We start from the raw sequence: 121,896 nt of genomic DNA on the forward strand, positions 1-121,896 counted from the left end.
AGTGGCTTTCACTAGCTGTAGCTCAATGAAAATATATCAGTTTATATTTTGCTTTATTGGTATATTGGTTTCAGCCTCACTGAAGGAGAGGCAGCTACCTCCTGCCTTGAGGCTCTCTTCAAGAGGCCCTCCTTGGATTGAACAGTTTTCAGTAGCTATTGACCAGTCTCCAGTTTTCTGTTTCTGGGAAAGGTTATTGAGAAGGTAATAAGTCCACAATACATGAGAATCCTGAAGGATTATCTAGCTCCATTTCAGTTAGATTTCAGGCCAGGATATAGTGCTGAGGCAGCTTTGGTTGTGCTGTCTTTGGTTGTAGATGACCTATGTCAGAGCTGGGACAGAGGTGGTAATCCATCCTTGTGGTCCTTGATCTCTCAGTGTCTTTTGATACCATTGTCCATAGTATCCTTCTGAGCCAACTCTGTGGGATGGAGTTTGGGAACACTTTTCTATGGTGGTTCTCTTCCTTTGTAGTTCATTCTAGTCAATGTTAGGGGGATAGGTCATTCCCTCAGACTCTCCTTTGTGGGTTGCTTCAGGGTTCTCTCTCTCCCCTCCTTTTCAGCATCTATATGGGTGAGAACATTTCCAGTTTGGTGTTCGGTATCTTCAGTATACTGATGATCAGTATGCTGATGATACCCAAGTATATATTTTTATTCTGGGCCAACCAAGAGAGCCTGTTGAATGTTCCAATGCCTGGGAGCTGTGCAACTTTGGATGGGAGAAATCATCTCTTACTCAATCCTACCAAAACCAAATGACTGTGGGTGTTTGGGCTATCCAGATTCAGGGAGGTTCCATCTCTGAATTTGCACTTCCCCTTTTAAGAATGGTATGCAATCTTGGGTTTTTCCAGTGCTCACAACTCCTACTCAATGCTCAGGGGACAGTTGTCATCAGGAAGGCCTTTGCACAGCTTCTTCTGGTGTGCCAACTGTGCCTTTTCCCTGACTGGGAGGAAATTACTGTGGCCTTGTGTTCACCACTTCCACATCATATGAAGCAGTGATGAAGATTGCATACAAGTATGTTTTGGAGTAGATAAAGAAGCATTTTTATCTACTCTAAAACATATTTATGTGCAATCTTCATCACTGCTTCATATGATGTGGACGTGATGAACACAGGTCCACAGAAATAATGTCCAATCTAACATCTTTTTTTTTATCATTAAGCAGATTCAGAAAATGCTTATTCTCTTGGCCAATGAGTCCTGACCAATCACATGAGGGAGGGATACATGCATCCATTCCTAACCAAATTGATACCAAAGTGATGTGTTGTGAATCACGATTCAAGTTATACTTGCATCATTTTATTTTATACATACATTACATCATCACACAGAAATACACTAATGGGTAGAATTAATGTCACCAGGCACATTTGATCTTTGCCGTCCTGCAGATGCCTATGAGAGAGGTTGATGTAATTCATTAGATAATGAATTGTCACTATTTTCTCTATTGATCACTGCCTTCTTTTCTTGCTCATGATATTATTCAGTAATGTTTTTATGCACATCTGTTTGTGACACTGCTAATCTGTTCTGGTTTGAATTCCCATCCAAAGGTTGCTATTGATATTTGTCAAAAATTGAGGTAACAGCCACATACAAGCCTCTGTAGAGATTACTCCAATTCTCCATAAGATCTTCCAGAAAGTACCAAAAAGTGTTGAGAAGACACAATTTCTTGAGTTTTAGCCCTGAATTTAATGCCCTCCCAATTTACTCAACAACTTTTCTATTGATGCAGCTATCCTGCTTATAACTCAAATAAACCTCTGATCAAGCCCCCGAGCCTTTTCCTTTTATTATAGAGAGAAATGACTAATTAATAATTAAAATAAAACAAAAGGAGTTTTCTCAAAAAATCATCCACCATCACTCAACTAGTTATCCATTAATGGATTTTCTAGTAAACATATTAAGATATTGAAATATCTGAGCATTTCATTTCAGTGGTTGATAATATGGAAAGAAGCACTAAGAATAATTTTTCTCAGAGCCCATAGATTTGCAAATTCCATTTTGAAATTTTAATGATAGCAATTATACGCTGGCTGCAATGAATATCTTTAGATAAAATGTAATTAGCCATCTGTTAAACACAATGCAGATTCATTATCCTCATGAATCAATCTTTCCAGCAGTAACATACTCTAGATTTTTAAAAATTTTGTTGTGAGTCTCTAGGTGTCTTTCCAATACTTTATTGTACTTGGAGACTGGAATAAATTCTACCTTGTCTTGTATGTAACTCAGCCACCATAATTTTTGACAAATTAGTCTTTATTAATAGCTTCCTAGCTTTCCTGACCCTGCAGCATAATTACGTATTAGCATAGTATAGTTTTAAACATAAAATTTGTTCAATATTTAACCATTCTCATCCTCAAGAAGGCCTCACAGGAGCTGAAGCAACAGATCTTTGATAATAATATCAAGAGCAACCTGAGCACAAGTCCCTTGTTATTTGGAACAGTTTGATTGGAAAACCATTCTCCAATGTCAGTTTTTACTAACACTTTATGTTCTTTTCATAGATGGGTTTTCCCCATTGCCAGACCCAGTACACTGATCTCCAAATTATTGGAGAAAAGGTTTAGTGCCCATCTATGCAAGAACACATATGCCCTTGTTCAGTAGGTGAAATACAGTAGAAGGCTTCACACCTGCTTCTGTACATGCCATTTTCATTAGTCTGGTGGGCAAATCTAATGTTACTCCTTCTAAAGAACAGTTATGATAGTTTGGAAGAAAAGAATTTCCCCTCCTTTTTAGATGATAGAGCTCTGATCTTCAGAATGACAGTCAAATGTTTATTCAGTCACAATTTCTAGTTTTTTTTTAAGTATTGTAGCTACTTTGTTAATGTTATATTTATGTGTGCATTTGTGTGTGTGTGTGTGTGTGTGTGTGTGTGTGTGTGTGTGTGTATTTTCCCTCTACTATAATTAGAATCTTGAAACTGCTACCAAAGATGTAAAATTGCTTTCTTTGTCTCTTTGTAACTCAAAGGTGACCAAGATGCTGGCTGTGGTGGTGATCCTCTTTGCCCTTCTCTGGATGCCATACCGAACCTTAGTGGTGGTCAACTCTTTCATGGACCCTCCCTACCTGAACAGCTGGTTTGTCCTCTTCTGTAGACTCTGCATTTATCTGAATAGTGCTATCAATCCAGTCATTTATAACTTGATGTCCCAAAAATTTAGAGCTGCCTTCAGAAAGTTATGCAAATGCGAGCAGAAGAGAACTGAAATTGCCACACAGTTTAACACCCCTGTCTTCTACAGCACCATGAAAGATTATTCTCATGACACTTCTGAGCACAATGTAACAGAACACGAAGATCTCAATGGCTGCCCTCCAATAGCCAGGAAAAAGTAATATTTCCAAATAAACATGGCACATAATCACCGACTTTGGTTGAAGAAACACCCATGTGGATTGTTTTAGGAATATCTGATCAGCATGCTAAAGATCTATTACTCTCTTTTCTGCATTGGGATGTAACATTTTCATATAAAGTTATCTAAATTGCTGCACCTGAATGCTAACGTCAAATATTAGTTGTGACCAAAATTTGTTGTGGTACAATGAAGTCTCTCACTTTTTTGAACATTCCTCTCTAACAATAGCAATCACTGGCTACACTCTGTCCTTTGTATTCCCACCAGCTCAAACTTGCTGTTGTCTATGCTTTTGGAAGAAGAGGATCTGGAATGAGAAGCTCCTGTATTTGAAACTTTTCTCCTGGATCAGGAAGAGGCATTTATGGGATGAAAAGCTAGGCAGAAGAGACCTCTCTATCTTTCTTTGGAGCCTGACGTAAATAATTGGATTAGATTGGACCTATGGTCTTCAAATGTCCCGTGTCTGTTCTAAATTCTGGTTGAAATAGGGAAATGTCTCACTGATGAAAGTGGTAGATATTCTTGCAGAAGAAATGGAGACAAAGAAAATTTCCATGAATAAGTCTAACTCTTCTGAAATGTCTCTCTAGGTTTCATGCACTAGTTTAAACATTAAACTATGTATCTTGCTGGTTCAAGTGAACTATACCATATTGAGCCTTTCTAGGACTTTCCATGGTGTCTGTTGGTTACTATGGATGCTTTTACAGGACATGCTCTAGAGCAGTGTTGGTGAACCTTTTAGAGACCGAGTGCCCAAACTGCAACCCAAAACCCACTTATGCATCGCCGGGTGCTGGGTGGGCGTGGCCACTGAGTGGGCGTGGTCACCGAGCTGTCAGCTCATGCTCACTTGCTCACTCGTTCACTGTCCGCTCTGACTCGTGCTTGCTCTCTCGCTGTCTGCAGCAAATGCTGCTTCCGCCAAAAGTTGCTTTTTATAGTCTCTCGCCTATTCCCAGACTGTGCATGCATGGAGAGCTGTACATGCATGGAGAGGAGGAGGGAACAGCTCGGCCAGCAATGGCTCGCGTGCCACCAGAGACGGCTCCGCGTGCCGCCTGTAGCATGCGTGCCATAGGTTCGCCACCATGGCTCTAGAGATAAGGGACATGCTTCCTTCATTAATTTGTGATGTGAAGATGTTTGGATCCAAAGTAGCAGAAAAAAGTGTACTTCAGCAAAAGAGATGCTGATAAGGTCTTCAAGGTCACTGCAACTCAAACATCTATTTTTCTGGTCTCACACAGCTAGTGTACTGGCCCAGGAAAGAGTGCAGCTTCTTAAAAGAAGATCAGCAAATGCCTACTGGATCATAGACACCTTTTCCACTTCAGATCCAAATAGCTGTAAACCAGCAGTTTAATAATACAGGATTGGGGTATCAGCTACTGTTCCTGTTTGACTGAATATCCCTTCTAAATACCTAATTTAACTTGTAGTTCTAGGAAAGTCTGCATTGTATGATGTGTATCAGTGGAATTTGTACCTATTTTGTATGATACACAGTATCCTGGAAATCAGATAAGTGAAGATTCAAGTTTGTTTCCAAGACCATTGACTCATCAATAGTGCTAAACTGTAGTTTGGCTTAATAGGAGTCACTCTAGAACTTAATAAAGATAAACATCAATGTTCCTGTGGTAAATTTCAAGGTGTAGTTTCAATGTCTCTTTCAGCTTCTCCATTATCATAGGGATGGTGAAGAACTGGTTGTAATATGACTAAAGGTTTTCTTGTGACATGAGGATCATTAGTTGTAATAAGTTCATTGCACTATCCATCTCTAACCATTTTCTATATTTCCAAGCAATTAGTGGCAGTAGACCTTACAAGTCTGTGACTGTATTTGAAAAACTAAAGATATCTGAAAAAACAGTCCATAACAATTAAGTTATTGTGACCTGTAATTTTACAATTACTAGCACTAATGATCTTCAGTGATTTATTTGGCAATGGACTAACCATCAGTATTTCTTTTTGGCTAATAACAATATGAAGAACAATAAGAATAATACATTCCTGGTTGCTAAAAATGCTTTAAGAGTTTGATTTCACTATGGTAATTGAACAGTTTTGCATGACCTCTACTTTTGATGATGCTATTGTGAGTTTTTAAAGTATTTGTTATATCTCAGCTGAATACTAAAATTGCCTCATATTCTTATAGTATTATTCATCTTCTCTTTGCATGCTGGATGTATATGATAGCAACTATTTTACATAAAGATCCCAATTCTTTACAGTTCTGAATCAGAAATAGTGGTGTGCTATGTATGCCAAATGGACCAATTACAAACGGGGCCTGAAGTTTGCATGAAAGTAGTTATTTTTTCTAAATGGTTGAACTTCAATTAGAGGATTTTGGTAAACAACTAAAAGTTTTTAGTCTAGATGGTATTTTTTTATATTAGTTAAACTTATGAAGATATTGAAATACTTTAGCATTTTGGAAATCTGGAAAGAAGCACTAATAGTCATTTCTTTCTGGACCCACAGACTTTCAATGTCTAACAACAACAACAACAACAACAACAACAACAACAACAACAACAAATGGCAGTTTGGTTAAGGTGCTGGTTTAGAAACCAGAAGATTGTGAGTTCTACCTTAAACATGAAATCCAGCTGGGTAACTTTGAACCAGTCATTCTCTCTCGGTCCAGTTCAGCCCATCCCACCTCACAGATCTGTTATTGTGGAGAAGATAGGAGGTGGGGGTTTTAAGTATGTTTGCCACCTTGAGTTTTATATACTGTATAACAAAGGTGGGATAAAAATATAATTCCTGTCACAACCAATGGATCAACACTCAGTTATTAGAGGGGAAAAGTGCACCATGCATTTGCATGAAAACCTTAGGAAGAAATAATAAACATGTCCAATCCAGCCTAAACATCTTGCAAACTGTGCAACCAATCATAATAATCTTATTATTCACATTCAGCTTGAGAGCTACATTACATCATGTAATCTGTAGTATCTCATCTCAGTGGTATTTAGTTCAAATTTATATTCTTTGGAATATATAAGGGCAAGCAATGATTTCAGGTCTCTACAACTGGGATGATTCCAAGTTAAACAGCTAGTTTGAAAAGCACAGATATGTTTATACTGTTGTATGAAGTATAAACTCAAGTTTCTCATTTTGGGCTGACTGACTTTCTGAAGTAATAGGCTATAGGCTTCTGCTTTCAGTCATACTCTTGAGGCAATGCATTATCTATTTTGGATACTGGCTACTTGATGCTGCTGGATACAAAACACAAATATGGTAGATATCATAGAATGCAGCATTCAATTAAAAATTCTCTGATTTTTCCTAAAAGCTTCATCTTACAAATGTCCTAAAAGCTTCCATCATATTTGATTGCCAAACAGAATCTATTTTATACAATCTATTTAAAAGTCACAAGACTTCTTCTAATTGTCATAAAATCTTTTAAAGAATTGGAACATAGACCCAAATTCATCTATGAATTCAGGAAGGCTAATTAGTAAACTAGCATCCAACTTTTTCATGTCTGGACTTATGCCATTTATGTGTTTTGGGATGTCCAATGCATATGAGTTTTTTCTGCATTCAATTTTCTTTAGGCAGACTTTAGGCAGTTTTTTGTCTTCGGTATCTTCAATAAGACTATAAACCAAAATTTTCTTGATAAATGTTGAAAAGCCCAGCAGATATTGTAGCAGTTATTTCCATTTGGAACAATTAGAGAAAAAATAGGAATATGTGATTGGCTTTCTTTTGTGGCTGTTTTCCTTCTATTTGGGTGATTGGGGCTTTTATCAATTTCCTCCATCCCTACTAGGGTTCCTTAGTCTGGCCCTTGATCATCTTTACAACCCCTTCTAAGATTATGGATTATAGAAGTTTCAATCTGTAGTTTTTTAAGATAGAGCTCTGTTAAAGTGCCTGGAACCATCTGCCCCTAGACATTTATTTCTGCTCTCTGCAAACTCAGTCACCTTTTTTTCTGATATTACTAGGAGGGATATGTTACTAGCAAGACACACATTTCATTCAGGGATTCCCAAAATTGGATGGTTTACAGTTCTAGTGTCATGTTTGTTCTTAATAAATGGCCTGAAGCTTTCACAGTAATAGTCTATTATTTACAACAAAGTATTATAACATTTATTTACAGTAACAGTGTATTTTACAGCCTGTTTTTTTCTAGTAGAATCCACCCATTTCCACCCCAAGTCCTACTTCTTTAAGGGATCTTTCCCTACCATGAAAAATGGTGGCAATTCCTTCTCCTAGTGAAACTTGCCTAGTGACAGTTCTCATTTCTCTCCAGTGGGTGCAGTTTTTGTAGGATTGAGCTGGAATCCTTTCACATTTTTCCCAAGAAAGAACATAATTTGATTTCCTTCTCATTGTTTGTGACATGGCTCCTGCTGCTATCTTCTTCTCCAACAGCAGTTTTCTAGTAGTGAGGAAAGGGCATTGCCCTGAACTTCATTCTGTAAATAACTTATATAGAGTAACAATCTTGGCATGCTGGGGTAAGAGGTGGGCAGGCTGAGCAGTGTTTACTCCTTACTTCAATGATTGCAACTGATGTGAACCTTTACAAATCTGCATTCCAGATCAGTGAAATGGGCTTCACCCATTCATCATATTGCATGGAAGTCCAGAGTATTCAGGAAATAAAGGTGGTACCTTAGCTTGATGCTTTACAATATGTCAGCTTCCCATTTCTTTAATGTAAAACAGCCAGGTGGAGCTAAGCGAACTATCTGGAAGCACACTGACACCCTGGACATAATCTTGAGAATTTAAGTCCTAAGACTAGTTCTAAAGTTCTCTAGAGTTTTGTAGTGTGTATTGAGAAGCAAGGAAAATAAAAAGAGCAATTGCCTACAATTCTTTTTATATATACAGTCATCTGGGATTTTGAGCTGATTTGCACATTTGTGCCCATTTATGGATAGTTCTTGCACTCTGTTGACAAGTTGAAGAAAAGAAAAGAAGTCACATGGGGAGAAGTCTTTAAGCCAAGCTGCACTAAATTATAACTCATTCAGCCTATCTCCCAAAAAGTAGAAAATCATTATGTAACAGAGCACGTTGAAAATATTAGTCTTTGTTTTTAAGTACAGTACTCTAAATAAGATTTGATCACTGATTTTTTTAAAATCAACAGGAAATAAATCAGAGATGACTAAATCAATTGGGCTATTCACAGAAAAAGCACATTGTGTTTGCCTGCATTTGCTTAATATGAGAGCTAATTTGGTCGAACAATTAAGACACTAGGCTAGAAACCAAGACACTGTGAGTTCTAGTCCTGCTTTAGGCATGAAAACCAGTTGGGTGACTTTGGCCTATCATTCTCTCCCAACTCAACTTACTTCATGGGATGTGGGGCTGTTTTGGGGAAAATATGAGGAAGATGGAGTATTTGTTATGTTTATTGTCTTGAATTATTTATAAAAATAAAGATGGAATATAAATAAATAAATATGCTTTTTTAAAAGGAGACTAATGGAGACTTCCAGATTTTTAGATTGACAGTATCATTCCTGGACATGCTGACTGAGTTGAAGGCAACTAGAGACTCTTTTTCTGTTTTGAGGCACTATCACACTTTCATATTGAGTAGTATAAATATGGCTTGCATCTGGCAATTCTTACCTAACTATTGTGCATTTTTGAAATGTGAGGTTCTGTTTATGGGTGTATAATTTTTTTTTGGCCCAGCATCTATGTAATTTATATCACAAAGGCAAACAAAATTATAGTTTGTGTGTTTTGCTTAGGCTGATTCTTCTTTCTTGTTTTACAAGTTTTTCCAAGATTTAAACTATTCTTATAATATTCTGGTTGTCAGTGTTAATGTGGGGGGATAATAAGAGGAAAATACAGTATTATCTAGAGGAGCTGAATCTGATTTCTAGGGATGGGACTTTGTAACTATAGGAGATATTCTGGATTGTGTAACTTTGTGTAACCCTGACTAGAGTATGTAGATCTGTATGTTAGAATGTTTGGCATTTATTGGGTTAAGTGCTGTCTCCTTAAGAGATGGCTTATGGGTAATGTAGTTTTAGCTAGTCAGCTATCCCATGTTAATAGGTCAGTAGTAGGAAGAAAGGAGGAACCACTAAAGTTCATCACAGGATATCCTGGCCAGGGGCCAGTTTGGAATGCCTTTTGTCTTTGTGCAAACCAACCATGCAGCATGCTTGGACATTGAATGTAATCAGACACGAGTGACTGTGGAGGAGCTAATGAATTTACTGTTCTGATCATGAATCAAAGTGCCTCTATAATCCAATCTCAGACAGATAAATTCTAATAAAGATGGACAGATTGCATTATCCAGACGGAATCTACAAATAGCAAGTATTGTTTTCTGACTGAATAAATATCTGTTTTGGAATTATCTTTATTTGAGTTTATCTGTCTGAGATTGGATTATAGAGGCACTTTGATTCATGATCAGAACAGGAGATATAATATGAATTCTAGTTAAACAGATTATCAATTAATTTTCTAATTAATTTTCACAAACTATTTTTCTTGATACCCAGCCACTAATGCAAAATAAAGTTCTGAATAACCACAATAACAACTTGGGCATGTTACTTCATATTATTATGAAATTTCTGTTCATTGATTTGAAATTATCTTTTAATTGGATGCTGTCACCAGTTATTGAATATGGGAGGGTAATGCATGGCTGAAACATCTGCTGAAGCTCCAGGGGCCATAGCAGCACCAGGCAAAGTGGTGGATAGATTTTGGCCCCACTCATGTTATCTCTGATTTGGAATTTATTAACAGGCCAAATAGTACAATTCGACATCCAATGCAAAACCTGTTCAAATAGAATGGAATTAACTGAGATGACTAGAATGCCCGAGAACAGCTAGGCACATTAAAATGATATGTCTACAAAGTGGCTCTCTTCCAAAAGCAGAAAAGCCATTTCTGCAGCTTGATGTTCCACTGCTATTCCAGTTTATTCCTCTAAGAAGTAAATAACAGGTAGTCTTTGACTTATAACCATTTGTTTAGTGACTTTGAAGTTACAATGGCACTGATAACAGTGACTTTGATCAATGTTCTGCTTACAACTGTCACAGCATCCCCACAGTCATGTAATCAAAATTCATGTGCTTGTTGCACAGTTGCAGTGTCCTGGGGTCATGTAATCTCCATGGCAAAAAAAATCATAAAATCGAGCGCGATTCACTTGCTTAGCAATGAAATTTCTGGTACCAATTGCGGTTGTAAGTCAAGGACAACTATGTAAATATTGTATGCCTTAACAGATATATATTGCTTAATTTTACCACTTTCCGAGTAAAAATAGCTGTGCTGGATTATAGTACATTAATGTGTTCTCCTACAAAACACATTTATTAAAACACATTCCCTTAACTTTTAAACTTGATGGAGGGGATAGACTAAAACACTAAATCTACTGTACAGGGAGCTTCATGTATAAGAACATTTCATTTGCAGGTTCTTCTATCTAAAGGCATGATTCTGTAACTGTGTAACAGAAATACTATATGTTTTAGGTAAGAGAAAGAAGTATTGTGAACATTTTTATCATTTCCACAACTGTAGGAAGATTTATGTGAAAAGTCATGCTTCTGGCTGCCTATTGAGAAATATTATTCTTACTGGAAATGTACTATTAAGACTAAAAACTTTTAGTCTTAAAGACGATTCCACATTTGAACCTTGATTGGCTATGAAGAAGTACTAACAAGTGAATAAATTTGCAAGAGTAAAGAAGATACAAAAACTCTCCAATTTATGATGATTTGTTCAGTGACCATTTGAAATTATGATGATGCTGAACGAAGGGACTTATGACCAGTGCCCAAACTTATGGCCATTGCAGCACTATTTGGGCACTTGGCAACTTCACCAAACCATCTATATTCCTCATCATCTATGCCCTTATGACTCTCTGCTACCTTGTGATGACCAACTGACCCTCACTTTGTTATTGCTCCTCCTGCTGCTGAGATGTGCTTGATCTGCAAGAAAAAGAGAAAGAGAAAGAAAGGATGAAAGGAAGAAAAGGAAGGAAAGAAGGAAGGAAGAAAGATGCCTCCTGTTTTTTTCTCAGCAGTCAGAGTAATAAATCAGAGAAGGTAAGCTGAGGTAGCAAAGTGCAGAGTGGTAAGGGTGACTGTGATGGGCTGGGGCAGCTGTAGCTTCCAAGGTCATGGCAAGCAGTCCCAGAGTCACACAGTTCTGGGGCTGGTTGCTGCCGACAAGGCAGGTACAGAGTGGCCAAAAGGGCAGGGATGGGGGAGAAATAGGCAAGTAGATGGAATTGGAGTATCTCTTACTTTACTGAGGGTCAGGACTGGGAGGAACCAAGCCTGGAATAGCTTGGATTGAGGTGGATCCTTTGCTAATTAATGTCAGGTATGAAGAATCAGGACCAAACATTAAGTTCCAGTTAAGAAGATTTGTTGCTCATGCTTATACACAAGAATCTAATTAAGTAAGGCTCAGCACTAAACTGGACCTAGATAACAGTCAACAGAATTTGGGGGGGGGCTTGTGACAATGTAATAACTCCATACTGATACTTCTCTTAACTCCTCCCCTAGATTCTGCCTCTTCTCTTACATGATCAGTATAATTTGCTTCAGGAATGGGGATTGTCAGAATTGCAATTGCTAAGCAATGCAGTCACATGATTTCTCACTTTACGGCTGCATCACATAGCAGGCAAATTCATAAGTCGTGGACTACCTGTGTAAATTCACAGAAATGAGGATGAGAGATATTTCACTCAATAAAAAACAAGGTGCAATGGCAAAATAGTTGTTGCAGTTTTAGAAACAAAATAGCATTATGCAAGGAAATCCACAAAGGGAAGGGAGGAGAGTGAAAGATGTCAAGATACTTGCCACAGCCGCATAATAGAAGCCACCATCTTGACTTTTTTAAACTCCCCATCGTCTTACTTGCAGATGTTTTTAACTGATTAAGGAGAAGCTCATATTAACTTTACCACATTCATTACTGCTTTAATTTAAAGCCATGAGAATGCTAATTTCTGGAATAGCTTTAATTCCTTAAAGAAGTTAGAATAGACCGATTATATTCAAGCATTATTTATGCATAGCTCTGTTAATGTGAATTGAACATACACCTGATGGGATGCTAAACCCACTCTGAATTTATAGTAGGTATGCAATGGTCATGCCGAAAATCTGCCAAACAGTTATAATGATGATAAATACACAACATTATTTTTTCAAGAAAAGCTAAGGAAAAACAGCTATTTAAATGTAAATAGGCAAAGGGTACTAACAGCTTGGAGCTAATACAATTTTACATTTTGGAGATCCATACTCTGATGCTGGAAGCTAGTGACCATCTGTGGTTATAAAGATATAAATATTTGGACAGGTGGTTTATTTGAGATATTGGGGGGTATCAGAATTAAAAAGGAATTAACATGGTTAATATCAGCAGGAAAAAATGAAAAGATGTTGGCTCCAAACACAACTTCCTAAAACTGGTTCCTTGAGCTGATATTAAAAATAGCAGCATAGGAGAGTTTCTAATGTTTGCTTTTAACATGCTTTTGAGAGCAACCTTCTTTTAAATGAATGCATAAAATATAATTAAATGAATTAAATAAAATATCATTTGAAATAGCTATAACTCTTGATAATTAATTAATGCCTATGGAGACATAGTTATCCCAAAGGTGCTTTTTTTACAAGGCAACTGGACTTTCTTGTTTTTCTTTGAAGACATTTTGCTTCTCATCCAAAAAGCTTTTCAGCTCTAACTGGATGGTGGGGAATGGAAGGATTTATACTCCTTGCAGACAGCTGGTCATTAGCATTCATTTAGAGAGTCGTTGAGGCCACCTGGAGGTTTATCTGTGTCATCAGGGTCACCTGAGTAATGCAAATCAGGATGGAGCCTTCTTGGTACTGCTGAAGGACTGTGTTGTAGACTGGAGATAGATTATATCATATCCCTCCCCCTCTGTTGAGAGAGGGCTGTTCAATGTTGACATAGATGGCCTCTTTGACCCCTCTTTCAAACCAGTGGTTGGCTCTGTCCAAAATGTGGAATTTGCTGTCTTTAAAAGAGGTATATACAGTATAATGCAGTGAGCTATGTGCATATCTGTACATTGGGGAAACAAAACAACCACCTCATAAATGCATGGCACAACATAGGAGAACAAACCCATCAGAACAAGATTCAGCAGTCCATCTGCATTTAAAAGACAAAGGCCACTCTTTTGAAGACAGCAAAGTCCACATTTTGGACAGAGAAGACTGCTGGTATCCCAACGATGGAGCTCTGCTTGTTTGTGCAGTCCGCTTGCTGGCAAACTGCAAACCAATGCCAGTCAACAGACTGGGGTGTTGGGGACCCCTGGCTTAGATGGGAGAAGATATTGATATGAACATTTAGAGGTAGTATGATACAAGGTTAGAAGCTTTGTTCTAAACCTAAGGACTTTTGTGGTAAGTCTCAGTACTTTGAAGTGGTCTCAGAAGTAAGATAAATGCTTTCTCTTAAAAAGAACTAGCAGCTATACTAAATTTTTGAAATGATTTTCAGAGATAGTACTATATAAAACACCTTATGTAAGTCCTAAGGGAAGATGATCAATGTGTCCAGATTCACCCATCTTAATTTGAAATATAATGAAATTATGGAACCAGGAGTTGTTAGTAGTATTGGACTGTCGCTGGAGTTATTTGGACTACCATATCCGGACTGCAAAAATCTGGATGGCTATTAGATGGCATCATTAAAAAGTCTAATTCTCTTGTATTATATATAATGATTCATTGGTTTCTTGATAGGAGAGATATGGTAGCTTCATATTAATTTTACATTTGATTCATATCTGCTACAATTAAAACACTTAAAGTGGTTAACAATACAACCATGATAAACAATTCAATAAATTGTTTATAGTATAACATTAAAAATAGGTAAATAATAAAAATCAATGGCATTAATAGAAAAATGTATAAAACTAAATTCAGTGGCATCAAATAATTTTCTATAGGTGTTCTAAAACAATTGGGATCCAATCTAGTTTCTTAAGAAGTGTGTTTCATAACATATGCTCACCCACTGAAAAGCAGAACCAGGACTTCAGCCCCTTTTGCTTTGCAAAAATGGGGAACCAGTAGCAATTTCTCCTGGGATGTATAAATCTGGCAGATCAATTCCTGTGGAAAGACAGCTCTGCAAAAACCTCAATGCCAAGCTATCAAGAACTTTCTAGGTTTCAGTCTTTCAGTGCTTTCAGTTGTATCTGTAAAATAGGAAATGACTATAGGAAGTATTTGTTTGCTTGTTTAATTAATAGGCTGCCCAACTCCTAAATAATTCTAAAAAATCCCAACAAGGGGGGGGGGACAAATCATCCAAATTATCATGTGAGTCCTGGTGGCCCACTGGTGAGAATGCAGTATTGTAGGCTAACTCTGCCCAAAGTCTGGAGTTTGATCCTGACAGTGGTCAAAAGTGACTCAGCCTTCTATCCTTCTGAGATCAGTAAAATGAGGACCCAGATTGTTGGGGACAATATATTGACATTGTAAACCATTCAAAGAATGCTATAAAGCATTGGAGGGGTATATGGAGGGGTATATATGTCTAAGTGCTGTAGATATCTCTGGTTTATATAATATACCTTATAATAACTATATTATTATCAAATATATGTTATGATTGGAAAATATGAAATCTATACCAAAGAACATATTGCTTTGCCATTTGTGACTTTCCCAGCTGGCTTCTGACAAGCAAAGTCTGTGGGGGAAGCCAGGTTTGCTTAACAATTGGATGATTCACTTAATAACTGCAGTGATTTGCTTGTAAAGTCATAAAATCAGGTGTGACTCATGTAACAATGGAAATTCTGGTCTTGATTGTGGCCATAAGTCGAGGATGGAAGCTAATCAAGCAGAAAACCAACCTAGAACTAAGGAGGACTTTCCTGACAGGTAGAACAATTTATCAGAGAACAACTTGCTTCACATAATTGTAAGTGCTCCAACTCTGGAGGTTTGTAAGAAGAGATTGAACAAACATTTGTCTGAAATGGCATAGGGTTTCCTGCCTGAGCAGGGTGTTGAACTAGAAGACCTCCAAAGCCCCTTCCAACTCTGTTATTCTGTTACTATCTGTACAGAGGTTTTGGGCTACAGTACCATTACTCCTGTTCAGCATGCTGGTTATGAGATGATAAGACCTGTAATGCAATACCACTGGAAGGTTGTTCTTGTTATATTTCCATACCAAAACAATATTTCTCTATTATGGTAAGTTCTCTCTCAATCTCTCTCTCTCTCTCTCTCTCTCTCTCTCTCTCTCTCTGTGTGTGTGTGTGTTCACTGCTTGGATATGTTTTATTCATGCCCAATTTTTTCTCATCTTTCCTCTAATCAAGTCAACTAAATACCAAGATATAAGACATGAGGTCGAAGACAGCATACATTATTGTTAATTGGAAGATTCTACTTTAGCTGAGCAGGTGCTCAATTATTTCAGGCTTCATAGAAAAAAATGAAATTGTTAATTAAACCCATGAAGCTTGAACATGATTCCTTAATTTCTATAAGAAACATCCTCGAAGTTAGCAACTACTAAAACTGCAATAAGCATATGCTATGAGATTCAGAGATGTTGGAAAATTCCTGTGGATAATTTCCAGTTTAGTTTGCACTGAACACAAGTCCTGTCAGCTTATGTTTAACAGCAAAACAGTTGACTGAAAAAATAAGATAAAAGTCAAGGAGAGAGAGAAACATGAACAAGTAAGAATTTATTCTCTTTCTCTCTCTAGCAAAAAGAGATAGAACTTTCCAGAACCTTTGGAAACAATATTGTGGATAATTAGCATGAACAATCCCAAAGTAAGCGGCCTTCAGTTATTTCAGCTTTAAGCCTGGTACATTTGCAGCAGCAGCAGAAGAGCACAGATCCCACCCTACCTTTATCCCTCTTGTACCTTGCAAGAAACAATTTGGTGGATAGGGTAACAAAATTAACATATAAACATATCAGTGTTTCTTGAGCAGGGTTTGCAGTATTGTATGGGACACTGCATGTCTTCTTCATGATCTGTTTTCCTTGTTACCTTCTCAGAGGAGGCTTTGTGGTATCCAAAGCAGAACATCCAGATTCAGTCACAGTTTTGTTCCATATAGCATCAACCTTGTGAACTCTCAAGTTTTCTCTTTCTGATATGTATTCAAAATGGACAGTGATAATGTTTATGTATGTATGTATGTATGTATGTATGTATGTATGTATGTATGCAGTGCTTTTTTTTCTAAAAAAAAAAAAAAAAAGGTGCCGGAACTCACACACATCATACAACCCGCCTTGCCTACTTTACAAGGTTCCATCCCAAAAAGGTGCCAGAACTCCATTCTGGGCGTTCTATGAGAAAAAAAGCCCTGTATGTATTATGTACGTGTGTGTGTGTGTGTGTTTATGTGTATGTGTATATGTATGTGTATGTGTATATATATGTATGTATGTCAGGACTTCTACTATATCATCTGTTTTGGCCAGAGGCGATTGAGGCATACGGATATTTTATTTTTGTTTTTTATGTACTGTTGGAATAGGGTGACATCCAAGATGTATTAAAATAATAATAATGAAATAAAATAAAAATTCTGAAAATTATATTGCTAATTCCTGTTGTGTTTTCAAAACTGTGACTGGGGATAAAATAAACCTGGAGGATTTCTTTGTTTTCATTCTAAGAAAAATATAGAGCATTGTCATGTGGACTACAGCAAAGTGCAATTCAGCACATATTTGAAACTTTTCTTATCAACAGACTTGAAGAATTGTTAAGACCAGCAATGATCTCTGTCAGCTTGAGACTTAATGAAGAGAATAGTTGGGAATTTGCATGCAAGAAAAATTCTGACCCCTTGTGGTTAAATATTTGAATGTATATACAAATATTTTTAGAAATATTCCATATTTGCATACAAAATTTGAGAAAAATAATTAAATTTAAAATGGATTATCAAAAGTATGCTTTAATAACAGTGTTAAATTTCACAAAAGTGTTATAATTAATGTTAATTCTAAAAATGCTGGAAGAGCCTCGGATGCTTTATTGTAATGAAAAAGGAGTTGCTTGGAATTGTAACAAAATAGGATATTTCTTCTTCAAACAGCAGATTACTTTTCCCCCACCTCTATTAGTGGCCAACAGTGAATGCAATAACTCTTTTCAGTCAAAACTGGACATAATGGCTGCTATTAAGACAGCACTGTAAATCAAGCACACCTTCCAATGTTACATACAGTACCCTCTTCCAGGGAATACAAGCATCATAATAAAAATCAAGCTATTTTTCCTCTATAAAATATATGTTTTAAAACCAGTCTCTGTAAAATATATTGCTAGCAAAGGTGCATCTTCTCACAGTTATCATAAAGTTTATATTAAAGGTATCCCAATGAGCTTCTCCCTGGACAGATTGATAAACAATTACAGAATGACGAGATTAAGCAGCTTAGAATTGTGAAAAGCTATAGATAAGACCGATAAGGATCTTTTTTTCCCTTTTACTACACTTCCCCTTTAATTAATTCCAAGTGGCAATCACTGAGAAAAATAAATTGAATAAATTGAAAGAGACAACAAATTGAGATATAGTATTGTAATAGTGAGCTCCACTCTCATTTCAGCCTGCCTCTGTTATATTACTGCAATTAGTAAAAAGTTTGTGTGTGTGTGTGTTTAAATTGCAGTCTTTAGTTTGACAGAATTCCCAGAGTTTCTTAATCAGCAGACGTTTCTTGGCATACGTATATTCCAACTTCAGCAATTGAGATAGCCAATCAGCTTTAATCAAGAACCTCTGCTTCATAAATTATATCTAAAAAGTACACTTTATGAAGCCAGTTTCTCTTAAGTAAAAATATGCTATGAAGAAAAAAATACTGGGATTGGATATAGACCTAAACTATGGTGACCTCAGAGAACTACTGAAGGTATCAAGTACAGACCCAGAAGCCTTCAAAAATGATCAGTCAATCATAGTCTATGACAAGTGTCATCAGTTCCATTGGAGTTCTCTAAATGGTTCAAGATACACTCCCAGTGATTGATATAGTGCTAACAGAGGGTTTATTAGGTCAATTTCCTTATGAAGAGAGAAAGTACAGGAATTTGGGGGGGGGGAATACATAAGTTTTATATACTTGCATAAGAACAAATATAAAAAAAGAAGAGAGAAGGCCCAAAGAAGCATCCTACAGCCATTAATATTTCAGTGTGCCAGCAATCTGGCTAGGATACTCAAGCTGGCCACCTAGTTCTACTCTTAATTTTTATCTCTCAAACTATATCCCTATTCTCCTTCACAATTTCTTACCCCATCTTAGTGCAACATAATAGCAATAGCACTTAGACTTATATACTGTTTCACAGTGCTTTACAACCTTCTCTAAGTGACTTACAAAGTCAGCATATGGCCCCCAACAATCTGGGTCCTCATTTTACCGACCTTGGAAGGATGGAAGGTTGAGTCAACCTTGAGCTGGTAAGAATAGAATTGCCGAACTGCTGGCAGCTGGCAGTCAGCAGAAGTAGCCGAGAGTGCTGCATTCTAACCATTGTGCCACCACACCATAACATAACCCAGGGGTAGGCAACCTCGGCTCTTTTATGACTCATGGACTTCAACTCCCAGCATAACTGAAGTCCATGAGTCATAAAAGAGCCAAGGTTGCCTACCCCTGACATAACCTAACATAAAATATAACATTTTTCTCTGCCATTTTTCCATCCTTTGTTCGCCATAGTACCTGCTCTTCAACCCTAATCACCAATTCACCAATTTCTTTCACTTCTTTCCCAGCTCAGTGGTCTGCTGCTATAATCTGGGATGTTGTCAACGTCCACTCCAAAATCATATTCACTCTTTGCTCTTCCTCAGCATCTCTCAACTATAACTAATGCCGCTTACACTCATGAAAAAACTGAACCCCTCAAGAACATCATGCCAACCTGGTACATTTTGTAGAAAATGCAATACAGAAATGAAGAATAACTGTATAGCTATTCTTATCATTTTAGAAATATCTATTTTAAAATTAAATCATGACATTTCATTACATGCATCAAAACTGTCTCTGAAAGACACAGGCAGTCCTCAGCTTACGACCACAATTGGAACCAGAATTCCCATTGCTAAGCAAGTTGGTTTTTAAGTGAGTTGCACCCTGTTGTAAATATATTCCAATTGCCAAGTACCTACATTTTGATCATGTGACCATGGTGTGTGTGTGTGTGTGTGTGTGTGTGTGTGTGTGTGCTGCAACAGTTATAAATGCAAAGACCAGTCCTAAGTCAGTGTTTTCAATGCCACTGTAATTTCAAATAGTCGCTAAATGAATTGTTGTAAGTCAAGGACTATCTGTAATATATTTATGGCATAGGTGAATCTTTTGCAGCTCTGTGGCCACCTGTAATCTTCAATCTTAGATTGGCACTCAGATATCTTTTTAACCATGATTTCTGAAAAATGATGGCATTGTTTCTTATTACTCAGAAGTAGAAATTCCAAGGCAACTATAGAGGAAGTCCAAAAATTGGCCTAAGGACCTTTGTGACTTTCAGCTACCTAAAAAAAATTCATGTGGTCTTTGTTGACCAGAAGTTGCCATTCTTCCTTTCTGGTGATTGAACTACAATTATCTCTAAAAGGCATATGAAAAGTCAAATGACAACCGATGCGGCATTATCAAATATCAAGTATAATGCTTGACTTTTGATTCAGTTCAACAAGACTGAAGGTGTAAAATATGCTGCAAAGAAAGTGATAACAGCTTCAGTTCTTTAAATGAAATACTGTAAGTAGCCCACAGGGATTATTACACTTCTCAGTCTCAGAAATAGAACAACTTCCTAGGACAGCTGCTCATAACATTACACTCCCCTTACCAAGTGACTTTGCCTACATTCCAGCTTGCAGAACGGACATGGCCCTTTTAGAGGAATTGATTTGTCAGCTCTAGGCATTTGCTATGGGGCTTTACTTTATGCCTGAACCTTATGTGCATTTGTGCATGTCAGCTGTATGAATAGGGCACAGCTATAACTGTAAATAGCAGCTAGGAAGAGTTTGACATCCACTGGACCTAGAAAGATTGCTCGTGTGCACATATTTAATTCTTACTAATTTCAATAGTTTTTATATTTATCTTTTTATCTTTTGTAAATCTCCTAGGCTCAGTTCAGGAGTGAGATGACTGGCATATAGATTTAATAAATAAATAAAAATACACAAGGCTCTCCTTCCACTTGCCCATTCTTATTCATCTTTATAAAAACTGAAAAAAGCCAAAGGAAAAAGCTTGAATGATACTGTGACTTCTTTTTTAATACAACTTTATTAAGTTTTTTATATAGAATATAAAGATAAAAACTAATAAACAGAAAGAACAGACAGAAATAATGAGAAAAATAAAGGCTCAGGAGTGCAGAAAACAAAAACTATAGAAAAAAACCCAAAGGTATAAAAAGAAAGTGATTTCTAACTTCTTTTACAAAAAAAAAAAGAATAAAGTTTAAATTCAATCCTTAGTTTAGAGTTATAGCATAGTATCCATTTTTCCAATGGTCGTTTTTACCAGTCATCAAATCCATGTCATAATTTAGGCTTTTTCTATTTCTTGCAAAAAGTCTACAAAAGGCTTCTATTTAGAATTAAATTTTGTCAATGTCTTTTCTGTAATGAGAACCATTAATCTCTACCAATTCTATCACTTTTAATAACCACTCTTCTACTGTCTTTATACAGTATGTAGTAGAATCTTTCCCAATGTTGAACATATATATGAATCTTGCTGCTGTTACCAAATGTAAGATTAAAACACCATGAATTTTTTTTCTTGGGTTTTATCCATCAATCCCAATAGGAACATTTCTGGTCTAAATTGTATCTTAAATTTCAATATTTTTTGAATTAATATATGGATTTAGTCCAATATTGTTTAGCTTATTTGCAAGTCTATCAAAAATGCTTCTTACAGTTCTAGTGAAGATTTGAAGCCCTTTTATGTATTCTCGACAATTTATCTGGTGATAAGTATCATATGTTGAATGACACTGTAACTTCTGATCATTAGGATATTCTCTACGTGCCTTGAAATTCTGGCTTCTTTCACAGGAGAGCACCTGCTTCTGCTAATTTGCATGGATACATATCACTTGTGTTTCTTAAAAGTGTCTCTTCTATTCTGCCTTCCTACTCTCCAAGACCAAGTATTCTTTAAGACATGTGCAAGCATTTCTTAGTAAAACTATTAAGGGAAAAAGGTTTTCAGATGTCAAGTTCAAGGGAGGTCCAATACAACAACAAATAGGATAGAATGCAATTCATCTGCTTATATTCTCCCATGCTCAGTTCAACTTCATGAAAATTCATTTTTCTCAAGTTGCTTTCCATCATCCAGGAAGTATAAAGGCTTCAGAGCTATTTTAAGTCATTACCAAAGCTGCTCCTACTTTTATATGATAGGGAGGGGAGCAGAGGTGCTCTGATGGCCCTGCCATTTGATATATACTGTACATTGGTGGTTAAAACTCTAGAATGGAAGACTTTCAATCCTTCTAAATCAGGGAAGAGGTGTAAATGCAGCAATATAGTGTTTCTCAACATCAGCAGCCTGAAGATAGGTGGACTTCAATTCCCAGAATCTCCCAACCAACAAGGCTTACTATATGAGGTATTCTGGGAGTTGAAGTCCACTACCTTCAAGCTGCTGGGGTTGAGAAACACCGCTCTAATACATGGAGGTTGGTAGACCTGGTGACTAGGATGGGATTGAGGTAGTAAATATATATAGTGCATTCTTGCTTTGCCTGTGTGGAAAACTTGTGTGGAGCTTCAAATACCTTTAATGGGCTAATCTCTATTCCTTCTCATTCATCCTCTGTGACATAAGACACTCTTTATCCTGCTTTAAGGACATGCAATCTGGGTGAGAAGCAGAGGCTACAAATAGACTGCCCAAGGAGCCTTCCTCTCACAGGTGACAGGAATTCATTTCCAATGAAGCAAAGGAGGAAAACTAGGTGTTCTTTGACCCTGGGAGGGTCACCCTTTCTTCTCTAGAGTTGTTGTTGTTGTTGTTGTTAATTGCGAAGTCGTATCCGACCCATCGCGACCCCATGGACAATGTTCCTCCAGGTCTTCCTGTCCTCTACTATCTTCTGGAGTCCATTTAAGTTCACACCTACTGCTTCGGTGACTCCATCCAGCCATCTCATTCTCTGTCGTCCCATTCTTCTATTGCCCTCAATCTTTCCCAGCATTAGGCCCTTCTCCAGCGAGTCCTTGGAGAGGACTCTAGAGTTGTAATATAATTATATTCTATTTCTCTTTCCCTTTCTGTTACCACTATCTCTCACCATTGCCCATGCTGGCTAAGAATGTTGAGAGTTGTCAGTTCAATTCAGTTCAGTGCAATTCCCCCACTAGGACTATTTAGCCCTTTGACTGAGTGATTCAGACTGATGGTTATTCCACTGTGTCAATCTGTTAAAGCAACTCCATAAAGCAATGTGTACCCCTCATTCTGCTTTTACAATGTGTTGTGCAACTTATGCATGGTAGTTACTTTCAGTCATTTAAAGTGCTAGCTTATCCTTAAGATATCTAAAGTGACCATGTCCTTCATTATAAAGGACAAGGGTCTTCAAACTCAGCCCTTTTAGGACTCATGGACTTCAATTCCTAGAATTCCTCAGCCAGGCACGCTGGCTGAGGAATTCTGGGAGGTGAAGTTCATGAGTCATAAAAAGGCCGAATTTGAAGACCCCTGATAAAGGACTATTTTTTATTTCAGAATGTATTTATTTCTTGGTTTTGCTCTTGAATTTTCCTTTCTAAAGCAGTTATAAACATATACAATTACTTTTTTTTACTCTTATGAATCTGTTTCAGATTTGTCCCTTCTTCACATCTATCTTTTATTTTTTCCAAGAAAACATTATCATTGTAAGCATAATCCATTATATGAGATGTCATGCAGTTTCAGGAATATTATAAATACGGTTATATGTCTATTTGTCAGCCTCCTTTAGACCTGCAAACACCTAATCTACTGGATTGCTATACTTGAGGAATGGGTCTCATCCAATCTTTTTTTCACATAATATTATTTACTGATTCATTTATATAATTTATAATAATAGTTACTTATATGGTTAAAAGGCTGCCTAACTCCCAATAACTACAGCCAGTTTACAATTAAAAAGTAAAAAAAAATCACACAAGACAAAAGTAATAACTTTAACCTTATAAAATAAATTGTATAGCAGTCTTTTCACAGTTTTCTCTGAGTTAAAAGAACAGTCAATCTTCCAAGTGATTTCAAATTCACAGCCCTGAAGACATCCCAGTTCTGTTGTGGATCCTACAGTCAAAATTTCTTTGTCTCCAGCTGTAATAAGGTGTCCCAAAGTGTTGCCCCTCCCTTAAAGAAAATTGATACAAACATTAGTTTTAAATTGTGGATCAAGTGCTCTATACAGGAAGATCTCCCACTGTTCCCCCAGAATATGCAATCAATCAACAACAGAAATGGATCAATGGTCTATGATTGCAACCATGGTTTATTTGTATTTCAAAATAAAGTAAGCTGCTAAAACTCTCCTGCACTATATATAGGAAGAATAAAGAATAGTCTTAAAAATAATGAATATTGGGCCACCCAAGTGAAGTAACTAAGAGAGGAACTTGTGGAACTTCATACCTGAAAGAATTGTGCTGCAATTACAGTGAAAGCTAAATTAATTTCATGTCTTCATTAAACAGAGGAAAAATAAACAAGACTATGATGGTGGGTAGAATATATGAATATGAATTAATACATCCTGTAATGGAAGAATATCAATACCAGAGAGGACTTACTGTTATATTTATTGTTCAGAAAAATTAATATTCCAGCAAAACTTGCCTCTTCCCTAAGCAGTTGTTATGATGTTAGCTTTGCATAATTATGTTGGGTAATCAAGATCTCTGCATCTTTAATTTATCTCTACCTAGGGATTTTTGCCCTCTGGCTAGATATTAGGACTCTGCTTTCCACAAAGACCTGATTCAGCATGATTCTGAGAACTTTGAACAATTATTCAATAAAAACAAGATGTGCTCAGCATCTGAAGAAGAATCCTGCATGTCTTGCAAATTAAAACCCAGTTCCTTTATGAGAGAATTTGCAATTTAACTTCATATGACCATTATTATACTGAACCAGTTTAAGATGGAGTAACACTTCAGGTTTTTTTTCCAGAGAGGAAAAGAAAGGAAGGAAGGAAGGAAGGAAGGAAGGAAGGAAGGAAGGAAGGAAGGAAGGAAGGAAGGAAGGAAGGAAAAGACTCAGAGTGAAATCTATCAACTGTTTCCAGTTGGTCAGTTGTGGTCAACATTATGAAATGTCAGATATCTTGTAAGAAATGAAACACTATTCCTTGTCAACTAGTGATTAATTTCTTGGGAATATTTGTGGTTTTTGTGCGCACAAGAGAGATAAATAGATAGTGAAGTTTGTCAGTGACGGCATCTGCAACCATAGCAGGAGACATTTTGTTTTGTGAAGCAAAGAACAAGATAATGCTCTTCTCTGCTGCATGAATATAAGTAAACCATCAAAGCTTACTTCAGTATTGGGAATAGTTTTTGAATATACAGTACTAACAGCATGGTAGTTGATGTGGAAGACAGACTGTGTGGCATATATAATTTTGACCTCTAGGAGAGAAGAACAGTAAAAAAGTGCAGATGAAATTGAATTGGGAAACATCCCTTGCTCTCCTAAGACAGTTGCATCATTTTTCCTTTGTCCACGCATCTATGTGTGGACTCTAACCCAACAATCTAATGTGACCATGAAGGTCAAAAGGGAGGCTCACTCATTCACTAAAATATACTTGATATGCATTTTTCCCATTAAAATGGGAAGGTTGAAGTGGGAAAATATTATGAAAAGTAATTGGTACAGAAGAGATGCAAAAGTCTTTAGTCTGACAATTTAGATTGGCTTATAGATCACTGCTACTATAAAACCAAAAATCATTATAGTCAAAACAGCAAATATTAAAAGGAAAATAAGATGCCCAAACTGTATACATCTTTCATAGTAATTCCATGGAAGCCATGGTGTGAGGGGGAGACAATACTGGGGGAACATTCACTTTCTGCAATCTGCTAAATTGTGACTAAGCAAGGTAGAAGGTAGCAAAAGTGTGAGTTTTTCTCCTTTCCCCTTTTTATTTCATTTTTTTTTTCTTTCCACTGATTCCATTGTGAATGAAACTAATCTTGTTTTCTTCAGGATTGACCCAGTTTTCTTACTCCCTATTGCAAGGGCACATTCCTTAATCTAGGAGTCTTCAACCTTGGCCCTTTTATGACTTGTGGACTTCAACTCCCTGAGGAATTCTGGGAGTTGAAGTCCACAAGTCATAAAAGGGCCAAGGTTGAAGACCCCTGCTAATCTGTCCCAAGAAAATCCATTTTTGCCTTTTTACTGATACTGGAACTTTGCTGGTAGTTTCAGTCCCAACATCAACATATTCTGCTGGTGGTCATGAGAAGATCTCTCCCTCTCCACAACATCTCAAGCTCCATAATTGCCTTCTGAAGTACCAAAGTATCATATCTTCAATATGGAAATGAGGTTTAAATCAATAGAGTATTTGAGAATGTCATATGGCTTTGAAATCCCAAAATTAACCACTAACAATCATGTGCTGTTTGCCTTTTGTTTATTTATAATGAAAACATTATTTTAAAAAAGATTACTTCCAAGAATGTTCTGATACAGTTCTTTGCTATGCATGTTATTTCTATCTTTATTCCTCTGCAGTCCTTCTGTTACATCTCCAAGACTTTTCTTACACAAAAGGAATTATTGTTGCCTCATGATTTTTGCTCCTCAATCCCCTGCTGTGCTGTTGCCTTTTGGAGAACTGGAGATTAAAACTACAAAGCAAACCTAGCATACTCTCTTAGATATGTTGCCCTAGCAACATTTTATAAAGCAATATTCTGCCACATAGCTTCAGCACCAACGTGACACTCTGGTTATGAAAATGCTAGATGAATCCTTCCCTCAATCCTTCCCAGTATTTTTAGGAGACTCCTCTATGACATGCAGTAAAAGCATAACAAAAGTGTACTTGATAACCAATTGTACAAGTCATTCAAGGTTTAGGAGTTTTCAATCAGTCCTTAAAAGAGTGTGTGAAAATTTAACTTGATGAGTTTTCTCCTGTGTTTTTATCAGAATCCTCTATATTCTTTGAATCCTTTTACAGTAACATTGGACTAACTTACATTATTATCTCTTATGCTCTATTTTGTTAATTTTTGTTATAATGCTGTAAGATAGTATTACAAAGCTGTGGTGCTTGATCTCAGAATATAAAAATGAGTAAAGGTATTGTTAATTCTATATGTTCCATAATGGATGCAGCTGAGAATAGAATACATGTAGTCCTCGATTTGCAACATCAATTGAGCCCAAACTGTCTGTTGCTAAGCAAGACCATTATTAACTGAATTTTGTTCCATTTTGCAACCTTTCTTGCCACAGTTATGAAGTGAATTGCTGCAGTTGTTAAGTTGTTAACAAGGTTGTTAAATGAGTCTGACTTCCCCATTAACTTTGCTTGTTAGAAGGTCTCAAAAGGCAATCACATGATCTGAAGACACTGCAACTGTCATAAATATGAGTCAGTTGCCGAGCATCTGAATTTTGATCACGTGACCATGGGGATTCTGCCACGGTCCTACATGTGAAATACGGTCATAAGGTAGTGCCGTTTCAGTGCCGTTGTAACTTTGAACGGTCACTAAATGAACTGTTGTAAGTTGAGGATTACCTGTATCTCCTTTGTAAGATTGTGGGAAGCCAGTTAATATATTCTGTAACAGATTTCCTAAAAATGGTTAAGATTATTCCAGACATCTCCAAAAATCTTACTTTTGCTGAGTTACTTTATGCCTTCAGAACTCTGAAGGAAGCTTACACCACTTGGAATGGGGCCTAGAAAATTTCATAGTAAGTTTTCTCCTCATTTTACAAGGTTAAGTTCATCCATACAGAAAAACATTTAATAATGCACGAAATATCTTTCAAGAAAAGAAATGTTGATACTTTTTAGTACTAATTCAGTTTACTTTGAAACCATGATTTGGTACTCAATCATTACAAAGTCATAAAGAAATTGAAACTATTTACTTCTTTTAAACCAGGTGTGGGCATGTCCAACTCACGGCCCATGGGCCACAAGTGTCCCCGGACAGCTAGTAATGCAGTCGCACACAATTGTAAATTTCTAACATTATTGTGTGATTTATGTACATTAACTATTTTATATAGGGCCAAAACAATTTCTCTTCACTTAATGTGGCCCATTCAAAGCAAAAGGCTGGACATAACTGTTTAAAAATCTTGTTAAAAGATGAAGATCCTTTCCTTTCCTTCTCTTCCCTTTTTTTTCTAGTTCAGTCACATATTTACGTTTTGTTGTTGTTATAGCTATATTATTTCTCTTTTTCCATCCTCTTTTAAAATTGGCCTTTATTGTATTAAAGATTATCCTCTTTCTTTAAAATAAAGAGGAAACTTTATAAATAAATAAAGTTTATCCCCTTGGGTCTGTATAATATTAAGAATAATAAAAAAACTGAATAGTTTATTAGCCAGTTTAATGAAACAGTGTGTGTGTGTGTGTGTGTAGTAATTTGAATACTACTAATTGGGGCTTAGAGATTAAAATGAGAAGGCTTTCCTTCCATAATTTGGGGGTGGGAAGGGCTTTTGAATGCAATTCAGGTATGGTATGGTAAATCGAATTGAATCGAATCAAATCGAATAGAATAGAATAGAATAGAATAGAATAGAATAGAATAGAATAGATCTGGAAGGGACCTTGGAGGTCTTTTAATCCAGCCCTCTGCTCAAGCAGGAGATCCTATACTACATTTCAGACAAGTGACTTTAGACAAGTGAAAAACTTACACTATGAAATAATATTTTAAAAATAACTTAGAAATATGGTTTGGGAATAGCAATATTATTCTTACAATATTATTCATTTGGAACAACTCATTTCTGAGGAATACATCTGGTTTCGTTCTTGTCCTGTTATTGCTGTGGTTTTGATTAACATCATCAGAATTGTTAACATGAGTCTGGATCAATATATATGATAAAATGTGCAAATTCTTTCAGATTTGAACTGTTTAAAATTTGAATATCCCAGCCCAAGCATGAAACAGTATTCAAATTTAAATGGAATGTTTTGAAATGAAGATTATTCAAATTGGAAACAATTTGCAGACCTTCATGGGGGGCTTACTGTACATCTATTATGGCACTTATTTTTGAAACTGGGTATATTATAACCATGTATAACTACCGTTATAAGTAAAAAAAATTGCAATGAAAGAATCTAAATCTTATCTTCAGGTATACATTAATGGAGTTTGAATTTATTGATTTATAAAATTTATAGGCCGCCCATCTTACTTCAAGGTAACATTCAATGGCTTATAATCATAAAAAAAATAAAACTTTATACATTAAAAACATAAATATGCTCAGGGCTTTTTTTCTCATAGAACGCCCAGAACAGAGTTCTGGAACCTTTTTTGGATGGAACCTTGTAGGGTAGGCAAGATGGGTTGTATGACATGTGTGAGTTCCAGCACCTTTTTTTTTTTTTTTTAGAAAAAAAGCACTGAATAAGTTGATACACAATTTAAAACACTATGGTCCAATTAAAAAGTGGAGAGGGTGGGAGCAGTGGGGGGGGGAGATGAGATCCATTGTTAATCGATTAATCCCCTCCTCCACTGTGATACTCCCCCATTGGAGCCCCAGCTAACTGGCAGAGCCCAGGCCAGGAGTAGGCAACCTTGGCTCTTTTATGACTGGCTCAGGAATTCTGGGAGTTGAAATCCACAAGTCATAAAAGAGCCAAGGTTGCCTACCCCTGGCCCAGGCCTTCAAGCTCTTCAAGAAGTTCAGAATGGCCAGGAAACTAAAAACATCTTATGCTGGGATATTCAACAACAATTTTGATCAAGAGTATAGTGACTGTGAAAAATGAACAGTTATTTTCTATAATTAAAGAATAAATAAAATAATTTCAATGTGTAACTCAGCTTTCTACCCAGAGGGCAGTCACATTTACACACATAACACTGAAAAGCTTATTCTTTATTCTGATGCATATATTTCAAACATTGTTCATACAATACGACATTGCCTCAGAAATTTAAATATGCATGTGTGATATATGTAGTGTTATGAGCTTAATATATGTGATTCAATTTCATTAAAAATGCATTGCCGAAAACATGAACCTTTCTCTAGTTTATTAAATTCAGCTATTTATAAACTGTTTGTTTTTACTAAAGGCCAAATCTGAAACTTCATCATAGCATTGCTGCTCTACAATTGCAGATATCCCAAATCATCCATTATATGCCCTATTTTTTTGTTTTTTCACCTTTGCAGAAAATTCATTACAGGAGATGATTATGACTTTTTACAACTGGCCATATTTTATAAATGAAGTTTAGAACAGCAGAAACATCCCATAAATAACAAATTAAATTATGCAACTTTGAGACTGCCAAAGTTCATCTTGACTATATTTTAGACCACGAATAATTAAATTCCAGATAATTAATTCTATTACGTTCAGCTTAAACCTAGAATAATTTTAATCAAATTAAGAGTTTTTCAAGTAATAGGCAACACTGATCCTATAACGGGCATATGGGAACAGACAGACAGTTTATTTTTGTATTTATTATAATAACATTATTTTTATCATAAAAATAGTAAAATGGAAAGTAATTTAGCAGGAGATAAATTAGAAAAGCAAGAGTTACTATTGCCAGAAAATACAAGCATTTTTATTCCAATTCCCTTCAAAGAATCACAAGTTTCGTAACAGCAAGTAAATGCAGACATTTAAGGCACATATATTTAATTTCCAAAATGCAATTAAAAATCTAGTATGAGGCTGCAGCATCACCTGCTTTTTCTAAGCATTTTCCCCAATTCCACCCAAACCTACTGTATATCTTCAGCTCTGATTACCTTTTTGTTGGAATTCAATTTTATATGCACCAGCTTTGGACTACTAGCGACAATAGCTGTAAGAATAGTTAGCAGGACTCTTTGTCTAAAAAGTTTTGCATATCTATGTAAGATGCCTTCTATTGGGTAGAGAAATATCAGGGTTTTCATCCCTTCTTTCCTCTCTCTGTTCATTTATGTTATTTATTCAGACTCTGACTGTGTGAGACAGGAAGTGCTGCTCACTCCCTTTGCATTTTGGAGGAGAACACACTACATCTTATCTGTTAAAACAGCGGCCCCCTTTTGGGCACCAGGGACCGGTTCTGTTAGACTAGAGAGGTCCACTTCGTCACTGGAATATTCCAGCTACAGAACAAGGTGCATTTTGTAATGCATGTGGTTCTGAAATGGAAAAAATGGGGTAGTTAATTTCTGGATTGCTTACAATAAAATTTATATAAAAAATGAATTTAGAAGGAAATATTCTCGTTTGTTGCTTCCTTCCTCTCCTTGCTGATGTCTTGAATCTTGAGGCTTGTGACTTATAACTCCCCTCTCCCTCCCCATCATCTGCACACTGTTTTTAGGGTTGGAAACTGCCTGACATCCTGTGTAGGCAGAAATTTCAAACTATGTCCTTTTTTATGGAAAAAAAATTTTTTTTTCAACAGGACTCTCCTTTAATGCTGACAGTAGCACCACTACTGAGAAAAATCCCTTGAAAACACTAATGTTGTGACATTTTTGTCAAGATTGTGATTACAGGAATCAAATGTCCTTTCTATTGTAGTTTGATCAATGATTGGATTTGGGTTACAGGATATGATGTATGCTGGAATGTAAATCAATTCCTTCTACAAATGAATGCAGAGGTCTTTTTTTGTCTAGCAGAATTCATATAGTGAAAGTTGCTGTGGTAGCCCTTGTGTTTTTTCCTCATAAGCTTCTGCAGTAATTGGAGCAGGTGGATCTAAAAGTGACCCTTTTCATCCTGGCTTTTTATTTCCAGCAGAGGGTTCCACAGCACAAATTATTAGAGAGCTAAGAAAAGTGAAAGCTCTCTGCAGAGTGATTCACCTTCTCACAGGAATTATTTTATAAGCCCTCCACATTCCTTGGCAATTGGTATTTCTGGACTGGAATTTTTCTAAGGAATTAAGCATGGAATCTTATCCTTGCTATATCGTCTCACAGTGATCAGACATGTTGGTAGATGTTCCTCCATTAGCTTTGAAATGTAATATGAAATGGCCACATTATACCCTTTCCAACTATTAAGCTGCCCAGAGTAATTTGCTACAAGATAGGTGGGAAATAAATTCAATAAATAAATAAATAATCTTTGCAATAAATCTTCTTGGAAGTTACATCTCACCAGTGCTGAGCTGGCTTGTCAAGCTTGTTCAGCAATTGTTGAAAAAGGAATTGTTGTGTAATTACTTATTTTAATACACCAATTTTCCTTTCAGTGGCTATGATATATAATATAGCAGCTGTTACATAGGTGTGCCATGGTTTACCCATTACTGCTGCATTCTGGACCATTTGAAGCTTCCAAATGCTCTTGAAGGACAGTGCCATATAGAACACATTGCAATAGTCTAATATTGAGCTAAGGCATGAGTGAACATAAACAGTGCCTCCTAATCTAGGAATGAGTGCAATTAGCATGTAAGATGTATTTGTGTATTAATTCTTCTGGTTGTGATTTTTACCTGTACATCAGTCAGAAATCAACAATCCAGAAGACCCCAAATATCACTGAAGTTTTATTGGTTGGAATATTAACCCATCCAGAACTGAGAATGGAAAATATGCAGATCCAAGGAGCCTTAAAACTTGTACCCAGTCAGTCCTGCTAGGGTTAAGCCAAAGCCTATTCTTCTGTATCTAGCCCCCCCCCCAAACATTGGGAAAGGACCTTGATAGTATTGTTTGCTTGGCCTGAAGCAGTGATGTTTAATTAAGTATCATCAGTATACTTCATCCCATGCTGCAAGAAGACTGCTTAGGTGACAGTCTAGGTTGGCCAATTTTTATGATTAATTGTGTAACAATCTGACATACCCAACAAAATCAAAACTTCTTGTGGGTGATCCAAAAGACTGATATGGGTGAACTTTTAACATATACTTATATAGCATGCCCCATTTGCAAGCCCTGTTGCATAAAGCAGCTTGTCTTTGGCTGGACTTTGCATCTTGTAGTTTACACTTGTTGGTTTGTTAAACACATCAGACATGAAATTTTACCATGCTTTCATCTAAAATAAATCAGAACTGTTAACATGAACAAAAGGGCCTTTTATTATTGCACATAATCCAGATGAACAGCAAATAAAAGGTCCTGGATAGCATTGCACAAATTATCATAACTTTTGTTTATTTTTAAAACATGTGATTTCAAAAGGTATGTTTCTGGTGACGATACATCTGTCATTTTGAAAGCCCTGAACATTTTAAGAATATCAAACTATGTTTGAAGGCATGCAAATTGAGGTAAACCCGCTCCTGCTCACCCTAGGATGCAAAACTCCACAAGGCTTGTGCACACATTAGTCCCAATCCAGCAGTTCTTTGGGAGAGGTAAGAAGTCCTGTAGGACCTTTCCATTCATCTTAAAAGAGGCCTCTTGTGCATGAATGGAAAAACTCACACCTTCAGGGACTTCCAGATGAGGCTCTGGATTTTTTGTGTCATCTTGTTCAAACTGGTATTTGGAACAAGAAATAAAGATCCTTTGAACAATATTAAAAGTCAGGACTGTAGAAAGAACAGGCATTATTTGAGACCCAAAATGCCATATGTGATTCATTCTCCCTCTTTTGAATTACTCACATTTATTTCTTTGGTGAAGGCTTGTCCTTATTTTAATGTAAACAAAGCAGTTGCTAGCGAATCAGGGGATACCAATGTATGCACAAGCACCAAGAAGCTCCTTCTCTTTAAGGATATATATATATAATAAACATACATGGCAAGGACAGTCAAAAATGTTTTGCACTCCAAATGGGAGCCTGAGCATTTTGCGCTGTAGTCATCAGTCATATTATATTTGAAAAGGACAAATTTCAAAATCAGTTTGCAATTTGGCATGGAGATCCAGCTGTCTAAAGTAAAATAATTTAAAAAACAACAGCCTCTGGACGGATAGTCTGTGGATCCTGCTTTATATATGCCACAGACTGCAAATGTATTTACTTTATCCTTGTCATTATATTGCAGAGAACAAACTATAAGAAAGAAAATAACCACACCATATTTCTGCAAAAGAGAATTCAGAGGTGGATGGGAATAACCCTAACATTTTTCAAAAAGACTCAGTTTTGTGCTTCATGATAAATAAAGGGCATTGACATCTCTCAAAGAAAATCACATTCCCTGTTGTAAAGCTGCTGGCATACTGAACTGTACACCTAGCAAGCCAGGAAAGAGGCTGTCAGATTTCAAAAGCAAATAACCTGGTTATATTTAAGGGAATATATTTAGAAGAAAAGGAAATGTAACAATAAAAGCCTCAAAACTGCCTATATTGCTATTATTTCATGTTTGAAGGACAAGATAATTTTGAGCAATTTTCTGAGCAGTGTTGCCATACCTCATTCGTTGGTAGAAATCTTGTTTTTCTTCTCCTTCAACGCAAAATATTTATTAAACAAGCTGTAAGGAACAGCACTCTTGTCTTCCAAATTCATTTTCAGCAATTCATGAGTTGTAAGCCATCTGTTTTAAAAACACGGGCCCTCAGTGTACCTACTGCACTTAAAAGCCTATCACCTTTTGGCACCTACAATTACAGTCTTTTATACAGTAACCTATTAATTTTCCTCTCTATTTTACTTGGGCACATTTAACCCACTGCTGCAATTCCAAGGACTGTCACTATATAACAAATCATAGTCAGTTTTAAAGAAGGCATTTTTTAAAAAGCTTTGGAAATTGACACAAAAATCCTTGTTTCCCCCCCCCCCAAAGAAAGTTGGGAAAGGGAACATCCACACACTTTAAGGACAGATTCACATATTGAAATTTCAATGACAAGCTATTGTGCATCTGAATAATGACCGAAAAGGACAGAGTGTAAAATGGATCTTGCCACAGGTCTAATTTTAGGATGGGAAGGGGATAAACAAAGCCAGCAACAAAAATACTCAAGGCACTGTATAATTATTAAATGAGCACAGATTTCATCTACCAACATTTATAGCAAACCACATTAAAATGCAGCCTATAGTTAGTAAGCTAAATAAGTTTCATGGTATTTAATTGCTGCTAATCAGCATGGCAAAAATAATTGCTTACAGTAAGACCAGATTTCAGCATCTGTGCACTGAAATCCATAAAAGGTAGGATTTATTTTCATTGTTTTTTAAACTGTGGCTTTTCTTATGTCCTAGAATAGGATCTGCTATTCAGGAAAAAAGCTTCACTCATTTTAGAAGATAGACTTCTTAAATAGAATTAGGAAGAAGTGAAACCACTGATTTTTCCTAACACTGGATTCATTTTGGTTTGCATAGGGAAACTATACCCAGAATTAATTAGGGGACATGCTGCAAATTGATTATCAAGAAGATTGCTTGCCCATATTTCACTCTTGTGCCACCTCTCCATCCACTCGTTTCTGGATCCTTGGCTTTGCTGGCTGATGCTCCATTTTTGCTGCTAGTTCTATGATGTGTGCAGTTTATTCTGGAAGCTTTGCGACACTTGTGGTTGGGAGAGTCTTCTTTTCTTTAAAACCTCCAACTTCTTTGGTGAACTTCTTTCAAGCTTTTGCTTTGAGAGGATATTCAATTGGGCTAATTTCCAAAGAAAATAGCTCCAAGTATGACTGACCAAAAAAACCATTTAGGCTTATACACAATATAGACAAGTTGGTATAGCAGCTCCTCAGAGTCTCTCAACTGCTACTGGCCCAGGACAAGTGCTAAGGAAGGAGAACATCTAAATGGAAACTTTTAGAAGAAAAGAAAGAGCTACCAGCCTGGTCCTCTCCCACCACTGCCAGCTAGCCAAATTAAAACAAAGCTGTGTAAAGTATGAATAAAGAAATGTGGGGAATGATACACCAAAGGCATAAAAGAAGCTGCAAAAGCCCGCTAGACATTTAGATATTTAAATAGATCCAACTGAAGTAGTTCTTCATTATAAGATGCTTTGTTCCACTTCTATATTAGCTAAGAAAGTGGGTGAAAAGTTCTTCATATCCAAATCCTAAACTCAATTCAAGGTTGAAAAAGTTTGAGAAGAAATAAGTGTGTTGCTTTGCTAGTGGAGAGAAGCATCAAATTGGACAGTGGGGGAAAGGGAAAAACTGAATGCCCAAACATCTTGGCTCTCCTAATGGAGCTAAAAGAAAAAAAAGAACAAAAAGCTACAGCTTCTAGAATGCAGAATATAGGATTGGGGAGAGAGGGAGGTGTCCTTTACAAGACAGGAAGACGTTTAAGTTCTAGTTTCTAAACCTTTCCTACTGGCTGTACCTTTTTTGATTAAGACCATATTACTGATTTTAGCAAACTATTTTTTTTCATGGAACTTGGATAATTGCTCAAAATACAATAAGGGCCTTGCAATGAATGCCCTCCACCCACCCCCAGCAATTTTCAGCACATCCTCAGAGTTAATCATGATTCAGAGCTGCAGCACAATTTAGAAATACAGGAATTGGAAGATTTGTACCACCAAGTCTGATGTTTTCACAGTGAAATTCAAAGAAAAGACTTTTTAGTTTGTGTTTCCATTCCACAATTAAGTTGCATCCTTGTTTTTTCAACAAGTGGCAGTGCAGTTCATCAAAATTATAAATCTTCAAGCAACACAGACTCAAAACAAAAGGAAGAATAAAAGGAGTTGTAAAATTCGAGATCTCTTCCTGGTACGGTTGGAGCAAAATAGTTTGACAGAAGCATTGCATAAAAGTTCGTGACCACAGTACCCTCCCTGGGTGCTTCTGTGCTTCTTCCTTTTAACATAGCTCTGAATGGCTGATGTTATCTCTGACCAGGATTGTTGTCTAGACCAGCATAAACTTCTGTGAAGATATAATTTTTTTAAAAATTAGGAAGGTAACCAAATTTATAATTTTTTAAAAAATTCAACATCTGTGATACTCCCCTAGGAAAATGTTAACTGGAGAAAGTTCCATAAGTAAGATAGGCTTTCCATAAGGATGAAAAACTAATAGCTAATATTCTGATTTATTATCTCTGCATTTAAACAAACCCTATCACTGGAAAATCAACAATGTTGTTCCTATTCCATCCCCCATGCTTGTCTTTTATTTCCCACATTCTTACTTATTTTTGCCTGGTAAATAATTTGATGGTATCAGCAGCCATCCTGTGGTAGGAAATAAAATAGATCATGTACAATAAAAAACAGAAGACTGTGTCAGTAGATACTCTGCAGTTTAAAAAATGCAATGTTTCTATGACTCCCATACCTAATCCACAGAATGAATTTGCCTGAACAACACACACTGAATAGGAGTTGTTGGGGAGAAGCTCTCAGCGAGGGGAAGACCACACCGATATATGAATTAGCTTTGATCTTTCCAATGTTTCTCTCTTCTCTCATTTATCTTTATTTCCATTTAACTTATTAAAAAAAACCCACAATGGTCTGAAGACAATTCCATCAGGTTCAGTTAGAATATTGTTAAAAACAAACAGCCCACTCTCCCTCTCTGACAGAAGTCAAATGGTACAAAATGTGGCCAACTTTTCTTTTTGACTTTTCCTATCAAATTCTGTACCAGTCTCCATAGACCAGGGGTAGGCAACCTTGGTTCTTTTATGACTCGTGGACTTCAACTCCCAAAATTCCTGAGCCAGCATAGCTTCTTTGCATAGCTGGCTCAGAAATTCTGGGAGTTGAAGTCCACGAGTCATAAAAGAGCCAAGGTTGCCTACCCCTGCCATAGACAGACACAATGATCATAGGAGTCAGGTATGTGGAGGAAGAATCAGTCAATGGTGGAGGCCAAGAGAACAAGGAGGAAGTCTGATGGATGACTGGAAGTATAGCAAATTGAGGAGGTGATGAAGGGGAAAGAGGAAAAAAGAGGGCATGCAAAACAAAAGTGAGAAAAGGAACAGAGAATGGAAAAGAAGAAAAATATGAAGCTGAAGGAGAATTTAAAAATGAAAATTATCACGGGAGGACAGTATATACAGTATAAAGAATGATAGAGAGGTAATATGAAGAGAAATTAAAATGGATGAAGAGGGCTCAAATGGAGTAATTAATAGATCTTGGAGAAGAGAGCTGAGATAATTATTTCTGCTTTAATTTGCTGGTTTTGTTGTATTTTAACTGGAGTTTTATCTCATTTTTATTACTGTTGTTATGTATAGCTTTTTTATATTTTAAAAGTCTATGTTGTGAACCAACTAGAATTACTATAATTATGACACCTGTTTTTTTGCATCCAACAAATATTCTAAATTTAGAGAAAATGCATAAAACAGAGCTCTGTGCCATTTAAGAATTATTTTAAGTCCCAGACATTGCTTTGACACATAACGAGATGATCCAGGTTTTGAGTTTAAAAAAATGACTAGTGGGAAGTATCAGTGAATATTCTTATTGGAAACTATTCTCATTGAACTGAATGGAGGTTGAACTGGAATAAACATAAGATACTTGTACTGCATAAATTCTTTTCTTTGCAATGCTTTTTATAACAATAACTATAACAATTAAAAAATAAGTCACCCAGAATCACTTGACAGTGAGATAGGTGGCATATATGTTTAATAAACAAATGAACAAATAATAAACAAATTAAATAAGAAATAAGAGTTCTGCCCAGAATAAGTAACTAAATAGCAAATGTATTCATGTATAAAAGACCGCTTTAGCTATCCCAGTAATAGGAAAGAAGGGCAATAAAAATATTTCACCTTAAATCACAGCAAGGGTTTTGTATTTATTTAAATCATTTTAAGAGCCCCCCCATCATATAACCAACCTTGGGCGGGTCCCAATAAGAGTTGTCACTCTTCTTTATTTATTAAACAAATTTATATGATTGCTCAATTCACATGTGGTGATTTGGGCAGCTTACAACATTAAAAATCCACAAAACTCCTAACCACCACCACTACCCCACCACCATTACCATCCCAATAATCCCCTAAAATCTCTAACTTCCACCCCACCCAAAAGACTCTTACCTTGTTTCAGTATCTCATCATGTCAGAAAATGTACAAATAAGATAGACAGGCCAATGTTCAATAAAATGACCATGCAGATGATTATTGTGTTAGGTCCCTAAGAGGGAAAAATTCAAGAGCATTATATTAAATATCTATTATGGTTTAAAACTAAATCTTAGATTGAAGATATCCTCAAAATATGAAACAATCATAATAGAAAATAGACTATCCATCTATATGCACAATGATCCTGCTGAATTATAACCTCCAAGCCTAGGAAGTACATCCAGTTGTGAGAGGTGCTGGGAGTTATAGTTCACCAACATTTAGAGCAACACATATTGCTGCCTACCACACATAAATTAGATTTTGTAAGAATAAGAACCTTACATAACACCCTTCCTCTAGAGCAGCAAGGATTACTTTTAATTTCAATTTTATATATTAACTGTAACTTTTAATGATAATAGAACCACAGATTATGAAGATTTCTGCTTTTCACTATTAAACATACAAACCACACTCCATATTGTATGTTCATTTTTTGCACATCTAAAATAAAAGTAGAAGCAATGGATCGTGCAATTCTAGAATACTGGGAAAGATGGGAAACTTCTCCAAATTCCAGAGATATAAGCCAGAGTATAAAGCAGGAAGAGAGGCAGTTTGGTGTAATGATTGGTGCCAAGTTAGAATCTGGGAGACTGTGAGTTCTAGTCCTGCTTTAGACACAAAGCCAGTTGGGAATCTGTGGACCAGTCCCTCTCTCTCAGCTGTATGGAGGAGGCAATCGCAAACCACTTCTGAAATCTTGGCAAAAAAACCTGCAGGGATTTGTCCAGGGAGTTGCCAGGAATTAAGATTGACTTGAAGAATACCCCTCTCCCCCAAAAGAGGAATTAAGAAAAGATATCTCCAAAGAAGGAAATGGCAAGTGACTTCCAAGAGCACTGCATGGACAGAACTAAGAAACTGGCTGGAATTAAACTTGATTCAAAGGAAATTTTATACTCCTTCTGGCCATATACAGAAGAGTAGCATATTTAGACTATTCATTTATCTACCAATTAGATAATGAACATGTGGTCTGACTAGTGAAATTTGTGTTTTGCTTTATTTTAAACTGCTACCTATCATTTCAGACTCCTCTCTGGTGGATTTGTTAATACATGTTCTGAACTGGAACATATTTAATTTAGTCTAAATAGCCTGGGGAGTTTTTTTTCCCATGTTGCTTACCTGGCTTTTAAGGGAAAAATCGGTGTAATGCATGCTTAAGTTGTTGGAAGTAAGTTGCTACATAAACCTATTGGGCAATACTCAATACTTGATCAATACCTCCTAGCCTAAGTTCTCCTACTTGATGGGATATGTTTGGAAGAAGGAGCATTATGAGCTCCTGAAGAATATAAATCTAAATAACCATCATCATGCTCTTCATTGACACAACTAGTAAATTTGAATCTGCAAACATTTTCATGGGCAAATTTTCCAGCAAATCATAAATATAGTACTTTGAATACTTTTTTCCCCTAGAAATCAGATGTTGAGCAGGAATTTGTTGTTGTGTAATTGTTATTAAACATCATTTTATGCTCATATATACAGTAACCTAGCAGCATAAAACAGCTGTAAATTTTTGCAACTTCCTTTTAAGAAAACTAAATTTTGCACCTGTCTAGTATTTAGGATTTTCTTAGAACTTACAGTATTTATTAGCAAACAGTATCTAATGAGAATAACCTCTTTAAGATAAAGTGCTAATGGCTTCATTCTCAGTTGTACTAGTTTCATAAAACTCAAGTCATACTGAAATACTGGACTTTTGAATTTTTTTTTTTACCAAGATCAACTTATCAATTTTTTACCTAAGCAAGATGGGTGGCATACAGGTTAATAAATAAATAAAGTGCAGTTTTTCAAAGAAGTAGTACAAAATGTTCATGTACTAACCTATTTTCCCACAAACCACAAGTGGAAAATTTAGAAAATGGCCAACATATTATTGCTTCTCTCTCCCTAATCACATCTGTTGAATGAACAACTCTCCCTACTATGAAAACAAAACCAATTTACCTCTTCTTGTTCTACCACCTCTTTTGTGGCTGCTTCTGGTGGAGAAACTTTTTTCACCACAGCCTTGGGCTCAGTTTTAGCTATTATCTTGACTTCAGGCTTGGTTTCACTCACAGCTTCTACTTTTTCTACTTTAGGCTCAGGTGGATGTTGTTTGGGCTCAAGCTTAGATTCCGTCTTGATTATTTTTTTCTCTTTATGACCTGGTTCATGTTGGGTGACAGGTGTACTTTCCCTCTTTTCTGGCTCCGATTTGTGATCCACTGCTTTCACATCAGCTTCTGGCTCTGGGGACCTTGACTTGGTAGGAAACGTGGAGTCTGAGAATGGGTCTTCTTCATTATCCATTGGGGGAGTAACTGGAGAGGTCCGCACAGCATAACCGTGATAGCCTTCAAATAATTTAACTTCACCTTCTTTCTGTATCCTTTCAAGAGGCTTGATCTCCATCCTATCGGTAGCAATCTTCATATGGCTGGGATGACTGGCGCTATGAGAAGCAGGTCTGATATTACTTCCTGACTTCTCCACTGGTGCCAGTGGAGCACTAGAAGATGTATTGGGCCTACTTCCTGTATAATTTCCATTCTTGCTATGATCTCCATTCCAGTTCCCAGGGCTGAGAAAACCATCTTTCTGTGAACCCTGCTTAGCACGCTTGGCCTCAGGTGGTGTGCCCGATGGCGATGGAGTTGGAGCTGGACTCTCCTTAGGTTTCATGAACTCCTGCTCATCAGTTTGAGGACTTTCTGGAGGTGTTGCTGGAGATGTCTCTTCAACAGGGGGTGTTTCTTCTATATTCTCAACATTTTCCTCATTTTCCATGAGTTCCTGGAGTAGCTTCCTCTTCAGATATTCAGGGCCTAAGAAGGAAAAGAAATTCCAAGCATTATCAAAAGGTCATTTAATATCTCCCACACTTGTAAGTTTGTGGCTGATAGTTAGTCAAGTTTAACCTTGCCACCTCTAGACCTATGAATCGGAAACTCATCCCATCATGAAGTGGGTTAATTAAAGGAAGGCTGACTCATCATTTTATCATGCTGTGCCAAGGAGAAATAGGGTAGATTAAGTCAACCTGCTGTCATTCAATGAGACATTGTTTAAATTATTTTTATATCACTAACTTCATATAGCTTCCCGGAGACCTGCAACCAATATAAAAACCACACAATCACAAGAAACAATGCCATCTCTAGAGACAAAAACCTGGTAATGAAAATGACTTTTTCATTTAACTTAGAATACTGTAACCTGTAACCCTGTCTAAACAAACAAACAAACAAACATTTTCAATAATCCAATATTCTATGGAAGAGCACAGTCTCTATTACTCTCATACCCAACACTCCTCTCCCCCCCCCCAGCAAAAGAAAACAAATTTTAAAAACCCACAGCACACCAGAGGACCACTATGTGTGCTGGAAAGAGGGAAAGAAACTTATGAGCTTTTTTTTAACAAGAAGATGAAATCCATTGAAAAGTAAGACTCTCTTTCCTAATCTCTACTCAGAAAGCAATTGGTATGCCAGAATCTTAGAATCAAGTCTCTATTAAATTTATTAATTGTTATAATGACTGCTTGGTAGTGGAGTACCACCCTTTATTAGAACTCTTTTCATTCCATTTCCTTATAGCAAATACTAGAAAAGCAGAAGCCTAATGCTGCTGCCATGTAATGATCATCCAGGGTTTACAGCCCAGATATGGTAGCCCTACTAGTAAAGCTCTGCCTAGCTGTTTATCTGCACATAGAGATATATCACTTGTGCATCTTCTCAGGGATATAACCTCTATATCAGTGGTTCTCAACCTTTTTAATGTCGTGACCCCCAACTGGTTGTAAGTCGAGGACTACCCAATCGGTCGTAAGTTGAGGACTTTCCCTGCCCAGGAGTGCCACGCATGCGTGGTGCCACCCCCTGCACCAGCCAAGGCATAGCTGGCAAGCGGCAGAGATGGCACAGGCCGACCACCGGCTGGGCCACCAGCTGGCCCAGCCCAAGGGAGGTAAGGCACCCGCCGGGCCCCACCCGCGCCAGCAACCCTCCCTGCACCCGCCGGCCTCCCACCTCCCACCCCTGGCCCTCTTTTACTTACATTTTTAGTAGTTGCTCAGCAGGGAGGGGTGGAAACTTCCAGACAGTTCACCTTCGCTGCAGACAACTTGCAGCACCGTTTGCAGAATGGGACTTTTGGCGGGCTCAGCAGGCAGAGACAGCCTGGACAATTCCTATTGGCTTTTGAAAGCCAATAGAATTAGATTCTATTCAAGTGAGTCTATTCTATTGGCTTTCAAAAGCTAATAGAATAAAAGGGAGTAGCATAGCTAAGGAAAAGGGGGAAAAAATGGCAGACTGCGTTGTTTGGCGACCCCCGTGAAATGGTCGTTCGACCCCAAATGGGGTCCTGACCCACAGGTTGAGAACCACTGCTCTATATAAAGATTGGATGGAAAAAAGAAAAAGAAATTTGTCCTTAATGTAAAGTGAGCTCTCAGATAGGCGCATTGCTTACTAATAAGATCATCCACCTGTGACATCAAGATCTTGTTGGAAGCACTAGAGAAGTTGACCTGACTTAGTTAAAGAAGGTGACTTCTGGGTTCAGGTTGCACTCTGTCTTCATCTCATTGCATGCCCCGTATCATTGCCACGGGTTTCATTATTATTTATAGGCTAGTCAAAATCAGTCTGGTTTTCTCTACTACTCCTATGGCCTTCCCCCACAACTTTGAACATGCCTTTAATGTGAACCAAATAATTAGTTTTAATCAGCAAGATAAAATTTATGACTATAACTAAGATAGCAGGAAGCTTCTTATCTTAAACCAAGCTCAGAAAATCTTCACAGTTAACTTTTAAATTTACAAATGTAAATTCTACACCAGTTCAATCATCTTTTATGTGTGCATTTCTTCCAATATTCAGATACTCTTAAGTAACATTTATAACTTGCAGAGTTAATGTATCAGAGATTGAATAATAGTTTTACATCTGTTTTATAATTTACATCTAAATTGCTTTCAATTTTATAAATTATAGCTGAATATGAATTACAATAAATGTTTCCTATCCTAGTTCAGAATGTCATAGATTTTATAAAATCCCTGCATAAACTGGTATAAATAACAGAAAATGTAGATACAATATCTTCTCCTGAAATTCCTCTTCAATTGTAATAGTATATATTTTATTTATGTCAATAAATAAGTACTATCAATTGAAAACTTTAGAACAGAATAGTTGCATTTGGAGAATCTTTTCTCATCTATTTAAACCAAGATATAAACAATCAAATATATTAAAACTTCAAACAATGCTTTAAATACCATATGTAGTTAGATTGGAACCATTTAGGCATAACCAGATAAAACCTGAATCTATGGTTAATATATCCCATTTTTATTTTTCAATTCATATAAAGAAAGGACTAGAGTGCATCCAAGATTCGTTGCCTTACTAAGTTGATACATGATTGCCTGAATGTGGTCAAAGCTGTAATTTTGCTCATTTGTATGAAGATAATTTATCTATCAGTCTGGCCCACTGAAATTACATAGCAAACACTATTGTTATATAAATGTTGCACTATTATACCCTTTTAAAAAACAATACAGCTGTAACAAAAAAAGGAAACAGAATGTAAGTCCAAAATATCAAAATACAAAAGTTAAAAAATAATATATCACAACTGCATCTCCACCCCTCCCCCAAGTTTGCCATAGTGGCTAAGGAACCTACATTCTTTCTCACTACTTGAAAAAAACCCAGAGTTAATTATTACTCAATGCATTAAGGGCAACACTTTTAGATTATGCTCCAATTAAAAATAGGAAGGAAGGAAGGAAGGAAGGAAGGAAGGAAGGAAGGAAGGAAGGAAGGAAGGAAGGAAGGAAGGAAGGAAGGAAGGAAGGAAGGAAGGAAGGAAGGAAAATTTCTTTCATACAATATTGTTCTACTACTTGTTAAATCTTTTCCACTTTTCTACTACTGTTTGAGAGAAAAAGATATGTTCCTCTTCTCCAATAGAAGAGCTCATAATTTTTTACCAAGAGGAATAATGACTAGACACTGTCATAAGTTTGAATTATTATTATTTATTAATAATAATTAATAATAATTAAGTTTATTATGGCTGCCTATTCCAGTAGAGTCTGGTAGTCTTACAAAATCCAAAGAAGTAGATTTTTAACTGTAAAAACAGTTAAAAACATAAACAACCTAGACAACCCAGACTAAAAATGGCCACAACAGTAACAATAAACCATGACAGGGGCACCACCAACATACCTAGACCTGGGACCAGACCATATCTTAAGGGTTTTCTGGAACCCAAGGTGAGTGGGTGCCATTCATACCTCTGAGGAGATCCTGTTCAAGAAGGTGGGGATTGAGCCATCTGAAGGCAGATTTCCTTGGTCACACAAATGGCAGCATTTAATAGAGGGGACCTGAAGCATATCCACTCTGCCAAAAATACACCAGGTAGGCAGAAGATGATAGGCAAATGTTAACAAGGCTACTATTTTCTTATGTATGGTGGGAATAATCACACTACACAATGTCTACAGCAGCCAGCACTAGCATTCAAAATCACAGTATAATTTTAATCAGGTATAAGACAACCTGTAATCCTTGGGTCACCATTTCAGAAATATTTCCTTACCTAAACAGAAAAACAGAATGATCACAGGCAGTCAAAAAAAAAAAAAAAAAGCAGAGTGAGATTGACTTTGAGCTTCCTGTTGGCTTCCCCATTGAGTTTCCTTGTGGGAAGCTGGCAGTGAGCATCAGAAATTTATTTATTTATTTATGAGACTTATATACCGCTTTAAGTGCAAGCACTTTCTAAGCGGTGTACACCAGTAAGCAATGTATATATATATATATTTACATTGCCCCCAACAATCTGGGTCCTCATTTTACCTACCCCGGAAGGATGGAAGGCTGAGTCAACCTTGAGCCGGTGAGATTTGAACTGCTGACCTGCTGAACACAGTCAGCTAAAGTGGCCTGCAGTACTGCACTCTAACTGCTGTGCCACCTCGACTCATTAAATCTCCCTCTCTCCCTATTGTCTCCCTTCCCTTCCCAGCAGGCAGGTATGTGGCTGCTGATGGATGGGGGAGGGAGTGAGGGATTGTGCAAATGGAAACTGTCAAAGAACAATGAAATTAAGAATCAGAATTACATGACTGCAGCAGCATGGTAATGACACTGAAGCAGCAACAGCCCAGTGGTGCTGAAACAGCCACAACTTCCCCCAGTTTCATTCCCTTGATAGTAATGGATCCAGGCAATCTGTAAGTTAAATCATTTGAGATACTTTGGCTCTGAAACCGTTTTACCCTATAATGCACCATTTTACCAAGTTAACAATTGTACAACATTTTAGTAGCATATAGAGGATTTTTTTTTAAAAAATGCAATGATTTTGTTTAATAGCAAAAATCTTAATAGTCCCTCAGTCAGCTACACAATTCAACTAACTACCTTCCATAACCTATCATGTGCACACTGCTTAATATATGAGGAAGCTCATATGTTTTAAACCATGTCGTTTATTTAAAGAAAACATTATTAAGATTTCTGAGCATAGCTGTAAGGAAACAGAATTGCTTTTTGCCTTCACTTCCAAAATCAATGTTGAGAAAATTTCTGAGAATCTAAAACAATTCAGACTCCTATGGTAGTAACAAATTCAAACATTTGGAACATGAACAAGCAAATCTCTTCCAAAATGGATTCTGTTAGCGAGCAGATATTGTTGCATCTCTTCTTTATGTGTACACATATAAAATATTAGGTATGTGGGTCAGCTGCTCCTGCTACTTTATCAAGAAGAATGAGTTTGAGAAATGATGAAGAATTTGCCTCCCAGATTTACTAGAAATGAAAAAGGGTTGCCTTCGTCAAGTAGTTTAATGACTGTGCATCTGGATTCTGTGGCAGAAATCGCTGCTTATCTTTCTGAAAAATTCTGCTGCAGCAAAAGGAGTATTTTCTGGAAGTCAAGATCTATTTGGTTTAGCCTATACTGTGACAGGAAAGGTCACTGAGGTTAACTGATGCAATTAGGGAAACCAGAATGTAGAACTTTTCTGGGATATATCTGAGCTTCTGCAAATATATCTCTGAATCCAGGAAATTGCAAATCAGAACCTTCCATTATGGAGTGGAACAATTCTCTATGCATATCAAGCTAATATCGTAAGAAAAATTCAACATAGCCTTCTCTTTAGTAAGTTGGAGAGAAAATAGGCATAATAATGAAAGTTCTAAAATGCAGGCCTGCCTCCATCTTTGTGTAACCTAAACTGAGTTAAATATCCTGCTTTAAAATGTCAGAAACAAAAAAATCATTGAAATATTTCTCCAATACACACACACACACACACACACACACACACACACACACACACACACACAATATAGTACTCTTCTGCAGCTACTATTCTTTCATTGCCTTACTGCCCCCAAACCCATCCTTTAAATTCTCCATGAAAAATGGTGGTCTCTGCTGGCAACAAATCATTTTCTCCACCCCCATATCCCTTGGACTAAAATATGTTTTGGTTTAACACTGCTGAAAAGAAGAATGGTGGAAATTAAGTAAATTGGCAGGTAGAAGCAGATGAAAAGGCAGCTGCTGCCAGTATTAGTGAGTTTCTAAATAGAGTAGCTAGCACCACAGCTAAAAGCCCATGCCCAGAGACATAAAGCTCCAGAGTATCCAAATCATTAGACGGTATAACACCAGCACTGGCTTCATCAGAACCTACATATTGTATGCATGTTCACATTTGAAGTTTTTTGGCTTCTTGATTACAATTTCTTAGGCATTTTTTGTTCTTTTAAAATATAGATCTAGTGCTTGCAGAAGAGAGGTAAATCTGGATTTAAAGGAGACAATTTAACATCTGGCAAGCACTCAAGAAACTATAGTTGGGCATTATGTGGGCAGATACTTCTATAGAAGCCAGGGGTCCAGTCTTTCCTGCAACCTAAGCCAAAATAGCCATGGAAGCCAGAGCTCAGTCAGTGGATAGGAGGCAGGAGCTTAAAGAGGCTGATAAAAGTTGGACAGACCCCATTCATAATTAACATCATACTGTAGATGAATCCTGACAGTAAATAGCAAATGTTGTTTTAAGGGAAGACAGAAAACATTACGTTTAAACTGGAGCAGCTAAAGGCCGATATAAATTGTCCCTGATGTGGGCTGGGGATGGAACAAAGGCATCATCATGAGGACATGTCCTTTTAGAACAGACATGTCAAACACAAGGCCTGGGGGCTGGATGTGGCCCGCAAAGTGGTTTCATGTGGCCCGCGAAGCCATCCTGGAAACAGTGAAGGAATGGCCCCCGCTGCCTTAGCCCTGGCCCAAGCCAACTGGGAGCCAATGTACAATGTTATGGTGGCCATCTTGGCATTTTCCCCAGTGGACAATGCCTTGGCACTTGCCCCGGTCCCACCTGCTTCTGCCAGAGACCCTCAGATCTGTCCCACTCCTGCCCAGGCCCCCATAGGCACGCTTGACGCGAATGATATAGAACTGGCCATGCCCACCCAGTAGGCCACGCCTACTCCATCCACGCCCACCTAGTAGGCTGCACCACTCTGGCCACACCCACGCGGCCCCCCCAGGGCAACCACAATGCTGATGCGACCCTCAGTGAAATTCAGTTTGAAACCCCTGTTTTAGAATGAAAAGCAAGATATCTTTGTGCTGCAGTGAGAGGGAGACAGGAATGAAACTTTATAGGTAATCCTCGACTTATGACTGCAGTTAAGACCACAGTTTCTGTTGCTAAACAAGGCAGTCAAATGAGTTGCATCCAATTACACAACTTTTTTTGGCACAGTTTTTAAGCTGCAGTTGTTAAGTCAATCATGAAGTTATTAAGTGAATCCAGTTTTCCCCTTTGACTTTGTTTCGATGGGCATCAGTCAGGAAGGTTGAAAGCTGTGATCACATGACCCCAGGATTCTGCAAACATTGTAAATGCATTCAGTTGCCAAGCATCTGGATTTTGATCATGTGAGATGCTATGATAGTTGTAAGTGCAAGGACTGGTCATAAGACTTTTTTCAGTGTGTTGTAACTTCAAATAGTCACTAAACAAATTGAGGACTAGCTGTAATTACATTACAGAATTTGCTACTGCAACTGATGGGACTAGATGTTATTGTTGTTGTTGTTAATTGCGAAGTCGTGTCCGACCCATTGCAACCCCATGGACAAGGTTCCTCCAGGTCTTCCTGTCCTCTACCATCTTCTGGAGTCCATTTAAGTTCACACCTACTGCTTCAGTGACTCCATCCAGCTATCTCATTCTCTGTCGTCCCCTTCTTCTATTGCCCTCAATCTTTCCCAGCATTAGGCCCTTCTCCAGTGAGTCCTTCCTTCTCATTAGGTGGCCAAAGTATTTGAGTTTCAACTTCAGGATCTGGCCTTCTAAAGAGCAGTCGGGGTTGATCTCTTCTAGGACTGACTGGTTTGAACGCCTTGCAGTCCAAGGGACTCGCAGGAGTCTTCTCCAGCACCATAGTTCAAAAGCCTCAATTCTTTGGCACTCAGCCTTTCTTATGGTCCAACTTTCACAGCCATACATTGCAACTGGGAAAACCATGGCCTGGACTATACGCAGTTTTGTTGGCAATCATAGTTTGGTATCAATAGTTAGTAATCATGATGGGTACTCCAATATTGGGGCAAGCAACTTTGGATCAGTTCCCACCAGCCTCATTCAACATTGTTAATAAGAACCTATGGGAGACGTACTCCAAAACACAAGGAAGACATTGGATGGTTTGTTCTTGTTCTGTTGTACCTTTTGAAGAAAAATACTTCTGAAGAGATATTGCTGGATGCAGGCAAGGAAGAGAAGGCAAGTAAATACCCCTTGCAGTCTTACCTCATCATTTGGTTACTCAGTTGTGGGAACTAGAAGAACTAGAAGAGGCTTTATCCTGACCTAGCCAGGTTGTTCTTATCATATAGTTTCATTTCAAAACTCTGCTTGGAATGCAGCCATAATTGAAAATCACTGCAATCAATATCCAACAGTGTCAAGACATGAAAGATTCATATGATTAAAGCCAAAACAAAGAAAAAGGCTTTGCAGACACAGAGAACATTAGAACACCCATGCAATATGCTTAGCACAAGTTATTGTGCATTTTTACTGGGAGTGCACCATTTGATACTACAGGAACTAAATCCTAAATAAACTTGCACCATATCAGGAAACAAACCTATGCATTCTGGAAAGTTTGATTTTTCTACTGCTTGGTGTTTGTACTAAAGGAGGGAAGGAAGAAGACATCTTAGATCTTTATTTTAGCCAGCTTGCTTTGCCTACAGACACCTGTCAGTCATAAAAAGACCCATTCAGGGTTATTTATTTCTGGATTCAAGCAGGCCGTTTGGAAGCTATTTTACCAGTTGCTCAGAGTTCTCAAAATAGCCCTCTGCAGACTAACCATCTGTGGTCTTTGCAATGAAGGTTACAACATTTTCCAGCTCTGAATAAATGACAAAAATGCACACAAATCAAAGCTTTCACCTTTGATTAATCAATTAAAACAGGGGTCCCCATCCTCTGGGCCACAGCTCCCTTGAGGCTCTGAGCTGTTTGCACCCAGGCCTGGAAACACACATGCACATCCCCACTTGCACAAACAGTGGGCGAGCGCGTACATGTGTGCTCCGTTTGCGTGAGTGGTGGGTGCGTGGGCATGCTGCTCGTGCAAATAAGACTGCAAGTGCGCACTTGCTGGCTGCTCGTGTGGAACCATCTCCTTTCCCTCCCCTCCACCTGTCCACAAAGCTGGAAAGGTTGGGGAACACTGAATTAAAACATAGACCATTAATTTGTTGGTTAAATGCCAAAGGTTTCCTTATGTATGTGCCCATACTGGCTAGGACAAGGAATGTGTATTAATTTGTAAATGCAATTCATACTGTATATTTAAAATTGTTTCAAAGAAAAAGTTAAGCTTAGGCCTTAATGTTTGAAAATATTAGAAAAAGACATGATATCGGGATTCAGTATCAGTTTTCTTTCACTGCAAAGAAAAGTTGCTATGTTATTTTTGTGGGTATTGTTTTTCTGATAAAACTGCGTTGTAGCATTTTTCTAATAAAATATATGCTTCTTCTGTCTTACAAAAGGCATTAGTCATATTCATACAGAACAATAATAACTCCCCGAGATGGCAGAGAGATGTGTTCAGAGATCACTATCTACTACTTGATTCTCCTTAAGCACAGCACAGATAAAATAGTAAATTAACAGTACAAACTTGCTGCCGATTATTCAAAAGTAAACTTGGCTTTGTTCAGTAACTTTATTCCCAGATAAGTGCAAATGAGATTGCAGCTTCACAGACCTTTGGCAATCAATTTTGGAAAGAATGCTATCGTCCTGGATGTGTACAATACATTCTAAGGGGAAAAAATGAATACAAATAAATGGCATGAATATTTAAAAGTATAAATGTAAGACAATGAATCTGTAGGCTACAGCAACCAAAGATGTATAAATATTAGGAAATGTTTACCTATTTCATTTTACTTGTAGAAAAGAATCATGGAAACAAAACTACTAGAAGTGAGCTAACTTCTAACTTCATGATATATAATGCAAATTAAGAAAATAGTAGCAAAATGTTGATATGCTGTTTCCACCCCAATATTATGAGTAGATAGTGAAATCTCCAGGGCTGTGAATATTTATCCAGGGTTTGATTGAATGAAAGTCTGAATGACTGAATAAAATTGTTTTGCACATACACAAAATGAGCACACAATAGAGGCTCATACCATTATTAAATTGATTTCTGTTCTTTCTAGTACAGGGGTCCCCAACCCCCAGTCCATGGACCAGTACTGGGCAGCATGCCAGCAACCAGTCCGCACAAACAAGCAAAGCCCCATCTGCGGGGTGCAGGCAGCAAACAAAACCACACCCCCTCTGGTCCATGGAAAAACCTCTCTCCGCATAACTGGTCCCTGGTGCCCAAAAGGTTGGGGACCTCTGTTCTAGTAGATACTTGGTGTCTTCAAAACTCCAAGCAATCCCTAGCTGTGACCTTTCTTCTGACTTAGTGATGCAGCTGGTTAATTTTAGACCTCATTTGGACATTGTGTTTATTACTTGTGAATACATGGATAATAATAAAGGCAAGATATTACAATGGAGTTTGGACTGGACAATTGTGTCACCCTTACCATCAATAAGGAAAAAATAGGGAAAAATCCTCCAAGCCGACAATATCAAGAACACTGAAGTCAAGAAGGTTAGAAGGGAATACATCATGAGAGTGAAAAAGATATTAAAGTCCAAATTCAGTGGAAGAAATACCATCAAGACAATTACTAGCTGGGCAATTCCAGTCAGTAGATATACTGCTAAAATAATGGACTCAGGCAGAACTAAAATCCCTGGATAGGAAGACCAGAAAAATAAGGACAATTAACCATGCTGTTTCTCAGCAGTTTCACTAAAGATTATGGGGTCGACTGCATTCCATATTATCACATATGGAAAAATTTTAACTTGTTTGTTGGTTTTACTCAACTCACCAACCAATGTGTAGATTAAAGTCAGAAATTAAAAACTAGGATGAAGGACTCTTTATTTCTTACCTGGCTGATAGAAGTCTGGAGACAATTCCCTGGCCATCGACCTGGCTAACATGGATTCATTGTTAGCTGCTACTGCTGCTTGCTCTGCACCTTCTGACTTGGCTTTGGCGTGGGCAGTCCTATGAACAGAATACCATTATGATATTTAGTATAGGAAGATGCAATAGAATGTGCCTACTATTCCTTCTGAAGTGGTCATTCTAACATCAACAAGGACTATTCCATACTTCAAGAAATGCATTGATGGCCAATTACTTTTTCTAGATTATCTCATTTATTAACTATAAAACTAAAATAATTGATCCCAATACTTGTATTTTTTATCTCTAAAGACCTTTGCTACCATCTTAATATATTCTTGAATCAAAAACAAATAAACTACCATCTTTTCTGTCAATGTTCTATACACATTGGAGGATGTTATTTTTGTCTTTTTAATATGCACTTTCCAATTTTACTTTCCCCATGTACTCTTTTAAATCTTTATTTTCAGTTAACAAAGTATGTTGTTTATATACATGATTTCTTAAATTCCAATTTCTATTCCAGCTCTTATTTCTCCCTCTCCTACCATTCTTATAATGACTGCTTTTGAAATAACTTTAGTAAACAAAATAAGAATAAAAAAAACAAGAGAGTAGGAAAGGACCTTGGAGGTTTTCTAGTCCAACCCCCTGCTCAGGTAAACAAATAAGTAAACAAGTACATTTTACAAACTTACAAACAAGTAAACAAATAAGAGCAATCCATAGTTCTTCTCACTACAAAATATATCTGAAGAATTATACAATTTACGAAACATAATGTAAGAAGAGTCTTAATAGATCTGATAGTAGCCAATAAAATCTAGCATCCTGGGTCCATACTGACTAAATTGATTCACCTGAGAAGTTCACAAGTAGGATTTGAGGCAATGACCCTTGCACTCTGTTACCTGAAGAACTTGGAGATAATATTTAGCCACCACAGCTAATTGTTTGTTAAGGCTATCTTGCCTATATTTAGGCAAGAAAAACTAAATGCACAGGTACACTATAGGTGGTATCTTGTTCAACAGTATCAACTGTGAGAGGGATCTCAGAGTCCTATTGGACAATCACTTAAATATGAGCCACCGGTGTGCTGCAGCTGCCAAAAAAGCCAACACAGTGCTGGGCTGCATTAATAGAGGGATAGAATCAAGATCACATGAAGTGTTAATACCACTTTACAATGCCTTGGTAAGGCCACACTTGGAATACTGCATCTAGTTTTGGTCACCACAACCTAAAAAAAATGTTGAGACTCTAGAAAGGGTACAGAGAAGAGCAACAAAGATGATTAGGGGACTGGAGGCTAAAACATATAAGAAACGGTTGCTCTATTTGGGTATGTCTCGTTTAATGAAGAGAAGGATGAGGGATAATATAATAGCAGTCTTCCAATATTTGAGGGGTTGCCACAAAGAAGAAGGAGTCAAGCTATTCACCAAAGCACCTGAAGGCAGGACAAGAAGCAATGGATGGAATGGAAACTAATGAAAGAGACAAGCAACCTAGAACTAAGGAAAAATTTCCTGACAGAACAATTAATCAGTGGAACAACTTGCCTCCAGAAGTTGTGAATACTTCAACACCGGAAGTTTTAAAGAAGAGACTGAACAACCATTTGTCTGAAATGGTATAGAGTTTTCTGCCTGAGCAGGGGGTTGGATTAGAAGACCTCAAAAGTCCCTTCCAATTCTATTGTTGTTGTTGTTATCACTTCTTGTGACAGTGAATTCCACAAGTTTACTTTACATTACCAATATATGACAAAGTAAAACCTTCAAAAACATTTCTATGCCTACACCCCAATTAAAGTTTTTTTTAAAAAATAATCACATAGAACTGTATGCCAATGGCACCTCTATACCAAAAAGGCTCCTTGGTAACCAGCATAATGTTTTTTCATGATGCACAAATGCCAACATGCAGTCCATGTTTTTTGAACTGAAACAAAGAGTTTTTTGGTTAACCCACTCAGAGATTCATAATATCCTTTGAAGGCAAGCCTGTGTGGAAATATTTCCAGCAAACGTGTCTTGTTCAAAGCACTCCATCTCCTTCAGTATTTGGAGACATTTAGCTGATGAGGTAGAAATTGGCAATTTAAGCCTTGACAGTTCACAGAAGGCCTCCAAGAAGTTGTAAGTAGACAGAGCATCTCCTTTTTTGGAAGTGTATAATCAGTGTGATTAATTCCACTGTAAGCTGTGGGAGGCCTGGTGACATATTTATGTCTTTTTTGTGCTTAAAGAATTGGGGCTGGATGTAAAGTGCCCAGAATATGCAGCACAAGATAAAAAAAAAATCTTGTGTTGCCTTTTATTTCTTCAAAGGAGAGCAGTAGAAATGAACAGAGCATGGCAAAATCAGTCACTAACCTAGAAACAACTATGCAAAAGCATATAGAATTTTAAACTTCTAAATACAAGTTCTACTAAATTCTGATTGCAGACTAAGAATATTTAGGTGGTTAAGAGCCAGAAATGCAATTTTATTTTTCATTTTATTTTTATTAATGTATGCTTTTTGGCTTTGTAAATAATAACTAAGAATATAGGAAGCTCTTCAATTATTGCTCTGTTCAGATCAGAATTGTGTTTACAGTTTATTCTGTCAGCGGTTGTCCACCATTTCACAATGTTTTTCCCAGCCCTCCTGCTAAGAACCAAATTGGTAACTTTACATGCAGAGCTGCAGACCTATTCCCATTTCAAAGGCAGACTGCTAATTGTACATTCCCAAATATGCAAGAGAAATACTTCATGTTACAACTTTACTGCAACTAATTTCTCTCATTTCACCTATCAAAAGGATGACAAAGTTAACATGACACACCATATTATTGAGAAGCAACTACCTTTTATCAGATCAGATCTTAATCTTTTTAATCAGATCAGCAGAACCTAAAATATCACATACTGCCTTCATTAAATATAATCCCAGTGAAAATGATGTGCCATGACTATATGAATTCTGGAACGAAACTGTTGTGTTCTCCGTTCGTTTGCAAATGATGAAGAGAAATGGTTGCAATAATCAATGCTTTATTCTCCTACTCCAACTCCAAGCAAAATGTAAAAGGCATGCAAGCCTTTTATAGGGCTTGAACCCCGGACAGAGTGAACCAATAAGAGTTCTTCTTTCTTCGCGCCTTGCGCATGTGCACAGGGCTGGCGCCGCTCTGTCTGGTCCCAGGCAGCTTTTAGAATGCCCGGGCCTGTTTGCAACAATTCTGGGCCTGCTGAGTTTCCTCATCAGGCCCAGGACACAACAGAAACTGTAGAACTTCCCTGTTCCTATCATTGCTATATTGGAATATGGAGTGTGTTGAGTATCAATGAAATAAATTCATGCTGATTTGAAATGTTTTTGGACACCTGAATGGTACAGAGATAATGTGGATGAGGAAATCAATAAATCTGGGTAAAAGTCTTTGGGACACTCTAATCCAGGGGCGTCAAATTGCTGGCCCGCAGGCCGGACGCATCATGCCAAAACCGCGCCCACCCCATTACCAGCAATGGAAAAAAAGTCACGATACATCGCGACACGTCACATGATGTTGAGAGTTTGACACCCCTGCTCTAATCCATTTATAAAATCCAGGGCCTGGGACCCTCAATCCTATCTAAAGGCTATTGCCTTTGGTACCTGGGACTGGCCTACTAGCTATGATTCTATAGGAGTAACATAGTTCTTAGCTACTCATACTGGAGTTCTGTTCAGGTTGAAATTAATTTGAGATAGGCCTCTTTGTAATGATGGTTCAGAAGCTTCAGCTGGTACAGAAGGCAGAGGCTTGGACATTTATCACTGGACACTTGTTATTTGTTTGGGAACCAGCTGAAATCATTTTAATTGGTTGTGGCATATGTGGCACTTATGGCATTGCTATTTAAGAAATAAATTTATTGATGGAAGAGAATATTTGTAGCTCGGATGAAATGAAGGATTCTTAGCACTCTCTGAGCTTTTGTTTTCTTGCAGATGTTTTATAACCCAAACTGATGTACTGATGATATTACCTAGTATGAGTAGTGAAATGTCTGCAAGAAAACAATCAAGCTCAGAGAATATCAAGGACCTCTCACATAGGTATTTTTCATTCATAAATTTGGGCAAAATTGTCAATGGTCCTGATGTACAAATTGTAGGTGCAGTTCACCAACAATAGAGCAATTTCTCCTTAGGTTTACTTGTGACTTAAATGTGATTCCTCCCCCCCCCCCCGCTTGTGTCCAATTCTCAGAGATGAGTCCCTGCAGTTTTCTTGGCAAAGATTTTCAATAGTGGTTTGCCACTGCCAGTGACTGGTCTAATGTCACCCAGCTGGTTTCATGCACAAGGTGGGACTAGAATTCATGGTCACCTAGTTTCTAACTTGATACCTTAACCATTGCACCAAACTGGCTGAGTTTGATATTATCCAGGATCAAATGGCAAACAGAGTAAAAAGCCTGGGAGGCAGGACAAGCTGCAGAAGTAGGTCTACAAACAGATATATTGCATTTAGAATGGAAAAAAAGGCATGGACAAAAAAGGACAATGGTATTGGGAACAGGAACAGTCTAACCTCATATATCTGGGTGTACAGATGAGGGACATAGATACAGTTTTTGGACTTCCATACAATGCTGGTCTTCCTAGACATCAAGGATAGATTTTATTGGCAGAACACTCTCTCTTGAATGAAAGCAAAGATGAGATTTATCCATGATGATACACATTTCTGTTAGATGAAATCAGTGTTTAACAAATGCTAAAAATAACATGCAGTATTCTATAGTCTAGTCTCTAAATAATTATTAACATGAGCTTCTGACTCTATTTCTGTTTTGGGGATCAAAACAGTCTTTTGAAGATTACTTGGAGAATGTTATGTGGGGACTAAATATGTGGATCCCTGGATTTTAAATTGAGCTCTAATTAAATTCCAGCAAAATGGAGCAGCTGTTTGTGCCCAAATCACCTAACTCCATGGTAGCTCCAATAATGGCTCTTGAAAAGGTGGCATTCTACCAGATCTGGGATTTTTCCTGGATTTATGGCTCCTATTTGAATAGCTATGGCTGTTCAAGGAGAAACTTTGCCCCAATGCAAACATTTCTGGAACAGAATATTTTGGCAACAATCATTTGTATTCAAATTACTGTAGTGTGCTCTATTTGATGCTGTTTCTGAAGATTATTTGGAAAAGGAAATTGGCTGCAACATGCAATACCCCATTGTTGGCATCAGAGAACTATTTTAGCACTGTCTTTCTCCCCCAAAAGCTTTGAACACAGTTCAAAGTGCTGAGAATCAGCTATAAAATTCTCTTATGGCCTTGGCTGTGTTTTTGGAATCATTTTCTTTGAGTAGAGCCTATCCATTATTAGATTTATTAGATTTTTATCCTGTCTTGATTTATAAGCAACTCAAGGTGGCAAACATATTAATACTCCTCCCTATTTCTCCCACTTTTACAATCCTGTGTGGTGGGTTGCCCAGAGAAAAAGTGACTGGCCAAAGCAGGGGTCTTCAAACTTGGTTCTTTTATGACTTGTGGATTTCAACTCCCAGAATTCCTCAGCCAGGCACGCTGGCTGAGGAATTCTGGAAGTTGAAGTCCACAAATCATGAAAGGACCAAATTTGAAGATCTCTGGGCTAAAGTCACACAGACAGCTAAGGAAGGACAAGAACTCACAGTGTCTTGGTTTCCAGGCCAGCATCTTCTCCACTACACCAGATTTGCTCTCCTGAAAATATCATCCTGTGCTTTTAGTTCAGGAGAATGTGCCACTCCCTGACTGTTACCGTAGGAAGGTAGGAGTTTGAAGGCAGCCTTTCCAACTCCATGGGACATCTGCTGATGTTAAGATGGCTGTATCCTTGTTCTCTTTTCAAAAGGAGATTAAGACCATCCTTTTCCACCAGGTCTTTGGATTGTAAGGTTATATAGGTGCTATATTCAGTATCCAGCTTTTTTTCTCTTTTTTATATATTATGATTTTAGTTTGGTTGTATATTTTAAAATTATTTTTGGTATTATTTCCAAGATTGAAAGCTGGTCAGAGAGTATAACTGAGGCAGCATATACATTTGTAAAACAAACAAAAAATAAATAAAATGTCCTTAAAATTAAAAACCTGGCTTTTATTTTCCTGTAATTTAATGAAGAGACAGACATTTTAAAGGATCAAATTTCACTGCACAGAAGCTCTCAGATAATTAATACTAGCTCAAATGTTCCAGTTTAGGCAAGGCTTTATTTTTTGACATAATTAGATTAAACATCAATCGAGCTCTACAAGCAGTTTAATACTGTGAAATTCCACAGATCATTAAGTGCAGAAGAGACTGAATAATTAATTGATTCTTTTGAGTGCCCAGAAATGAGAAATTATACTATGGGATAGATTGAGAAATTGAAAAATATTCTGGGAAAAGGCCTTGGCAAATCACTTATTTTCTTTTTTTTTTTTTCTAAAAAAACTACATAGACAAGTTGATGAAGACTTTTATTTTTTTCACTCAACTTCAAGCTCTTAGCAAGAAACAAAATATTCCATAGAAATCTCAGATCTAAAAGAAATAGGACCTAAAATTATTTGCTAAGGAGGCAAACTGAATGAATACATAGAATTGAAAATTACAATATGCACATTTCATAGTATAAATGTTATTTTTTGTTCCTAAGAAAGAAGTTATTTTCATAATGCAGCGAGCAGAGTGAAAACATTCAGGAAGGCAAGGGAAATACTGTACAGTGGCAATGAAGGAGAGGTAGAACAGCCAACCAAGGGAAGGATTTTAGGACAGGTGAAGCCGTCTGGCAATATATTTATATGAAGGGAAGACGATTCATGGTACATTAGTTATTTCTTATACTTCTGCAACAGGGTTGTTTCCCACTTTCCTAGTACTCACTTGTCCTTATAACAGCCCTATGAAATTGGTTAAGCTAAGATTAAAAGAGATCACACATTACACTAAACTAGGATTTACTTGGTAGATAGATAACAACAAACATATTATAAAACATAGCCAATGGTTAGTCAACAAACCACAATTAAACAACCCATGGTTTAACACAAAGCCTATCCAGAATTATTAGTTGGTTGTCTTAACCAACCAATTTGTGTAAACTTGTTATCCAGTTTTAAAATTTATGTGAAAATTCCTGATCTGTATTGACTTGAATGCAGCATTATATTGATATGTGGACTTTATACTTTCACAAGTTATTGTTTAGATTAGCATGATAGCTCCATCCTCTGAGTCATTTTCTCCCCCTTTGGTTACATCTGAAGGTTCCCACTCCTTTTTTTGACTCTAGCTGGCCAACCTTGTGAAAAGCAAAGTACATGCTATTGTATAAACGTAATTCTGCTCAATGTCTATAATTCTGCTCATTCTTGGCCTAGACCAAGCATGCTTCAGATGGGAGTTGTAGTTCAGTACATCTGATAGGTTCTGAGTTGGAGAGACTAGTCTAAAGAATAATAGCTCAACAACAGCTGTTGGCTGGAATCTTTCCTTGGCTATAGAAAATATTCCACTACAGTTTAACAGACAGTTTTAGCACACAGATATCCTACAGACTTTTTATATGAATTATCTTTAATGAAAAAAAAAACCCTACCTTGACAGTCTACTGTAGTACAATATATTTCCTACAGAGCTACAGAATTCATAGCTATAAAATACAGTACAGCCTTTCCTAATTTAAGTATTCTCTAATTTTGCATATTGTACTATACAGTAGTGGCCAAAATTATAGAACCCTTTTGGGAAAAGTATATTTTTGAGGTTTGATGGCTAATAACACCACTTTTTTGGGGGGAGTAGTACCATAGAATTATATATCAATGGAAAGATAATTTAATCAAGAATGTAATGCAACAAAGTTTGTTCAATTATCTGAACTGTATTCTATGAAAAATTATAGCCAAATAACCAAAAAAGGAAGCACAACTTGCTTAGGTTGATATCAGGTAGCTGATCTGATTATAGCCAATGAGCATGAGTGTTTAGAGAGCCAATCAGATGTCATCTTATTTTGGCAATGAGCCAATCAGATCACAGTAGGATTCAGTTATTGATGTCATGTATTGAAGCTGAGAGGAGGACATTTGTCAGTGTGTTAATAAAATTAAAGTAATGGTGCAAAGAGTTGACTGGTTGCCCAGAAAGTGATGTAAAATAGTATTATTAAGTGAACAAGGCTACAGTTATAAAGAAATTAGAAGAAAACTTGGTGGAAACTTAACCAAAAGTGGCATTTCTACTGTACACTCTTCCCAAAAGATTTCCACAATTTTAGGCCACTACTGTAGATGCATATGCATAAAAAATACCAGAAAGGTTAGCCAAGGATATGTTGATTGGGAATTCTGGGAGCTGAGGTTCTCTTCTTTAGATGGCAGGGGAAATCTGATGTGCTATGGGTTGGTTGGAACCTGTATGTGAAAGGCACAACTGTGGAAAAAATACTTTAAATATACCCCATACCACATGGCTTCTCTTTCTCTTGCTTGGGTGGAGTAGAATCCAGAGCAGCAGTAATTGGAAACCAACAAGCATGTCCATCTTATATTCTTTACAGGTTTTTCTGTAACCACATTTTTAATACTGTAAATGAGATTTGAATTAAAAATAACTGAAGTCAGGCTAATCTTGCAGATAGATCAAGCAAAATATGCACATTTCTTCACAGTAGTTTTTAAAGTTAAAGTCTGCAAACCTAGAGCCAGTATGTGATATTCTTTCACCCATTTTTTATGCTGCATGGATACACATTGTTGGTTATTTTCTCATTTTTCTAACACTGAGTTCATTTTGGCCTCCTGTACCAATTTGCCATTATTTTCCATGTCTGCTAATGCCCTTCATTAATGCATCTCAGATTCAACTTCTAAGGAGGGATAATTTTTGGTTTTGGAGAGAAAGGTGATAAAACCAGATTAGTATACTCAGAAACATTTACAAAGCAAATATTGGATGGAGAACGATAAGTTAGGCAGTCTAAACTATTGCTTTTATTAATGTAAGAATTCTGATTATAACAGTAAAATCTAGTACAAACTAAAGTTTGAAAACCAAACCTTATGAGCTCTGATGATTTGATTTGATTTGATTTGATTCAAACTCCAATTCAAGTTGAATTTTGCATGAGGTGTAAAGGCCTAATATGAATCCCATTTTGGCCATGAAAACAAAAACTTTAAAAGCAGCTATTACCTTTGCTAAAATGTAGGGGAATTTGACTCTGCATATAAAACCTCTATTAGGACAATGATAGTTTATTCCTGCCCACTAGGGATTGTTTTGAATATTCAATTTATTTCCAGCTCATGGGCAAAGTAATCATTCTTAAATCCATTGCTAACACAATAAAAAAATACAAGAATAGCCAAGCACTATTAGCATAGTTTGGTCTTTATCCAATTTGCACCGTAAATTCCTCACTCCACGGTTATTATTTATAATTCTCTGGAACTGAATGCACTTCACCAATCATGTTATGACATCAGATGTTTTCAAATTACACTTTGCCTCCCAGCAAGCTATACAGAAACTAATTCATTGTATTGTTATGATGTCATCTCTTTATTCCTGACCTTTGTTCAGGCACTTTTCTGTCTCTTGTTCACAGTCACAGATCAAATCCAAGGACATTTCTACACACACTTGAACACAGTCCCAGAATGCATCCGGGGTGGGAGGGAGGCAGGAGCAATCTGTATATTTCTAATGTGAAACCATTTCATGTGTTCTAATCATGTATTGACATATTTGGGGGAGAAAGGAAAGACATTTTTGAGATATCCCAGTGTCCTTTTTCTCTATCTATCTTATATTCTAAGAATATACAGTAACTGCAGACATGCCTTAAAATTTACAAGAAATTCCTCTAGAAAAAGCTTCCCTGTATTTTCTCCAGCAAGAAAGCACGGGACCTATAGTATTCAAAGTATGTTCCTGGCTGCTGTGTTGTAATTCAGCTTTGCATGCATCATCTTTCTGCACCTGTAAACCACTAATCACTATGAGCCATTGATGTAAAGATGATTAGCAGAGGAACTCTACATTTTCATCTTTTCCTTGTCTAAATAGTTTTCTTTGTTATTTATTTATTTATTTGTGAGACTTATATACCGCTTTAAGTGCAAGCACTCTCTAAGCGGTGTACACCAGTAAGCAATGTATATATATATTTACATTGCCCCCAACAATCTGGGTCCTCATTTTACCTACCCCGAAGGATGGAAGGCTGAGTCAACCTTGAGCCGGTGAGATTTGAACCGCTGACCTGCTGAACACAGTCAGCTAAAGTGGCCTGCAGTACTGCACTCTAACTGCTGCGCCACCTTTCTTTCTCTATAAACCTCCTTTAATTAAACCAATATTCTCAGACCTTTCATCCTTTTCCTTCTCTTTTCCCCCTAATTCTGCCCTGTGCATTTCAGATTCTTTTTATGATTTGCCCTCTTTCCATAATAGAGAAGAACATATTACTGGCTCTTAGCTACAGATAAACTGAAATAACTTAGGCTTTCCTTTTTTTTCCTCGAATAAACCTTATATATTTATTTTCTGTGATGTAATCGCCAGCTTTAAGAATACATTCTTACAAAAAAATTATATTAATTCAGTATTTGCACAAATTCTATCCACTGTAGAAATCTATCTATGTAACCTCATGTGTTCTGCAACACATGAAATTCCTCTATAATAAAAAAGTTGATGTGGAAAAACTATTTTAAAAAATTTAAGTTTGAAAAGTATAATGTTGAAAGGAATACTCTCTCTGTTCCACCAAAGGGATCACTTTCTGTTGGCTAGATATTATTGTCAGAGATCTCTAAGCACTATTGAGGTCAACTTTATCTTAGCCTTCATGATTACTTGGTGGATTTTTAAAATTGTGAAACATTATCTCTGGCCCTAAATAGCTCTCGACTCCCTTGCAGCCTTCCCTGAAGGATTCTTTCTCATAGAGCCAAACGGCCTGCAGCTGGCTCTCAAGACATCAAGACATCTCTCTACCCAAGGAAGAAAAATGCTAATCAAAAACACTTAGAAGTGTCATGCTAAATGCACTGCAGAATGAGTTTCATGAGACATCATGGGATTTGTGTCTGAGTACAGATAGTCCTCGACTTACGACCACAATTGAGCCCAAAATGTATGTTGCTAAGGGAGACATTTGTGAAGTGGATTTTGCCCAATTTTCTTGCTACAGTTGTTAAATGAAACACCGTAGTTGTTAAGTTAGTAACACGGCTGTTAAGTGAATCTGGCTTCACCATTGACTTTGCAAAAGGTGACCACATGATCCCAAGACTTACGCAACTGTCATAAGCATGAGTCAGTCCCAAGCATATGAGTTTTGATCATGTGATCATGGGGCTGCTGCACTGGTCATAAGTGTGAAAAAATGGTCATTAGTCATAAGTCACTTTTTTCAGTGCTGTTTAACTTTCAACTGTTAGTAAATGAACTGTTGTAAGTCAAGGATTACCTGTAAATATCTCTTTGAAGGATTTTTCTCTTGCACTTCCACAGAAAAATTGGGGGGCACGTTGTAGGCAAAAAGGTCCTACATTCAATTGCTGACATCATTAGGTAAGGCGAAAATGATGCCTGTTTGAAACTCCAGAGAGTGGCTGTCACATAATATATAAATAGTAAGCTAATTGAGGTCAATTTAGTATAAGGCATCTCCTTATGTTCTTATCCATAGATTACCTGTAAAATTATCTAAGACAGAAGAACAAGGTGTAAATGTAGTTTCGATGGCTCATTGCCAGTTGCTGAGAAATGTATCACCTAAATATTGCCATTCATTTTCCTAAAACCGGCCTAATTACACTCAGTGAGTTTTTCCATGTTCTATGAGCCAAGCTTCTTATGAGGTAGGAAAACATAGGCCCCTTCACTTGTGCCTAATCCAATTTTGTCATTATATGTATTAGATTTTGATGTATACTGTATTTAATTTATCCTTAATTCAACAAAGCTTCCCAATGTATCCATTTGCTTGCTAAAATGTTCTCTAACTTATTGAATTATCTACCTTGATTAGTTTAGCTTTCTGTATTCAAAGCACTGGCACTATATACATTTCAATATTTAGATTTTTAAAATATTATTTTAGAACTACTTTAAAAAGCATTGAGTCCAAGATGTCTAAAATTTATGGATGCATGGATTTATTCAATATGAACAGTACAGCTAGCTAGTTTTACCTAACAAATCTTAATTATAAGATTAACAATTTTAATTATAACAAATGAAACCTAAATGCTACTTTTTTCACAAAGACATCCAGATACCAGAGTTTCATATCCCAACATGCATGTTATTTCTGATAAGGTGACCAACTTTTTTACATTGAAAAGGAGGACACAAATAAATTGAAGAAAAAATATTGTAAATAAAAGAAACATTTTATTCATTACAACAATAATACAGAATACACTATAATATGATAAATGCATAATAAAATCATTTGTAACAATAACATTTTATATTGTAATTACGCTTACATGCCGCGCCCCTGCCTGCAGCCGCCCCGCCAGCACTGCTGCCCTGCTGTATAGAGTGGGCCCCGTGGCTCCCAAAGCACCAGCTGTGCTGGCTCCGGCCCCAGGGGGCAGCCCGCCATCAACACACCCCGCCTGCAGCCACCCCGCCAGTACCACCACCCACCCCATGTAGCCCCATGTAGAGCAGGCCCCACGGCTCCCACAGCATGGGGGGCAGCCGGCCACCGCCGCCCCTCACACCCCCGCCCACAGCAGCCCTGCCACCCCTGCCTCTTGCGCCCGCAGCCATTATTGCCCTAGCAGGGCCGAAGATCAAGAGAAAGTTACTGTGGCGTTGCCACTCCAGTCTCCTCCAGGTATCTTCGGGACTAACTAGGAGATGGTTGGGTAGCAGGGAGAGGTGCAAAGTTTCTACCAATTCACCTTTGCTGCAGACAACTTATATGTGCAAAGTTTGCCAGCCTGGTGTTTTGGCGTGCTCAGCAGCAATTCCTATTGGCTTTCGAAAGCCAATAGGGGGAATAGCACAGCTCATACAAAAGTTGAAAAAAAAAACCATCAAAAAAAGGCGCCGGAATGCCATTCTGAGCGTTTAAGAGAAAAAAAAGCCCTGCAGATTAGTCTTCAAATATCGAAAAGGAAAACATGTAGGAGGACACTTTTCGAGGGAGGACAGAACTCACAAAAGGAGGACTGTCCTCCCTAAAGGAGGACAGTTGGTCACCTTATTTCTCAGCTACTGATACACAAGACAATAAATTAACATGCTAAGAAAAAGAATATATCATAGCAATAATACTATTATATCATTTCAGAGTACAGATGGAAAATGATAGGACCGAATGCTAAAAATATCTATTTCTGAGCATTTTTCTTTAGCATAATAGAATTCTTGAGTAGCATTTGAGATGAGAAGACTTCAGTCATGTAGTCTGAAAGAAGAGCATTGTCAGAGGAACAGGATCCATTCTTTGCTCAAACTGTTGACCGTTTTAAACATTACCAATAGAATTTAGCTTTCCAATCCCCTTTGCAAGTGGCAAGCACAGCAAAGCTAGGCAGGCACTTCTATGCAACCACTTTGCACTTGGGAAATGTAGACCATAATAGATATAAAAGTATATGAAGATTGAGCTTAAAGAATTTAGGAAATGTACCTCCCTAGTCTGGCTTTACTCAATAAATTAATGTTTAAATCCTTGGAGAGAATAAATAGTTTAGAATTGTTCCAGCTTTAGGCTTTTGCCTCAAAAGGCCAATTGGAGTTTGAAGAAACAAAATTCTGATGCTTTTATCATTAGCAGGAAAAAACAACATCCACAACATTTCAAAAACAATAAATCTGAGATCAGGAGTTTGGAATGCTCTTAGCAGCATTCTGAGGGGTGGAAATAGCATGTGAATAAAGAAAAAAATGAAAATCCAAATTAACCTAGATAATTATTTAATAAGCTAACTTTATATAGATAAAAGGAACTGTCTTTTTTGGATGGCCAAAGAACATTTTCCTGGAGAAGCAGTTCTGCAAAGAATATGTATCAGGAATTGGCAGCCTTTTAAAATAGAAACATGTGGTTTGTTAAATGATTAGGATTCATCCTTACAATAAGAATAACTACATGCAAGATAAGATGTATTCTGCCTTACACAGGATAGCCTTATATGTTAAGGGTTCCAGAATGCCTTTCATCCTTTATTTTTAAGCCCTTTGGGTCGAAATAAAAAGTTTGTAGAATCACAAATCAAAAGTTATAAGAATGTTTCCTCCTCAATGTTTTTGCTAGGATAATGAAAAATTTAGGGAATAATTGGATGAGCACAACTCTGATTAGAGATGAAGCCTGACAAGCAGAATATCTTTTATTGCAGCAATCCCCAATCTTTCTGACATCAGGGATCATCGGGGTGTGTGTCTGTTTCACATGCAACCTGGATCCCACGCATGTGCAGATAAAACTTTGCTCGCTCACCCACTGTTGTATGGCCTGGTTCCTCAAAGTACCAATCCACGGCCCAGAGGTCTTATTAGACAGCTGATATGGGTGGACAAGTCTCTAGTATGTATTTATAGCTACTTGACACTATTTGTAAATAGACTCACAAATTATGAAATACAATAAATCTTCCTATTCTAAAGGATGGCAATGCCCAATAAGCATTATCTCTGGAATTCTTATCATCTTGTAAAGTATATAACAGTAGGTAGAAACTGTTGAGTCCGTGGCGGGGAAACAGACACGAGAAGCAGCTGGAGTTCTCAGTTTCATTTATTCAGCGTTCAGCTTACAGGAAGATGGCTTCAGCTTCGCCCAAACGCCTCGCAGCCTCTTATATAGGCAACTCCCGGGTAAATGGGTTACTTTTCCCGCGCCAGCACCTGCGCATGCGCACGGCGCTGGCGACAGCCTGTCTGGTCCCGGGCAGCATTGCACCTGCCCGGGACTGCCTGCAAACGCCCGAGCCGTTTGCAAAGGCTCGGGACATAACACCCCTTTCCCCCGGGCTAAAACTACTACCAACATACAACATTTATTTTATATGACATTTTGCTCCCCAATGTTCCCACTGTTTACTGGCTTTTGCTTTGCCAGCAATGTTATGTATTCTTCTAGGTACTTGGGAGATTTCTTTGCTCTCTGTGACCTTCTTAGCTCTGGATTACTGGCATAAGTCCCCTGACTGGAGGGAGGCGTGAGCCTGTTCTCTCTATTGTGTCCTGGTGTCTTCCAAGGACTGTGGCCCGATGCCTGGCCTGCTTGCTTGCCCACCGGGCTCGTCAGGCCAGGGCTTCTGTTACTTTGTGACCTGGTTGACCTACCTAGCTGTAGACCCTCGGGCCCCTTGAAGTGATAGCCACTGCTGGGCGTCTCTGTAGAACCTCCTAGGTCAGTCCAAGACCTGTCAGGAGGCTGTCCATTCCCTGAACCCCCTTCTGTGTTCGGGCTCGTGTGGGTTTCTGTACTTTCCCAAAACTCAGGTGTTCCCTGAGGTGTGCTAGGGTTGTTGTAGTCGGGACTTGGTTCCTCGACTAACTCTGTGTATGTTTGACCCCCTGTAGGATTGGGGGTAAGGTCAGGCCAACCTTGGGAATTGTGTGCCAGTTCTCTTGCGGGGAATGATTTGTTGGGATGCCCCCGGGTATCCTCCGTTGCTGGAGTGCTGTGTGATGTGTGTGGAAAGTGATTATGCCCCCGGGGTGACTCCCTGGCTGGAGTAGGCGTGAGTGCCTGTTGTGTGGGTAAGCTCCATGACTTTCTTTTCGGAGCAATTGCAGAACCTTGGGGCATCCAGGAGGAAAAAAATTTGGTGGCGTTGAAAGGGGCTAGGGGCCCTCGTGGAGATGTGCATTAGCTCTTGCCCTTCCCTTTGCTCCACAGGGTCCCCCTCCCCCCCTGGAAAAGACCAGGAGTCTCAGCCAGGAAAAGTCCTCGCTTTTTTAGGGAAAGGAATTTCTAGAGTCGAAGTTGGTCGATGTGCCGACGCAGGACACGACCGTTGTCCGGGGCAACCTCGTAGGAGAGAGGGCCTGTGATCCTGGACACAGAAGCGGGGACCATGTATGACCAGGCCCGTAATTGCGAGCCCAAACCGGGGCACCCACAAGTAGTTGTCTAGGTGCCCTAGGATGTGAGGTAGATGAAGGCAGTCTGTCCGGATGCAACCGGTCAAGTCTAATAGTAAGTTGGCGCCCCCAACGAAGTTCAGCTGGACTTCTCTTCTCCCCTGTAAAATGGACGGTGTGGTGCGATAAGAAAGGAGAAAGTCAGCCAACCTGTGATGCCATTCCCCGTAGGTGAGTCTTTTCAAGGCGTCCTTTGTGATGCGCACCATACGTTCAGCCATACCGTTGGTGGACGGGTGGAAGGGTGCAGACGTGGCATGACGAATCATGTTTGCCTGTAAGAAAGCTTGGAATTCGGAGGAAGTGAATTGAGTGCCGTTGTCGGACACAATGGTACATCGGCTGTGGAAGCCCGTTTTGTCAGCAAAAATCCCCCTCAGTACCCTGCATAGTCTTGCAGTGGTGGTGGTTGAGAACAGGCACAACCTCAAGCCATTTTGAATGGCTGTCAACAGGACCAGGAAGACTGGCGCCTGAAAGGGCCCATCGTAAGTCATGTGGCTCCCTAGACCATGGGACTGTGTTTCCGCTCCTCCCATCTATGCACAGCAGCTTGGGGCATCTCTGGGGTCGAGATCGTTGGCACAGTGGCATGCGTGTACCTTAGCCGTCAATATCTTTTAATCTAACCAAGGCCGACCACAAGTGGCTTCGTGCAAGAGCCTTCATACGAACAATGCCAGGATGACCCTCGTGGAGGGATTCTAAAACCCTAGTCCTCATTGAGGTGGGAATGACAACTCTGTTTCCCCAAAGCAGACAACCCTGAGAAAGGGACAGTTCGTTCCTTTTGGACCAGAAACTCTGAAACTCAGGACTAGGGCAGTGCTCAGGCCACCCGGAAACCCTGAGAAAGGGACAGTTCGTTCCTTTTGGACCAGAAACTCTGAAACTCAGGACTAGGGCAGTGCTCAGGCCACCCGGACAGGACCCAGGAGCGGACACGTGAACGTGTGTGATCTGTACCTGTTTCAGCGGTAACATCCCTGGCACTAAGAGGGAGCTCGGGCAAGGCTTGGATGGCTTGGATTGATAGAATGTTGACAGCTGGCGCAGGGTCAGCTTCTACTACTGGCAGAGGCAATCTACTGAGGCCATCAGCATGTCCCATTTCTTTTCCAGGCTTGTGGAGTAAAGAAAAATCATATGCAGACAAAAAAATAGACCACCTAAGCATTCTAGGGGAAATGATTTGGGGAGTCTGCTTACGTGTGGTAAACAGTCCCAGCAGAGGCTTTTGGTCAGTGAAGACCGTGAAGTGCCTGCCATATAGAAAGTCATGGAATTTTTTAATTCCAGCAACAACAGCCAGAGCCTCCCTGTCTATCTGAGCGTAGTTGCGCTCGGCAGAAGACAGTGTCCTGGAGTAGTATGCAATAGGACCCTGAGTTCCATCAGACCTGAGGTGACTCAGGACAGCTCCAACCCCGTAGGGGGACGCATCACACGCGATGCACACAGGAAGAGACTCGTTGAAATGTGCAAGAACACTGTTAGAAGTGAGCAAGGCCTTGACTTCTTTAAAGCAAGCCTCATGCGCTTGTGACCACAGCCACACAGCCTTTTTGTCTAGTAGCCTGTGAAGAGGCTCAGCTACACTAGCTTTATGTGGAAGAAAAGAATTGTAGAAATTCAGGAGGCCTAGAAAGGCCTGAAGTTCGGCCTTAGACTTTGGACTGGGTGCATCTAAAATAGCAGTTAGTTTGGATTCAGCAGGATGAATCCCAGCAGCATCAATTTTGAATCCCAGAAATTCTATGAAGGCACCCCAATCTGGCATTTGTCTTTTCTGAGCTTGAGGCCTGATTTCCTGAATCTTAACAGGACAGCCCTAAGCCTTTCAGCTAGAATGTGTGTGGAGTCTCCTGCAATCAAGACATCGTCCAAGTAGGGGCAGACCCCTGGTATACCTCGTAGTGTGTTTTCCATTACGCTTTGGAAAATCCCAGGAGCGACATTTACTCCAAACTGTAGCCTTTTTACTTAAAAGGCTCCCCTGTGGGTCACAATGGTCTGAGCTATGGCAGCATCATCATCAACAGGCAGCTGTTGATATGCTTGAGCTCGGTCATCTTGCAAAAACCGCCCTCCCCTTGAGAGAGGCCAGGATGTGACTGACCACAGGAACAGGATAGGCATGTTGCTGCAATGCCTTATTGAGTGTGCAATTGTAATCAGCACAAATGCGAATGTCCCCATTTGCCTTTAGAGGCGTGACAATGGGGGTCTCCCATGGGCTGGAATCAACAGGTTCTAGGATTCCTTGTTGGATTAGTTTGTCTAATTCAGTGTCAATCTTACTTTTTAAAGCAAAGGGACCCTTCTTGCTTTAATCCTAATGGGAGTGACAGTGGGGTCTAGCTTTAAGGACACAGGTGGTCCTTTGAATGTGCCCAGCTGGGGGCTGAAAACATCTGCAAATTCTTTGCAGACTTCCTGTAGGTCGAGTGTTTGTAAGCTGTTGAGTCCTGTGACGTGTATCCCAGGGCCTCAAACCAATCGAGTCCTATGAGACTCGTTCGTTCACCCCCTACTACTAATAAGTCTAGTGGACCTTCAAAGCTCTTGTATTGCACGTTAAGGGTGGCCTCACCCTTAACACACACTCTTGAGTTCTGAAAATCTGTTAATACAATATCAGAAGGCCTTAACTTGGCCTTAGACCCACTTCTGGAACAAATCTTCCTAAATGTATCTGCATGATGGACAGGCAGACCCGCTGGTGGTCTATTTCCATAGATATGGGACCCTTGTAGCTTTAACGTTGGAGTGACCGCTTTTTCTTCTGGGCTTGTGTTGGCCTGTTTCACAGATGCTCGTCGCGAAGCGCAAAAACCTACCCTATTCTGGCTGGGAAATCTGGTACCCTTCAGGCGTTCTTCTTTGGTGTTGTGCCTTTCGTCGGCCCAGGCACACAGCTGCAATGTGCCCTTGTTTCCGATGCCCGGCAGTAGCGGAGCGGAACTTGCAGTCGGTTCTCCTGGGGCGACCTCCACAGCCGATGCACTTGAGCGGAGCCGAAGAGCTTCCCTTCTGGTTCTCTTCCCTCGCGGGGTGTAGACGGTCGACTTCCTCGTCCGGATCCTCCTCGGAGTTTCGTCGGACGTCTTCCTGGTGCACGGCCGCACCCTCTGCACTGTTTCTGATCGGCCGCATGTTTTTGATGGCGCCGCCTGCTGCTTCTTCTGCGGTGACTTCCCTTAAGGCGTCTTGGAAGGATAATTCTTCCTTGGCAAAAAGTCTCTGTTGTAGCTCTCGATGCCTTAGCCCGCACACGAATCGGTCCCTCAGTCGTTCATCGAGGTCCTTGAACTCGCAGGGCTTGGCGGCCTTCCGTAGCGCGGCGATGTATTCCTTGGCTGTTTCACCGGACCGTTGATCCCTCTGCTCGAAGGTGTGGCGCCAGGAGATAACGGACACCTGGGGGTGGAAGTGCTCTTTCAGCAGCTTCTTCAGGTCTGCGTAGCTTACAGACTCTACTGGAACAGGTGCTACAAGATTTTCTGCGATTTCGAAGGCGGCTTGGCCGCAAACGCAAAGCAGGGTGGCGGCCTTCAAGCTATCTTCCCTCACTTGGTTTGCCTTGAAGTAGTTCTCCATTCTGGATACGTAGGACTCCCACCGCTCTGGATGTGAGACGTCGAATTCCGAAAGCCTTCCGATTTTAGCCATCTTCGGATCTTCAGGAGACGGGTCTATCAGCCAGCCTACCCCCGAATGCGCACCGGATTGGCGGGCAGCTGCCGAGTCGACAGCCGTTCCTCTTCCGCGCTCAGGACTCCTTGGGTAGCTTACACTTCTTCCTTCCAGTAGTTGCAAGGCTCCCATCCTCCGTCGCCATGTTGATCCTTGGCGGAAAAACAGACACGAGAAGCAGCTGGAGTTCTCAGTTTCTTTATTCAGCGTTCAGCTTACAGGAAGATGGCTTCAGCCTCGCCCAACGCCTCGCAGCCTCTTATATAGGCAACTCCCGGGTAAATGGGTTACTTTTCCCGCGCCAGCACCCGCGCATGCGCACGGCGCTGGCGACAGCCTGTCTGGTCCCGGGCAGCTTTGCACCTGCCCGGGACTGCCTGCAAACGCCCGAGCCGTTTGCAAAGGCTCGGGACATAACAGAAACCCACAGTTTTTTTTAAAAAAAGTTCTACACTGCAATTTGATGACATAGCAAATGTAGGATGTTACTGTTTTTAATATTCCAGTATGTTCATACCCAGTGCTTTTTTTCTATAAAAAAAAGGTGCCGGAACTCACACATGTCATACAACCTGCCTTGCCTACCCTATAAGGTTCCATCCAAAAAAGGTGTCAGAACTCTGTTCTGGGCGTTCTATGAGAAACCTATTTTAGCATTCATACCTATACTCATCTGATCAAGGATAAATATCCTAGGTAAAGAGAGATAGCCTATGCCCTCAGGGCAACCTATACTCTGGACATGCTCTGGACACTGCTGCCCATGTCAGTTTCTCACCACGTTGAGATAAAGACAAGCAAAGATACACAAGCAAAAATACATCCTTCAATATGTTCTTGCTTACTGCAGCCCTTGCTTCTCTTTTCCATATAGGTTAGCTTTGGCTATCAGAAGGCTGTACAATCTCACTGCTTAGTATAGCTTGAAGAATAGCAATGAGATGGGAAAGGGAGCAACAAGTGTATGGAGGTCTTTTTGTGAAAAAAAAATACTAAATTCAATGGAAAGTTTTTTAGAATTACTGATGTACCAAAACAGTTTTTCCAAGTGAAAGAGTACTTGGTGAACTTGTTTTGTTTAAATTCAGTGACTTCAAGGTCAGCCACAGACTCCATCAAATGCTTGATTTATTCCCAGTTTATTTATCCCATCAGTGCTGTTGTGAGAAGAGTTGCCAACTGGCAACTCCCAATATCCCAGTAACAAGTTGTTATCCCTCCTAGAGAGTCACACCTTTTGCTAGATAGGAAAGAAAAGGATTTGGGTAAGAAGGCAAGCCATGATTAAAGTATCATAACTGTTTCTCAAATTTAAAGCAACCTTCAGTTTGGTAATCTGAAAAAGACTTCGGAAGAAACCAGAGGGAGCTCTGTAGATAAAAATCTAATTTTATACATACTGAGATTGTAAAGTAACAATTCATTGTGGCTTAGGTATGGTTTCAGAAGTGAAGTTACACTTTTGTCTCTAACTGTTGTATAGGACACAGCTTCAGGAATGATTTCTAAAATGACACTTTTATCTCTAATTGTTGCACAGGATAAAGCAGGTGAGTGTTTTAATATGGAGTTGCAAGGATAGCATCTTTTTGCTCTTCACTAAAGCTGCCATGTCTTATTTCTGGCTTCTGAGCAAGGCTGAAAAATGATGTGGCTGTTTTAAAAATTAACTCCTTAAGTTGCAATACTTAAGATACAAGAAATGGAAATAAAACCCACAATTCCTGTTCTGTGTGTGGAGAAGGAAACTAAAGAAATACTAGAGCTAAAGTGATTTAGAAAGTCAAAGTTACAACAACAACAATAATAATAATAATAATGATGATGATGATGATAAAGTTGGAAGGGACCCTGGAGGTCATCTAGTCCAACTCCCTGCTCAGGCAGGAAACCCTATACCATTTCGGACAAATGGCTGTCCAGTTTCTTCTTAAAAACTTCCAGTGTTGGAGCATTCACAGCTTCTGGAGGCAGGTTGTTCCACTGGTTAATTGTTTTAACTGTCAGGAAGTTTCTCCTTAATTCTAGGTTGCTTCTCTCTTTGGTTAGTTTCCACCCGTTGCTTCTTGTCCTGCCTTCAGGCGCTTTGAAGTGAACAAGTTTGCTGCAACACTGGGTATAATATATGATTAAAACTTCCATTTGCAAACAATTCTAGTATTGATAAGGGACATACTAGATCTATTTAGAAACCAGTTTAACATGTATTAGAATGAGGAAATGGCTTCTGAAGTCCAAAGTTAGTGTAGTATGATAGCTAAAGAGAACAAACAATTGCTTAGGCTTGGGAATGTTTGCTTGTATTTCTTGTCAGACAGTGGTGAAAAAAGTCCTAGTCGTGCAACACAATGGCATTCTTAATGCATTTTGGAAAAAAAGTATCCTGCCCCTTAGAAAACTATTTAAAGGAACTGCTTTCTGCATCCCAGCAGACTGAAATGTGGCAAATTCAAATAAGTTTCATTCTCTCCTAAAACAATTCCTAAACATTTTTCCTCTAAAAACATATCATAGTACACTTCTAACTTAAAGTTTCTTACTGCTATGTTAAAACTCCCACCTGCTTTATCCTATACAACAATTAGAAATAAAAATATTCTGTTCCCCTCCCCACCCTACCCCCATCCGCCTCTTCTGTAACCAGAACCCCAAAACAAGCCACCAAGAAAGTGGAGATGACTTTGTGCAACCTAACTTGAACTAGACATGAGTGGGATTCCTGGCTCAACATCTGAAGACAAATGACTTATACACATTTGCATTCACAAATCATAGCTTGTTCATCCTGAAAGAACAAAACAAAACCATAATAAATAGTAAGTGTTGAAAGTACTTGGTAATTGTATGGTTATTTATCATATTTTTGTTCAGGTTGTATAAACCAGGGACAGTTAAGAGATTCATACAGATTAACAAATGTGAAGACACAGAAGAAAATAGCAAACTGGGTACATATCCTGGCCATAGGTATTGCCTATGCTGCCTCAAAACTAGCAAGGCTGTTCTTTGTTGGGAAAACGACATTTATGTCCATTAAAAAAATACAATAGACTGGGAAAACAGGATCAAATTGTAAGCAGCTGCACACTTCCGGCCAAGACACACCATATGGAACAAAGAAAGTGTGTACATACTAATTTCTAGTAAAAAAAAAAAAATCAAAGTTGCCTGTGATACTGGGGAAGTTCTTTATTTTTCTTGGCATCTCTAGGCAAGGATGAGAAAGACAGCTGTTGAAAACCCTGGTGTATCTCTATCAATAGCAACAGTACAAAACTTTACAAACAAAAAAGTTGATTTGCTATAAATCAGCTTCCTTCCGAAAACTTGTCACCAGCAGACCTTGACTTTTTTTTTTTAAAGAGAGAATGAATGGTTTTATCTTTAACGTTAGAAAAAAAAATACTTTCCTTTTATGTGAGGCACAAAGAAAGGGAAAGAATTTGGAGAAATATAAATCCTTATTTATGTTACACAATATCTCCCATGGGATCCCCTTTACTCTCATCTACATATTCTCTTCCTCACAGGTAACACTCATATGCACTAATGTACATCATGTATGTAAGCCCTGTGCAGAGAATTTCCACCATATTCTTCCCATAATTAATTGTAGTTGCTTGATACACACAATACTTGGGATGCATTTGCATGGATGCCTAGGATATTGTGAGTTGGATTCTGCTAATTCCTATAAGATATCTGCAATTTTTCCTCCTACAAAGAAGGTAAGGGGTAAGAGTACCCCTCTTCCTTCAATCTTTTTAAAACATGAATATATATATATATATATATATATATATATATATATATATATCAAAGGGAAATTGAGGGGAAGAAAAATAGCTCATGTCCTCTACTTGGAACAGGGTTTCAGGGATTGGACATTTGATTTTTGAATGCAAAAACTGTAATCCAACCATATATCTAGGCTACGGTATCTCCCAATAGACTCAAGAAGGATAGTCCATGTTTAAACACATGCATGTTTACACTGAATTTATCTTATTTGGGGCTAGATTGCCCATATATTTTTTTCCCATCCTATGAAGTGACATATTGCATTCTTTAATGTTACTTCTTTAAAACATCAGAAACAGCATCCAAATTTGGCTTTGCTCTTTATAAACACACTGCATTAGAGAAAAATGAATGCATTGGCAGTAACAAAACATATGTTACTTCACTGCTTGTATTATAAACAGCTTTAGAAATAACTAGAAAAAGGGTTACACAGATGAGCAAATAGAATAAATATTCCTAATACAGATTCAAACCAGGCATATAGATGTGATTTATGATTATAATATATGCAAATAGTTATAAGTTTTATATTCATTCTTGGAAGTTTAACTAAAACATGATAGTTTTGTTGACTTCAGCAAGATGATACAGGCTAAAAACTGTGATCCACAAAATAAATATTCAGAAAATTAATCTTAAATACGTCTTTCTTTAATTCTCTTTAGAAAAAGGGAAGCGTTTTAATCAAATAATTATAGTTGAATTTCTGGATTTCTTCCCATTCCTGCCATTTACATGTCTCTTTAAATTTAATTTTATACCTCATAATAATAGTGATGATAATAACTCAATATTAAATATTTATTTCCTATTTGGATTATTTTATGGACCTACTATGATAATAACTGCAACTCTTAATCCAAAGTTGTTGGTGAAGAATGTTCTCCAACATTGGCTTGTGCCTCAAATTGTTGCATTGGAAATAGTCGACATGATGTAGCTGACAGGTTCAGTCCAGCAAAAAGAGAAATTGTTTCCTCACATGTTCCAATCTGCCAGAATGGAAAGGAAAATGCCTCTTGCTCAATAAACATATCGAATAATTTTTAACAAAATGGCCACAAAGGGAGAGGAAGAAGATGGAGCATAATAGTTGGAAGAGCGCTGGGGAAAAATGACCTTTGATCTCCACTCTGTTCTGAAACAAACTCAGTACCTTGCCACAGTCACTATTTCTTATCCTAATCCAGAGGTCCCTAATCTTTTGGGCAGCAGGGACCGGTTCTGCGGACCGGAGGGTGCGAGGTTTTGGGTACTGCCTGCATCCCGCGGATGGGGCTTTGCTTGTTTGTGTGGACTGGTTGCTGGCATGCTGTGGCCCGGTACTGGTCCACGGACCTGCGGTTGGGGACCCCTGCCCTAATCTACCTCTGTGACAACACTTTTTCTAGTTTAGTACAAAAATATATTTAAAGCATCAGAACTGTTGACTCATGTTGAGAGGTTTGAATAGATAATATTCATCCTTCTTTCCCCTCCCCCCATACTTCTCCCATATAGTATTTTGTACAGAGCCACACAGCTGGTCAGTCTTTTTATCATTTAGAGATGGAATATTTTGATTGACTGGGTGAACCAGCAGCAAGTGTCCCTAAAGAAGCTGGCTTTCACATACCTTTAATAGTCTAGGAAAAAGAGAGATTATTGCTTAAGAAACATCCAGGAATGTTTCACAACATTCAAAAAGGAGCCCACTTATCTGTCTTCTGCCATCTTTTTCCAAGGAACCAAATATGTACTAAAATCCAGGAACTTATGGAACTAGAGTGACTGCACTGAATTTATTTGAAATATCTATGTAATTCTTTCCTTTCCCAGCTTTTTTCATTGATGTCTTTCTCTTTTCCCAATTAAGTAAAGAAATCTAAAGTTTTGGTTTGAAATCAGAATTTCTTAATGAAACCATGCATGATTTTAAAGTTATCCCAGTGTTTCACAACTTTCTCTTCCTAGCATGTATATAGTTATGGGCTTGGCAAGGAAAATCCAAAGCTTCTACTATCTCACAGCTGGACTGAATTGGGAAGTGATTGGTAGAAATGCTAAGACCTCTTTAACCAGCTGAGAATATGTCAGAAGATTCAGCCTGATTGTTAGCAACCTCCTATAATTGTAATGATACTTGGGGAAAGTAGAGATAACGGTTTTTAAATTATTTCTTTTTCAGCTGTGCTACTGTGAAGAAGAACCAGCAGCATTCTGTAATCTTCTAATTCCTCAGAGGAAAGGATAGGATAGAAAAAAATCTGATTGATAAAGATAACATTTTCTTTTTGATACGAGACGGACTAAGCAATTAAGCCAAGACTGTCAACCAAAACAAAAAGCATCTTAACACAGCACTTCGGACTGTGCAAAGTTCTCTATGGAGCTGTAAAGAAAAGAATCTGTTCTTCATGAAAGTAAATAGCAATTCTAAAATTACAAACCTTGTTTTAAGCCCATGTTCACTGTTCAAAAGTCACATATGATCAACAATATAGGTTGATTGTGCATCAGTTCCATGATTAGCACCTTAGTTTCCTTTTGCTATTGCTCTGTGCTGCTGAGCATAAATGGCTTGCAGGATCTCTGTATACTAAGGTGACCAACTTTTTTACAATGAGAAGGAGGACACAAATAAATTGAAGAAAAAAAAGTGAGTCTAATGCATGCGTGTGTGCTGTGTCGTGTTTCGGTAAGAAGTAAACAAAGCCACTTGCATGCAGCGCACTCTTGTGCGTGGTGCACTCTCTCAAAACAATTCTCCTGTGCGGAGCGCATGCGTCTCATAATCGCATCTCGCCACACTGCACCGAGCCTTGACGAATCGTCATGTCAAATACAAATACGTCACATCACACGCAACGGATCGGATCGGCATCGATCGAATACGGAGATTTACAGATTAGTCTTCAAATATCGAAAAGGAGGACATGTAGGAGGACACTTTTCGAAAAAGGACAAAACTTACAAAAGAAGGACTGTCCTCCCTAAAAGAGGACGATTGGTCACCCTAAGTATACACAATTCAGCCCATTCCACCTCATTTGCTCACCTTCCAGAACCATCACAATTACCAATTAAATCATCTGATTATTATTACTAGTATATGTCTTTACATAAAACTGACATTTCGCTTTCCTTATTTTTCACTTCACTATTCATAACATCCTCCCCCTCTTTCTTTGTAAAATACTTATTTAAATGGGAACTTGTAGGCAGATTCTCTTCTTAATTTTTCACAGTACTTAGACTATTATGCATGCCTTACAGTATAAGCTGGCAAATATTTTTACTATTGACAGGCATAGATTGTTTTTTTTTTTTTCAAGAGCAGGACATCTGTTCTTCAACAACTGGAGAATGTTTTCCAAAAGTCATGTTAACTTCAGAAAAACAGGGGAGGAGCTCTGTCCAAGGCTGCACTGAACCTTTGATCTTGACAAGCCACTAGTCTTCTTGCTGCTCTCTGGGCCTCTAAGAATAGACACAATGGGAATAAACTTCTCTCTCCATCCTCAACTGTGGGAGAAAGTCAGGGTTCACTTCTTACACTGAGACTGGAAAATTAAGTCCCCATTTTTGTGGGAGAGTAATAGTTAGGTCATAATGAGTACCCATTTGAAATATTTAACCAAATGGGTTACCCCTTCCCTACTGCACATATGCACGTAATATTTTCCCTCACTTCTATATCCTAAGAAGATGCAAAAGTCAGCACAGATTGACATTCACAGAAATTAGAAATTTCTGTTAAGAGATTGAAGGATATAACCCCAAAACAGACATTGCCTTGGGCCAGAATTTTACTACAACAGAATGAATAGCGGGCTCAGCTGGAATATTTTTCCTTACTACTGGATTTGTTCACAGTGAGGAGAAACAATAAACTGTCAGCTGCAAGGGAAAAAAACACAGTAGAGAGGAGGGAAGGGGAAAAATACAGCATCTGGCATTTATCTCTCATTTGCCCATTTCTCAAAATAAAAATATAGACCTGAGTCCCTGAACAAAGTGATCACATCTCTGAAGTTACCTAAAATGAGACTTTCTAATCTTTTACACCTGCATTTTGTTTGGTTTTTATAGAACTCATAATTTATTCATGTTCCATTTCTGTCTCACTATTCCTGAAGGAGAAGGATGTCCAATCACAACCACAAACAATTCTTATACAAAGCAAAAATAGGCAAATCTAATGAGGTTTCTATGGGCACCTAGAGCTCTCACTATCTTCATCAGAACAGTGAAAACAAGCAGCAATATTGTGTCTTTCAAGCACAAGCAACCAGAGCCAGTCACAAATAACTGAAGGAAACGACTTTATTGACTTCTACCCATGTTATAAAAATTTCCCCAGACTGTTTTTCTGACCCTGGAAATGACCAGATATGGTTATGGAGCTTGGGGAAGGTCAAACTTATGCTTCTTGCAGCTACACAAAGACTCTAAGCTAGGCCCTCACTTGACCCCCTCCTTCCAATCTAGTTGGCAGTTTTCCCACAGTGTCATACCAAAAACTCTGTCCTTTGGGGGATATGTTTGTGAAATCACAAAGCATAGAAAAAAAGGGTAGTGTAAGTATGAAGACCTTCAGCTCCTCATCAACAGAGTCACAGAAATATCTGAAAAATACAGCTTGAAGCTTAACACCTCAAAAACCAAGATCATGGTCGTCAGCAAACAACCCGTTAATTTACCATCAATAAATTCAGAATGAATACCACTAGCAAAAGTTGAAAGGATCACGCACCTCGGTTCTAATTTACATGAAAGCTGGGACATGACCGTTGAAGTAAAGACAAAGATAGAAAAAGCTCGAACAGCATTCTTCAAAATGAAAAAGGTCTTCTGCAGTCACGACATAAGCCTAAGACTGAAAATCAGGCTTGTCAGATGCTATATTTTTTCTATTCTGCTCTATGGAGTAGAGAGTTGGTCTCTGACAGAAGGCCACCTGAAGAGACTAGAAGCATTTGAAATGTGGATTTACAGCCGGCTGTTACGTATAAGCTGGGCTGACAAGATCAGAAATGAGGTGATAAGCCGCCTGGGAAAGCCAAGGGAAATCATCAAAACAATTAAAAAATGAAAATTAGAATATTTTGGACATGTGATGCGACACCCAGAAAAATACAGCATACTCCATTAATCCTCCAGGGAAAGATTGAAGGCAAATGAGATCCAGGCAGAAGAAGAACATTGTGGCTTCAAAATTTAAGGGACTGGTTTGGACAAAACTCAGCAGCACTTTTTCATGCGGCTGCTGATAAAAACAGGATTGCCAACATGATCGCCAACGTCCAATAATGGTTATGGCACAAGAAGAAGAAGTGTTTGTGCAACAATGCTACAAAACTGCTTTCAGTACTGACTTCCCTCGGTCCCCTACTACCATGAATGCCAATAGCGACATAGTAGTCTTTAGAGGCTGGATGACTATTCGTCAGAATAATCTACTGCATCTTGATCTGTTGACTGGAGTGGATGACTTCTAAACTCTCCAAATGTACGATTTTAAGTAGAGTATTTTTGTATTGTTACTTTATTTTTTTCTTCATTTTTGTTTGAAAGATTTGTGCTTGGCATGTAAAAACTGGAAATGTATCCATGCCCACCTGCTTGACAGATACTCTTTTTAGTGGGAATGGAACTGACTCATGCTACAACAAACAGAACATCACTAACACTGGGGAGACACCAGAGAGCACATAACGTAAAACCAAGGCCATTTATTGGCTGCAAGTTAGCTACTGTGGTATAATTAAATGTGAATATGTTGCTTTAAACCAGTGGTTCTCAACCTGTGGGTCGGGACCCCTTTTGGGGTCGAACAACCATTTCATGGGGGTCGCCAAACAACGCAGTCTGCCATTTTTTCCCCCTTTTCCTTAGCTGTGCTACTCCCTTTTATTCTATTGGCTTTTGAAAGCCAATAGAATAGACTCTCTTGAATAGAGTCTAATTCTATTGGCTTTCAAAAGCCAATAGGAATTGTCCAGGCTGTCTCTGCCCTGTTGAGCCGGCCAAAAGTCCCATTCTGCAAACGGTGCTGCACCAGTTGAGTAGTCCTCGACTTACGACCGGTTGAATAGTCCTCGACTTACGACTGGTTGAGTAGTCCTCGACTTATGACCGGTTGGGGGTCACGGCATTAAAAAGGTTGAGAACCACTGCTTTAAACTGAGCCAACTCTTTTTTCAGATCTGCCCATTCCCCCCTATTTTGAGAATGACTTGAAGAACGTTTAGCACCAAGAGGGAATTCTCAACTAGCTAAGATCTGTTTCCCTGGAGATTGAGGAAATTGTCCCAGGATAAGGGCTGGCATTCAAAGGATGTGCTCTGCCACTAAAGTATGGCTCCTTCCTTCCAATAAAAATATACATACTATTTAAAACCAAGGAGTGTTTTTTTTTTTTTCATTTTTCAAGCAGACAGCTGTTCAATACATGTTAAGAGGAGTTTGGCTCCTAATAAGTGTGGTCCTAATAATTATAAGAGTACCATCTATGAAGAATTTTGCATATAGTCACCAGCTGAAAAGCTGATTTTAAAGAAGGACTTTAGCTATCTTCAGTATGAATTGATCTGGACTGCCATTTGCACTGGTTGCAAAAATGTTTATTCTTTGGATTCATTGTATTTATTTTATGTCAGTTCTCTTGCTTGAGCTTGTTGGGGGGAAAGGGTAAGATAATTATTTTAACATAAAGACTGAAGTGCTAACTTGCTACAGTTGTTCTTTAAAAATTACAATTCATGTGCTGCATCCTAAGAGAGTCCCATTTGAATTTGAGAGTCCCATCTTCTCTGCATATGAAAGCTATGTAAATTCAGTTTACTCTTCTTCAGGCTGATATAATTGGCAATGCAGCAGCTGTGAATGTCTGAAATCTCCAAATATTGACCATGTTTCCAGTGTATCATGGTGTTGCACATTACAAAGAAAATTAGGATATTTTTCACATTAGCCTGCATGTTTCAGAAATCCTCTTTTAAAATTCTCTCTCCATTTATTATTTCTCCATATTTTCATTCTTAAATTGTCAAACCCTGTACAATCTTTGTTGTAAATTTGTGTGCACATTTCTTCAAACATTCTGCTGATCTGATACTGGAACTTTTAGACTGGAGTTCATCTGCTCTATGTGCTGGGCTGTTGGTTGTTTGGCCCAACATCCTGGCAGTGAAGTGTTCTTAGGGCTGGACCCATGTGCCCCTTAAGTCAATGGGCTCTCTTGAGCAGGAAAGGCTATATTAGACTTCCAGTCTGATCGAAGATTTTGCCAAAGCCTCAAGGATTTCTAAGCTTAAATGAGCCTGTTTCCTTTGGCTTCTGACATCTTGTCTCAACTTCTGATTTCTAACTCTGCACCGATAGCTGTGTACAGCTTTGCCTTGACGAGATCCACTGTGAAAAAACTGAAAGGAGAAACTACAGCAACATAAAGAGAAAAATACATGATGTTGACTGAAGAGATTGAGAGCTGTGCCAAACGACACTTCAGATTTGAAATTAATTTTAAAAATGTGTCAGTGTCAAGTTAACCTAAAACTAAGATGAAGTGGAAGGGACAGCAGAATAGAATGCTGGAAAAATAATGGAACAGCAATTTACTCATCCTTAAAACTCCATGGGGAACTGAAGAATGAAACCATGTGGGCCACTCACCCACTAAAGCAGGCAGGTGGCACCTGTTGCTCCCAACCACATATATTTTTCCAGGGACCAGCATGGGCTGAAGCAATCTATACACACCTGTCTACATCAAGATTCCCATGAATGAGTCCACTAAGTCATCAAAAGCCTAATGTACATTCCATGAGTGTCATATCACCCCTGGCACACATTAAAAACCTACAGCAGACACAGCTTTAGAAGTTTTCCTTTGTTACCTAATTTCTCTCCTACTAAAATAACCTCTTTGAAACTACATATCCAAGATGAAAGGAACTGGACATTCCCACCCACAAAGTTCTAGCTGAGCCTCCTTGGACATTTTGAAATTAGAATATTTGCAGTTATAGCAAATATTGCAGTCATTTCATATCTCAATGCTTATGTTTACTTGGCAACAATATGGAAATAGTTTGCTTTGGAACATTCTTCTGGAACATTTTTAATTTCCCAGCCTAATCTGCTAACCTGTGCTTACTTATTCCCAACCAATACTGCCCAAGTCCAAATCTATTACCATTTTCAGGTTCAATTAAATCATCTAGATGCAGATGTAAACAGGTAGTCCTCAACTTACTACCATCAATTTAGTGACCGTTTGAAGTTACAATGGCACTGAAAAAAATGACATATGACCATTTTCACACTTAAGACCATTGCAGCATCCCCACGGTCACATGATCAAAATTTGTATACTTGACAACTGTTTCATATTTATAACAGTTGTAGTGCCCCTGTGTCATGTGACCACTTTTTAAGCACTTCTGATAAGCAAAATCAATGGGGAAGCCAGATTTACGTAATGACCATGTTACTAACTTAACAACTGCAACAATTCCCTTAATAACTATAAAGTAATAATAAAGTAATAAAGTTGGAAGGGACCTTGGAGGTCATCGGGTCCAACCCACTGCTCAGGCAGGAAACCCTATACCATTTCAGATAAATAGCTGTCCAGTCTCTTCTTAAAAATTTCCCGTGTTGGAGCATTCACCACTTCTGGGGGCAGGTTGTTCCACTGGTTAATTGTTCTAACTATCAGGAAGTTTCTCCTTAGTTCTAGGTTGCTTCTCTCCTTGATTAGTTTCCACCCATTGCTTCTTGTCCTGCCTTCAGGCATCTTGGAAAATAGCTTGACTTCCTCTTTTTTGTGGCAGCCCCTGAGATATTGGAACACTGCTATCATATCCCCCCTCGTCCTTCTCTTCATTAAACTAGACATACCCAATTCCAGCAACTGTTCCTCATATGTTTTAGCCTCCAGTCCCCTAATCATCTCTGTTGCTCTTCTCTGTACTCTTTCTAGAGTCTCAACATCTTTTTTACATCATGGTGACCAAAACTGGATGCAGTATTCCAAGTTTGGCCTTACCAAGGCATTGTAGAGTGGTATTAATACTTCACGTGATCTTGATTCTAGAAAAGTTGTAAAATGGAGCAAAACTCACTTAACAACTGTCTCATTTAGCAACATAAATTTTGGGCTCTCTTGTAGTTATAATTTGAGGACTACATGTATTATGATTTTACGTTTCATATTGTCCCAAATGCCTCTCCTCAATAGTTCTGCAACAGTTGTCGGTGATAGACTGGGGTGGCAGTTTAAATAATGACTTAATATACCTCGCTCAAATCAATTGCTTTAAGTTCAATAAAGAACACAGCTAAATATCATTTGCTTAACTTATTGGGACTGCAACATTCAGCTTTTATTAATAAAATAAATGAATGACAATGATTTTTCAAATTAAAATAATGGAAAGAGAATAGTATCTCCCCCCAAAACAAGCAAAAAGTAAAGTAAAGTATGGAAAAAAGAAGAGGATCAGGCAACTGTGTAAATAGTGTTATATACTGGGTAAAAAAAGTCTATTTTAAAGATTTCAGCCCAAATCTTTCAAATAAAAATAAATTTCCCCTTTGCTTTTAGCAATGAAGATTGGAAACATCCTTTTTCAAGAAAAACAAACATAAGCCTGCTGCCTCAGGCCATAAGCTCTTGTTTCACATTTTAGTTTCAGCATAGCTCAGAATCAGTCCATACATAATATGCCATTCCATTCATAATAGCATAGCGCTAAAATCCACCAACATACATTCCTGTTTTACTGGATAAGAACATTGGCTCCCAGTTGCTGCATTCTTCTCTCCCTCTGATAAACCAATGCCATGCTTTCCCTTATTTAGTCAGAGACATCTCTGCTGACTGCGGGCTTTCAATGCGTCATTTACACCATGCTCCAGCCTTGTCTCCCGAGGAGACTCCCATTGCTATCCATGTCAAGGCGATGTGAAATGCTGAGCACACTGGAGATATAAGTTGACAGTACTTAGGAGGGTGATTGGCCAGAAGTGCCCAGGAAAGTGATACCAAGGCTCCAATTCAAGTCTTAGCAGCTTCGTTATTTTAAGGGAGAGCTTGGTGTGTTCTGTGACACATGGAACACAAATACTCAGAAAAGTCACTTTAAAAGCAGGACAGTAAAAGAGACCAGGAAAAAAAAAGCATGTGAACTATGGAAAAGTAAGGTTTCTTTTTTTCTTTCTTTCATAAAGTTCTCTTTGATTCTCAAAGACAAGTCCTTGAAGTTTTCTTGGTAAGATTTTTCAGAAGTGGTTTGCCATTGCCTGCTTCCCAGGGCTGGGAGAATGTGACTAGCCCAAGGTCACCCAGCTGGCTTCATGCCTAAAGTGGGATTAGAACTCAGTCCCCAGGTTTCTAACCTGATGCCTTTACTGCGCACCAGACCGAATCCCCAGGTTTTTATAATTCAGTGGAAAGCAAGCAGTAGGTGAGCTCAGCTGTACTGTACTGTAAAATGGCATAATATTAATAATATTAATATTAATAATATTAATATTAATAACACTACTACTAATAATAATAATGGTGGAAGGAACCTTGGAGGTCATCTAGTCCAACTCCCTGCTCAGGCAGGAAACCCTATACCGGTGATGGCGAACCTTTTAGAGATCGAGTGCCCAAAAACTGGCCCCGCCCCTGCTCCACCCCCTGCCCCGCCCCCACTCTGCCCCCACCCCGCCTACCCATAGGGCCATTCACTGCCTCCAGGGCCTGCTGCAGATTGCCCAGCAGCACCATGACAGCCACACCTTCTGCCCATGCCCCACAACATCAACTGTGCACAATGGGGTGTGAGGGCAGAGTCTTGTCTATGCTGTCTGGCTGCCATGTCCTTGGCTGCATTGCTCCACATGGGCCACGCTCAGGGGCGACTCTCTGGGGGGCTGCTGGTGAGGGGAGGTCATGGGGGGAGGCAAGGCTGGAGCAACGGCACGTGTGCCCACAGAGAGGGCTCCGAGTGCCGCCTCTGGGACCCGTGCCATAGGTTCACCACTACTGCCCTATACCATTTCAGACAAATGGCTGCCCAGTCTCTTCTTACAAACTTCCAGTGTTGGAGCATTCACAGCTTCTGGAGGCAGGTTGTTCCACTGATTAAATGTTCTAAGTGTCAGGAAATTCTCCTTTTTGTATTTGATGGTTCCAAATGGAAGAATTCTGACTAATTTGGTTTTTAATTTCGTTAATGGATGTTTTTTAATGGAAAGGTAACAGACTTAATGGGATAAGCTGGAAGGTTATAGAAGTAGTTCTCAACATACAACAATTAATTTAGCGACCATTCAACATTAGAACAGCAGTGAAAAGAGTGACTTATGACCTAACAACCAATGCAGGGTCCCTGTAGTCATATGATCGAAATCCGGGTAATTGCAATTGCCATGTATTTATGATGGTTGCAGTCATGTAATCATGACCACTTGGGACCTTCCCAGCCAGCTTATGACAAGCAAAATCAATGGGGGAAGCTGGATTTGCTTAATGACTATGTGATTCACTTAACAACTGAATTGCTTAGCAACAAAAGTCCTGATCCTAACTGTAGTCATAAGTCTAGAACTACCTATGGTCTCCAGTAAATGTCTCAAAAGGGCTTTTTCAAGAGGCAACTGGACTTTTTTGTTTTTCTTTGAAGACATTTCGCTTCTCATCCAAGAGGCTTCTTCAGCGGTGACCGGATGGTGGAGAATGGAAGGATTTATATTCCTTGCAGACAGCTGGTTATTTGCATCCTTTTAGAGAGTCGTTGAGGCCCCCCGGAAGTTTATCTGTGTCCTCAGGGTTACCTGAGTAGTGCAATTGGGTATGGAGCCTACTTGTACGTCCAGTTGCCTCCTGAAAAAGCACTTTTGGGACAACCATGACCTAGATAACTGAGAATTTCCATAGACATTGCCCAGTAAATGTCTATAATTAAGTCTTGTTCTGAAAAGCAATTGCACACTTGTAAAATCCGTATAATGTTGTGGAAGCGAAAACCCTACTGCTAAAAACAAGAAGAAGAAATAGGAGTTTTTATTTCCTCTTCAATGGGGCAGATCCTTCCATCTTTAAACAGAGAGATCCAAACTACTGTATGGCACTTCACATGTCCCCTGAAAAGCTAGACAAGTGCATGCTAAATCTTTTCTATTTGTGAAGGATTTTTTTTAAAAAAGAGAAATAAGTAAGGCAATATTTCAAGCAGTTTTAACTGAGCAAGTGCCCTCCAAATATGTTCGTGTGTGCTTGCCTTTGAGTCAGTGTTGACTCTTAGCAACTGCCAGGACAAGTCCCTGCAGTTTTCTTGGCAAAATTTGCTATTGGCTGCTTCCTAGGGCTAAGAGAGAGTGTAGCCTAAGGTTACTCATCTGGCACCGTGCCTAAGGCAAGACTATTACTCATGGTCTCCCAGTTTCTAGTCTGATGCCTTAACTACTACATCAAACTTGGTTCTCCAAGTTTGCTATACAGTACTAAAATTCTTAGTACTGTATTCAATTCAACCAACGTTGCAGCTATAATTAAACCCATCTGGAAGACATATGATAAAAGAAACATTTTTGTTATAATAATTGCTTTTGGATTATGCAAATATATGTAGAGATATCATTTTATAAGGTCTCAATTCCTGTGGTAACTATGAAAAAAAACTATTCAAAGGAGAGCAGCAACGTTAAAGAGAATACATACTAAAAGGAATTGGGTATGGTATGTCTAGGTTAATGAAAAAGAAGGACTAAGGGTGATATGATAGCAGGGTTCCAATATCTAAGAGGCTGCCAAAAAGAAGAGGGGATCAATCTATTCTCCAAAGCAATAGAAGGCAGGACAAAAGCAATGGATGGAAACTAATCAAGGAGAGAAGCAACCTAGAACTAAGGAGAAACTTCCTCACAGTTAGAACAATTAATTAGTGGAATGACTTGCCTCCAAAAATTGTGGGTGTTCCAATACTGGAGGTTTTTAAGAAGAGATTGGACAACCATTTGTCTGAAATGGTATAGGGTTTCCTGCCTGAAGACCTCCAAGGTCCCTTTCAATTCTGTTATTCTGAAAAGAAGCAAGTTTTTAAAATATAGGGATGCATTTTAGTCGCTAAGAATTTTATTATCTTTATCATTAACATCTTGCCACAGCTGCATATCTTTTTAAATTATTTGAATGATTAGTATTAATTTTAGTATTGAGAGCTAGCTTGGTGTGGTGGTTAAGTTCTTAAACTAAAAACTGGGAGGTTATGAGTTCTAGTCTTCTTAGGGTTGAAAGCTGGCTGGGTGACTTTGAGCCATTCACACTCTTTCAACCCAGCCCACCTCACAAGGTGGTTACTGTAGGAAAAATATGATGTGGGTTGTGAGTTGCTGAGTTCTACAGCATAAAGGTAGGATATAAATATAACAGTTGATTCCAAAATGCTTTCAGCAAATTATTTATTTACTACTACTACTACTACTACTACTACTACTACTACTACTACTACTATTCTATAAGACAGTTGATGATTTGAGAAAACAAAAGATAGATGTTTTCACTAATGACTTCTGTACGGCAGGTAAAAAAATCTGCAAGATGGCAACCATGAAGTTCAACCCAATCCCTACCTCTTTTATGTATCCCCACCATCTTGAGATTTTGACCTGCACTCTTTATGCTGACACTTTTGACTATCTTTACAGCAGTGGTTCTCAACCTTTTTAATGTCGCGACCCCCAACCGGTCGTAAGTCGAGGACTACTCAACCGGTCGTAAGTCAAGGACTACTCAATTGGTGCAGCACCGTTTGCAGAATGGGACTTTTGGCAGGCTCAGCAGGGCAGAGACAGCCTGGACAATTCCTATTGGCTTTTGAAAGCCAATAGAATTAGAGTCTATTCAATAGAATAAAAGGGAGTAGCACTGCTAAGGAAAAGGGGGAAAAAATGGCGGACTGCGTTGTTTGATGACCCCCGTGAAATGGTCGTTCGACCCCAAATGGGGTCCTGACCCACAGGCTGAGAACCACTGCTTTACAGGGAATATGCCCGGTATTAAGACTCAGAATCAGTCAAGGGCAAGTTTAGTTTCTGTCCACAGAGAGAGTAACTAAACCAGTCTAGAAAGCCCTCCAGCTGCCTAGCACTTGTTTGCTTACTTACAAACACAGTAAAATTTAATTTCTAGTTCAGCTTTAAACCAATCTAAATTGGTGGCTTCTCTCCCAAGGTGCTAAATAGCATAGTTCATTCCTGGAACCTTCTAGGAATGGATTATACAGTTTTCCACATCATTAGCTTTCATTATATCTAGCTATAATGAGTTCTAAATGCTGAGTGAATTAGAAATCCCAGCTTTGTTAGATGAATGTATGCTCTGATATTAAGTTGTGCCACATCATTCATTATTTTATGGAACTGTAATTTTTTTTTCTCTAATTGATGTTAACATTGTTCTGCAGTTTTATCATTCTGCTTATTTTCTCAGGTTCCTCTATTCTAAACATCCCTTTTGTGGCACAGTGATCAGAACCATATACAATATTCCAACAGAGGTTGTATCATGCATTTATATTATACTGGCAGTTTTATCTCCAATTCCTTTCTTCATGATCATCAACATAAAGGAATTTATCTTTCCACCACAAATATATACTGGGTCAACATTTTTGTTAAACATTAAACCACAACTCAGCCACAGCAGCAGCACTTCAGATTCCCATCAATTCACTAAAATGGATCATCAGTGAAAATCAGAATTTTTCACTTTCTATTTTTTTTACATTGAATAACTTTTTCTATCTCTGTTCTCAATTCCCAAGTTGGAGAGAGACTTTTGATGCTCCCTCACCATTTCTTTCTGTTTTAAGCACTCTAAATGATTTGGTATCATCAGCAAGCTTGATAATTTCACTGCTCACTTTTAGCCATGTATGAAAAAATAAATAAATATTCTTGTGGAATATCTCTGCAATGCCTCAAATAGCAAGCTCCATGGAGAAAGAAAATGGCTCTATGTATCTCCTTTCTTTTGCTCAAAAGTTTCCTTAATAGGGAATTATGTCCAGCCCGTACTAACAGAGAAAAGCATTCCAATCCTTGATGTAAACCACTCAGAGTTTCCCTTTGATTTGAAGTGTAAATAGTGTCTTTTATAAAAAGAGCTTTTTATAAATGGCCCAGTGCCACTCCACCATCATTATTCATGGCCTTGTAGCTGCACATGGAAGTTATTCAAAGCAGCAGAGCATCCTCTGCAATAATATGGATACGGTTTTGTTCTTTCCACAAATGTGCTCAACTCCTAAGTATTTTTTTAAACTCAGCCCATCTTTACATTACAGTGTTGTTTCAATATAGATCAAAACCAAGATAACATAGAACAGGCACCAGAGGCCCAATTTCAAGGCCAAAAAAACAGATGGAGCAAAGAGATATTCAAATGGGTCTTCTGTAGTAGAGTATTTTTTTTCTGCTTGTAAAGCTAGATTTATTTTGTTTGATCAATACAGAAAAACTGTCCATTGTGTCTTGTTTAAAACAAGCTATACAGTGTGATATGCCAATGTTGTAAGTAGGATGCTATGGGGTAGGGAGTAGAGCGCTCTGCATAAATCTCCTTTAAGCTGCAGTTCCACACAGCCAAATATGTCTTTGGTTCCAATGATTTGTTGCATTAATCTGACCAAACTCTTTCATAGGCTTATTCCTGCAGTTTTAACAAAAGGGGCCTGGAAGGTTGCTAGAATTTGCCACCAATGTTGCAACCCCAGGAGCTCGTGCTTAGACATGCCATGCAGCCTGTAAGATCCAGTTGATCTCTCTGTAAATACACTGATTCTTGTGGTCATTAAACAATCCATGTATTGTGTTCAAGCCAGGAATGAATGAAAAAGAATTTGAATACGGATCAAAGCGCTATCCTTAGCAGAAATTAATGCTAATAGAAATGAAGTTGCTATTTTAGTGTCTTAATTGGTTTTTAATGGGATGAAGGGTTATATTTATTACCTGATCTTTCTTTTAATATACTGCCCAGAGATACGTTGTCCAAGTTGAGCAGCCATATAAATGTTCCAATTAAAGACAACATTTGTTCTTCCCCAGAAAAACATATATGATACGCATAGAGATTATACTTGTTTTATAATGCAAACTACAAATCTTTTCTATTTCCTCTTTAACCTTTAAGATGTTTTGGTGTGTTTAAAACTATGCCAGCCCTTTGCACATTATAGGGATCTTCTCTAGCCATGTTGGATCAGCCATGAGATCATTCAATATAGTATTCTTATGGTTACTCCAAGAAGTCTGAGGGAGGCAGGGATGGTCTCATAGAAGCAAATTAAGCTCTTTACGGTTAAATATTCTCTTCATCCAGATCTGTCCATGCTGGCTGGGGAATCTAGAAGCTGAATTCTACATAAGCTAAAATTGCCAAGATGAGAAACAGTGATATAAACTGATGCCATGAAGAGTACAATTGCACACCTCTGTTTAGTTCAAAATTTTATTTGAAACAATACTCTACTAAGATCTTTATTTAAAACATTGGAAAAAATGCTGCTAGTAAGAGGAGATAATAAAGAGTCAAGATTTGCCTTGGCAGAAAACTAAATAATTTGAAATGTTGGTTTGTTTTCTTCAAAAGCCCTTTCCCCCCTATATAAAATACATCTTGACCTGGATGTAGGCATGAGGCTGAGTTATAATACAAGACATACAGATTTTTCATCTATTATCTTTCCAAATTTCTCTATCACTATTTATGAGAGACATATTAAACATTCTGGATGCAAAATGCTTTCTTTCCTTTCCTAGGTGCAGATAGTTAATTTCTGGAAAAATTATATTTTCTGCAGATCTCTAAGTTGAAGCCACTACAATTGGAAGTTCAGTTTAATGAGTGTTTTAGTTTTGATCAACAATTGCAAATAGAATTGGGTGTTGTTTCTACTTTTACAGCCACCCAAAAATTCCAAGTTCATGATCCTTACCTAGAAGCTGCAATCTCAGATTTCTGTCTGGCGATGGCTGCTGCTCTCTGAGCACCTTCTATACTCCGGTCCACTTTCTGTCTTATCTTTGCACTTTTTAGAGGTATCACCCGTTTCTTCATGCCTCTGATCAATACATTCATGCGATATTTTCCTTCTTCCTTCTTCCCATCAGGCAATGTGGTACAACCATATCCATGCCGCACATTATCCAGCCATTCGCCCTCATACTTCAGGCCACTTGATCGCTCACTTATGCCAAACCCTGAACGCTTGTCATTCTTCCACTCTCCCATGTAGGATTCTGTGGTGGTGGCATCAATATCAGCATCAAAAGGTGGGAAGTCCTCTCCTTCCACTCCTTCTCCCAGGCTGGCAGTGGAGGCAGCATCACTACCTGTAGAGCTCATCCCACTCTCACTCTTAAGGAAACTGAGTCGACTCCTTTGGCTGGACAAAGAGGTCTTGGAGTCAGATTTCTTGAGTTTCCCGAACAAGGAGCTCCGCCTGAAGAGTCCCCCCTTCTTTAATTTGCCAGCATCAGCATCTGCATACAAGCTGAGAGCAAAGCCACCCCGAGTTATGGTAGGTGACATGGGAACGTGTTCCTGGTTTGCTGATGGCAAATCATGTTGTAGCAGTGTGCCATTGCTATGCTCACTCCGTAGGGATGTAAGGGAGGTTCTTAGAGGGTTGCGGACCACAGCTGCAATACCGTATGGGACACTTTGACGGACTCCATAACCATGGCGCATGCCATTGGTGAACTGGCCTTGATAGGTACCTGGAATCAAAAGTAAGAACTAATCAAATACATCAAATTTCTCTGGAATGCATATGAAAGCATATATACTCAGGCAGCCACAGCCTCTTCTCCGTCTTCTCATATAAATAGTTCCTTATTGCAGGATAACAAGAAGAGAGCTGTACCTTCTTCCCAGTCAGCAAATACAACTTTTCCATCCCCTCTAAGATTAAAGCCAGCATCGGTACGCTGCTTCTGCTGAGGGTGATATTCATTGAAGGCATACATAAAAGCACATCACTCATCAGGACAAGGTTTACAAATCTAGTAAATAGGTGGTGATTGTTCTAATCCTTTGCTGTTTTTTAAAGAATATAAGCATAAAACAGTTTGATTTCCTAGTAAACATTGAAATTATCTAACTAAAATCTTCAGTATTAAATAATACTCCAACTTAAATAGATTTACTATCCAACATGGCAAATATGGATCATGGGGAGAATAAAGTGCATTGGCAATTTCTCTTCATGCGTTTACATTTATTCAAGCTTGTACACTAGGACTAAAATAGAGTTGTATTCCATTTAGATAATTTGTTTCTAAAGCCCAGAAAAAAGGGAAATCATCATGAAATAGGAACTTTTTGAAAGTAAACCATATCAAAATAAAATAATATTTTATGACATACACACAATATTACTTGCTTTTCATTTGCAATATTATATGGAAGGAAAGGGAAACGTTTCATTTAATTAGTTTGTCTTCTGAATTAAAAAAAATGAATATTACTAATTTTTATTACATGGGAATAAAGTGGGATACAAATAAATAAATTCTAAAGTTCATTTCTGATATCACAAAGAAAAGAATGCTAGCTCCTACTTATTGCCGTTGTTTACTTATGGCCAACTAGAGCTTTTAGGAAGTCCACAAGTAGAACATTAGAACAGTGTGCATTGCACGCTACCCAAAATTAATATTCATAAATATAGTATTATCTCTGAACATGAATTTTCTATTTACTCATAGCAGATAATGGTCTAATCCACCGCATCTTGGGGCAGTAAATACCACAATTTAAATAATTAGTGAAAAGAAGACATGGAGGAAGCATGGGGAGATGGGGACCATGGAGAACAACCTTCTCAGTTTGTGCAATTCCAAGAGTCACTGTTCAAGCAGGTGGCTCAATGCATTGTCACCCAGATTGCAGAATGGATTTTACACTTCTGGAGCAACTATTCACCAATTTTGGCACACTCTATAGCATTTCGAAGGAAAATTTGGAGTAAGATGAGGAGCACTAGGGTTTCTTTTTTTCATGCCCCAGTCTATGCAAGGCATTTGCATAAGTGCCAGCACCTCTGACATTACACCAAATGAACAAAAGTACTATAAGAAGAGCTAAACTAGGAATATAGATCTTTGTTTTGTCCTGTACAGATAAGAAGGCATAAGGGGCAGGCATTTAATAATGAAATGGAATCCTTCACATAAACCCTTCTCCTGACATAATTTGGTTTACCTGGCTAAGTGGTGCTGGATCTAGCCCTTAGAATAAATCCAGTTCTTCATTTAGAACAAATGCACTCTCTAAAGAACTTTAAATTATCCCTACTCTATGCTTTACCTAAGCCTGTCTGAATTAAAACACTTTGGACACAGATTGCAAGATTTTCAGGCCAGAATATGAGTAACAGTGTCCTTCCATTAGACCAGTGCTTCTCAACCTTAATAATTTTTAGATGAATGGACTTCAACTCCCAGGATTCCCAACCCAGACATTCTTCTGGGAGTTAATTTTACTCATTTTAAAGTTGCTAAGGTTGAGAAATACTGCATTAGACAATTCCCTCACTGCTGTGTCCTTCTACTTTTCTCTTCCAAGAAAATGATAACCAATCTTCCTATGGGAAGGTTTTATTTAATAATAATAATAATAATAATAATAATAACAACAACAATAATAATAAAGTTAGAAGGGACCTTGGAGGTCATCTAGTCCAACCCCCTGCTTAGGCAGGAAACCCCATACCATTACAGACAAATGGATGTCCAGTCTCTTCTTAAAAACTTCCAGTGTTGGAGCATTCACAACTTCTGGAGGCAGGCTGTTCCACTGATTAATTGTTCTAATTGTCAGGAAATTTCTCCTTAGTTCAAGTTGCTTCTTTCTATGGTTAGTTTCCATCCGTTGCTTCTTGTCCTGCCTTCAGGTACTTTGGAGAATAGCTTGACTCCCTCTTCTTTGTGGCAACCCCTGAGATATTGGAATACTGCTATCATGTCACCCCTCGTCCTTTTCTTCATTAGACTAGACATACCCAATTCCAGCAACTGTTCCTTATATGTTTTAGCTTCCAGTCCCCTAATCATCTTTGTGGCTCTTCTCTGTACTCTTTCTAGATTGTCAACATCTTTTTTACTTTGTGGTGACCAAACTTAAACATATTTATACTTAAAGTGTGTGTGGGGGGGTGCTTGGGTGTGTGTGTGTCTGTCTGTATGTATGTCAGCATGGTTTTATATAGAAAGAGATAGTCACATACATTACATTGAAATAATAGAAAGAAACAAAATATCAAATATAGTCAAAACAGTTTTAAAATTACCTTCTTTGCATATCATTCCATTGTAATAGTTTCTGTACCTCCTTTTACTAGCACTGCTGAAATATGGTATTGGTTAAGATTTCAGTTTAGTAGAGAGAAGGTTATTAGTTCAAAACTTGACAGATTTTTTTTTAACATTACCGTTTTTATTTTACATTATTATTTTACTTTCCTTGTGTAGCTAGTTTTCCCTTGGACTTTAAAAAAAAATTCAGGGGAAAATTAGCTGCTCAAAAACATAGAATTAAAAATATTCTGCTGACTTTAAATCACCAGTTTTCTTTTAAGTTAAAGATTGCAACCACTTCATTATTTCAGCAAAAGAGGAAAAAGGAGACACAGAATTGGAAGCATTAGCTCAGCTGAATAAGCCACTCTTCTGCAGAGCAGTCGATAAATAGCTGAATCCCTTCAAGTGAAGTGCTCTGGCTCAAATGAACAAAATATGAAAAAGAGTATTTTGGAAGTGGAAGAGAGAAACATGTTCTGAAATTAATTTGAAGGTGAATGGGGGATTAATTAATGGACATCATCTATTTTTGCCCTCCAGAAACAGTTGCTTTTCTATTATAATGACAGGGCAACCTGGCAGTACAAATAACCTCTAAGACAGTGGTTCTGCCCTGCTGAGCCCGCCAAAAGTCCCATTCTGCAAACGGTGCTGCAAGTTGTCTGCAGCGAAGGTGAGCTGTCTGGAAGTTTCCGCCCCTCCCTGCTGAGCAACTACTAAAAATGTAAGTAAAAGAGGGCCAGGGGTGGGAGGTGGGAGGCCGGCGGGTGCAGGGAGGGTTGCTGGCATGCGTGGGGCCCGGCGGGTGCCTTACCTCCCTTGGGCTGGGCCAGCTGGTGGCCCAGCTGGTGGTCGGCCTGCGCCGTCCCTGCCGCTTGCCAGCTATGCCTCGGCCAGCGCAGGGGACATCACCACGCATGCGCGGCGCTCCCAGGCAGGGAAAGTCCTCGACTTATGACCAGTTGGGTAGTCCTCAACTTACGACCGGTTGGGTAGTCCTCGACTTACGACCAGTTGGGGGTTGCGGCATTAAAAAGGTTGAGAACCACTGCTCTAAGAGTTTAGTCATATATACAGGAAGCAACCCCTTTATGGATTACTGCCTTGTCGTAGCGAAGGGGCTTGCATAACTCAATGAAGCTATAAGCTATGCCGTGCAGGGCCACCCAAGACGGACAGGTTATAGCAGAGAGTTCTGACAAAATGTGATCCACTGGAGAAGGAAATGGCAAACCACTCCAGTATCTTTGCCATGAAAACCCCATGGACAGTACTAAAAAGCAAAAAGATATGACGCTGGAAGATTAGCCCCTCAGGTCGGAAGGTGTCCAATATGCTACTGGGGAAGAGCAGAGGGCTAGTACTAGTAGTGCCAGAAAGAATGAAGCGACTGGGCCAAAGCCGAAAGGACGCTCAGCTGTGGATATATCTGGTGGTGAAAGGAAAGTCCGATGCTGTAAAGATTTTTTCTCCATAGGAAACTGGAATGTAAGATCCATGAATCAAGGCAAGCTAGAGTAGTCAAAAAGAAAATGACAAAGACTGAAAATCGCCTCTAGGATCAGCGAAAAAAGGGACAGGAATGGTGAATGTGAAAACAGATGACCAAAGGTAGCTACTGTGGGCAAGATCCCTCAGAAGAAAGTGGAGTACTTATCATTAATGTCAACTAAAAGGACTCAGGAAAAGCAACTACTGGGATACAACCCCAAAATGACAGAATGATTCCAAGTCGAATCAAGCAAACAATTAAATATCACAAAGTCCAATCTATGCCCCAACCACTGGTGCTGTTTCCTGAAGAGGATGAAATGAACGTCTATGAAATGCCATACAGCACCTTATAGGAATTAACAACCAAAAAATTGATCTTCCTTATAACATGGGGGATTGGAATCTTAAGGTAGGAATCCAAAAAGATACCGGAATAACAGGCAAGTTTGACCTTGGAGTACAAAATGAAGCAGGGCACAGGCTAATAGAATTTTGTCAAGAGAATACGATGGTCATAACAAACACTCTTTTCCAACAACCCAAGAGACGGCTCTACACATGGACATCACCAGGCGGTGGTGAAATCAGATTGACTATGTGCTCTGCAGCCAAAGATGGAGAAGCTCTATACAGTCAGTAAAAACAAGACCAGGAGCTGACTGTGGCTCAGATCATGAGCTTCTCGTTGCAAAATTTAGGCTTAAATTGAAAGTAGTAGTAGCACTAGGCCACTCAGGTATGAACTAAATCATATTCCTGATGCTGATGAATATACAGTAGAGGTGACAAATAGATTTAAGGAACTGGATCTGATAGACAGAGTGCCTGAAGAACTATGGATGGAAGTTCGCAACATTGTACAAGAGGTAGCAACTAAAAACCATCCCAAAGAAAAAGAAATGCAAGAAAGCAAAATGGCTGTCTGAGGAAGCTTTGCAAATAGCTGAGGAAAGAAGGGAAGTGAAAGGCAAAGGAGAAAGAGAAAGATACACCCAATTGAATGCAGAATTCCAGAGAGTAGCTAGAAGAGATAAGAATTCCTTCTTAAATGAACAGTGCAAAGAAATATAAGAAAACAACAGAATAGGGAGGACCAGAGATCTCTTCAAGAAAATTGGAGATATGAAGGGAACGTTTCATGCAAAGATGGGCATGATAAAGGACCAAAATGGCAGGGACCTAACAGAGGCAGAAGAGATTAAGAAGAGATGGCAAAACTACACAGAAGAACTAGACAAGAATGAGCTTAACATCCCAGATAACCACAATGAGATGGTCACTGACCTCGAACCAGACATCCTAGAATGTGAAGTGAAATGGGCCTTAGAAAATCTGAGCAACAACAAGCTAGTGGAGGTGACAGTATTCCAGCTGAGCTATTCAAAATCTTAAAAGACGATGCAGTAAAAGTGCTACACTCAATTTGCCAGCAAATTTTGAAAACTCAACAGTGGCCACAGGATTGGAAAAGGTCAGTTTACATTCCAATTCCAAAGAAAGGCAATGCCAAAGAATATTCAAACTATCGCACCATTGCACTCATTTCACATGCTAGTAAGTTATGCTTAAAATCCTACAAGCTAGACTCCAGCGGTATGTGGATCGAGAACTACCAGAAGTACAGGCAGGATTTCGAAGAGGCAGAGGAACTAGAGATCAAATTGCCAACATACGCTGGATCATGGAGAAAGCTAGGGAGTTCCAGAAAAACATATACTTCTGCTTCATTGACTATGCAAAAGCCTTTGATTGTGTGGATCACAACAAATTGTGGCAAGTTCTTAAAGAGATGGGAGTACCAGACCATCTCATTTGTCTCTTGAGAAACCTATATGCGGGTCAAGAAGCAACAGTGAGTACTGGACACGGAACCACTGATTGGTTCAAAATTGGAAAAGGAGTCCGGCAAGGCTGTATACTGTCGCCCTTCCTATTTAACTTATATGCAGAGCACATCATGAGAAAGGCAGGGCTAGATGAATCAAAAGTTGGAATTAAGATTGCCGGGAGAAATATCAACAACCTAAGATATGCAGATGATACCACTCTAATGGCAGAAAGTGAAGAGGAACTAAAGAGCCTCTTGATGCGGGTGAAGAAGGAGAGTGCAAAAGTTGGCTTGAAACTCAACATTAAAAAACCAAAATTATGGCATCCGGCCCTCTCAATTCCTGCAATCGATGGGGAAGAATGGCATTATGACGATTTGTATTTTCTGGCTCCAATAGCACCTCAGATGGGACTGCACAAGAAATTAAAGACGCTTGCTCCTGGGGAGGAAAGCTATGGCAAATCTAGACAGCCTACTAAACGCAGAGGCATCCCCCTGCCAACAAAAGTGCATATTAGTCCAAGGCCATAGGTTTTCCCGAGTTTGTGCAATTTATTTGGCTGTGAAAGTTGGACCATAAGAAAGGCTGAGCGCAAATAATTGAAGCCTTTGACTATGGTGCTGGAGAAGACTCCTGCCGAGTCCTTGGACTGCAAGGCATTCAAACCGGTCAGTCCTAGAAGAGATCAACCCTGACTGCTCTTTAGAAGTCCAGATCCTGAAGTTGAAACTCAAATACTTTGGCTACCTAATGAGAAGGAAGGACTCACTGGAGAAGGGCCTAATGCTGGGAAAGATTGAGGGCATAGAAGAAGGGGACGACAGAGAATGAGATGGCTGGATGGAGTCACTGAAGCAGTAGATGTGAACTTAAATGGATCCAGAAGATGGTAGAGGACAGGAAGACCTGGAGGAACGTTGTCCATGGGGTTGCGATGGGTCGGACACGACTTCGCAATTAACAACAACAGGAAGCAAAATCATTCAATTTCTATATAAGAAATAGCTGGTTCAGAGAATCTGCATAACTTGTAGAAGTATGAAACATCTTTTAAATAGCTATTGAGGGGCAACTAAATTTCATCTCAATATTTGCAAAAGTTTTACATATCTGACTAAGGCAAGGTGGCTAGCATTTCAGTCTGTCTGTCCTATCTATCTATCTATCTATCTATCTATCTATCTATCTATCTATCTATCTATCTATCATCTATTTTATCTATCTATCTTTCGTCTATCTATCTCTAACAATTGTTCTGGATGACAGTACTCCATGCTTTATCATTTTTTTGTTATATGAATTCTCAGTTGAAAATTATTTAAATGTAAAAAAAAAACCCTTCTTTTCCATAGCGAATTTAAACTTTTCACAGAAAAAGGTTGGTCCCTTTACCCACAATTAGCACCAAACATTATTCTTCCTCACTTCAGAGATTCTATCTTGCTTCATTGTCCACCTTTTGTTGACATGGTTACCTCAGCAACAAACAACACTACTTCTTCACCCCCGAAACTTTTCTTCTATTCCTCACACACTGTTTCAAATTCCATTCCAAAATTAGTAAACTACCCTCCCCTACTCTTCATTCATCTTGGGTATCCTGGAATGAAATATGCTAAGGAAATACAAATATTTATTCCCAGTAAAAAGACAGTAGCTCCCCCAAGGATTTGCATTCTCATAGGCAAAGGGCCAAGAACAAATGAAGAATTTTTATGGACTCTGATCCCCATAGCTCACCAATGAGGTCTATCATATCAACAAAGGACAATAATCCTTAAAGATCTACAAAAAAAACACACTAAAAAGACAAGGAAGAGTCCAGAAAAAAAATACACAAAATACAATAGATAAGACTCTGGAATGAATTACAATAGGGTGTAAACAAGTGAGCACCTTATAGACAAGATTATTGACTTGATCAATTTCTTCCTTATTAATTTTCACTGCCTTATATTATGCTGTAATATTAAGATCCAGAAGACACTTCGTATAAAAATATCCTTACAAGATTTTCCCTTTCGCTCAAGTATATGTAAATTTAACATTTAAGCTAAATTGCTAATGAATAATTCTTGTAAAAAGGTTAATGTACAAAAAAAAATCATGAGAACAGGGCAAGGAAGTTAGGTACAAATAATTAATGCATTTGGTCAATTAAAAAATGGAAATCCTGTATTGAAATGTCAGGATTCTTTTAAAAAGGAAATCGAATTAGGAAGCAATTCTGCAGAATAGTTATGTAGAATATTATAAAGGTGAATTTAATATTACTATAGAGTGTAAGGAAGGAAGAAAGCTTCTGAAGCACAGAAAAGGATAATTCTTTTCTTATCTTGAGTCCCTTGGGATTGGGCGGCATATAAATAAAAATAAATAAATAAATAAATAAAATATCTTCTCACACCAAATATGACTTAAATAGTAGCTTCAAAGACTGTATTCCAGATTGTATTTCTGAATTTTAATTTATACATTATATATTAATACAGTTTGTTTAAAGTATCTATTTTTCTCTTGCTCACTTTTTTTCTCTCTTTCTGTATATATGTTTGTATGTGTGTTTGTATGCAGACACATGAGCATGCACAGGTACAAAGAGGTATACATAATTTTGCAAACTATTCAAGAGTGGAGAAGTGTTTAATTCAGCTTTCCTCCGTGCATTCCAGATATAATGGTACTTCAGAAATTGTGGTGTCAATAGACAATAAACTGGACTAAACCACATTTTGGAGGATTACAAGACCTATTAGATGCCATTAGGTTTTGTACTGGGTGGAAAAACTCTTCTATTCATGACCTGTTATTGTAATATCCTCTTTTCCAGAGATGGATGTAAACTAACTTTCAAAGGCAGCAGATATCTTTGGAGAGATTGAGAGATGAGGTGATCTTGATAGATCACAACTTGAATATGAGCCATCAGAATGATGCAACTTTTTTTTTAAAAAAAAAAAAAGCAGACTTCATCAAAAGAAACACAGTGTTCAGATCAAGTGAAATGTGGTTCTTCTCTGCTATGTATTGGTAAGATCAACAAAGAATCCAGTTCTGGCTTCATGTTTAATTGAAGGATTTTAACCAACAGAAACAGATCAGTGACAGCAACTAAGAAGATAAAGGGCCTGGAAGGAAAAAAAAAACAAGAAACATGGAGAGATTTGGGATATGTTTAAGAGAAAACTGTGGGAAGACTTGGTAACTCTCCATGTATCCAAATTGCTGTTATAGCACAGAATTGTTCAAAGGTGTTTCAGAAAAAAATCAAGCAATAGTGGGCTTAAGTTACAAACAAACAGATTTTGGACAGACATCAGGAAAAAAAATCCTAATGATAAGAGCTATTTACAGTGCAACAGATTGACTTAGAAAGTGATACTTTTCTTTGCTGGATGTGTTTAAAGAGGCTGGATGGACATCAATCAGAGATAAAATAAGAGATTTCTCTGCACTAAGCAGGAAGTTGGACTGGATGTTCTCCAAAGTCCCTTCCAATCTTTAATTCTATGATTATATATGCAGGCCCCCATAGAGGGGAACAAAAATGTATATGGCTGCCCAATTAATGCTCAGTGATTCCAAGTGGTTTACAAAGATAAAAAAACTCAATATAAAAATAACTAAGAAGCAATAAGCTCCACTCCCCTGCACATAACTATCAGATAAGTCATTTGATAGCATCCCACTCAGGTGTCCCCAGGCCCATTGGCAAAACCAGGTCTTCAGGGCTTCGCGAAAGAGTGTCAAAATGGGACACTCTTATGCATGTAGTATCTGAATTTGAATGGAGATTCTATAGTCCACTTTATACTATTGGACTGTAGCTCTCATCACTCCTAATCCTGTTTTAGCATCTGAGATTGGAAGATGCTAAACTATTTATGATAGACACTTCATTCTAAAGCTTTTTTCATCTATTGTCTTACTAACAGAACTAATAAAGAGCTCCTATAAAATCTTCTGCTGAATCCATACCATATTTTAACACTACTTGAGGCAACAGTCTTTGGCTGGATTTACAAATTGCACTATGGCATGTTTCTGTTCATTATGATTTATTGAATAAACCACAGCAGTCTTTGTCTACAGAATAAGCTAAGCCAAATCCAAACAAATGTGATCGTACTAAATTGTAAGGTAGTTTCCTTGGGCTAATTCAAATTCTGTGTGGATTTGTTAATGGTTGAGTATAAACCCAGCCTTTGTGGAAACTGCCTTACAATGCCACATAAAAGACCTGTGGAAGAAATGTTTCCATCTAAAATAAGGATGTTAACATTTGTGCAACCATTGTAAGTGTACAATGGGCTAATATTCATAAGTTGATACCTTTTTTTCAAAGGTGATCTATTAGTTTATTTCATGACAAATTATGAATTAAAAATGAGAATGTTTCCCTTCAGACTCTCCTTGGAAAGGAACAGAAAAATAAAAGATTTGTAGCTGTAGAATATAAAATAACTTCATGACAGTATACGCAACTGAAGCACTCAGTTGTGAAGACAAGCACATTCATCATCAGATTTAGACAATTTTTTTCTAAAGCATGTAGCATAAACCATATAATTTTTTTTGTTCTTGCTAATGACAACCTGGAATATGCTGCAGATAGGAAGCAGCTGTGCAGGTAAATTCATCTTCTGATTTCTGAGTGGCACAGTAGGAACATAACTTACTAATGCAATCTTCATCACAAATAACCCATGCCTTGAAAATGTTCAATGTGAGTTAAGAGGTATTGGTATAATTTAATACTAGACAGCTATTGTGCATGTCAATAATAAGAAATGTCTCAAGTTTTTTTCATTCATTAATAATGAAGTCCTACATGTACTCCATATACTGTAATTCAGTCTCATGAAATTCAGTAGCACTTACTGAATTTCATACAGATGAGTATGTATAAGATTACAATTTATCTATTCCTAGCTATTACAGCTATCATTTGAATATTTTGTTCAAATAAGAACAAAAGTTTTTCATCTTTCACTTAGAAATCTATTTCTCTTGTTTTCAATGGAAAGTAAGCATAAGCTGCTCACCCCATATATTAAGTCGAACAGGCCTAGAGTCTCAGATAAACTTACATGGCAAAAATGTACCACCAATAAGTACATTTTGACACCTGCTGGTGAACATTTTTTTCAGTTGTTCCTAATGGCTGTGCATTTATCCAAGCAGCACCTCACTCTTTCTCATTGCTTGTCTGGGTTTGGGTTTGGGTTTTGCACATCAACTCTCAACCACATAATTATTTGTTGGACAGAACTAAGCACTCATTATTTTGTTAAACACACACAAAAAGCTATTCAGTTGGACTGTCCATAATCCATGTGAGACTATATACAGAATACATTAAAATGCAAATAAATGTGTTGTTTAGTTTAGAACAGCTGAAAAAAAATCATTATTAAACAATCTTCTTCCTTACCAAGAATCATGACCAGACTATGCAATATATCTAACTGCTTGAAGTTTGCCTTGAATTTTCCAGAAAAGAAGTGCAAATATTTGAGGTTTCTTAATGAGTCACTTATGTAATGGTATGGTTTCTAGTCACAAATTGTTTAATCACAATATCGGGCTGATACAATATTCCAGACAAGTCACATCTTGGCATATCAACGTTTGTCTTGGACCAGTGATCATGCACAGAAACATACTTGATACATTGGGTTTTATTAAGTTGTTCTCAAGATTTCTGATTCTGTGGTAAGCATCTCCTTGTTCATTATGTCTGCTGGATAAGAGCTGGTACCTACTTCTAGATACTATATGAATTGTATGGTGGATGCTCAACCAATCAGCAAAGAATGAACCATACTATGAAATGAATGCTTATCCAATGAGCTTCGAGCTGACACATCTTGCACTGCAAAGAAGATTAATCAGTGATGGAATTGTATCAGGAGTCAAATTGTAATTGGGCAGTTGACACCAAATATAATTAAACCGTAAAATGCAGGTAAGATGCAGATACACAGATTAATTCAGAAATGGTGATGGGAAAGCTGTGTGGGACATGTATATGACATATATATATAAAATGCAAAATTTGTACATACACACACTCATTTATATACAGAGGGAAAACTACATACAGCTGCAATTTCATGAATAAGACACACATCTGGAGAGATTAAATATTACATTCTACTCCAAGGCCTTTTCACGTCACCTCTTTTCAGGAATCAGAACTGAAATATTTTCCCTCAAGACTGCAGCTTTGGGACTCTTAGCCCACATAGCACATTGTCCATGCCCCATCTGGGAAGGAACTGGCAGCCAACCACATCTTAGCCAGTCTTACCTCCATCAGCATAAGTCTCTGTGCCATATCCATCTTGCAGCCCGTTATTCCAGGTACCTTCATACTTTGCTCCATTGCTGATATTCTGCCTTATGCCATATCTTCCCTTGAAACCATGGGTCCATTCACCTTTGTAAAGCCATCGTCCTTTGGTTTCAATCCCTAAGCCATGGCGCTTTCCTTGAGACCAGTAACCCTCGTAGGTATTGCCACTGGGCCACGTGTATACCCCCACCACTTCAAATCCATAGTTCCAAGAGCCAGAGTATTCGCCCTGACCCTTGGGGCCAGTACAGATGCCATGCCCATGGGCTTTGCCACCTTCCCAGCCCCCACAGTAGGCTCCTCCATCATCAAAATCAAATCTTCCACCACTCATGATACACAACCAAAGTTAGACAGCCACTCTTCTCTTTTGCTCCTCTTTTCCTTCCTCTTCTCTTCTTCTCTCTTGCCTATTTAGTCAGATTATGGCTCCATTATTGGAAGTACGAGAGCCTGATTCAATTGCTGCATAGCCAGTTCAGCTGAACCACTTTCCAAGAGCCCAAGAACAGGAAATTGCTGTGGGATAGAAGTCCCTGTTGATCGAGGCCAGGATCGGGCCAGGGAACTCAGAAAGTAGCCCTGCTTGGTTCTACAGAACCATTACCCAAGAAGGCATGGAGATGTTGATTAGAGATACAAACTACTTCCTGGTCTTGGAAAGAATGGGATTGAAGTTCCCCCTCAGCTGTACAGTTCTAGCCTTTACATCCTTGATCAGACCCGGGGCAAAAGTTGTAACTTTTTTTTCCCTCCACTACAATAGTTGTATTGGCTTTATATCATCCTTGCAATCTCCTCAAAAATCCCCCCACGATCCATTTCTTTGAGAGTCCGTGCAGATCTGCAGGAGCGCTCTCTCTTTAATCTCCTTCCCGGACTGTACCTATCCCGACTGCTTGCTTCCTCGTTGCTTTTCCTCTTTCCCTTAGTTCCTGTGCCCGAGATGCCGGTCCCAGCCGATGCCAGCGTTTGTACTATCCCGTAGGGCAGGCTATCCACGGCTCCGACTCTCCTCCAGAGTCTCTTCCTATTTTTCGCCTCCTCCTCCTCTGCCAAGGAAAAGGTCAAAGCTGCCCTAACAAGGCCATCGGCTCCCTAGAGCTGCTCCTAAAATAGACCCCCTCGCCCAGCCCCCTTTCTAGGACCCTTTTACGGAGGAGAGAGGAACCACCCCTTCGGGGCCGGAATAAAAATGAATAATCTTTGAGGAGGAGAAGAGGGACCGAGGAAGCAAGTGTGTACTTTAAAAATAGCAGCCTGGGAAGCTCTGGGAACGACGGAGCGGAGGATGGAGGGGGGAGAAGGTGGAGGCGGGAGTCGCGGTTCCGCCCGGCTGTCTGCGCCGAAGTTTTCAGGAGGGCTGCGCTAGAAGCAGCTTCTTCTCCTAAGCGCGAGGGTGGGGACAAGGAGAGCATGAATGGAGCCATGAACCGAGAGGTTAGGAGGCAGGACTGGAAGGGGCACCACCGGCGAATCCGGGTTTTGTGACTTTGGCTGAGCGTACTTTGATGGGCCGGGAAGGCAACGGGCTCTCTCCGGAAGATTCGGTCAAGTTTTCTTCAATTTTTTTTTTCCCGGGGAAATTGGGGCTGTGTACTCGCTGTCTCCCCCGCTGGCCCTTAAGACAACCCTTCGGTTTCGCCACTGGAGGAAGTCGGTTTCCCTTTGCGAGCGCCGCCGCCACAAGGCGTCCTTCCTCTCCGCTGACCTTCTCTGTGCTGCGGGGAGCCCGGCCAGGTGCAAATAGGCAACCGGCTTTGAAAAGCCACAGCCAGCCCTTTGCCTGCGGCCGCAGATTCCGCTCACTGTAGCAACTGTACGTGACTAATTCGCCGTGCGGGCATGAACTTTTAATAAGCGTTGGTTACTCAGATCTCAGAAAAATACTCTTATGCTCCTTGCTCTTACGGAAGATTTCTTTCTCTGCCGCTACAGCTGCAATCACAAACATGCTTCATCAGTATTCAAGCGTTGAACTGGGATTGGGGGAAAACCTAATTCTTTTCTTAATGATAAGGCTCAGGGGTAACTTTGGGCCAATTTCTCCCAGTCCAATCCATCTTAAAAAAGAGTTGCTGTACATTTCCTTAAAGAGTGACAGTCTTGGATACTTTTAAGATGTGTAGGCTTCAACTCCCAAAATTCCCCAGGCAATTGAAGTCCACAGAAGTTGTCCAGTTTGAGAAACACTGATGTAAACGCAGTAACTACAAAGTGACCTAATCTGAGTTCACATAACACAACACATTATGATCAAGAGATAATGACAATTCATTAAAAATTCATTATAAGCCGAGGTGGCGCAGCAGTTAGAGTGCAAGTACTGCAGGCTACTTTAGCTGACTGTGTTCAGCAGGTCAATGGTTCAAATCTCACCAGCTCAAGGTTGACTCAGCCTTCCATCCTTCCGGGGTAGATAAAATGAGGACCTAGATTGTTGGGGGCAATGTAAATATATATATACATTGCTTACTGGTGTACACCGCTTAGAGAGTGCTTGCACTTAAAAGCGGTATATAAGTCTCATAAATAAATTCAGCCTTTTTACTTTGGGGTTAAAATGATCTTTTTTTTTCTGATCTTAAATAACTGAGACTGCCTAATATATTGGGTCTAGAAATGACCTAGTTAAGTTTGTTGTGTGAACAATCCACCAGAAAGCTTTGGGCAGCAGTCATTTTTCTCCTCAACAAAGATTTTGTTCAATAAAAAGACATGGTTTTCCCATTTGAATAGGAGGAATTAAACTTAACTTACATGATTGTAGGTGCAATAAAGTACACAAATATTTCAATTGTAATTCTTTAAAAAAGTCAAAACAATTACAAACAACAAAATTGTAAAAAACAAAATTCTTCAGAAAGTTTTAAAAAAACAATCATGACAAGAATACCAAACTTTTTGGAACAGAGGGCATATCTGAATTTTAAAAGCATCAAAATTTTAATCACAAAATGAATGCTAGAAAATTTCTAGTGGATACAGCCAGTCTAAAAATACAATATTTCACAGTAAGGCAAATGTGTAACACTAAAGGACAATAATTTCCAATATCATATATGGGAGAAGCAAGTCTGAGTTCCCAAACACAAACTCACTATTTTTAATTCATAATTGTCTTCCTCTAAGTTTAATATTTTACCCACGACACACATTGCCAGTTTGGAATATAGAGCAATTTCAGCCTTCACTTAGAAATATTTCAAGTGGAAAGTTGGCCAAAGCTGATATTTGATCAATTTATGGGGGTCGGATGCATCACGTGACTTCGCAAGTTTGCCATGCCTGATTTATACTGAGGGGTTTCATTATTAAGCACCAATACTCATTTGCAATATTTGCCCTTTGTTAGTTATATTTCTGAGTTTTAATTGTAAAGCTAACCTCATAAACCTTCACCAGTAAGCATATTTTTATAATTGCAGAATCCAAATGAGAAACTTCTATTTCTGTTACAAAATTTTAGTAGAAAATTTGTTAAAGAAAACTAATTGGTAACCTTAATTTAATAACTAAAAGATTTCTTTCTTCACTTAAAAAAGCAAATCATTTTTAGCCAAATTCTATAATACTCAACCCAGAGAACTCCCTCTGTATTATGCAAGCTGAAATCATGCTTATTTCCTGAGAATGTACAGGAAACAGGTGGTCTTATACAAGAGCAGAAGAAAAAGTGGAGATGTTACTTCTGACACGTTATACAGCCACTTCAATAATTATTGCCAAGAATTCATTAGTTTCAAAACTGTAATTGCTTGCACAGTGCAAAGTACACAATACAGAAAATGCTCAAAGCACTTCATATACTATATTTGCAATGAACTGCCATTCACAAATCTGATATTTGTCTGGGTTGTGAAAGAAAATCATTTCAAGCGCCTCCAAGTCACCTATTGTCTGTGATTTGCAATTGTTTTTTTACAACCCTAACTAGAGTGTTGAAGCCGCACAGAAAAGCAGCTCAATAATGTTCATATAACAGAGAAGCAATAAACCTTGACTGACTCTGGGCAATTGCAAATAAATGCTTATCTCAAGAGTAGCATCTTCCTAGGGAGCTATTAGATCAGGGGGTCTTCAAACTTGGCCCTTTTATGACTTGTGGACTTCAACTCCCAGAATTCCTCAGCCAGGCATGCTGGCTGAGGAATTCCGGGAGTTGAAGTCCACAAGTCATAAAAGGGCCAAGTTTGAAGACCCCTGTATTAGATCCTTGCTGGACAGTATAAAACATAGGAAGTTCTGGGCCAGAAAACAAGAGACCTCAGAACAAAGTAATGGCTGCCTTCCCCATGATTTACAATTCCTTGAATCTCTAGTTAATATTCTGACTGTAAATTCTGTGGATTTTATTCCCATATCAGCTGGACAACACTAAACTGAATTATGAGAAAACACCATGTAAACATTAGCCATTGCCACATTAGATGTAAGAAATTGGATAGGTTACAGGTAGTTCTCAACTTAGAACTGTTTGTTTAGTGACTGTTTGAAGTTACAACATGGCCATGGTCACATGATCAAAATTTGAACTCTTGGCAACTGCCAGTTGCATGTGACCATCATTTGTGAACTGACAAGCAAAATCAATGAGGAAGCCAGATTCACTTAACAACCATGCTACTAATTTAACAACTGCTGTGATTCACTTAACAAATGTGGCAAGAAAGGTCGTAAAATGGGGGCAAAACTCACTTAACAAATGTCTCACTTAGCAATACAAATTTTGGACTCGATTGTGATCATAAATCGAGGACTACCTGTACTTATGTGACATAAAGCTTTTAAGGTTGGCTTCCACTAGGATGGTTATGTCAAGGGAGAACTGGATTCTTTCACCTTTGAATGAATTTCTGGTTTTAAGTTAGAGACATATTTGTGAATTGAAGTAGGTTAAACAAGTAAACCAAGACTCCATGCACATGACTTTGCCTTGAAAGTATTTAAGTTTGCCAAAACAAACTGGCTTCTTTCACACAGAATCCATATAGCTTAAACATATTGTCCCTAGCACATTGTTACAGAAATAAGTGTAGAAAATGACTTTAGAGCTGTATTTGAGATATACATTGCAAATAGATTGAACAGAATAGTCTCTGTGTAAGTATGAAATCTAATAAAAAATGTGCTACTTTGATATGGAGCAAAGCTGACATCTAATGGCCACATACGTGATTGAATATTAATATCTACCCGTTATTCATTAACCACAAAATCCAAATATTGATGCTTTGGAAGGATTCCCTTTAAAAACATGGTATTTTAAGTTGTATTGAAATGAATACAAAGATGGAAAACATTACTGCTACAATTACAGATAATGAATTCAATTCAACAGATTTCAGTAAAAGACTTCTGCATTAATCACAAAAGTCAAATTAAAATAAATACTATGCTTTTTATAATTTAAAATGTGTGCTTGCATACACATAATACACACACACACACACACACATATATATACTTACATATACAGTCAATAGAACATAAACAATAGGCAGTACTTAGCATCAGATGTGGAAAGTGCTTGAATTCGCTCTAGATTATTTTACAATTCACTGTCTGTAAAAATATTAGCCAGTTAATCCAAACTATCAATTGTGGCTATGGCCTACAAAAATGGTGTTATTTCCTGAGTTTGCTATTTGCTATCCTCTGATTTAGAATTTACTTCAGTTGCTGATCTATTAAAAACAAGAAGTCTGCCTGAAATGCAAAGTGGTTTTATTGCAAGCACAGAGAGCAAGCTGCTTCTGAGATGGAGCATGATTCGAGGCAGATATCAAAGCCCTTTGTTGGCTAGGGTCAGGTGTACATCATTTCCGCCATGTGCGACATTTCCTTGGGGATATGCAGGAAGTATTCCATATAACCTGAAAGGTCTTCAATAGTCACATCATCTACATGAGCTCTGGCTTGTTCAGAGCAAGATTTGAGAGAACTGGAGGAAATTCTTGATGTGAGCTGCGAACTGTCTTGCACATGTGCTGCTCTTTCAGATATACCCTGGAGGGAGTTCTGTATATCAGAAAACGTGTACACATTCAGGTTTTGCCATTGCTTACACTGGCATTCATTCTTTACACATGCACAAAAATTCCCTTTATTTTGTTCAGACACAGACTGGAAATCAGAAAGATCTGAGACCTTTAGAATTTCTGTGGGAAGAACACTACCAATATTTTCAGAAATATTCTTTGGTATTCCAATCATGGATGCCTCGGAATCTTTGACATCTGATTCCTTCTTGCCAAATTCTAGAGGATGACTGCCCAGTTCATTTTCAGAAAATTTCTTTGGCACATCCAAATCTTTGTTGCTTTGAAAAGCATCTGTTAGATTCCTGTGGATGGGTTGGCCATAGGAAGGCATTTGTTTAGTGCAATGGATGAATTTAGGAGGATGGAGTACTGGAGACTTTGATCTCCGGTGACGTTGGGTTCGAATTGTTCCTCTCAAAGGTTTTCTCAAACACCTGCAGGATGAAAACGGAAAGAAATAAGTAATTCACTTTGCACAAAAGATACCTAGCTATTTACAAGTGCGCAAAATGTGTCATCAAAGTTTCAACCTTGAAAGTCCTTCTAAAGAGCTCAGAAAGGCTTTTTATAACCTATTTCAAATTCCAGAAGTGGCCCAATCTATAAAAGGATCTCAAATTACTTCAGGGCACATTCTATGGCTCTCTCTGCAGTCCACAGGGAAAAATATATTATTTTAAAAAATGTGATATATTCTCAGATATTGGACAGAAATATTTTTCCTTGCAACTGACAAGAATAAAATATTGAACAATTACTACGATATCAGATGATTAGCTGTTTTATATAACAAAAACAGTATAAAAGCCGAAAATAATTCATTTTAATAATCACACTGCAATGCTTCCATACTGCCTAGTCAAAAATACCCATTAGTATAAAAATGTATTGCACAAAACATTTTGATTATCTTCATAGTGCTTAAAATATTTTTCACAAGGTCTAAAATATGTGCTTAATTTAAAATAATGTTTTTAGCACAAAAATATAGGTAGAATTTTTAAGAAAGCTAGGAATGTAATGTGTTTATCTTTTGAGAGAACCACTATCTAAATAGTAAGGATAATACAGAAAATCCTCTTGAAACAAGAAGCTTGTTTCTTGAAACAAGAAACATGAACAAAGTCAGGAAGAAGGTGAAAAACGCACACTATAAATATACCAGATTTGCATCCACTGACTGATATTTATACAGTCTGGAGCTATACTTGATTTCTAAAAAATGTCTCCACAAAAGTAAGGGATTCAGATCACATAGGATATGCCTTTATAAATGCTGATCACCATAACATTTTACTGGTTTGGGGGAACTGCTTTGGGCTCTTTTAGGAGTAACTGTGTTAAAATTAATAAAAAAATAGAAGCTGGGTGGCATTATCCCAATGCCATACCATTTAATCTTAATATCTCAGAAAGTTTTTTTATCATAGAAAAACTAGAACATTCATTTATACACAACTCATAGTCTAAATTCAACACTGTCCATACTATGAAAGACTATCCAACGGCAATATTTCCTAGATGTCAACTAAAAGATCCTCTGGCTACAATGTAGAGTATCCTCCATCACCTCTTTTTATTTGAACAGCTGTTGCTTTTTCTAATTTAAATTGCTATTTAATTGATTGCTTAATTTTCATTGCTATTATTTTTATTGTAAAGTACTCTGGTTTATTTTGAAGAGAATATGCACACCAGTTTCATTATGTGCCATCAAGCCAGTGTCTATCCTTAGCAGCCACATTTTCTCCATGAACATCAGGCTCAAGACATTATTGCACTAGGGTCAAGATATTATTGCACTGATTTTAATACGAATCAAATCTGGCTAACTTTGAGTATATCCAGTTTTTTAAATTATATATCTGGAAATAAACTTGAATTATAACAAACCTAGTTATATAACTTGTATAGAAGTATCAGGCCCTAACCTTCCATTTCTAGGATTTGAATTCATGACATGGTCCTATAGCTTCCTTCCCGATGCATCCAAAGTAGTAGTTTGACATAAGAAAATACGATTCAATTTTGTAAGAGAAAGATTCTATTTACAGCAATTTCTCTTCCTTTTGCCACATCTGGAAAGCAAAGAACTGACAACCTGTTATGCCATGCAGAGCAACTGAATATAACTCAATTTCAACATTCATAAAAACATAGTAATGCTACTAAATCAAACTATCGCATCTTTCATCACCTTCATTTATGTTTTTTTTCCAATTGATCATTCTAAGAAGTTACGTGGGCCAGTATATTTAACAAAACACTTCAGCATTTCTTCATCCTAAGTATTAACCAGAATCAATTCCTCTTACCAGTGCCAACTTTCTTTAGATCCTAATGTCATCTTCACTTTGGATTCATCTGTACTTTCTACAAATGTTTGTGGAGATGCCCCCTCACTCACAGGGAGAGAAGCAGTGGATCTGAAGCATGAAAAAATATGTCAAAATAAGTTTAGAATGTATAATCTAACTTCAATCAATTTGCTCTGCATAATTCACAATATAATTGTCATTGCAAATATATAATATTTACAACCAGCTTTCTCACAATTGTTCTTTGTATCAACAGCATACTGGAAAAATAATATTAGGGATTAGCTGCCTATTTTATACAGAAAAGGATATAGTACAATTGTCATGGTTCCGACAGATGAAACTCTTCAAAAGAACTTCAAGGCATTGTTTATCTTAAAGAATCTTTTATTCGAGAAACAAAGTATCAGCACTACATAGTCGAAACCAAAAACTAAATTTCCCTCCCCTGGATACAAAGTAATAAAGCACAATTCCCTCCTCCAATAAACAGTCATAAATCTGCCAAAATTCTATCAGCTTGGGGCCCAATGACCTTGGGTTCCCACGGCTAAGTTATTATTGTTATGACTAGCTGGACTCTCATCCACATTCCCCTCCCAGCATCAACTAACTCTAAAAGCAATAGAGAAAAATGGCTGCATTTCCATCTGTTGTCAAAGCAAGAACATCCGATGTTAGCAGTGTTGACAACAGTTGCATTTATTTTAGAAAATATATATGCTGCCTTTCATACATATGAGCTTTGGAAAGTTAACAATAATAGCAAAAGCACTTAGACTTATATACTGCTTCATGGTGCTTTACAGCCCTCTCTAAGCATATTGCCCCCAACAATCTGGGTCCTCATTTGACCAACCTCGAAAAGGTGAAAGGTGAGTCAACCTTGAGCTGGTGAAAATTGAACCCCTGGCATTGAATTAGTCCGCAATACTGCATTCTAACCACTGCACCACCTCGGTTCAATCAACTTGTACTAATATTAAACTAGTAGTAAACATAAAAAACCCTTTATAAATCATGCAAAAATCCCCAACAGAATTAAAATAACTGTAATACAATAACCAAGAAATCAAACCGCACATATATTGGACTCATCTAAGATCCTGGCCCAGTAGCTGGGGAAAATCAAGATCTTCAGACTTTCAGAAGGCCAAATGGGTTGAAACCTTTCATATTTTGGGGATGGGAGGGAGGCTGTTTCATAGGATAGCCACAGCCGAAAAAAAGGCATGACTCCACATATTAGAGCACCCACCCTGTTAGATCTGATGGGATAAACAGTACTACCAGTAACTGGCCCTAGACCACAAAAGCCTTTAAAGCCAACACTTTGAATTACACCTGAAAATATACAGGGAGATACTGCAATTTGCATAACAGCAGTGTTACACTGCATTTAAAAATGACCTAGTAATATTACTGAGTATTTCCCTTTTAGCTTCTCAATTTGCACCATCTACTTATGAAAAGAAAAAAAAGGTAATGGATGAAGAAACAGGTGTCCCTCACCTTGGGGGCTTATTTGGCATTTTATAAAAAGGATTGTGGGGGAAAAAAACCCCAATAAAATAGCTGTTTTAGGGAGAGGGCCAGAGAAGCCAGGCACAAACATTGTAATGACACCACTGTTCACTTTATTTATTTTTATTTGTGTATTCATTTTAGTCCACCTGGCTCCAACAGACTCTAGCTCACCACATAAAAATGTTGTTGTTTACAAATATACCATAAAAAAGCATATCACAAATGGCAGATCTAGACAACAAAAGCAAATATATTATGTAATATAATTATATTATATTTGGTTCCAACTACCTTAGCTCAAAGCCTGGGAGAACAGCCAAGTCCTAAGGCCTCTAGAATGCCATCAGGAGATTAGCCACCCGAGAGGAGGATTCAAGATGACAGACATAGAAAAGGCATCTTTCAAATCTCCTGATAGATAGAACTGGTTAGCGGAAAGAACCTAGAGCATGCCAAGTCTGTTGGAGTGAACTGGCTGGATCAATAGCACAGGAAATAGGCAGTTTCTCAAATACAAGGAAAAAGAAAACAGCCCCATTTTGATGAACACTGAGTTGGAGGGTGGATGAATATTCATATGAAAAAGCCACTACATAAAGTATTTTATACCTTTAAGGAAAGCATAGATCAGAATTTACTAAGTATTCTAAGCCCACAAAAAAGGTATTGTATTTGGAAGCATAACAGAAATGGTGTAGTTTTGAGTAGTAGATATAGAGAACAAGATCATATATATTTCACTTCTCAGGATCAAGGTAACAGGTGACAGATCTGATCCGTCTTTTATATTTTATATTGCAAAGATACTCAGGTCTTCCTGATTAATTACATTGTTACTTACCGTTCTGAATCAACTCTTAACTTTTTGAAAGCTGCCTGGAGATTTTCCTCATTCTCCAACATTGTTAGAGAACAATCCACTGCACTCTCTCCCCTTTGCAGATAAATAGAAAAATGAACTGGGATGAAATTCCAGGCATCTAATGTAAAAATAAATTTGACTAACTGTAGATTAGTGCCTCAATACTTTTTACAGGTAGTCCTCAACAACTGAAATCAGAATCTTGGTTGTAGAACGAAATAGTCATTAGGCAAAGGCCACATGCAAAGAGAGAGCGAGCAAGAGAGCAAGCGAGGGAGGGAGAGGGAGAGAGAGAGGGGGAGAGAGAGAGAGAGAGAGAGATTTTGAACAGAATGTTATAGTATTAAATTAATTCAAGCTGGCACTTTCCAGATGTGCTAGGACTGTGTTCCATTTCCTACTCAAGGTTAGGAAAGCTTTTAAATGAATTAGATTTCTTAGACTTTGCATACGAAACTTGCCAACTCTTCTTTAGTCACTCTGTGAGATGGAGGTTTCTAAATTTATTATACGTATATACATACATAAAGCATACCAAGTAAATGCTTCCTATCTGAGAGTTAACCATGTTTATATCCAAACCAGTATCTAGAGTACTGTGTGTGTACCTGTAAATGGCATATATCTCCTGGTTGATGAAATGTGGGCAATAGTACTGTATATTATCTTGTAAGGTAATATTTAGATTAAAAATCCTTGTTTGCATAGAATAGCATAAGTGTGCATGGGGTACAATTGGCCTTTGGTTACACTTGCAGTTTATTGGCCAAAATATTCCAAAATTGACTGATATAGTACTGTCCTGTTAGCAAAGTTTCTATCTTTTCTTACTAAAAGAATTATGCAAAAGCTTCAACTGATCAAAGATATGTGGCAGAAGTCAATATCTAGGGATCAATTAGATAATGTCCATTATTTAATATAGAAAACAGGTAATTCTCAGCTTATATCAATTAATTCAGCAACCGTTCAAATTTATGGTGGTGCTGAAAAAATAGATGTAGGATGAAATTTGAAATATCACAGCATCCTCACAGTTAGTGATCATGATTCCTGGCGCTCAAGTGCTTGGCTGTGATTCTGACGTTGCAGGGAGTGCGGTCATCTTATCACCATTGGCAACTTTCCCTGCCAGCTTCCTATAGGAAACATCAATGGGGAAGCCAACAGGGAAAGTTGCAAGTCACTCTAGTAAGTTGCTCCCAGGTTTCTCCTCCCTTCAGGACCCCTCTCCCAAGTCAGGCTTCCATCGACCCCTCCCAGAGTCTTCCCCTGGCCTCACTCAATTCACGTGCATCCTGTAATGGCCCTCCAAGGACCTCCCAAGCCTCTGAGGCTCCCCCACAGCTCCCCCACATCCTAGCCTGGAACTGCCACCTCTTCCCACTTAACCACCAATGCTTCCTAGGGTTACTATGGCAACCAAGTTTACCATCACCAAGAAATGCAGTTAAGTGACGTTGTGGTTTACGACCACATCACTTAGCGATGGCAATCCTAGTCCCAATACCATAATAACGAAAGGACTACCTGTATATACAAGAAAATATTTTAAATACTTAAGTTTACAGAGTTAATTTTTTAAACAATAAAAGTTAAAGTATTAAGTGTTTATAACCCTTAAATTGGCACAAAAGAAGAAACCTGCCAGAAAAAGGCTCACTTGGACACAACTCCCTCCCTGCTCCACTCAGTTGATGTTCATTTGCTCAAATTGTTTAACTGACACATTTCTTAGTTGCCTATTTGATGTCATTGTGATTCATCTGGGATGGGTGTGTCATAATGTATTTGAAATACATACTAACTCTTGAATCAGAGAACAAAGAAAGCACAAAAGGAAGTGATGCACCAAGACTGCTTCCTGGGATGTTCATCTGCCAAATGGATAATTAACAGAAGCTACATTAAACAATCTGTTTTTTTAAAAAAACTTAACTGAATGTTGGACTCAGAATTCTAAAAACAAGGCAAGTTCTTAGAGTTTAATTTTTATACTGCATACATAAAAACCTGCTACATATACTTGTGCAAATCTCAGAACGCTCATATTATTTTAAAACTGAATTATTTAATAGTGCTTATGTAACCTGGCTGTTAATCTCACTGAGTGAGTAGTTCAGTCTCTTGAATTTTTCCTGGTTCAATTCCCATTAGTTGAGTAGTGGGTCAGAATACAACTGCAGCATACAGCCTGGTTAAAGGCAACTTATTTGGTTGTGAGGAATGAAGAAACATGTAGGTATGTGTGGTGATTTCTATATTTCCTGTATAATGTGGTATTTATGTATCCATTTTGTTGTTTTATTGTGACATCAAAAAGTAAACTTATTCTATAAATAGGTGAAGTTATATTGATGGTGATGTAGAAAGTTGTTGAGGACTTGATGGAATCTAATGATAAATTCTTATCCATAGTTTCAGATAGTGAATATGTCATCAATAGATCTCAAATAATGGGGGGCTTTGGGTGTAAGATGTCTTAGTCTAGTTCAGCTATGAAGATGCTGACATATTGTAGAGTTATATGTATATCTATGACTGTGCCACTGATTTACACATATATGTTTTTCCAAAGGTAAGATAACTGTCATATGGTCTAGTGGTAAGGGATCTGCACTGATCATTTCTTGAAACATGAATCACAGATTCCTTGTTAAAATGAAAAGGTTAGAATTTCAAAACATAATTTTTACCAATTGAACTATTTCCTGTTATAAGCTTATTTATTGTAATAATATTACTATTTCTATGATTTTTTTCTATTAAATTTATATACACATACATACTGGGAGGAACTGGAATGGTTTGGAAAAGCCAAACTGGTCCCAGTAGTGGTAGGAGGCCTCAGGGCTTACAAAATTGTCTCTTGAATCCTTATCAGCCTGAGAATCAATCCTTACCTGATGGATCTGAATGCTAGAAATTGAAAGAATTAGGGACCTGGAAATAGTTATTAAGCATATCACAGAATGCATGGAGAACTAACCAAGCTGATTTTGTGAGCTGATAATCACTAAGCAAAATATTTGGGGCATGTGGTATGGATATGAACAGCTAGAAAACAAATTGATAAGACTGAAAAAAGTAGAAAGAGAAGACTGGTCCAGGGGGATGGATGAGATGTAAGAGATTATAGAATTGTTCTTGAGTTTTAGAATGTTAGTGGAAACAATAATAATAATAATAGTAGTAGTAGTAAAGTTGGAAGGGACCTTGGAGGTCATCTAGTCCAACCCCCTGCTCGGGCAGGAAACCCTACACCATTTTGGACAAATGGCTGTCCAGTCTCTTCTTAAAAACTTCCAGTCCAAGCAGTCATCAAGGGTCAGGCTCTTAAGACAGGGGCATCAAACTCAATTTCACTGAGGGCTGCATCAGCATTATGGCTGCCCTCAAAGGGCCAATTACATGTAGACTACGCATCATATTAGTTCAGGAGTGCATTATGTCTAAGACATGGGCCAAACAGGATTAACATTTCAAATATGAACAAATATTTCAAATAATCTACAAAAACAAATTTAAAACAAAGAAAAAAACCTAAGCTATTTAGTTCTCTCTCTCTCTTGCCATTTTGCCTGAGCCAGATGTTTGGCATATTTTCTTGCCTACAAGTTCATTTATGTTTGAGGTTAGGTTCTGAGCTGTGGAAACTGTCAGGATAGCATGGAGGAGTGCATCAGTAAGAAGACTTCTGTATGCACTTTTGTTCATCCTCATCACAGAAAAGTTGCTCACACAGGTTTGTACTACCAAACATGCAGAGGATTCGTGCAGTTTGTAGGCAGAGTTGGGGCATTGTTTTAGGGATGAACCTGGTAAACTGTGTGGGTCTTACAGAATCATACTTTGCCTTAAGTGTTGTTACATTGGAGTTCTACCAGCTCCATCTGGATGTTTACAGGTGCTTTCTCCATGTCAACTGCAAATGGATTACTGAGCAGTCCAAAACTGAATTTCTGTGCTTCAAAGTCAACAAAGTGACATGTAAACTCCATGTGAAGTGTGCTCAGTTTATTAGCAAAATGAGCATCTGAGAACACAGTGGAGACTTGGCTTATGATTGTTTGGCAACAGGGAAAGTGACTCGTTTCCTTACTGCATCTGAGTCTTCCGTAGTTGCAGGTTAACTTGAAAAGCTTTCACTGCTTCATACATGTCCGTGATCACATGGTCCGTCCCTGAAGCTGAAGGTTTAGCGCAGTGAGATGCTTAGTTATGTCGCAAAGAAAAGCTAATTCATACAGCCACTTTCATACCACAGTACTGTGGAGGCCTTTCCTTTATTTTCCATGAATTGACAGATTCAAAAATCTATTGAGCATTTTTTCTCAACTTAGTCATAGCACCTCTGTGTGATAGGGCAGATCACCAAGTTCTGAATGTATTTCCTCAAGAAGAGATTTAAATTGATGGTGATTTAAACCTTTGGCTCTTATAAAGTTAACTGTCTGTGTTACAGTGCTCATTACATGTTCCTAGTGTATGATGCAGTAATATGCTGTCAACTCACCTGAGCAATTCTCGCTCTTCATCTTCCCTCACATCCTTCCCACTAATCCATTCATTTTCCCCGCACATTGAAGGTGCTCCATCTGTTATCAATCCCATAAGTTTGTCCCAGGGCAGTTTCATGACATTTACACATTTAGATATTGCTTCAAATATGTCTTTTCATGTGCTAATGCCATGCATTGATTTAATATCCAAAAGTTCCTCTGTAACACATAAACCTGAGTCCATTCAACAGATGAAAATTGTCAGCTGTGCCGTGCCAGTGATGTCAGTGCTCTCAACCACAGCAAGGGAACATGCAATGAAATCCTTTTCCTTTTCAATCAACTGTACTTGTAAATCAATGGCAAGCTCATGTATCTGATCAACATCATTATTTGTGCTTAGGCTTACATTAAAAAAACGCTTGATTTTGGTCTGGACACAAGAGTTTGCACACTTTAATCACGCAGCACTTCAAAAA

General features: G+C 38.3%; 3 protein-coding genes across 7 annotated transcripts in view; 1 reads left to right on the forward strand and 2 right to left on the reverse strand.

Annotated features, from left to right (window-relative positions):
* Positions 1–3,956, forward strand: part of LOC120311856 (thyrotropin-releasing hormone receptor-like) — an 18,114-nt gene extending 14,158 nt beyond the window's left edge. Inside the window, exon 3 of the mRNA XM_039351929.1 lies at positions 3,029–3,956. Within this exon, the coding sequence (XP_039207863.1) occupies positions 3,029–3,397 (369 nt within the window). The 3' untranslated portion in view covers positions 3,398–3,956. The remainder of the gene's footprint in view (positions 1–3,028) is intronic.
* Positions 3,957–29,664: 25,708 nt separating this feature from the next.
* On the reverse strand, positions 29,665–107,249 carry JPH2 (junctophilin 2). Its single transcript, XM_039351274.1, has 6 exons — positions 106,120–107,249; positions 93,114–93,897; positions 52,452–52,570; positions 40,794–41,656; positions 38,735–38,832; positions 29,665–36,588 (listed from the first exon to the last, which is right to left on the reverse strand). The coding sequence occupies exons 1-5, from the start codon at positions 106,496–106,498 to the stop codon at positions 38,752–38,754; spliced, it is 2,226 nt and encodes a 741-aa protein (XP_039207208.1). The 5' UTR covers positions 106,499–107,249; the 3' UTR covers positions 29,665–36,588; positions 38,735–38,751.
* A 4,625-nt stretch (positions 107,250–111,874) lies between these two features.
* Positions 111,875–118,637, reverse strand: OSER1 (oxidative stress responsive serine rich 1). Of its 5 annotated transcripts, none has more exons than XM_039351276.1 (4): positions 118,579–118,637; positions 116,895–116,987; positions 114,524–114,634; positions 111,875–112,642 (listed from the first exon to the last, which is right to left on the reverse strand). In XM_039351276.1, exons 2-4 carry the CDS (start codon positions 116,954–116,956, stop codon positions 111,973–111,975), a joined length of 843 nt encoding a protein of 280 aa, XP_039207210.1. In that variant the 5' UTR covers positions 116,957–116,987; positions 118,579–118,637; the 3' UTR covers positions 111,875–111,972. The 5 variants fall into 5 exon arrangements, with proteins under 5 accessions (XP_039207210.1, XP_039207211.1, XP_039207209.1 ...); XM_039351277.1 differs by having other exon boundaries at positions 116,895–117,033; positions 118,579–118,619; XM_039351275.1 differs by lacking the exon at positions 118,579–118,637 and adding an exon at positions 117,951–118,293 and having other exon boundaries at positions 116,895–117,033.
* Positions 118,638–121,896: the final 3,259 nt, after the last annotated feature.

The sequence above is a fragment of the Crotalus tigris genome, unplaced genomic scaffold (assembly GCF_016545835.1).
Source record: "Crotalus tigris isolate CLP2741 ecotype Arizona unplaced genomic scaffold, ASM1654583v1 scf7180000018371.15429387391:27106975, whole genome shotgun sequence".
Taxonomy (NCBI): domain Eukaryota; kingdom Metazoa; phylum Chordata; class Lepidosauria; order Squamata; family Viperidae; genus Crotalus; species Crotalus tigris.

What these genes read in the sequence shown, in the direction of transcription:
- JPH2 (XM_039351274.1), bottom strand. Translation starts at nt 106,498, where the DNA reads ATGAGTGGTGGAAGATTTGATTTTGATGATGGAGGAGCCTACTGTGGG. An exon ending in TCTGAGATTGCAGCTTCTAG is followed by an intron (nt 52,571 to 93,113) that starts GTAAGGATCATG and finishes TTCTGTTCATAG; the next exon opens with GACTGCCCACGCCAAAGCCA. An exon ending in TCCAGACTTCTATCAGCCAG is followed by an intron (nt 41,657 to 52,451) that starts GTAAGAAATAAA and finishes TTTCCTTCTTAG; the next exon opens with GCCCTGAATATCTGAAGAGG.
- OSER1 (XM_039351275.1), bottom strand. An exon ending in TTAAGAGTTGATTCAGAACG is followed by an intron (nt 114,635 to 116,894) that starts GTAAGTAACAAT and finishes TTCATGCTTCAG; the next exon opens with ATCCACTGCTTCTCTCCCTG. An exon ending in TCTAAAGAAAGTTGGCACTG is followed by an intron (nt 112,643 to 114,523) that starts GTAAGAGGAATT and finishes TTCATCCTGCAG; the next exon opens with GTGTTTGAGAAAACCTTTGA.